The sequence below is a fragment of the Pimephales promelas genome, chromosome 5 (genome assembly GCF_988280905.1).
Source record: "Pimephales promelas chromosome 5, fPimPro1.hap1.1, whole genome shotgun sequence".
Taxonomy (NCBI): domain Eukaryota; kingdom Metazoa; phylum Chordata; class Actinopteri; order Cypriniformes; family Leuciscidae; genus Pimephales; species Pimephales promelas.
In genome coordinates, this window is record NC_142773.1 from 30,223,388 (window position 1) to 30,367,566 (window position 144,179).

At 38.2% G+C, this 144,179-nt stretch overlaps 7 protein-coding genes and 2 long non-coding RNA genes across 10 annotated transcripts; 4 read left to right on the top strand and 5 right to left on the bottom strand.

The window, feature by feature from the left end:
- Window positions 1-19,731: 19,731 nt before the first annotated feature.
- Window positions 19,732-31,773, bottom strand: LOC148981470 (uncharacterized). The gene is made up of 3 exons (XR_016168629.1): window positions 31,684-31,773; window positions 20,783-20,924; window positions 19,732-20,695 (listed from the first exon to the last, which is right to left on the bottom strand). It is a non-coding gene; the product is annotated as an uncharacterized LOC148981470 (long non-coding RNA).
- Window positions 31,774-34,797: 3,024 nt separating this feature from the next.
- elovl8a (ELOVL fatty acid elongase 8a) lies at window positions 34,798-37,826 on the bottom strand. The gene is made up of 8 exons (XM_039677194.2): window positions 37,390-37,826; window positions 37,152-37,218; window positions 36,681-36,868; window positions 36,448-36,528; window positions 36,267-36,323; window positions 36,052-36,166; window positions 35,113-35,240; window positions 34,798-35,020 (listed from the first exon to the last, which is right to left on the bottom strand). Exons 1-8 carry the CDS (start codon window positions 37,390-37,392, stop codon window positions 34,853-34,855), a joined length of 807 nt encoding a protein of 268 aa, XP_039533128.1. The 5' UTR covers window positions 37,393-37,826; the 3' UTR covers window positions 34,798-34,852.
- Window positions 37,827-37,962: 136 nt separating this feature from the next.
- Window positions 37,963-40,311, bottom strand: selenop2 (selenoprotein P2). The gene is made up of 5 exons (XM_039677193.2): window positions 40,186-40,311; window positions 39,777-40,031; window positions 38,957-39,169; window positions 38,689-38,797; window positions 37,963-38,613 (listed from the first exon to the last, which is right to left on the bottom strand). The coding sequence occupies exons 2-5, from the start codon at window positions 39,992-39,994 to the stop codon at window positions 38,332-38,334; spliced, it is 822 nt and encodes a 273-aa protein (XP_039533127.2). The 5' UTR covers window positions 39,995-40,031; window positions 40,186-40,311; the 3' UTR covers window positions 37,963-38,331.
- A 4,913-nt stretch (window positions 40,312-45,224) lies between these two features.
- LOC120482655 (uncharacterized) lies at window positions 45,225-48,133 on the bottom strand. Its single transcript, XM_039677192.2, has 4 exons — window positions 47,602-48,133; window positions 47,326-47,479; window positions 46,851-47,023; window positions 45,225-46,758 (listed from the first exon to the last, which is right to left on the bottom strand). Exons 1-4 carry the CDS (start codon window positions 47,749-47,751, stop codon window positions 46,384-46,386), a joined length of 852 nt encoding a protein of 283 aa, XP_039533126.1. The 5' UTR covers window positions 47,752-48,133; the 3' UTR covers window positions 45,225-46,383.
- A 408-nt stretch (window positions 48,134-48,541) lies between these two features.
- On the top strand, window positions 48,542-51,368 carry toe1 (target of EGR1, exonuclease). Its single transcript, XM_039678068.2, has 7 exons — window positions 48,542-49,039; window positions 49,143-49,183; window positions 49,262-49,358; window positions 49,442-49,600; window positions 49,692-49,951; window positions 50,045-50,207; window positions 50,684-51,368. Exons 1-7 carry the CDS (start codon window positions 48,926-48,928, stop codon window positions 51,299-51,301), a joined length of 1,452 nt encoding a protein of 483 aa, XP_039534002.1. The 5' UTR covers window positions 48,542-48,925; the 3' UTR covers window positions 51,302-51,368.
- A 137-nt stretch (window positions 51,369-51,505) lies between these two features.
- Window positions 51,506-74,142, bottom strand: tesk2 (testis associated actin remodelling kinase 2). Of its 2 annotated transcripts, none has more exons than XM_039677274.2 (11): window positions 74,090-74,142; window positions 71,009-71,308; window positions 66,630-66,751; window positions 63,865-63,913; window positions 59,000-59,146; window positions 58,354-58,436; window positions 57,238-57,322; window positions 57,055-57,138; window positions 56,818-56,904; window positions 56,361-56,502; window positions 51,506-53,507 (listed from the first exon to the last, which is right to left on the bottom strand). In XM_039677274.2, the coding sequence occupies exons 2-11, from the start codon at window positions 71,234-71,236 to the stop codon at window positions 52,600-52,602; spliced, it is 1,935 nt and encodes a 644-aa protein (XP_039533208.2). In that variant the 5' UTR covers window positions 71,237-71,308; window positions 74,090-74,142; the 3' UTR covers window positions 51,506-52,599. The 2 variants fall into 2 exon arrangements, with proteins under 2 accessions (XP_039533208.2, XP_039533207.2); XM_039677273.2 differs by lacking the exon at window positions 74,090-74,142 and adding an exon at window positions 73,584-74,083.
- Window positions 74,143-75,147: 1,005 nt separating this feature from the next.
- Window positions 75,148-81,157, top strand: tmx3a (thioredoxin related transmembrane protein 3a). The gene is made up of 16 exons (XM_039675678.2): window positions 75,148-75,637; window positions 75,780-75,837; window positions 76,107-76,146; window positions 76,245-76,368; window positions 77,106-77,151; window positions 77,245-77,325; window positions 77,453-77,552; window positions 77,802-77,879; window positions 77,966-78,032; window positions 79,359-79,457; window positions 79,711-79,768; window positions 79,852-79,905; window positions 80,010-80,066; window positions 80,192-80,321; window positions 80,429-80,497; window positions 80,694-81,157. The coding sequence occupies exons 1-16, from the start codon at window positions 75,616-75,618 to the stop codon at window positions 80,916-80,918; spliced, it is 1,308 nt and encodes a 435-aa protein (XP_039531612.2). The 5' UTR covers window positions 75,148-75,615; the 3' UTR covers window positions 80,919-81,157.
- A 329-nt stretch (window positions 81,158-81,486) lies between these two features.
- dsela (dermatan sulfate epimerase like a) lies at window positions 81,487-85,820 on the top strand. Its single transcript, XM_039678136.2, has one exon. The coding sequence runs from the start codon at window positions 82,209-82,211 to the stop codon at window positions 85,785-85,787; it is 3,579 nt and encodes a 1,192-aa protein (XP_039534070.1). The 5' UTR covers window positions 81,487-82,208; the 3' UTR covers window positions 85,788-85,820.
- Window positions 85,821-97,322: 11,502 nt separating this feature from the next.
- Window positions 97,323-101,288, top strand: LOC148981471 (uncharacterized). The gene is made up of 3 exons (XR_016168630.1): window positions 97,323-97,409; window positions 97,551-97,588; window positions 101,039-101,288. It is a non-coding gene; the product is annotated as an uncharacterized LOC148981471 (long non-coding RNA).
- Window positions 101,289-144,179: the final 42,891 nt, after the last annotated feature.

Below are 144,179 nucleotides of genomic sequence, written 5' to 3' on the forward strand. Positions count from 1 at the left end.
GATTAAACACCTGCCGTTGTTTCAAAGATCAACAGTAGAGAGCTGAGCATTGGCTTTTGAAAGATCTCATAATATCAGAGCATAACGTTACAATCTACAGTCTATGAATGTACAAGATGTGTGCAGTACATGTTTGCCCCCTTCAAGTGTCGTAAAAAAAAGAACTCTCCAGCTGCCCTTTTAGTGTGTTAACAAAAGTTTGAAATGTTTCTATGATAATGTAACTTTTTAACAGATGTATACTGCCCACCCTGGCGGCCAAGTATATAATGTCAGTTGATTGGTGCTGTCAAAGTCCACTTAGTCCCGATTAGAAATATTGTCATAACTCATGCATGCAGATATTAGCCCATTAGAAACGTGTCTTTAATGTTTTCCACCGTGCTGCTTTTTCATGTATATATACATTCTCACATAAAATATCTTTTAAATCCTTTTTGTTGTTGTATATATTGTATGCAGAAATGTGATGTGTATAAAAGATACCGTTCAAAAGTTTGGGTCAGTAAGATTTTTTTTTTGTTGTTGTTGTTTTTTGTTTTTTTTAAGTAGGGCCTAATACATTTATTCAGCAATGATGAATTAAATTAATTAAAGTCACACAAAAGACATTTATATTTATATATTTATAATATTTTACGCAAAAATATTTAGCAGCACATCTGTTTTCAACATAAGACTGGAGTAATAATGCTGAAAAATCAGCTTTAATTTACATTTTTACATTTTTTTTATAAATACATTAAACTAGAAAACAGATCAATTGTAATAATATTTCACAATGTCACTTATTACTCTGTTTTATCACATGGTGAGCATAAGAGACTTTAAAATAACATTAAAACATCAAAAACATTAAAACAAATCTTATCAACCCCAAACTTTTATATATACCTTGCAAACCACTGGAGAGGAAAACTCTTCACATATGCTTTGAATATTATAAATATCTACAATTTATTAATTGTAATGTCGGTTGGCAAAAACGTTGTTTTACAATTGTTTCAAAGTGTTTTGTGTTTCATAATTGTTTTACTGTTTAGATTTAGCAATGACAATGTTGTGACAGTGCAGTGAACAGTTCACTGTTTTTCCTGGACATTCAAAAACAGACTGTATTATTCACTGGAAATATTCACTGGAGTGATGAGCGTTACAACTAGCCCCACTTTCCACAAAAGTACACCTCACACACTTCTAGCTTCATTTTGCAAATCTATTTTCTCCCCCTATAGTTCCCTCTCTCACAAATATCTGTTCTCGTTTGATGAACACTGAAGAAACTTCACCTCCTGCCCTGTAAAGACAGGGATGTTGTCTCCCACCTCTCAGGGACTCCAGGTCAATTATCAGGCCTGTTTTCATCATTCTTAAAAACTTATTTTGTGATCTTTATAAATCCCTGAGATCTGTAAGACAGAGACCATCAGACTGCAGATGATACTAATGTTGTCCACAACATGGTTGGTGATGTACTTGACTTTATGCACACCATGGCCTGAGGGCCCCTGACAACTTGCTGATGTTGTCTGACTCTCCTGACATGCACTTTGTAAGGTGTTATGTTAACTCTACAACCAAGGAATGACAGAATTAAGTAAAAGATCATAGTTTTTAAACAAAATATGTATACATATTTAAACATATTATTCGTAAGTTCTTCATATTTGTCTCTAAACACTGGGAGTGTTTGTAGGATTGTTTGTTTATATGTTTATTTGTCTGCTGCCTCTAAGGGAACCAGAACAGCAGGTGTGGGGATAAGTAATGACAAGACTCCATTTTACTGGCTGTCACATCCCAGCATGCTCGCCGCTGTCCAGTCGAGTGCACCGACTGAAAGATGACAAGCTGACAGCTCAGCACACAGGATACCAGGCGTCTAATGACATTCTGCGAGTCCTCTGTGTGAGTGTGTAAGTCTCTGTGTGTATGTGTATATGTATATGCATGACAGTCTGGAAGAGGGAGTCTTGTCACTTCTGGTGCTTTTCAAAGTACCCAGGGCTCCCAGTGAACGGAAATGTCCTTGAGGGCAGAGACATCACTTTTCTTTTCTTTTACGCACAGCACCCCACATGCCAACCACCACAGTTATTATGGAGGCGAATCGAAGACAATATTTTTCTGCTATCGGAAATTTTATCAAGCATTTTCATTCTAAGCACAACACAGGGTTACAGTACTGATTACATCTGATTCAAGTGCTTCCCAACCTGATCGCGCCATGTTGTTTTTTTTCAGGATCGTTCATCTGGGGGAATGTTGTCACATCAACCCAAATCGAACAATGGACTGAAATATAATGCCGCTGGACGCTACCAGTTTCCAAGGCAACAATTGTGACAGATTTGGGGGAGACAAGACAGGTAATTGGAAAAAGATTGATGGGGTACAAGAGAGTGGAAAAAAACCCTTATCAAAGGAGGTCTCTCAGGGAATAACAATACAATACAAGGTCTTGCATCCTTTCGAGCCATCGGCGGCCTCCTGTCCATCTATTTTTATGCCCAGTTCAATGGCTTCAACACATCTGTCAGTCTTCCGTCATGTGCGAGTATACAAAAAGATTGTGTATCGCTAAATGAAGCAGCATATAAAATTATTCATCCTCAAATAATACCTCTTAAATATTTCCTGTCTGTTTCTGTTCAGAATTGCTCCCACAGAAACTGTTAATTGGTTAACTTTATATCATCTAGCCAAAAACTGTCAATATGTGATTTTACACTAAAATAATGTTCACATGTATGTTTTTCACAAATTGGAATTACAGTGAAAAACAATAAAAGGAAATTCCCAAAACACCACACATCATTAGCCTATATTTCCTTAAAAAATTGAATTTCTTTGTTTAATTTAATTTAACAAGATATTTTTTTATAACAGTGCTCCTTTTCATTCATTTCACACCGATGCTTCCTTTAGGCTCTGTTTGGACTTGACAAACTCAATAGGGGTGTTGCTCAGCCTGACACAGTGTCTAAGAATGCAAAAAAGCCTCTAGGGTTAATGTGTTGAGACTGCGTCACCGACGGTTCGAGTCAGTCATTTCCAGCATAACCAAACCAAACAAGCAAAGTTTATATATGTATCCGAAGGTTTCCGTACGCGATGATGTCAGCAGGATCGGGGCAGGTTGCGGCTCTTTTTGCCGTGTGGCGGTTGGGGCGGGAAACAATGGTGGTGTTGATAGAGGACCCAGCTCCACCTGTAGGGCCTGATTTTTATCTATCTCCACTGCAGTACGGCGGTCCCCTCCCCCAGGCCTTTCTTGTCATCACTCTTTGCAGCGTTCATTAAATGGAGTCAGACTTTAGCAGCAGAGAAGAGTCCAAGTCACCCATGTGAGAAAAAAAGAGAATTACCTAAGCCTTTTGTCTCACAGAGTGTGGCTCAGCTAATGTCTTGAAGGCATGCTGATCCCTTCACAAAGCGTTGTCCTCACACAATAGAGAAGACAGCATGTAGTTTGGCATGCAAAACGTATATAGCCCAGCCTCTTTGTTGCCTGTGGTGAGAGGTTTTCAGTCTCATTTGGTCTGTTTGATTGGGCTGATAAGATGTCTGTCAGGGTCAGGTCAGACTGAGCATTTGTTGTGCTGACAATGTGATGATTGAGACATTGGTGTCAATTAGGTGTTTGCGTATTGGGCCCGGCGTAAGCGCTATTACTTTAGCATGGCGGCTTCCTCCCACAAGTGTGCCAGCTTCACCTCCTTTATGCCTCTTTGTCTGTGTACTCCTTCATTCAGCCTCACAGGAGCTAAATTTATGACCTGTTCTGTCCTCGTCCACTCAACCCCCCGTCACCGGCCGGTTCTTCTGTGTTCACACCAGAAGTGACAGAAGCTCTTAGCCCCTCTTCACACATCCTCACCCTTTTTCCTCCTCTGCGCCGTGCCCTCTCTCCCTCATTCACCTTCTTCCTCCCCCAGTCCTTACTCTTTGTTGTGGCCTAAAGCTATTTAAGGGTGCAGGATGGAGCTGGTCTCATGAGAGGGCCCCGGACAAATAGTAGGAGTGTTTACTGTGGAGGCACTGATATGTCCTTTGGGACTGAGCTGAGCTGAGCATGCAGCTGCAGGAAAAAGCAGGGTCGAAGGCCTTTGTGTCGTCCCCATTTACCTGTCCACAGGAATCCTCCAGTCAGGGGTGTGTAAGGCACTTGAGTATACTGACAAAGAACAATTACTCAAGTATTATTTTGGGGAATTTGTGGATGTTCTAGGGAAACAATAGGGCTTTTCCCACTTAAAATTATCCCTGGGTCATACTAAACCCCGGGTTATCTTGATTCACCTTTCACATTGCTCTTAATTTACCTGGGTTAACAATTAAACCATGGGTTAACGTTCTTATTTACATATTTGCGGTGTCTGTCACTGATTGGACGAATGCTAGATATGTTTTCAAAAGGCTCTAGTATAGCACATCTTCATATTATATATATATATATATATATATATATATATATATATATGAAGAGTTCAGATGCAAAAGCCTCTAAATGCCATTTGAAATTTTCTTCTTTAATGATGATTTTTATCAAACTTGTATATTTAAGTTCAGTAATTTCACTCAAATAACAATTAATAGGTAATTATCATTGACATTTAAGTGAAATCACTGAACTTAAATATACAAGCTTGATAAAAATGATCATTCTAGAAGAAAATTTCAAATGGCACTTAGAGGCTTTTGCATCTGAACTCTTCATATATATATATATATATATATATATATATATATATATATATACATGGGGTGGTGATGGCGCAGTGGATAAGACACATGCCTTTTGTGTGAGAGACCCGGGTTTGAATCCACTGCGAGACAACAATGTGTCCCTGAGTAGACACTTAACCCCTAGTTGCGTGCGACCTCTGACACATATAGCAATTGTAAGTCGCTTTGGATAAAAGCGTCAGCTAAATGAATATTATTATTGGTAAGTTAAGTTGTGATCATAGAATGATTGCATTGGTGCATCGTGTTGATTCAGAGTTTGCATCATCTGAAGTCCTCACAAGGACTGGAGTGTTGGGTTCTTCACGGGTGTTGCTTCACAAGTTTTCAGAATAGTCTGGATCCAAACTGGAGCTGACATGCCTGCTAGCTACCTCGGAATGGGCATCCTGAGATAAAACGGAAAAGCAAATGAAAAGTAATTAGCGTAGCTGCTGTTTACTTTTCAATCAAAGATAATCATGTGCATTGAATCTGATATAACTCTAGTATGAGGTTATATTATGTGAATCGCAGGAATAAATTCTATTTTAAAATATATTATGACAGAAAACAGTAAATAATATTTCACAGTATTGCTGCTTTTTACTGTATTCAGATCAAATAAATGCAGTATGTGAGCCTAAGAGACTTCTTTCAAAAACAAACTTACGAAAACACCACAAAATAGTCTGACCCAAAACAATGCATTTTATGTTCGTTATAACCATCGTTGAAGACTCAGACATTGTCAGTATTGGTTGTAGTTTAACATCTGGTGAGTAAAGCAGAGGGTTATCACATTTTTTTGAATACTGGCTTGCATGGGACTTCCTGAAATATAAAGACCAATGTGTATTTTAATGTAATATATATATATATATATAAATGTAATTAAGAGATTGTTTATTTTATTTTGTTTACATTTATGCTGTATTAAAGCTAAAGGAAATTATAAAACAAATTATTTGGAAAATATTGTTTTTCAGATTTACATTTAAAATGCCAAGGACAGAAAGCACTGCTGTCTGTCTCACGCCCATGTAGTGTGATTGCTTGGATGTTTCTAATAGTGTTAGGGGTGATTTTACGCACAGCAGGCCTCTAGGCCTTGAAAACCTCCGCGCAGTCCATTGTGACTACTGTGATAGGCTATGGGGAGGTGGGTGCTCATCCCGATAACCGCGATGTGTTTGTTTGAGCACAGTAGATGCCCCAGGTCTACATTAAACCTCATTTGCATGTTCAAATAAGTCAAAATCCACAATAGAATAAATACCACCAAAAGGGCAAAGCTTTAGATGAATGACAATGAGATCAGGTTAGTGAAGATTAGATATTACTTTGGAATGCCACCCTGATCCGTGAAACTTGTCTCTATGGATACCAGTTGTCTATACAATGCAGATATTGAAGCATGAAAGTGAACTTACAACAATAGTGACACGTGCTAGAGCATTGCCATTATTCTTTTGATTTGTCTGCCTAATTTAATGCTTCTGCTCACAACATATTCTCATCTGACTCTCCCCTACAGGACAAAGTTGGGAAAATAAATGGATGGATAAATAGGTATTGTTTCTGGAGCCTAATTTCTGGGGAGTCACTTATTACTGTAAAACATGCTGGGTTGTTTTAACCCAACTTTGGGTCAAAAATGGACAAACCCAGCCAATGGGTTGTTTTTTTATTAAGATTTTTAACCAAATGTTTGGGTTTGTCCGTATTTGAACCAAAGTTGGGTTAAAACAACCCAGCATTTTTAGAAAGTAATTATAGAGAGTAATACATTTCTTTATTCATACAGTATATGCACAGCTGTCTGCTTCTAGCCTGGCTAACGCCAGGTCACGTATCATTGAGAGTGCTTCACTATGACCAATGTGATTTTTTTCTTTTTTGTATCCTTTACTGCGTTCTCAATTAAAGTCTTTTTTTTTTTTTTTTTTTTAGATTTGTCTGTTGAAGTATGTCATTTAAAATAACCAGCCACTATCTTCTCAAGAAAATGTCATTGGTCTCTGAAAGGATGTGCAATCTCTGAACTGATTATTTGTACTTCAGCCATTGATGAACCTTTCTGAGTTCATAACTCCAGCTCTCTGCTGTGTTTTCAGTGAGGCCTCGCCCTGCTAAGGCCCTGTCCACACTACTGCGTTTTCGTTTAAAAACGGAGAATTAAAACGAATACGATCTCCGTCCACACCAGCGTTTTATCTGCGTATTAGAAACGATCTCCGTCCACATTAAAACGACTGAAAACGCAGATTACGTGACCATTCACCAACACTGGGCATGCGCGTGCCGGTGTAAACAGTGAATGACGAATCAGGGAAGGATGCGTCATGACTGATAACACCCAATCATAGAGCCAAGCGTCAGCCTCTGCGTCAGCGTTTCTAAAGTTCTCCGTTTTGTATGGTTTTGTCTCGTCCACACTAAAACGCACTCCGGAGATTCAAAACGCAAAACGCAGCTGCAGCGTTTCTAAACTTCTCCGTTTAAGGTCTTCGTTTTTCCCGTTTTAGTGTGGACGGGAGGTGCAAACGTAGCAAAAGGTCTCCGTTTTTAAACGAAAACGCAGTAGTGTGGACGGGGCCTAAGAGTCTGCTCTTCACCACTGCAGGACTGAAACAGAGTTTGACAGGAGGAGAGAGAGCTGGTGCTGGTGCTGTACAAACTGAGTCTTGGCTGTAGTCAGACACATTCTGCTCCTCCTACCGTACATTAGCAACATTTTATGCAGCTCTTTTGGAAACTATACATTTGTTTTGAAATAATTATTTTTAGTTAAAACAGTTGAAGTGAAGAAATGGTTTCCTTTCAATTTAAGAGTGTAAATTTGAATAGAATTGGCCAAACCCACAGGAAGTTGCATTTCAGTTGGTATGACCGGAAGAGGAATTTACTGGACTTCAAAGATTTCAACATAGGTAATACATTCTGGAAAATTAAAAAAAAAATTCTTCCGCAAAAAATAAATAAAATATGATGGAATGTACAAATTATAAACATTGTTCTGTCTATCAATCCCCCTGCCCGCAAGGCTTAACATTCAGAAATTAAATTCTGTATGGCACAGTGTTGAAAGAACACACACACATATAATTTATTAGATTTTTTTTACATGGTTTTCAAATTATGGGTATTTCACAACCACTGAGAAAAGGTCCATTCTTTCAAGCAATGAACAGTTTAGCGGTTTTATTTACTCTTTTTTGACGGTAAGTCTTCAGGATTTAGCATTATGCTTTGTAATAGTAGAAAACTCATTGTATTTTTGAATTATCATGCTTTCCACCCTCATATCCCCCTGAGACGAGAGATTTATGATTTTTTTGTCTGGAAAAAATCCTCAGATGATGCAAAAATCGTCGTTTTGCGTCATCGGATGATTTTTTGGCCAGAGGCTAAAGACTACAGCCAGTAATAGGGGCTGTCTCGCATGTAAAAAGGGCTGTCCCGCATGTTTTGAACCTGCCCGTAGAGGGTGGGATCTCACTCACAGTATGCACACGTTATTGACTCACTAGTAGCCTAGATTTGTTGTTTAAGTACTGCGCTCTGTTACCGGTAGGCATGGCCTCCTAGGCCAGCGAAGCAAGTGCATTCTGGGAGTTGTTGTCTTTCATTCACATAGGCCAAAAATACATTTTCTGGCTTTTCTCAGTCTTTCCAAAAACTCCAGATTCAAAAATAATTTCACACTTCTACATAAATTACTCATTTTAAAAACACAATCATCTTTCCAAAGGTGAAGTATCCCTTTAAGTGTGATCACGCTCCTGTTTTGAAGACCTCCATTTGCAATCCTTTACTGGCAAAATTACAAAACCCTCATCTTTTAAAAAACCCTTCAAAAATCACTGCCTGCTTATTGTCACTAAAGAGTATATAACAACTAGCCTAACATGCATGACAAGCTAAAGGTGTTCTTTGTAAACACAATTAAGCTCTGAAATTATGTTTAATTACTTTTCTGCTGTCTCCGGTTCTTTAAGAAGTTCCCTCTCAAACAACAGCACCTGCTAAGCTGCTTATTCCCCCATACCTGGTCTGGTCCTGCAGAAATGTCAACATAAAAACAGCAGCTCCGTCCAGCATTAGTTGTCGCGGTCTGGTATCTTAGTATACCTGCAATAACACCGGCCCACTTAACATCATGCACTCTGAAAGTGCAGTAAATTAAAGATCATAAATCATGCACTATTCATAAGAGTCTTCATCCGGCCCTTTCACTGCCTGCTACCCTCCTCCCTCTCTAATGGCATTGAGCGTTTGCAGGCCACTGAAGCACTCCATCCCATCCTGTCGTTTCGACTGAGCACAGTGTTCTGGACCACTGCATTAAAAGCCGATACCCTGAGCAAAGCCAAATGCTCTCCATCAACCCCCATATCACGAGACCATTGTTTGCTAGAGGAACCACCAGATGGTCTGCACCATATCGGCTAAGGTATCAGTTTTACACCAGGGGAAGCACCAGGGATATGCCCAAAAGCAATTATCATTGGAGTATAATTGAGAGATACATTATATAGTGGTGTGGTTGTCTTGTTCTGTCTGGTCTGACGTGTGAGCTTAGTCAGGCTATATTAGGCTCAGATATTTGGAGAGCACTGGAAGAGAGAAGAAGAAAGCAAGAATGGTGGAAAGGTAATTCACCATCACATAGGTCATGGCCCACATAATCTGGTGCACTCTCACTAATGACAGATAACATGAGGCAGGCAAGGTGTCAGCCCTCATCAGTCTTTCTAATTAGAGATGTGAGCACACATATTTCATAAGCCTTCCCTCCAGAACACCATTAAACATGCACACACATATACACTTACAAATGCGCATTAGTGACCTAAAAGGAAGTGCCTTGACTCACTGTAGCTGGTCCATTTGTCACCTCTTCACTGCAGACATTCGCGAGATGGCTTCCAGAATAACCGATGTCTTCTTTCTCAGCATCCTGCCAAGACCGCTCAGCTCTCTTCCAGATACACACTCTCATGGTGGAAGGCTGCAGGGCGGAATATGGACTCATCTCTTTAATTGAGGAAGGAAAGAAAAATAGGTAATTCATTTGTGGAATTTAATTCTCGTCAGAAAGCCACTCCTCATTGGATGCTATGAGGGAGGGATCACTGCAGAGATAGAATACAAAGAAGGACAGATATTGAATTGGTCCAATTAGGTAGTTTGTCACTTGTCTGATATAAAATTCAGGTGGCGCTTACCTTTTTTCCTAAATCAGTGAGTTAAATGATTAAAAACATATCCTGAAATTGTTCATTATATCTTTTAAAATGAGTATTTAAAAAGATTATATATTTCTATAATCCGAGCATGTGTTTTATTAAATTTTTTATAGTGAGAATTAAAAAAATATATACTTTTATTCAACACTAAACTGATCAAAAGTCAAAATAAATGCATAATGTAACAAAAGTGTTTTATTTATTAATTTGTTTATAATATTACAATGATTTCTGAAGGATCATAATGAGTAATCATGGTGAAAATTCAGCTTTGCCATCAGAGGAATAAATTACATTTAATGTATTAAAATAGTTACCCAACTAAAGCACACACTGATCCCCATAATGGTGACTTAAAAATATGATTTTCTCCTTCAGAGATTCTGCTTGTTAACATCAGGTGTCTTCAATAATGCTCAATAATCACTCAATTATCTCATGAACTTATAGTGTTTTTATCACTCCGTGTTCCTTTTAGGAGAACATTCTGGGAACCAAAACATTATTAGAATTTCATGGTAATGTTCCCAGAATGTTTTTAGAACAAAACATTTCTAGCTGGAGAAAATAAATAATTTATTATGTTGTGATATTCTGGTTATTTTACTGTATTTTTTGATCAAATAAATGCAGCATTGGTGATCATAAGAGACTTTTTTTTTCAAAATTATGAATGAATATTCATAATTTCTTTGAAATTGAGCATAATTTGCACCACAAGCTGTAGGTATAGCTATAGCTTTGCTAGGTTAACTCCTTTTAAAAATCCATGATTTTTCATGGGAGAGGCATTGTCCATCACAAGGACAGTTCACTGTATATGATCAAGGCTGTATAGCAGACTTTAGACTGATTGTGATACTAAGACAAGGCACAGCTGTTTTATCACACTGTTCATGACCTGTTCTCTGCCTTCCCCCCTCAGGCCTCTTCTAGTGTAAGGGTAAACCAAGTGCCAGACTGACAAATGGAGATCTGCTCCAACAATAAACAGAGGGATGTGTGGACAGAGTAGCCAAGCCTCCGACTAGAAGATAGAGAGCACAGGCTCATTTAGAGGAGGTTACCGACGGTGCAGTCATTTCACGCTTTTCAAGAGATTTTAACAGATCTGTTTACAAAGCAGAGGAGAAATGATTGGGCTCACTGCGTTTCCAATCATGGACAATTAAAAAAACCTCTCGGTTAGAAAGTCACAATAAAAGAAATCTAAATACCTCTGAAAAGAGGGTAGGTTTTGTCCCTGCAAATTTCTCTGCGGAATTTAATGCATTTCACAGTTTGTTTATTAGTGCGCCAGCCATGTGGAATGCAGAGTAATGGCACCACTGAGGGAACACATTGCAGGGACCATTAGCTAACTAGAGCAGTTCAGACACTGAGTTTAGAGAGAGCTGTCCAAAGTGTGCACACTGCACTTGCTCTTCGAAAATACTTATTTCACCTTTTATACCGTTTTGATGAGTCACACAGGTGTTTATTTGCAAGAGTATTATACTAGCTGAACATTTGAGGCGTGGTTTTATTATTATCAACTGTCTGAATTTTAACTTGTAATTTTAACAAATTTATGGAAAATACAGCACCCCCTGTCTTACACTAATTAAATCAATAATAATCTGTTAAATAATAAACAATAGTAATTTAAAAAATAATACTGTGGTATATCATTGGGGTCAAAGATCACACTAATATAAAATTTTAATTTGTTTCTTCAAAGAATGTCTACAAAGTCTGATTTTTAGACTGGCAAATGTTCTAAAGCACATCTACTAAAGAACTATAAGTAAAATTGTATTTAATATCCTGCAGTGTGACATTCTTATAGGTGATTCTAACAGTTGTTTATTGTCATGTGATGTAAGAAACCACACTTAGTTTAAACAGCATTTGACAAACTGTATTGGAATGTTTGTACTTTTCAAAAATGTATTAAAGTCACACTGTACGACCACTGAAATAAACTAGTTGATTAACTGCAGTGGTGAAAAGTATTTGAGTAAATGTAATAAGTTACTGTACTTAAAGGCCCACTGAAGTGCCTTAAAAGATGCAGTATTATTCAGTGCGTTGACGTAATTTCCACTGAAACCAGAAAACAGGGTGGGACACATCAAGTGGCCCCTCCCCTTTTTAAAAATAGCCAATAGCGTTTCGTTTATATCACAGCTCGACCATAGCCGTTGAGCTTGTTAAAGCCCCAGTTTCCTCCTACTCTCTAACCGTTTCTCCTCCTAATCTCCTCCATATATTCTGTGTAGAATTCAAATGGGTCCAATATGTTTTCTGATCTGCTCTGTGCTATCGTGTCTCTGGACCGGAGCAGACTGTGTGTGTGTGCTGCAGCAGTTTGCATGACATTAACATCAAACCAGACTTCATTTTCCCCATTGGAAAGCTTATTTGCATTGTCTCGTTCCCTATTCCCTATATAGATCATGCACTCTTAAGAAAATAGTTATTGTTTGAACAAGTGATCAATTTCAGCAGCTTCAGTGTATATTTACAGTGTGGGGGGCGGGATGCTTCCAATTCTAGAGAGCATTTGATTGGACAGAAAATCTGATGAGGTGCAGTGTGATGTCATCAAAATCATTGATCCATATTGGCGAAAGTGAGAGCCTGTAAAATTTTAATGTTTATATCCTCTTAAAGGGTTAGTTCACCTCAATCTTAGTGGCTCAACTTAAGTTTATTAAGCGGCGAGAATACTTTTTGTGCGCAAAAAATAAACAAAAATATGACTTTATTCAACTATTCATTTCCTTATCTGTGGGCCTCGAGAGTTCACATAGTGAAACTGCACAAAGCTTCTAGGTTGTACGTCACATGCAAGCTTAAGATAAACTTAAGATTGAGCCACTGTAGTCACTCTGACTATTTTAACAATGTCTTTCATAACTTTTGGGCCGGCTAGTTTTGATCTACAGAATTGAGTAAATGTTACTCAATTTACTTGACAGAATTTTTGGGTGAACAAACCCTTTAATACAAATTGTCCTTGTTTTGGAGCACACACACTAGATTATAAATAACTAACACAGTCTCATCCCAAAAAGTCATATAACTGACGTCTTGGGACGTCTTTTGACCATACGTTAATATCCGCCTTTATAGGGCCCCCTTAAACGTCGGTAGATGGCGATCATACAACTGACGCTTTACCTTTAACGTCAGTTAGGTGACGGGTTAGGTTTAGGGTTAGGTTTAGGTCTGGGGTAGAGTTAGGATCCCATAACCTCATCTACCGACGTTTAAGGGGGCCCTAAAAAGGCGAATATTGACGTATGGTCAAAAGACGTCCCAAAACGTCAGTTATATGACGTCTTGGGATGAGACCGGGCTGAAATAACAGTAGACTGACATATTCATACTAAAGTCCAAAAAACAAAAAAACAACAACAAAAAAAAAAACTTAAGCTGTAAATTTTGATTTCATTTAATTTCATTAAGTAACTTTTGGACGTTGTTTGTTCAAAGATACTACCAACTTTTACTCTTTACTTTGCACCTTTTTAAAAAAAAAAATAAGTACATGTATCTTACTCCAATAAATTTGTAATGAGTTCAAATTACATTTTCTATGGCACTTAACAGCAGTTTATTTCTGTTTCAAAAGTACAGAATACCCAATATTGCCACAGGGCATTGGAGGTACTATGTGTTTTGCCCAACTCACCCAAACTTGTCAACAAGGCTCCTTTACACGAATGTGAGAGTATTAGCAGGTAGTTGCTCAATCACAGGTGTTTTATTTTTGAGATGAGGCCAAAACCAGCATTTCTAGAGCAAGTAGGATTTGATTTTTTTAGGCTTTAATTATAATTAACATCTATTATATTGAAGAGCCCTTTTTGAAGGATATTGGTTTACTTGTGCCCTTTCAGAGCACTTGAGCCTAAGTGAGACTTGAGTGTCTGTACACATTAAAGGGCTATTGTGTGACACGCGACACACAGGGGTGACACATCTTACCCCAGACCGAAGAGAATCATTCAAATGTGAAAATGATGTCACTCAGCTCTTAAAAGTTTTCCAAAACAACCCGGAGGCCAAAAGCAATGCTGCGCAGTGGAAAACATCCCAAAAAAAGTAATGAAAAGGGGGATAATAATTTCCGTGCCCCTCAAAAGAGGGGTAGTCTGGAATTAAGCAACCTCTTTCTTAGCAGTGCAGTGACTCACATCCCAGTTCAAACCCCTGAGAGCAGATGCACAAACACACACACACACGTCCTGCTCTAGATCTATGCTGTCACTAATGATGATGAGAGGGGATGAGCCCTGAATTCAGAATGGGGTCAGATTGATAGCGCTGGAATCCAGAAGAGACTCCCTAGCTTTAGATTTCAAAGCATTCGCTCCTCCACTCAGCCTCACTTCTGACATGAAGATGAAAGCAGTGATGTCACCAATCAGCGGCAACAATAATTTGGTACCGAGCACCGCAACAGGTGCCATGACAACCAGCTGTCACGATGGAGGAAAAGAACCATTGCCAAAAAGACAAGAGCACTATAAATGTACACTGCAGCCAATGACACCAGCCAGCCTTCAAATCAGAGAGATGGGACTGCGGCGTGCGACAGTGCTCTTTGTTTTTGGAGTATGTTCAAGTACTCCTTTGCAACAAGCATGTCACTTTGGCTTTTCCCCAGCATACTTTATGCCCACCTCCAAACTGCCATGCATAAAGGAAGATGGGCACTTACGTTCTCCAAATGGCTTTAGAAAGGCTCACTTTCCTGTGAAACAAAGCGATGGAGAGGCGAAGTGAATTTCATGTCGTTTATTGTGAACAATGCTCAGGGACTGAGAGCTCTGAAGGTTCTGAGGGCTGTTTCGACACTGCGTGAGCTAAAACAGAAGCCTGATTAACATACACTCTGATAAGAGGCTAGAAAACACGAGGGGAGTTTTGAATTTCAAGTAGTTCCACACTTATTTTTGAAGAGGTAAATAAAAATGAATTAGTGCACATTTAGAAAAGTTAACACTGTTGATTCAATATGAAATAAAAGACACATGAAATTGGATGAGAAAGATTATCAGTCAAGTATGAGCTTCTCACCTTGAACGTGCTCTGGGTTCTTCTTTACTTTCCTCTCTGAAAGTCACGCCATGACAGATGTTTTGTCAATTCCCTTTTTCTTCAACTATACGATGACACTGTTAAAGAGAAAGTGCACCCAAAAATTCTGTCATCATTTACTCACCCTAATGTCGTTCGTTCCAAACCTTATGACTCATTCTGTGGAACATAAAAGATAACACAGTCTCATCCCAAGAAGTCATATAACTGACGTATTGGGACGTCTTTTGACCATACGTCAACATCCGCCTTTTTAGTGTACCCTTAAACGTCGGTTGTGACGATCCCGGGCCGTCATACAACTGACGCTTTACCTTTAACGTCGGTTAGGTGACGGGGTAGGTTTAAGTCTGGGATAGGGTTAGGATCCAATAATGTCATCTAACCGACGTTTAAGGGTACCCTAAAAAGGCGGATGTTGACGTATGGTCAAAAGACGTCCCATGACGTCTTGGGAGATAATATTCTCAATAGGGTTGTTGGACCCAATTGACTTTTATAATAGTTGTATGGACAAAAATAAATAAATAAAACACAACAATATTTTTTGGGTGAGGGCGGTGAGTAAGTGATCACCGAATTTTTTTTTTTTTTTTAAAGGGAACTGTTCCTATAAAGCTGCATACAAATTCAATTCAATTCAAATTTATTTGTATAGTGCTTTTCACAATACATTTTGTTTCAAAGCAGCTTTGCAGAAAGTGCATTTCAGAAATGTACATGGAAAAAACACATTTAGTTAATCATGTTATAATTTAGGGCATAACATATCGCCGGATTTAGATATCCTAGGAATGACCAGAAGCCTTGAATTTATTTATCTTAAAGAACGCGATGGATCGTAGGGCAATAGAAGGTCCATTAAGTAGTAAATTCAAATCTACTATATCATGAATAGTATTTGGACATCCTACTCATTTGATACAGCTTTTTAAATACTGTGTAAGAAGCAAGTGTGTACTGTATATTGAGATGCAGGCCAGGGTTCCTCAATGCTGCTACTCTTTCTCTTTCTCCCAGTTCCTTCACATGTTCTCACTGTCCATGGCCACCTGGCAACACTTAGTCCTCCCCCCTTTGTTTCCATACCCTATCTTGTCTCCTCAGTTCCGCACACTCTCCCTTTCTTCCTCTCCTTTTACAGCTCCCCACTGGAAATGCACTCCTTCGCTGCCTTCGATCCCTCACTCTGTGCCTCTATCCCACACTCTCCTGCTGTTGCTCCAGATATTAAAACAAATCAGCCATGAAATAAGCTCCTTCCTCTGTCCTTAGTGGAGCTGTCGGAGCTCATTCCTGTCTACATCAGACACTTTTACCCATCCACTGTCTCTATGCAAAGCTGGCTCTTCCACCCTTAACTTCCCCAACAGACTATCCAAAGCGGTTGGGGCCTCACCCCTCGGCTTAACACTAGAAGTGCCAGAATTCCAAAACTACTAGAACGGCCACAAGCGGTCATTTTGACCGTTAGATTCAAAACAGTGTTGATGAATAATTTTCGTAATTATTTTTGTCAACCACATTTTTTCAAAGACGAAAACGAGACAATAACTAAATAAAAACAAGGTTTGAATGACAAAGACTATGACGAAAATGTTAGATAGTGACGATTTGCGACGCGGTCCTAGTGAACAGCGCAGGACAGGGCAGCAGAGCTCACCACGATCATCCGACATGAATGGAACATCTGGATCCGCCGTGTCTGATGATAGCAGCCGTCTCTTTTTGCTTGATGTGGACTCTGACTCTGAATCACTCTCTGATGAGGAGGAAATGTTAACTTGCACCCAGGAAACGTCGCTGTCACACCACCTCTGATTGTTCCCCTGCATCCGAATTATAGATAACTGTAGTCCGGTTTTATTTGCTTATTTCTGATCAACAACTAATGTAGAAATTATTATATGGCAAACACTGCTACAGAGGTGACCGGACGGACCATTCTGTTGACAGTTGAGAGAGAACACGATCAACCGCGGGATATTTAACAAAAAAATACCGCAAAATTCAGTGCGGTCAATATGACCGTCTATGGCCGAAATAGGTAAATATGTTCATTTTTTTTTGTTTTGCCTTACGTTTACGTAACTTAATTTATATGAAAAGCATTTTAAATGAAAATACAGACAATTTTAGGAAAAGTCAGGTACCAGCAGGATTTTATTATTTTTTTCAACAAAGTTATTGTAGATATAAAATTCAAAACGGTCAAAATGACCGTTGTGGCCGTTCTAGTGTTAATCTGATCTCTTCCCCTGCTTCCTTGCATTAGCTTTATGGTGCATGCAACATATTAACTCTGTTCCAAAACCTAGTGAGCTACCACTAAGCAATGTCAAGGTTGTTACAAAAGGTACACTCTTAAAAAAGATGGTTCCTTAAAGTTTCTTTACACATAGTAACATTTCTAGTATTTCTTAGTACTGTATCGCCCTGAATAACCGTTTATATGCTGAGATGGTTGTTTCTTTGTTATTCCCGCCTTTTTGTTTTTCAAATCTGTAACTGTCAAAGCCTCCTCATTACTGATTTTCTGGAGCTCAGCTAAACAACTACAGTCACTACACTGACTGTCAACATACTCTCAACAGGTAAAGGATTTCTTTCTTACAATTTCTATAAATTATAACTTTAAAATTTTAACAATCATTTCCCAACAATCATGTCTTTTTCTCTTTTTAGTTTAACAGAACATTTCAGCGTGAGCAGTTCTGTTCAATTAACTTAAAGGGTTATTCACCCAAAAATGAAAATTCTGTCAGTAATTGATCCCCATTCTGTCAGTAATTGATCCTCATAAGACCTTTGTTTTTCTTCAGAACACAAATTAAGATCAAAATCGGAGAGGTGTCTCACTCCTCCATAGGCTTTTTAAGGTATCAAAACTGGCCGGCCCAAAAGTTATGAAAGACATCGTTAAAATAGTCCGAGTGACAACAGTGGCTCAATCTTAAGTTTATCAAGCGACGAGAATACTTTTTGTTCGCAAAAAATAAACAAAAAATATGACTTTATTCAACTATTCATTTCCTTATCTGTGGGCCTCGAGATTTCATGTAGTAAAACTACGCAAAGCTTAGGTTGTACACACATCACACACATGACCAGCGTCGGCCAATAGTGAGCCTACGTGTGACGTGCAACCTAGCTTTGTTGTAAGAGGTCACTGTCATTTTTGCTACTATCTGCCCTGTCAATAAAAAATAAAAGTACCTCATTGACACAACATTTTGTTTAATGTAAAACAAAAATAGAGGCAACAAGATTTAAAGCAGGCAGATAGAGGGCTAAAAACAATATTAATACATCATTTATTAAAAAAAAACATTAATAATATGAAATGTTAATATTAATGAAAAGAAATATTGTTGAAAAGGTTATTTATAACACCATTAAGGTCCTATATAGCACTTTCAAAGCATGGCTCTTTATGGAACCTTATAAAAAGGGTCTATTTAGCAGCTAAAAGGGTTCTGCTATGTTACAGGCTGAAGAACCTATCAGAACAATTTTTCCTAAGAGTTTTGGCGACTTCTCGCAATGCAATCTTGTAGCTGAAGAAAGAAAATGCTAATTTAAAAAAAAAATAATTATAATTAATTGGTATTAAAGTATCAATAAATTGCTTTAAAAATAACTACTTAATTTAGTTGAATTGTTAAATTAAATTGGTTTAAATAAACAGTTTTGTACAAATTTTCACAAGCATACTTATGTTTTGTATTGTTTTGCTTGTGTTTGAAATAAACTATAACTTGAGATGTTGAGAGCAGCCAAATTAGCCAGTTATGTGGATTTTAGTTAGGATGTTTCTTATGCCGTCAGCGAGGTGTCAGAACAAAGCCACTGAGTGTACATCTGTTTTGTGTGTTATTGTATGAGGAAAATTGATATGATAAACGGCAGCTCAGCATCAAATTGTTCAGAATGATCATCAATGCCTCAAGCATTTTGATAAACTAGTCAGGGCCTTTGCTTGCACGTTAATGGACAACACAAAATGGAGGCGAGAGCAGGTGTGCGGACTCACAGGCTGTTTTCCGCAGTGAATGTGTGTGTGTGTACACTAGTACATCATGGTGTTAATGATTAGTGATGCCAGTGGCGGGTAAAATGTCATATTTCTGCGCACGTCCTTGTGATTTGTTACAGCTCAGTGTCCCTCTGGGGGATGTTGCCTACACCAAATTTCCATTAAACAAATCCTCTACTGGGAGCTTGCAGCACAGCCAGCCCTGAAATGTCTGCTCCAATTCTTTTGGATGGAGGTAACAACAGCGGCCCGGGGGCGACTCCCCACTCTTCTCTCAGCAAAAAAAAAAAAAAAAAGAACCAGCCAATCACAGAACGGCAACCAGAGCCCTATTTGACAGCACAAGCGAGAAAAAAAGCCATGTACGTCAAATCTGTGTAGTCACATTACAGAATGCTGTAGTTAGCAGTTATTTAGCTAATCTTTTCCTAGCTAATTATAGCTGGTTTCTTTTAAAGTCCGCGTTAAATGAAAATTCAACCCATCTCTAATCTAATTGGATGTTATAGATCTCAATGTGAATGATTCATCCATATAAGTTTTTTTATTTATTTATTTTTTTTAAATCAAAATGTCATAAATGGATCTTCTAGTCAAAACAACAAATCTGGTATACACTGCAGGTCTTCTCCAATCATTTTATTCATTTAAACCCAAACCCCAAAAGAGCCAAGTCCCGCCCTACATCATTTCTTTTAATCCATTTCACTTATATATACACACCACAACAATGCCATTTAAGAGCTTTTTTTTCTCCAAGTGTGATCTGTCTTCTGTCTGTATCCTCAACAGTGTATACATTACACAATGAAGCAACTTCATATTTTTGGTATGCCTTACTATAAATTAATTGATATGTTGGGAACCGAACATTTGCAAATTCAACAAACTCAAAAGCAGCTATTTATCAGAGTAACCCATACATTCATGTGTGATTCTCTGTCATACTCACTAAGCCAAAAGCATCTAATATTTGTCCCTCCTGCCGCCAGGCGTATATTAATCCCCACCCAAACATCCATCCAGCATCTTACAGCATCCCACTCCGCTCTCATTGTCTAAGGCCGTTCTTATTTAATTATAGGGATCCGGGAACCATAGGTTCATTTTTGTGTTAAATGGGTGTGCCTGGGGCTGGATTTAGCAGAAGAGAAAAGGCTCCTGTCCCCACTCTATGAACTCTGCCTTGCACATAGGGCTGGCTACATGGGGAATGCAAGGCATGAGCGGGGAACAAAGCCCTCCACTGTCCCCCATAGAGAGGTGGGGCATACAGGCCCTCAAAACGGCCCCTCTCCTCCACAGAATCCAGATTATTAGCTTTTCTGTGATGGGTGGCAATCACACATGCTGTTTGAGTAGCTCATGACTGTATGCACAGACTTGCTGCATGACAAAGGAGGGCGACGTAGCCCCATGTGCACAGCGTCGGAGCAGGAATGAGCGGTATCTGGGTGATCTCGTTCTCTGTGCTTCCGGTCACCATTCCTACAACACGGTACCATTCATTCGGCATTCTCCGCGTCTACCTTGCGCTAGCTCACACTGAGTGTTCCCACTCGCTCACATGCCAAGAATTCTCCTTCGCCTGTACAGAACAAAGAGAATGCTGGCTTGAATGATATCTTTATTAATCACAAGATTCCAGCGCCTCGCTGTGTTGCATGATTCAAACCTGTTGTTGTGTGGTTGAGCGAGGACATGCTTTACAGAGGAGTTGGCTTGACAGAATCGCATTGTGGGCTCCAGCGGCAGACTTGACATCTTTAGAGAAGGAAATCCCATAATGCATTGCAGCGGGTGAGTTATAATCAATCCTAGGTACATGGCAGAGAAAAGAAATGTAGATTATAAATATACTTCTAGATCCTAAATACAAGTACCAATAAAAATAGTAATTGAGAACATACTATTTATATTACTATATATGTAATATTATTATTATATTAATACATACTAATATACATTACTATTTTTCCGTAAAAATTAATAAAAACAGTGAAAGGCAAATTCAGAAGGTTCGACTCTGGAGTCAAGCTTTTAAAAATGACAAAGTCCAAAAAGTTGCGGTGGTCTCAAAGCTCCAGGGCCTTCAAGGCATTGACCCAAGCCTGAGAGAGTACAATCTGGTTGGTCTCCACCGTGGTGGAGCTCTGAAAATCATAAAACCTCCAGGAAAAGAGGGGCTGGTTTTTCTGAAAAAGAGCATCCCACCTCTCCTGGGCACGAATAAAGCCCATGGTGGGTTCAGGGGCAACAGTTACACATCTTTCATTCTAAGTGTGATCCACTGTTCCCACATATAAAAAGAAAATTTCCTAGTTAGGAGAAGCAGAAGTTTTGGTTAAAAAGTGTTAAAAAAAAAAGAAAGCACAATTTAAAATTTGTTGTTTTTTTAATGTTTTGTATTTGGATATCATATATTATTATGGATATTATATTTATTATTATATTTATTTAGTTTTTCAGTATCATATCTGAAGTTATACATGCAAGAATAACAATCTTATATATATATATACACACACACACACACATTTATATATGTACATTATTATTCACGAGTTTGAAACTATTGGACAGCAAATAACAGCATGCTATGTGGTTAGGGGTTGTCTAACATTCTGACTGACAATTTAAAATTTAAAAAAGAAAATGTGGTTCCAGAAAGAGATTTTAATCAACATAAATGAAAACTTTCATTCAAACTGCTTTAAAAGCTGCCACTTGACATCGCTGCCTTGGTGCCCTTGGTCAAATCTGACTCTTTTCTGTGTAAGAGGTAACATTTGTAACATTTCACAAGCCTTAAGGCTAATTGCCCTCATTCTGACCATAAGAAAGGGCCCCTGAGAAACTAAGACTGTCTTTTGTGACAAATGAATGCACACAATGCATACAATTAATGGAGATTTAACTGTGAGCAAGGACTCATTTTTTCGTCCTTTTCTTCCAATCAAATCTCAGAGACGAGAACATTCTAGCAATTTTTAGCTCCGTTGCCATGGTTTTTACGATTTTTTTTCAGCTTATTTATGCTCAGAGTGCCAGTCACAGAAGACTCACCCATTCATTATCTTAAACAGGTTATTTTCACATACTGCAATTTGATTATAATCACAATTCTGAGATGGCCAGCCTCTGCATCATCAAACAGACAAAACCTTTCTCTGACAATGTCATCACCACCTTAATGCCACAAGAATGGGCCAATGAAAGAGCTGTTTATAATTTCTAACATTCAGCTGCTGTGGAAGTGTCTGATTAAAAGCATAATCTTGGAGCGACAGATATCTCTTGGCATTATTTACGAGGTAAGACTGTCAGTTGTATTGCACTTGGTCTGTAACATTGTTCTCAGAGGAGCATCATTTATTAGACAGCTTCGCCTGGCCGTATGACACCTCGTTCAAGATTTTGATGTCTGAGCAGTCATAATAGTGATTGTGCTGCCAGAGGAGCCCACCCTCCATTTCTTCCATAGCAATATCAAGCCCTTCCATTGTTTTGTCTGCTGTGAAGCATCTTTGAACAGATTTGAACTCCCAGTGCAGTGGGAGCTGGCAAATTGATTCTTACGATGTTTACCTTTCCCCCATCTTGATAATTAACCCATAAATTAGCCATTGTCTGGCTTTAAGTCCCTCTGAGGTGTTCCTGAAATGAGCTGGTTAATTACCTTATCATACCTCTGGCTATGAGCCACGTATGAAGACAAGGAAAGCTGTACATCATTTAAAAGCATCTTAATAACATCTCTTGTTTTTCATAGCTATTCATGTAAAAGTTCTAGCTATTCATACAAATGCGTGGACAAAGCTTCCCGGGGTATCAGAATGGATGCTGAACACAATAAAAAGAGGCTATTCGCAGCAGCAGTTCGCTCGACGTCCCGACCGCTACACAGCGTGGGTCGAAACTACGTTAAAAACTGAAATAGCTCATCTACTATGAGCCGAAATAGCGAAACTATTGAGCAAAGGAGCCATAGAGCTTTTATCTCAAGCTCAGAGCAAAGGGGGACTATACAGAAGATATTTTCTGGTACCAAAAAAAATGGGGATATCAGACTCATTCTAGATCTAAGACAATTGAACAAAGTGCTTGTGAAACGCCAGTTCAGAATGCTCACAACCAGGAAAATCCTCGCACAGATTTGCCCAGTCAATAGATCTGAAGGACGCGGATTTCCAAATACAAATAGCGTCACGTCACAGGCGATTCTTGAGATTTACCTTCGAAGGCCAAGCATTTCAATACACAGTCCTACTGTTCAGCCAGTCCCTAGAACCCCGTACATTTACAATAAGCATGGCTCTTGAACCCCTGAAACTTCGGGGCATTCGAGTTTTGAACTATTTGGACGATTTGCTGATTCTAGTTCAATCGCACTCAGAGCTCATAGAACACAGGACCATATTAATCAAACATCTCGAGAATCTAGGTCAAAAATCAATTGGGTGAAAAGTTCTCTGTCTCCCAGTCAGAGAATATCTAACAACGAAACACACTTTGTTAACAAAAGAAATATAAAGATTGGTCTTTGTTGTCAAAGACGGACAGACAACTGAACACTAAACTTTGTTTATGCTTCAATTTTCAAATAGAGCTAATGGCTGCATTTCTCTGATACTGACAATGGATGTACCAATAGCATCTTTTGTCCTGATTGTTCCATAAATGTCTCATCAGGCTATCAAGTGCCCTTTTCCTCAGCAAAGCAGACAAACTGCATGACCATTAACAGTTGTCTTCACAACAAAACAAATCAGAGAACATTCAGATAGAGACATACTTGAAAAATGAACCATTGATAGGTGAAGTGTAACGTTTCCTGCATGAGAGGGATAATCACGGTGCTTTAGACAAGATGAAGGTACGCAAAACAATAGTTAGTTCTCAGATTGGAGTTCAGCCTCCAGGGGGGAGAAGACAGGCATCATACCTCCCCCACCAGTCTCTCCACATGTTTGGAAGTCTCAGAGTGGTTGAAGAGTTTCTCTCGACCACGTCTGCATTCTTCACAAGCTTTAGCTACTGCCTTTCCGCTCCTCAGACATGCAAACATACCAACATGCAGTTACGTCTCCCCTGCGCCACTGAGACCACAGACTAAAAAAGGAACCACTGAGTTTGAGCATCACCCCCTGTTTGAGTGAGGAGTGTTATAATTGGCCCTTCTCGCCTGTCGAGGCCTTCAGGTGGGGGATCAGATGTTAAGGAGCCCTATAGGCATCTCATACCCTGGATGGCACCATTGGGATGGAAAGGTCACACGTGTCTTTTTTGCACCAACAGCATGCACACCAACACATCTAGAACAGATGTGCGTGTTTAAACCGGACCTAAAACCTGTAACACAAAACAAAAGACTGCTTCCATTATAATAAAAAAATCGGTTTACATTGTAAACAAAATAGCTAATTTAATCTGTTAAAATATGATCTCAAAAGTCTCAATCCAATTTATTTTTTATTTTTCCTGTACATTTAAAATAGAATGACATTCATTACTAATATAAATAAAGAGTTTGGAGTTTGAAGTAATACTTTTATTCAGCTACAAATTGTTTAAAAAAACGTTAGAATGATTTCTGAAGGATCATGTGACACTGAAGAAGCCACTGTTATAAGCATGAGCACCATCTGATTGGTCGTGACAGCAGTGTTGCAACAGTCTTTAGAGATATTCTAAATGTTACTTAATTCGTTTGAAGTACTTGTGCTAAATGTCACGCTCTTAGATGTAAGAAAGAAATCCATATTATCGCTAAGCCTACTGTTTATAGACCTCCAGGGCCCTATGCTGATTTCCTAAAAGAGTTTGCAGACCTTCTCTCAGATCTATTTGTCAATGTTGATAAAGCAATAATTGTTGGAGATTTTAACATACACACAGATAACACAAACGAATGCGTTAGGGGCTGCGTTTACAGATTTATTAAACTCCTTTGGGGTCAAGCAAAACGTCAGTGGTCCCACTTATCGTCTAAATCATACAGTAGATTTAATTATATCATATGGAACCAATCCAACCGATATAGATATTATACTGCAAAGTGATAATGTCACTGATCACATGCTAACTTACGTAACATAATACGTACTGCTGAAATTTGTCATGTTGTGCCACGTTATCGACCAGGCAGAACGATCCTTCCAAGATAGATTCTCAAATAGCTTACCTGATCTATCTCAGCCGCTCAGTGAACCCAAACAAACAGATGAACAAGAGGAAATGACTAGCAGTTTGAGCACCATTTTCTCTAGTGAATTAGATATTGTTGCACCAATTAGATTAAAAAAGGTTGGAGAGAAAACTAAAGCACCATGGTACAACAGCATGTTATCAAGAGAGAAAATCTTAACTTGAGCGTAAATGGAAACAAACTAATTTAGAAGTCTTCAGAATCACGTGGAAAGACATGTCACGTTATAAAAATGCTCTAAAAGCAGCCAGGGCTGAGCATCTCCGCAAACTAATAGAAAATAACCAAAATAATCCAAGGTTTCTATTTAACACTTGCCTGGCTAACGCCAGACCCAATTCTCATTGACTTGGGTCTGGGAACCACATGTACATTTTCTCATATTTGAGGCGTGGTTTATGAATGCCCGGGTGCTAAGAATGGCTATCAAATGCGCCTGTACGTAGCTCATAGCCAATCATTTCAATTAGAAAAACACAAGTATTAAGTACAGTTTAACATAGATGTTGAAGTTGTTATTTGGATTGAAAATTGTTTGTGCTTGTACTTCACAAATTTAAAAATTAAAAAAATTTAATTGAATGACTAAAGTGTCAACAACTATAATCAGGTACATGTGCACAGCTGAAGTTATGCTACTAAAACGGTAACGTTAGCTGTATATTGATATTGAAAAGCAACACAACTTAGTCTACAGGCAAAATGACGACATGATATTAATAAATACCACTTACCTTTTACAATGTTAAATGGACTTCGTCGACGACGATGCCTCGCAGGTTGGCTAACATGTCTTGCCACTTTGCGCTCATCCAGGCTTCGGGACTGCTGAACAGAAGTTGGTATCGACAATTCTTTATCGTATTTTCTTTCTCGGGACACAGCTGAGCGGCAGATACCTGGTACAGGAGTATAGGTACTCCTGTACCTGGTCCTCCATTGGGGTGATTAATGGCGAGACAACAATAACGACTGGGGTCTCGAGAAGTTTAACGCCAAAAGCTGCTCTTTTTCAAAATAAACTTGCACTCTAAACTACTAAGGGTGCATCAAAAGGTAGCTTCGCATCTGCTGCCATGTTGAATCCATAGAAATGAACAAACTGCTTCGGTGTGTCGCATAGATGTCGTCATCATTTTGCTGCTCCCTCCCCGTTCTGTGATTGGTTCCCTAAATCAGGCAAAAATCTGGACCATGGTATCCATATTGCCTTTCAGCGTGAAAAAAATCATTAATTTAATTCAACACAGTGGCTAGACTAACAAATAAACAGACATCACCTGAGCAAAATATTACGTTACAGTGTAATGTTTAGTAATGATTTTATGAATTTCTTCACTGAGAAAATAGAAAGCGCATCAGAAAAACAATTGTAAATATACAATCTTTTATAGTGTCTTATGATTCAGCCTCAATTATCGCCCGTCGTGAAGAACTACACCGCTTTACAGCTATGGGACAGGAAGAGCTAAATAAACTTACCATTGCATCTAAACCAACAACATCGTTTACTAGATCCAATACCCACTAAACTACTGAAAGAAGCGTTACCTGTAGTGGAAGAGCATTAAACCGTCTTTATTTTTAGGGCATGTTCCAAGAATATTCAAGCTGGCAGTAATAAAACCCCCCATTAAGAAACCACAATTAGATCCAAATAGCCTAGCAAATTACAGGCCCATTTCAAATCTTCCATGTCAAATACTAGAAAAAGTTGTGTCTGCTCAATTGTGCTCTTTCTTGCAAGAAAATGATATCTATGAAAAAATTCAGTCAGGATTCAAACCGCATCACAGCACAGAAACTGCGCTAGTTAAAATCACAAATGATTTACTTTTAGCTTCTGACCAAGGCTGTATCTCAATACTAGTTCTAGTAGATGTTAGCGCTGCGTTTGACACTATAGCAATAGTGCTAGGTGGTATGACCACAAATCCATAATCCATAATACATTTCTGAAATGGCACTTTCTGTAAAGCTGCTTTGAAACAATATGTATTGTGAAAAGCGCTATGCAAATAAATCTGAATTGAATTGAAGACAGGACTAATGATGCTAAAAATTCAGCTTTGCCATATCACAGAACTAAATTCCAATTTACATTAACAAAGCAGTTATTTTAAATTGTGATCATATTTTACAAAACTACTGTTTTTACTGTAGTATTATGATCAAATAAATGCAGCCTTGGGAAGCATAAAATACTTCTTTCAAAAACATAAATTCTTTTGAACAATAAGATACGTATTCTCTCAGGACTCTTAAAATTTAATTTAAACTTTAATTTCCCCATGAATTTAAATTAAATAAATATATATATATATATATATATATATATATATATATATATATTGTATTGTTACAAATATATGAATTCTATTTAAAACAATATATATAAAACTTGCATCAAGAGCAACCTGTTCACCAAATGAAATTACTTGGGATGTTATAATATGTCTGTAAGTCTGATAAACAAAGACTGCGTGTTTAGTTTATCTGTGGAAAGGTTATATAGTAACATCATCATTTGGCCAGTTCTGAGGTTCCATACAGGAAGAGAGAGTTAATGTGAGAAGTACAAGTACTGCTAGATAACATAAAAGGGAATAATGGAGATGTGGGCAAGGTCTTTGAAAACTACTAAAGGCCTGTGATGAAATGAAGGCACTCTTCATTGTGATTTGAAATGTTCAGGAAGCAGAATTGAGGGGCGTTCTTCACACATAATGCGCTGGAATACAAAACCTGCAGTGATGATCCATAAGAGATCTGCATCCCCAAAAATACATCATATCACTCAAAAGCGCTGCCCTCATGTTTATACCCCAGCACTTTCATCTCACTCCACATGCATCATATCACCATGAGGAGAAAGAGGAGGAGGGCAGAGACTGGGAGCAGTGATATGGGCACTACCCCCCTCACAATCTCTCGATCTCTTTTGCAAGTGTGCATCATAAAAATGGGGGTTTTGCTGGAGTAAATTAACAAGAGCCCTTGATATGCAGATCAGCGCCTATTAATCAAAGAAATGAGATTAGGATTTCGAATGGGGATGAAGAAAGCCTCCATTATCTTGCTGGAGTGTCATGTTTAATAACGTGGAACGGCGCTGTAATTCACAGGCACGGCAGGCCCGGGAGGAGACACCAAACCCTCGGCAGGCCCCAGCTCTGCGTCAGGTGACCCTGGAAGCTGGCGCAGGGGTGAGGGGAAACACTCCACATAGAGAGGGAGTGTGGAGGAGATAGAAGAGAATGTTCCTACGGGAATGTGGAGGCCCTGCTCATTTGGCTTTGATGTTAAAGTGTCTTGCCGTGCTCGCTGGGGCTGGGTCTACGCAGTACATAAATAATGGCTGGCTAAATGTAGAATCTGCTCATTCATGTAGCTAGCTCACTCGATCAGCGTGCACGCGCGAGGCCTGAGGTGGACGCGCCCGTTCATACACATACAAAGAAAGGTGGACTCACATCTGATTGTTCGTACTGTTCAGAGGAAATGAATACTTTTACAAAGCAAGTATGCATTAAATTGATCAAAAGTGACAGTAAAGACAAAAACTTTTTATTTATCAAAGAATCCTAAAAAAAGTTTCCACAAAAATATTAAAGGAGTAGTTCACTTTTTTAAAAAAAAAAACTTTTGCTGATCATTTACTCACCCCCATGTCATCCAAGATGTCCATGTCATTCTTTCTTCAGTCGAAAAGAAATTAAGGTTTTTGATGAAAACATTCCAGGATTTTCTCCATATAATGGACTTCATTGGGAACCAAACGGTTTAAGGTCCAAATGAGAGTTTCAGTGCAGCTTCAAAGGGCTTTAAACGACACCAGATGATGAATAAGGGTCTTATCAAGCGAAACGATCAGTCATTTCAAAAAGAAATAAATAAGTTTAAGTTTTATAAGCACAAATGCTCGCCTTGCTCTGTTCTGTGATGAGCGTTTGTGACTCTCCTGTTCAAACTCGTTCATAAAAATGAACAAATCTTTTTTTGAGTCATGACTCGAAGGGCCAGATAAGACCCTTATTCATCGTCTGGTGTCGTTTAAAGCCCTTTGAAGCTCCACTGAAACTCTCATTTGGACCTTGAACTGTTTGGATCCCAATGAAGTCCATTATATGGAGAAAATCCTGGAATGCTTAATTTCTTTTCAACTGAAGAAAGAAAGACGTTAACATTTTGGATGACGTGGGGGTGAGTGAATTATCAGCAAAAGTTTCTTTTAAAAGTGAACAACTCCTTTACAGTAAGCAGCGCAACCGTTTTCAACATGGAAGAAATGTTTCTTGAGCACCAAATCAAGAAACAATAAAGAATGATTTCAGAATGATCATGAGACACTGAAACTCCAGCTTTGTCATCACAGGAATAAATTACTTTTTTTAAAACTAAATTAAAATAAATAAGTAAAAATAAATAAGTAAAAGTAGAAACCAAAGAAAAACTCAAAGTGTGTTACAATTAACCCTTCTCTGGCATACTGCTAAGCTCTTAAACACGGCTTTAAACACTGAATTGTCTCACTGCCCCGCGCACAATTGATTTTGACAATCTTTTCACCATTGGGAAAAACACATAACTCACTGATGACTGCGGGCCTGCACTCCTCAGCTCCTTGGGCACCACAGAAATTATGCTAGCATTAATGTTTAATATTGCCAGGGACTCTGGAAATGCACATGTGTGCAAGGTCCTTTGTCTTTGTGTCAAGCTGAATGTGCTTCGATGCAAGGCAAAAATAATTTCAAATGGAGAGAGCGAGAGGGAGCGAGCATCCCTTTGGTCACCTTATGGTGAATAATGCAGAAAGGGGGGAAAAGATAACGACTGGGCCTGCACAAACAGGCCAGGCCTTAGTAAGGCCAGGCCCACTGAGAGCTGACCCACACAATTTCCTTACATCTGCTCAATGTATTGAAAACAACATTTTGCAGTCTTAGAACTGCAATTATTGAGATGTATGTGTGCTTACCACATGTAATCAGATAAATGTGGCAACTGGTTTTAAAGGGACAGTGCACCAAATAAATAAGTTACCAATAACAAAATCATTATTTACACACCTAAATATGATTTACTTTCTTCTGTGGATCACAAAAAGAGAATTTTTGAAAAAAAGTTTCCATCTCCAACCCGTCTTTGAGGTGAAAATCTACTCTGGCTCATTTACAGCAATATATTGCATAAAAGTGCTATAAATAAACGTTCCCAATGTCTTCAAATCAGCTTCAAATTGGTATTTTTCAGACTCACCATCGATATCGGATGATTAGCATGCACATTTGTAGGACTACTAAATCGTAGAGTCAGAAAACGTAAACAAATCACCATCTCCATGACAACCAACATAGTTGATACCGTAACACTGCTCTCTTGAAAACGAAATCCTGCTATTAAAATAGGCTTTATATACTTTTTGTCTACACATTGTGCACTTACTGTCAAAAGACCTCTTTTGTCACCTAATTTATTTACATAGACCTCATAACAACAAAGCGGGATGCGATTGACAGCGGGTTGGCGACAATATGAAGTGCTGTTTACATGCTGCTTCTAAGGCAAAAAGCCCAATAACCTTATTTTCTCAAACAAGTTGGGCGTCATTAGTTCAGTGTGCCCAGAAATGGGTTAACCTCAACACTGCTGAGAGTTTAATAGCTGAAAATGCCTATAGCAACATTTAACTTACCAGAAACCAGGAGAGACCAATATCTGCCAGTTAATGTGGGCTTCCATAATGCTACATGCTCTTCACCAAGAGTGATCTTTCTAATTGTGTGTTGGTGCATCATGTAGGCTACGTATGTGTGTAGTTTGTTAAATAAACCTCACACTACCAGTGAATCCTAATTACACGATTTGATTTTTTAATTAATGTATATTTTTGAACATGTTGTAGGCCTATCTTAAAATGTGTTATTTTTATTATTATATTTAATTTTATTTTTAAATAATAGAGATCTATGAAATCGAAAACTAAATGACAAAAACAGACTGCCTATGTAAATGTTCTTTTTTTGCTTTTTTGGATATCCAGGGTGGCAACCAATATAGCCAGAAAATACATACAAAATGTGGCGTGATTGAGCGACACCTGTGAGACGCAACGGTCTCTATCTCTCACAGAATTTTCTTAGCAATGTTAAAGCGCACATCAACCGATCACTTGTTTAGCGTTCATGTAAACACTACATTCAGATTCACCAATCAGAATGAATTCAGATTAAAACAAAAGGTGTGTATGTAAACAATGAATGGTGACTGCAGAAAGTAAGCTGAATCCAGGATATATTGTTTCAAATTTATCTCAACGCCTGGACATGTCCAGAAAAAAGAGGATGGTAACCCCTACTACTCACCTTTCTCCTAGTAAGTTAGACTCAGCTTTCTCCACAGAACAAGAGTCTGCTAGCTTAGCTTCCAAAAAAAAAGATGGCTGACACTATGTGTACATTCTGTGAGAGAGATCCCACCCTTTATGGGCGGGACAGGCCCTACTTACTGTAGTCTTTAGCCTTTGGCCAAAAAAATCATCAGATGATGCAAAATTAGGATTTTTGCGCCTCTGGCTGGGGTATTTTTTACTGACAAAAAGCCATCTTAGAAAATAGTCTCGATAAGTCGATCCCCGAACGCTGTTCATACAGTTCAGTGATGTATTGCTCTCTTTTAAAATGTTTCATTTTCAAAACTATTTTTTAATGACTTTTAGAACCCAAACTTTTGAAAAGTAAGCTAGTCTATATATTTATTTATTCTATTTATTAAGTTTTGTTTTGACAACATTAGGCAAAAAAGTTATTCGTCACATTAATTCTAGAAGCCTATGAACGAAATGATCAAGCTGCCTGATGACAGTGATCTGAGTTGCACATTTCAGCAATCTGATGAAATTTCTGTGAATCAAAAAACAGTCAAGACAGATAATCGGTGTCCTTATCAAAATATCCCGGCATCCACAGGTATATGAGCACATCATGTGCAATATGCATTTGGAGCTTTTGCGCAAACATGAGGCACATACTTCAATGAGATCCTGCTTTCCGAAATGAAACACAATAACATCGGCGTGATGACCTCACATTAGCCCTCAACCTCGCTGACACCCCGTCCGCCAGACTACTCTCTGATCATCTAGTAGCTGTGAGTGTGGCAGTGGCTGAGGTTTGCTAACCTTCTTGTTAACCCTTTTTGTGTGAGAAAAGCAGGCCGCACCTAAAGCATCATCATCAGCAGTTCATTTGCTGATACTCAGGACATGTGTGATTACCGACCGGCAGCGGTGAGGAGGTCTTAGCCCCTCTCTGAGTGATTACTAATTACAGTTCGGCTGCTAGTGGAGGAAACTGACCCCAGCCAGAACACAACGCCACATTAAAAGTTCGCTGCATGGGAAAACACTGCGGTTTATAATGGAGGGGTTCAGCTTGTAGCCCTAAAACCTTGCTACAATTAATTATATATAAGAACACACTGTAGCAGTTAGACTCATCAGTAAAATAAGGTCCTTGGTTAATTTTATTTGATGAAGTTCACATTTTGTTTAACAACAGAAATTACACACGAGAACTGCAAAATATGAATCGAACTAGCTACGTTTCACTTAATGACTGAAACCTCAGGAAGTTGAATTGGAAGAGGAATTTACTTTAAAGAAATTCAACACAGGTGATGCATATTTGGAAATGGAGTGTTCTTCAATAAATACACTGAATTATATCAACTAAATACACATTTCTATCTATCTATCTATCTATCTATCTATCTATCTATCTATCTATCTATCTATCTATCTATCCATCCATCCATCCATCCATCCATCCATCCATCCATCCATCCATCCATCCATCCATCCATCCATCCATCCATCCATCCATCCATGTGAATTTCGAAACTGTTACTTCCTATAAAAATTAAGGCGCTAACAAGTTAATACGTTAAAACTACAATTACCATCTTCCTCTGCCATCCTGTGCTGCTCCTGAAGCAGAAAAATTCTGGAAGAAAAAAACGTGTGAATGTCAAATGGAAAACAAAAGACAATTTATGAAAGTGAATAGATTCATCTTCAGGCACTTATATTTCTGTCAGCCGGCATGAAAGACATATGCTTTTTGCTCTTTATATGCCTTAACAAAGAAAGGCAGAGGAAAGAATGGATGCGGCTTAAAGTGACAGCAACATTAAAGGATGGCCGCCTTCTAGCATCTTGCAGGGAAAGTGACATTTAGAGGTGCACCCTGAGAACTGTCTGTTCACCGGCCTATGGAATGCATGAAGAGTGGCCATTTTACATCAAATTGATGGCACTGTGGGGAACTTAAACCTTAACAGGTGAAATGCAACCTGGGCACATTCTGTCAGATGACTGACATGTTGGAGTAAAGCTTGTGCTGCTTTTATATGAATGAGAGACAAGCGAGAGCTCTCACATATTCATGCAGTTGCAATGAAATCCTCAAACTGCATTACAGTAAAACTGTTCCTGAGGCCCAAATGCCTGCAAAAATATATTGACAATATTACTGAATATCTATCTATCCACCCATCTATTACACTGCAATTTTAGATAATATCTAATTTTACTCAGGAGTAGAATGTTCTAGTGCAAAATAGTCGGCAATTCCATGCCATTATCTTCCCCTGCAGTGAAAGGACATTTTCACTTTTGACACATGCCACTCAGGTGACAGGGTGCAGCCCAGTATTTTTGGAGTAGACCTACATGCTATTCAGAGCTGGCAGGAACAATTTTTCAGGAGAAATCTTTTCACTACCATCAATTCTTTCCACTGCAATAAGCAATCTTGTGCACCATTCAGAATTCATTTGAGAATGCCCTTTAAATTCCAATTAAATTCATACATTTGAACTGAGATAGCAAATACAATGCATAATTACAATTTGATTTAAATGTAAATATTTAAAAATTCAAAGATATTTAACTTGCATTTAACTTGCAAACCCAAACCCTGTGGCCAAATCAATTTAAAGTGACACTGATTCATTATTTAAACCATAATAAAATATATAAAGATATATATTGCATCTTATATCTTAATACAAATATTAATGTCTGTGCCTTTTAGAGGTAACATATATTTAAAAAGGCATAGGCTGAAGATAAGGTAGAAGAGGGCAGGAGTAGAGAAGGCATGGTCCTAAATAAGACACTCCCCCCAGCTACACTGTGATTGGTTGACCTGAACCAATGAGTGCTAAAACAAATGAAGTGTCACAGTGGGAGATTAGATAAATAAGTGAGTGAGGAGCAGAAGGTGGACTCGGGTTTATTTCAATTTGGCCAGATCACTAGAGCGTTGCAGGGTCTCAATCCCTAATGACCAGAGGGGGATGGGGGTGTAGAGATTGTATAGACTAGTTTTGGAGGAGGGGAGAATATACAGACAAATGGATCTGAGATAAAGGAAGGATTAAACTGTCCTAAAGACAGATACAGTCGCCACATTCAGTCTGATGATACATTTTTATTCAAACAATCAACGTATACATCCCATCTCCACGCAATCATGTTATCTTTGTCTTCTTGGAAAGATAGCTCTGATAATAAAAGTTACTGAACAAAGCGATTAGGCTGAGGGCGTAGCCGAACACCACCATATTCATGGAGTCAGGGAAGTCACAGTCAGCATAGAGGTTGAACGCAGTGTGAATAGTCACAATAAAGAACTGGAGCTGAGGACAAAGAAAGACAGAGACACAAAAGTGACAGATCCTTCATATTAAAGCATTATTCCTTAAAAAAAAAATCATAATGAGAGTCTCACCAGTTGGAGGGAAGTGAGGTAGCGTTTCCACCATAAGTATTTCTGCATCTGTGGGCCCAGTGCTGCCAGGCCATAGTACATATACATCACCACATGCACAAGAGAGTTTATGAGGCCAATAAGGAATGCTGAGGAAGAGAGAACATCTTTAGCAAATCATGCTCTGCCTTGTCACCCTGAAGCAATAGCAATCATCCGTATTTGTCATTTCATCAGTTGCCTAACATCAAGACAATACCACTCACGTTTCAGAATACTTTCATCGTCTATTTCTGGAGCAATATATCACCTAGTGGTGTCAGAGTGACACTGCAACTAAATCAAACCCAATAGATGTCCGATTAAGAGCTGAATCATTTCTTAATTACGTTAATACAGTGGTGTCCAAAAGCAGATCACTACACTCTAAAAAATGCTGGGTTGTTTTAACCCAATTTTGGGTCAAATATGGACAAACCCAAAATGTTGGGTTAAAAATGTAATGTAAAAATTTAACCCAACGGCTGGGTTAGTCCATATTTGACCCAAAGTTGGGTTAAAACAACCCAGCATTTTTTAGAGTGTAGTAAAAATGCTGCTACTGTCTTTATTACAAATTAACAAGTTTGTTTGCCCTTAAAATCTAATGAGTGAAAATTAACATGAATTTCAGAATTTGCTTCAATGAACACCAAGATCATGTTCTCCAGCATGGTTTGAGATGATCCAATCAGCATCTTAGGCGTCAGAAGCTTCTATACAGGTTTATTTCAAGGAGCTGTGCAACAATGCAATTTAGTTTTTAATCTGATTAAAGACTCAAATTCACCTCTATTCAAAAACTAAACACAACCTGTATACACAACGTGTATATTGTCTTGTTTGAGAGTATGACATTGTTGAGTGGACTGCTGTATGTAAACACAATCATTTATTTTACTCCAAGGTAAGAACACTTACACTGCCCTCCCGCAACATACTTGACCCCGGCCCACCAGTTGAAAATCATGGTGCCGTGATGATACACATGTAGAAAGGTCAGTTGATTGTTCTTCTTCCTCAGAATGAAGAACATCTGATGATAATGACATTTACTTCTTAATGTAATAAAACATCATCATAAGACATTCATTAACAATGTGATCTGATATCAAAGGACTAGATAATTTACTTACAGTATCAGTAAGTTCAATGACTTTTGAGAAGTAAAACCACCAGCACACTCTGGCCATCTGCATGGGATCAAAATCGCACAGCGTTAAGGAAGGCAATGACTATTAATTATGGTAATTCTTATTCCACAATTGCAGATGTGTAGAAAAATGCAAATTATTTGTATAAAAATAATTTGCTTACCCGCATTGCAAGGGGGTTTTCAGAGTAGTCCACAGGCTGACACAGCAAGCTGTAATTTGCCAACCAAGATGATGCTGTGAACTAAAAGCAAATCAAACATGCATACTTAGGCTATACACACATAAATACATATGAATGTATTTATGAATTAATAAGTTAATATGAATGAGACTTCATAAATGAATAGGAAATATGTTAGTTCTATAGACTGTGTTTAGTTCACAAGCGCATACCTCATAAAACATGTAAGCAGAAAGGCACACCATGGAAAAATTGTAAATAATAAGAATAGCCTTGATGTTGACTGGTTCTCTGTGAGTCATCAGTTTGGGGCCAAGCCAGATGATGACAAGGTAACAGAGGAATATGCCACAGACAGGCATGGGAGAATAAACTAATAGCCATCCATCTGTCCTCTTGTCTGGAAATTAAAGAACGAAATGCATAATTAGCACGTTAAACTTTCTAATATAGTGGTTAAAGTAGTTTAGATTTTTTTTTTTTTAATACTGGTTTCGTCAGGACCAATTAGTCAAATGTAGGCTAGCCTGCACTGGTGTCATGTAACTGTGTAGCTAAGTAAAACATTTTTGTTGTAGCCTACAATTTTTGTGGTAGGCTACACTGCTTATTAGCCTGTGTATGAAAATAATTAAGAGCATATTTAAAGTAAAAGAATGGACATGTAATTCCTTGAAAAATACCTCCGTTTTCTAGGACCCATTGGTAAAGTATCTGGAGCCTTTGCCATGTCGACGGCGATACGGACACCTGAGCAATTAATAATGGAGATGAGACGTGTCTGTTAATGTATAGTCATATTGTAATAAAAAAAAAACCATACCAACCGAAACCAAACTTTAAATAATTGTAGTCACTTTACCAATAGGCCTATCCGAGAAATGGTAGGCTATATTAACGAAATAAGAGCAAACGGCTTACCATTGCGCTTGACGTTCATTCAGTAATGCCTAAACATCGCCATCTATCGGTTGCCTTTAGGAACAGCGCGACAGTTCGTTGCTGGGAGTAGCTAACTTCAGGAGTAAAATGTCAATTATGATCGCAATTTAAGTTACACGAGAGAGAGAGAGAGAACATGTTGTCAACGGAATTACGACACAGAGCTCTCGTTCAGCATAAATCAGAGGCTCATGGATGAGTTAAGGAGTTTACACGGCATCCTCCTCCCCAAGACGGATTAGCAAAATCCCCCGGATGACTTTATTCTTTAACAGAGATACCATCAGCTATTTTGAGCAGAGTGCCTTAACCATTTCACAATTTTGTGTTTAGACATAGCTTAATATTGTTTTTAATTCATTCTGTAAAGTGGCAACCTGCAAATTAGCCTATATACTTAAGTTGGCTACATAAATAATTTAACTAAAGGATGAATTACGTACAGTGTTAAGCCCAGAATGTGCTCTTTACAGAACATTCTTAAAACTGTGTCTTATAAGGTCTCAAAGAAACCTCTGCAGAGGAAAAAACTTCATTGCTGGGTCTCAGGAGTATATGCTGATGCAAACTAATTTTATATTTTATAGTCTTACACCACTCAAACACATTCCCATTACATATCTTATAGATAATATATTAACAAATACAAAGCAGTTAACTCAATAAACAAAGAAAACTCTTTAGTTTAGCAATGTCAGATATTCCTTAAAATTAACGAGGAGAACAGATATAGTGTGAATGACTCCTTTGCTCAACATCTGTATGCAGAACCCTGACTCAGGTTTAAAATGCACACTTCATTAAGAACAATGAGATTCAACTAAAATCATCCTTTAAGGTCAATAATATAAAGGTCTGACACAAGAGCAGCTCTATATTTACTACAAAATTCAACAATTATTGGAGAAAAAAAAATCTGTTTTAATGACTATGTCCAGGTTCATGATGAGAATGCTGGGTTGGCTCTTTTGGTATGCTGGCCACATCTGAATAACCCGTTCTATTTCTGTTATTTGAATAATGATGGTGATGATGATGTTCATGTTGATGATGATGCTCATGTTGATGATGATGATGATGATGATGATGCTGGACAGTTACAGGCTCTGTATTGTTAGCCTGCTGGTTGTTCTCTCCTGTGAACTCGCCTGCATTTTTTGGGGGGTTGTCAGAGCCTTCTGATATGGAGAAGTTGGCATTTAGCTGAAAGAGAGTTTGCAAACATTTCATAAATATGGAACTTTCTGGAGCTGTATATTGTTGAATATTGTCACTCACTGAGCAGTTGCATATATTTTTGTGGTATGTAGCTCTGATGGCTGCTTCTATGTAAGGATAATGAAGAAAGCTGAAGGGCAGGACAATGTGGAAGGTGAGATATCCACATCTGTGCAGAAAATAAATACAGAATATTGAATATTAACAACATATGTAAAGAATACTTGAGACAAATATCTCAGATGCTCATTCCTCTGGTGAATTTGCATATGGATACTAAAAGAGCCATGTGACCCTCAGTGTGTACTGGATTCAGAAGTGTTTATACCTGTCATACACTAAGAAATCATCCTTGTCTCCCTCCAAGAGCTCCCAGACATTGTTTTGCAGCGGGCTCTGCTGGTACACAGGGATGCCTAGTGCCGTCCTCCTCTTCAGCTCCCAGTACATGGCTCTGGACTGTGCATCCTGCTCATTGATGATCAGGAATGATATGTTAGTCAGCTTGCCATGGACCAGCTTATCACGCAGGTCTCCCAACCTTCCCAACCAAAAGGAAGAGAGCACAAGCAAGGATTCAGTTGACTGAGCAATTTACCAAGATTTATATTTCTGTTGTTTACAAAAAAAAAATAAAATAAATAAATAAAATCTGTCCCTTTAAATGAGGAAGGTCAGTCAACAAAACGGCTGACGGTTGTAGGCTACTGCTTACATAGATTTGCGTGAAACATAAGTTTGAATTATTTTTTATAAAAATAATAATAAAAATTCTCATAGCTTTATTTTGAATTTTCATTTATTGTATAGCCATATATTCCATAGATTCATTAAAAAAAGATAGCCTAAAGATAAAACTGATAAATTATAGAACTGTAATAATTGCATCATCATCCTTTTTCAGAATGAAGCATTAAAAGTCACATTTTATTACTGTATCTTATGTTTCTGTAGGCTATTTGTTACATTTAGTGAACAGACTGATTTAGTAAACAATTAAAAAGTGTCTAAATATCTATGGGTCTTTTTTTTTTTACCTTGTTTGTTTGAAATTTGCCTAAAAAAAAAATCTTTAAAAATCAACATCTCTAACTTAAAGACATCGCTTTATAGACTGAGAAATTGTCACACAGCGCAAGAACTCTCACCTGGCAGCCTGCGTGAGACAGAAGTGTCAGCTCGCTTTAAGAAGAGCCACAACGACTACATTTCCCAGAAGGTCTTTCATCGGAGCCTTGCTATCGATCTCCCACTGTGGGGCAGGTTTACAGATTCTGGAGCCAGTGCTTTCTTTCTCCACAAACAGTGGTGAAGCTCCTAGAAGAGCTGGAAAAGCAGACAACCACAGAGCCCAGAGAGCCTGCATCACGCCCGCGCTGCACGCCCGCGCTGCACGCCACCCGCTGCAAAAGATACAAACAAAAACAATTATCACTTCCTCAAAGTAGGCTAATAACCTCAAATTGCCTAATACTTTTATGTGTCATTAGTTTGACATCTTTATTTTACCCCATATTCAAAAAAGCAACTGGCAGGAGGACATGGAGTTGCACAAACCTGAAGCTCTGTCCCTTGGGCTCTTCCAGTCAAAAATACAGAAATGAGGAAAGGTTGACTGTCCACACTTTTAAAGTTCTCTTCTGGACAAACCCTCCCCCTCAACAAACAGAACAGAGGTGATTGGGGACTGGTGTGCAACAAAGTTTTTGTTCGTGTGTGGGTGATCCAAGACAAATACACTAGCTGATAACACACTAAACAACATTTTTTGTGACATCTGCAGTTTTATATAGAACAAATTTTGTGTCATATGTTACCATAGGTGAATAATATATAACATCAGTTGATAAAACATTACATCTGTGTGCTTTTGCAAAACATGATTAAGGAAAGTTTGAAATCATGCTATACTCTTGGATCAGTCATGTGTGTTTTTTTCCCCTTTGAATGTATACATCTTAAGTGTCCAAAAGCCATTTTAACACTGATGCAATACTTTGACTGATCGCTTGGATAATTTAGTTGACATAAGGAAAGATTTGAATTGAAAAGCAAATACTGGAGCGTCTTAAAGTCTTAGGGCAAGGGGCCGGTTGGATAAACCTATACGACAAGTCAGACATATTTTTTTTCTTTAATAAACTCTTCATAGCTTTTTAAAATCAGTTACATAAAAACATAGATGAGTCTAAGTTACCGAAAACTTAGACTGACTGCCCCTGACTAACTGCCAGTGGGTTATGAAGGTAGATTTGTGTCTTTATTATTCAATCAAAAAAAATGTTGCTTCAATCAAAAAAAATATTTTCAATTAAAAAAACCTTCACTTCAATGAAAAAAAACCTTTTCAATCAAAGAAAAAAAGTATTTGAGTCCAAAAATATATTTGAGACTCAAAAAAATAGATTTGAACACTGCTTTTCTTTGATTGAAAATGTTTTATTTGATAGAAGTCCGTTTTTTTTTTGTTTAAAGCAACCTTTTTAATTAAAGTAACATTGTTTTTTGATTGGACCATATAATGGGTAGGACATTTGTGTCTTTATCATTCAATCAAAAAAGAAGTTGCTTCAAACAAACAAACAACAGAATCAATACAAAAGTCACTTCAATGAAAAGATAAACATTTTCAAATATAGAAAATCATTTTTGAATGCAAATAAAATATTTGAGACTCCAAAAATTGCATTTGAACACCTTTTGTTTTAATTGAAAATGTTCTCTTTGATTGAAGTAATCTTTTTTGTGTTTGGGCCATACATGGGTAGGACATTTGTGTCTTAATCATTCAATTCCAAAAAAGTTGTTTCAATCAAAAAAAAAATATTTTCAATCAAAGAAAAAACTTTTCAAAAGCAAAAAAAAAATTATTTACCTCGTGTATAAAAAAGTATTGAAGAGAATGTGTGTTTTCGTTGTTTTTGTTTTTTATTTGAAGTGAAAAAAATTTAGAATTTCAAATAGTTTTGATTGAATCCTTTTTTTTTTTTTTGAAGTGCAAAAAGTTTTGAAGTTCAAACTTTTTTTGATTGAATCATTTTGACACAAACGTTCCGCAGTGGGCGGGTGGTTCTCTGTTGGTCAGACATGTTTGATTGACAAGTGTCTACACCAACGACATCTTTCTGACAAAGAAGTCATGTTCGCCACTCGCCAGCAGCTTTTTTAGAGGGGATAAAATCTTTGCCTGGCAAGGGGATCTGCTACTCGACCGGCCACGGATATATGTGCCTTATATGCACTGCATTATATAGCGCCTGCCACTCGAACTTACACAATATTTACAGTAAATGCAGCGCATATTCCCCGACAGAACGGTACGCACAATAGGTCAATATTCACCATTAACCAAACGCTTTTCACCTGCCTAGCCACAAGATTTCTCACTGTTTACACCTATCAGACACTCCTAATGGTAGGCCTACACGAGAGCACACATACAGTACAATACAGATCTTATTTACACATTTATCATCTGATCATATATTTTATTCGTTCTTTTTGCCCGTATTGGAGCGCGTATAATAACGTGCAATCCATCTCTTATTTACCTTTTTGTCATCTTATATTATATTTTATTTGCTCTTTTTATGCGTATGGGAGTGCGCTCGCATGGCTCTATTAAGCGTCGCGCCGGCCACACCAGCCACACGATCTGTCTCTATTTACACCTAATGGTAGCTACACGAAAGCACACATAGTGCAATACAGATCTCATTTACCCATTTATCGTCTGATCTTATATTTTATTCGCTCTTTTTATGCGAACGGGTCGTGGCTCTAAGCATCGCCAGCCATACCAGCCACAAGATCTCTTACTGTTTACACCCATCAGACACTCCGATTGATGCACATGTGAAAACAGACAGTGCAATCCTGCTCTTAAGTATCTTTTTTGTCATCTTATTTTATATTTTATTTGCTCTTTTTGTCCATAATGGAGCAGGTAGGCTATGCAACCTCACCTAGCGTCGCGCCTGCCACAAGATCTCTCACTGTTTACATGAGACACTCAGATGAGAGCAAATAAAGTCCAATCCATCTCTTATCTACCTTTTTGTAATTTTTTCTTATATTTTATTTGCTCTTTTTGCCCGTATTGGAGCCATCTTCGCAGTAGTGAACACGCCGAGAGAAATGCTCATTTCATATGGATTAAATATAATCTGAGAGTAGAATAATCTATTTATTTTCGTTTTGAATTGTTTTGTTTAAAATTAGGCTAGACATTTCTACCTTTCTAGATGTAGCCTATTTATCATGTCTTTGAGAAACGTGCAAAGCAAAAAGTTCATGATTTTATTGCTATGCCTATATGTTTGCTTTGCTTCTTATTTATTAAATCCTGGGAATTGGTTGATCAAACATTGATTAAAATCAAGATGCAATTTATTAAAAACGAAATTCACTTTAAAGAAAGGCTTTATTAAAACAAAAAAAACTTAATGGAGTGGTCAAAATCATTCTCCTTCAGAATGTCAATCGGAGAATCACGCAACTATGAGAAATATTGCGAAATCTTGTGACTGGCGCACCACGAAACGTGCTCCATTATGGGACAAACGAGCTAATAAAATATAAGATAAGATGACAAAAGGGTAAATAAGTGCAGGGTTGCGTTGTCTCTGTGTTTTCGTGCATCAATCGGAGTGTCTGGTAGGCTATGAGAACAGTGAGAGATCTTGTGGCTGGCCCGACGCTTAAGAGCCACGAGATGCGCTCCAATACGGGCAAAAGAGCGAATAAAATATAAGATAATATGTAAAAAAAAAAAGTAAATAAGAGATGGATTGCACTTTATATGCCCTCAGAGTGTCTGGTTCACGTAAACAGTGAGAGATATTGTGGCAGGTCGCTTAGTAAGAGCCATGAGACGCGCTCCAATACGGACAAAAAGATAAATTATAAGATAAAATCATAGGCGTCATTTACGGGGGGGGGGGGGGGGGGGGGGGGGGGGGGGGGGGGATGGAACATGTGTCCCCATAGATATGTATGCATGTCCCCACCACTTTTTGCCAGGGTCGATTTTGTACCCACCACTTTTGAAACATCTCGCGGCGCCTACTCGAAAGAGAAACAAAAATAATGAATGCGTCATTGTACCCAGAACTTTTGAAAATGCTCTTCCGAATACGTCTCTCCGTCCCCCAGCACATTTCAAACCAAACCAAACTGACGCCCGTACACAAGAGCAGGATAACACTGTCTGTGTGCTCTCGTGTATTAATCGGAGTTTCTGATAGTAAACAGTGAGAGATCGTGTGGCTGGTGTGGCTGGCGCGATGCTTAGAGCCACAAGATCAAATGATAAATAGATAATAGCCTATCCTGTAGGGGTAAAAACTTGCTGGCGAGTGGCGAACATGACTTCTTTGTCAGAAAGATGTCGTTGGTGTAGACACTTGTCAATCAAACATGTCTGACCAACAGAGAACCACCCGCCCACTGCGGAACGTTTGTGTCAAAATGATTCAATCAAAAAAAGTTTGAACTTCAAAACTTTTTGCACTTCAAAAAAAAAAAAAGGATTCAATCAAAACTATTTGAAATTCTAAATTTTTTTCACTTCAAATAAAAAACAAAAACAACGAAAACACACATTCTCTTCAATACTTTTTTATACACGAGGTAAATAATTTTTTTTTTGCTTTTGAAAAGTTTTTTCTTTGATTGAAAATATTTTTTTTTTGATTGAAACAACTTTTTTGGAATTGAATGATTAAGACACAAATGTCCTACCCATGTATGGCCCAAACACAAAAAAGATTACTTCAATCAAAGAGAACATTTTCAATTAAAACAAAAGGTGTTCAAATGCAATTTTTGGAGTCTCAAATATTTTATTTGCATTCAAAAATGATTTTCTATATTTGAAAATGTTTATCTTTTCATTGAAGTGACTTTTGTATTGATTCTGTTGTTTGTTTGTTTGAAGCAACTTCTTTTTTGATTGAATGATAAAGACACAAATGTCCTACCCATTATATGGTCCAATCAAAAAACAATGTTACTTTAATTAAAAAGGTTGCTTTAAACAAAAAAAACCGGACTTCTATCAAATAAAACATTTTCAATCAAAGAAAAGCAGTGTTCAAATGTATTTTTTTGAGTCTCAAATATATTTTTGGACTCAAATACTTTTTTTCTTTGATTGAAAAGTTTTTTTTTCATTGAAGTGAAGGTTTTTTTAATTGAAAATATTTTTTTTGATTGAAGCAACATTTTTTTTGATTGAATAATAAAGACACAAATCTACCTTCATAGTGGGTCGCACATAATGACTATGTTTATGCAACCGGCCCCAGTTTTGCGATTTTGCCAGTTTGTGCCACTGTTTGCTTGATCTAAACACTCAGTGATCACATCATGTGAAAAACATGTGCATGTCTGTAAATTTACTGTTATTGTAAGAATATTATTCAAAATTATGAGAATATACTTGTCTTGTTATAATGTCTGGCTTTGCTGTATGTACACAAAAGTAAACAATCTGAAATTGACACCATATAAGGTTTCTTGAAAGATCTTTCACCATCTCATGGACATGAATTGATTTTAGTTTTGCAAACAGCAGTGATTCATCCTTGAAATGATTGGGACAAAGTACACACTTTAATCCATGGAGCAACAACCTTCAGTACACATTTCAAATATCTGTACAGAAAGGAGCACAAAAACAACAACAACAAAAAAAAAACTGTTAACACACCTAATACTTAATATCCGTTTTTAATCATTGTTGTATTATTTAAAGTGCTTTAAACCCTATATGTTCCTCAAATATCCCTAATAATATGCGCTCTGCGAATTTCTCAGTAGAACACTTTCTTAAAGGGATAGTCCACCGAAAAAATAAAAAAGATTCTCATTCAAACCTGTGACTGTTTTATGGAACACAAAATCAGATACTTTCAGCAATGTCATAAACTGGATGTCAATGGGAACCGAAACTGTTTGGTAACCAACATTTTTCAACATTTCTTATTTTGGGTTCAGCATAAGAAAACCCATACAGGTTTGAAACAGGAGGGTGAGTCAATACAAAAATGTATACTAGTGGGTGAACTATCCCTTTAAGACACACAGTTGATCTATTGTCAAGACAAGTGACCCATCACAAAGCTGTTTCTGACTAAATGAATATGATAAAACCAGAAACTCTGGTTTGCAGACAGAAGTTTATTATTTAGAACAGTACTTTCAGTTTGGCAGCTGCATGAATCATTTGTGTGGTGGGTCTAGAAATATGTGCAATCTTTTTAGCGGCTAAACTCCTTCACTACACATCATCTACCAGATTTACATCACCTCAGCATAACACCACAACCAATCTACCAATTTCATATCAATTGTGACATTTCTCCAATCTTCTCCAATATCTTTGTCTCAGTGGCAAAAATAACATTTGGATTTCAGGGCACATTTCAAGATTCTGTAAACAGCTGAAATTATTCCACCGACATTTTTTACCTACATTTCCTCAATACACATAAAAGGTGCAAGATTTGCATCAAGGGAGTGCAACTACACAGACAGATGCAGCAAGACCGAATTATTTCTTTCTTAGAGAAAATAACATATGTAATATTGAATCAGCTCCGGACTGTTGTGGTATTTATGCAAATGGTTTTAAAATGCAACAACAACAACAACAACCCAAAATAACTTGAACCAGTAAACAAACATCATCAGTGAGTCCTGCAGTTGCTTCGCCTTTGGCTGGTTTAACAGTCAACAGTCATTAGTACAGTTTCAGGTCATGACACCAATTAGTCCTTCATCGCTCGTAACATTGCCCTCTGGACTGTCACACGCCGTTATGATGCCCAAGCCGAGCTCTGCCAGTTCGTCCTGCATACTTGTGGTCACCATCATTTTGGGCTCCAGGCGATTGCACAGCGTCCTGTAAGAAGGCAGGGGGTAGCCAAGTTCCCTAAGGTACTCGTATCCTTTAACCCCTACCGCACAGCGAATTTTTCGGGCTGTCAGTAAAGTGTCATGGGACCACACTGCCCTCCGAGAACGCTTGGCTAATGTTAGGGCGCGAATCTGATCCTCGAACAGGAACACCTGCAGCCCCTTTTCTATTTTACTCAGTTTGTAAAGACGCTTCTTCATCTCCTCTGCCTGTGTAAAAAAAAAAAAAGAAATGACAAAATGTTGTCAGTGTTTTCAAACGATTATGATTCGTTCTTATGATTCAGAAGAATAAATGTTACCTCTCTCTGTAGTCGGACTGTGTGCTGCTGTTGCTGCTCTAGCTTGCTTTTATAATGCTGACAGAGAGAACAGGGTCGCTCTTCCTCTGCCCCCTGAACTCCATCCTCCTCTGAATCCACAGGGGGCTGTCGGCGGGCATAACCATGATCCCCCATGTTCAAGTCTTTTTCCACTACAATAACAACATACATTGTGTAAAACGCAAAAGTTTTACGAGTGAAAGTAAAGTATCTTGGGGGAACGGAATACTTTTGCAAAAGAAAGCAAATGTGTTGTCATCAAATGCAAAGTTTCTCAGGGAAATGCAAGACTTTAGCTAGAGAACACAGAAGTTTTGAGGGTGAATGCAAGTTTCTCTGGGAAACGCAATTCAAGTTGTAAGTACAAAAATGTTATGACACAATAGTATTGAAACATATAGCTATTTTTTTCCATCATCTTGTGCCCTTAGGGACTCCATACAAAAAACTTTACCTGGCTCATTTTTAACAGGTAACGCTACTTGAGGGTTGACAGGAGAGGGAGGGTCGGGTACATTGAACAGTGTGGGGATTGCGTTTGGTTTGAGTTTCCTTCCCCCTGCTGGTGATCTGGCGATCTCCTCAAACTGGCTTTCCTCAAAGTGGTCCTGTCACGGAAATAAAGCTTTATGGCAAGAATATAGATATATAGTTACACCAAGAGGACACCAGAAGAATGGCTTCATTGTTTTCTTCTGCAGAATTTAATACTCTCATGCGTTTCACTTGCCTGGCACAGTCTGGAGCAGGGAGTTGGTACAAAATCACGCCGACAGTTTACAAGCCACTTTCTCATGCGCACGGGGTCTTTCGGAAAGCGAAAGAGCTGCTTTCCAATAGTTGTAGAGTTCGAGCAGTTTGGAGCGGAGCATCCACCCATTTTTATTTTTGTCGCCAAACGTTTAACTTACCATCTGGCCAAAACAACAATGACACGTATCGGTCTGCTAGCAGAGGACTTCGCAGGTGTATTATTAAATATACGTTAGACGTCAGAAAAAAGAGATAGCAGTTGTTTTAGCAGACGTAAGCAATTACTTTACGGGCGGTCTCTTTAATGTATTGAGTAGAAAATGTGATAACTTGCGAATATATTTTACTAGTAAGTGAAATGCAGAGTTTGTTTGAGCCAAAATGGCGCCGGTAGGCGACTTGCTGACGCATAATGTGAGAGTTGACTTTAGTTTTGCCTGTATGAAATTAGTTCACATTTAAATGCACATAATGTAAATAGTTTTTATGAATCATTTAACAGTTAAGAGAATGCGAGATAACGAACAAAAAGAAAACAAAAAAGATAACATTTGAGCTATTATATAAATGTAAAATCTTTAAACATTTATTAAAGGAGAAAAATGTAATAATAATAATAATATAAAATAAATAAATAAAATAAAGTTACTAATAGCTTATGTATGAGGGTCAACTGATACTTTACGATTTTCTTCAATGAACTAAATCATCTTACACTTTTTGGAAATTCTCAAGGATTTACAGTAATTCCAAATATATATATATATATATATTAAACTTTCCGTTATTTTTTTACTAAACTGTTTTTAAGTGATTAATAGTATAAATATACTTGATTTTATTTATTTTAATTCAAAGATTAATGCTTCACACTCCGGTCCAGTAGGTGGTGGACACGCATATTACGCCATCCGCCATAAAACGTAGAAGAAACTCCAACCGGAAAGAAAATAGACGCACTCACGTGTTACCGCATGTTAGACAGGCGATTAAATTTATCAAAGTTATAGGAACACACATTTGACTTTGACGTTTAGAGTAATACAATTTGGAACAGTCCGAGAAACGCCAAAGCCAAGTAATTATTATAATTGTACCAGGTGCATTATACAGATACATTCGATTATGTTTTGTTACACTCCAAAATGACTTTTTAAGCACGTCTACATTATCTGCTTTGACGAAATCATAAATGTGTTTTACGTAAATATGTAACAACGGTGACGTTTGTAAAGAGCATTAAGAAAATCTCTGTCTTCAGCGGATGTGTGGTATTGGTTATTTTATCCAGTGCACTGAAAATGTCATCCTCCATGATAGTCCCTGTAATAGATGTGCAGGGAAACAATTTTACGGAGTTATGGGCAGCAATGGTATTGGCCATTAAAACATCTTCATTCATCGCCATTGATTTGGTGAGATGAAACACATTCTCTATTGAGAAACAGAACCGAATGAGAAAATTCATGTTTAATAATAGAATGGAACAAGATGATTGATGTATGTGGTCTTTTTTAGGAACTGAGTGGTCTTGGATCAAGGAAAGCTCTTCTGGCTGAGTATGTTATGTGATTTAATTATTAATATCCAGTAGCGTAAACGAAAGTGGTAATGTTTTTGTTTTTTTGCCTTTAAAGATGCATTGAAGAAAGATACAAAGCCATATGCCATGCTGCCCGCACACGTTCAATACTTTCATTGGGGTTTGCTTGTTATAAAGAGCTTGACACCAAAGTAAGGATCTTTGATTAACATATATTTCCCATTGAATATGTAAACGGACATTGTATTGTTTCTTGTGCTTTTCCTGTTTCTAGGCTGACAGCACATACCTGGTCCAGATTTACAATCTAACCTTGCTTTGCTCAGAGGATTACATTATTGAACCTCAGTCAGTGAAGTTCCTTGTGCAACATGGATTTGACTTCAACAAACAATATGCTGAAGGCATTTCTTATTATAAGGGTAATGATAAAGTGAGTATGAAGTTGTAAGATAGAATGTTCCATCAAGATGTAGATATTTCAGGTTTAGAGACTTAGTAGATGTGTTTTTGGCTTATTTTAGGGAGGTGATATCCATGGGATAAACATGCGGACCTTGTTCATAGAACTGCTGCGGACCAACAAGCCCTTGGTGGTCCATAATGGGCTAATAGACATGGTCTTCTTGTACCAGTGCTTCTATGCCCATTTACCTGATCGACTGGGCACCTTCACTGCCGATCTGTCCCAGATGTTTCCCGCAGGCATCTATGACACTAAGTATGCAACAGAGTATGAGCTGCGGTTTACAGCCTCATACCTGGAATATGCCTATAAGAAGTGGTATGTATAATACCTCAATAATATGCCAAGAGTAAAAAAATGTACATGTCTGTCAGTACCTAAGCTTTAAGTTTTTCTTTTTTTTTCCCACAGTAAGCTGCAAAATAGCAGAGACATTGAAGGTGGCGGTAATGGGAGTCGTGTGTTCCTAGAGTTTTGTAAATATACAGGCAACATGGAGAGCTACGTCGACTACAGGCCTTGCTTGGACAACCAGAATCAGGATGATGCCCTCAACATCTGTGTTCAGTTCTCTGTGAGTTCCTCAAATTCATTGGGGTTATATACTACCGCTTTTTTTATTTGAAAGAAATTAATTCTTTTTTTTTTCAGCATTAAATTGATCAAAAGTGACTAAAATAAATGGTTTATATAACTGCTATTTCTTTTTAAAGAATAATGAATACCATAGTATGTATTTTTCCTACTATGGAAGTCAATGAGACCAGAAACAGTCTGGTTACTGATATTCTTCTAAATATCAGAAAATCGGCTGAATTGATTCGAAAACGGTAAAACTCAACTGTTTAACTCTGAGGGAGTTGTAAAATGAACCTATTTCCAAAAAAAAAAAAAAAAAAAAAAAGTGGAGTATTCCTTTAAACACTGAGGGTATTATTTATTTTGAAGACAGACATTTAAAATAATGAGCAGTTTCACTTAAACTCACCTCCATCATCATATTCCTGAAATTTTATATGAAATTGCTTATGTTTTCTGTTCTGCTACTAGGCTTACGGATGGTGTCCTAATGGCTCTCAGTGCACAATGTCACATGACACAGACCTTATAATCCAGCATGATGAGAAGATCAAAGAAGACAAGAGGAAGAAGAGGAAGCGCAAGAACAAAAAGAAAGATTCTAAAGGGGCCTCCGAGTCATGCAGTTCCCCACAAGGGAAAAGATCGCACTTTGAAGAAGCTGAGCTGGACCAGGCAGTGCCCATGTCTGAACATCAGGAGAAGACTGCGAGAGATGAGCCAACAGACGCTACGCATGCGTTTGAACCTGGGGAAACAGCCAGCAAGAATGGAAATGAGGAATCTCAGCCAGAAGCACCTGTTGAAGCCCCTGATAGACCAAAAGAGAAGAAAGTTGAAGGAGGTACTCACCGAGCAGGATTTGACGCTTTCATGACTGGGTATATTTTTGCTTATGCCAGAAGTCTGACAAAAAACACACAAGAATCCAGCGCTGCTCCTCTTGTTCCCACATGTCTCAATAAACTGTTCCTCAGTGGCAAGTCTGTTCCTCTACATATAGCCAAAAGCACCTTCTCAAAGTCTTCAAAGGCTCATGTGCACAAGATGGACTACGTCTGGGGGGAAAAGCACTGCTGTAAAAGCTGAAGGAAATTTCTGATTTTTGAGATTTCAGTGTACAATTTTGGACAAATAAAGTCTAAGCTTTCCTATGGTTTCCTGTCCTTATGTCTGTTTTCTGATTTAGTGTACATTTAAACTATTTATAAAAGTGTGCTAGACTCGATTTAAGGAATTAACGAGCCATTAAAGTATGGATGATTAACAATAGTACATTAAGCAAAGCCACAATAAAAATCAATGACATTTTTAATTTATTTTAAACAAATGGGAATACACACATGCATTTAAACAAAGCCATATAAATGGGGAAAATAAGTCCTGATCTGTCTTTGGTAGAAATATACATCTCTTTCTCATTCATTTACAAATCTACAATCTAAAATTGTTGAGAAAACAGTCAGGACTGAGAAAGCAGAAAAATAGTTAAGAATAAACTAGCAAGAACTGACCATTTTCAACATGTACAGAACTCTATTCATCAGATCATATAAACAACAACAAACACAATTTAAACAGTTCACAGACAATGAAGACGGTAAAATATTTTCTTCCTTATAAATATCAAAATAAATCCTCTCTATAAAACTATCATGCCTTGGTTAAATTTATTGCATAGAAATGTAGTGACAAATAACAGATAATAAAAAAGTTCAAACCATTAATTTATTTCAAGTGCAATTACGATTTTAAGTAGACGCAGACATGGACTTTTTTTTTTTTTTTTGAAGACCTGAGAGGTCAAAGTGTGAAAATTGTCTGTGTCCTGAAATTACCATGGAACACAGCGTTAGCATAAGATAAAAACAGGAACTTTTTAAGATGAGAGATGACATGGAATGTTTGCTGCAGATTTTGTTTGCCAGGCCCACACAGTGCAAAAAGACTCAAAATCACCTTTCATTAACTTATGAAAAAAAAAAAAAAACACCACATAGTAATGGCCAAAGCTGCTCACTTAAATATACATTGGATACAGTTTGTGGACAAACTTTAAAAAACAAAAACGCTTGTGTGGTAACTAATGTGGTGCAACCAATAGCATGTATAATACAGAAACAGAACGTGTCACATCATTAGCCCTGTGTGAAGTGCCGTCCATTGTATCTCCCAGTTAGAGTTCTTCATAGTGTGATGGCTAACTTCTAACGCATGGATCAGATCAGTCTTTTACACCTCGGTTTCCTGCTCCCATGTTCAGTCCAAGCCGCCCTTTTTTAGCTTAAGTTACAAGGGTTTCCTTCCCTTAAAGGAACAACATTAACAACGAATAATCGGATTAAATATAATCTCTGTTTGCGTGACCAAACTCCTTTCTACACCATTTAGATATCACATCTGGAGATGTGGCCTCCAGAAGACGAGGCTTTGCAGGCTGTGAGGACTATCGGGCAGAGTTCCTCCGGCTCCACAGACATGCTTAGCGTGAGTGAGTTCTTGTTGGAGATAATCATGCCATCCTGTTCTTCAGCCTCCATGTCCTCGCAGAAGCCACCGAGACTTCCGTTGTGCATCTGGCTGAGGACTGTGTCCTTATCATCCGCAGGGCTTCCTCTGCTACTACCTCTGCTACTAGAGCAGTCCATGGCCTCTGCTTCTCCTCCGTCAGAGGGTACACAAGACCAGTCCTCTGCCACTCCCACTTCCTCCTCTTTGTCGGCTTGCAGCTTGTACTGAGGGATCTCTGTTACAGCGTACTTCTTAGCCCAGCTGCTCAGCGTTTTGGGCTGTCCGGCCTCGCTCCTGGACGTTGGGTGAGATGAGAATAAGACTTCCGAGTGGGGCAGCCGGGGAGAGACGGGGAGCGAACGGCACTGCCGACCGGGCAGCTGCCAGGGCTCCGTCCAGGAGATGGAGCAGTTGTTGCCAGAAGCACCAGTGCTGATGTTGGCTTGAGGCTGGTATGAGGTTTGACTGCCGTGAGGTGCGTGCAAATCAAACATGAGCGAAAAGACCGACTTGCTGGGCACGTCGTAAAACTTGATCTTGCCACCTTTTAAGTCCTCTCTGGCACTGAAAGGGTTGACTTTCGGTAGCCCATGTGCTAAGCCCCTAGGTCCTGGGTTGTAGTAAGGGTCCTGAACGTTCACTTTGCGGGCGGGTTTACGAGAGAAAATGTCGGACTGGCTACGGGAAAGCCAGATGTTGCGTCGTGGACGGGGGGACTTGGGTGGAATCTTGTCATCCTGAAAACTAAGAGGATTTAACCTCTTTATACCCTTTTCACCTGGACCTAGAACAACAACAAGAGAGGTGGGGACCACATTAGAGCGTTTCTATGATAACACTTTACAGTGAGTTTCCATATGTTAACATTAGAGTGAGAAAAATAATTGTTGTAAAAGTATTGTTCATTGTTAATAGCCAGTTCTATGTATACCGATACATTTTAATATTTTGATTAACTTTCACTACCATAAAAATATTTGGAGACATTAAGATTTTTTTTTTTAAAGAAGTTGTTAATACTTTTCAGCAGGGATCCATTTACATTGACAGTAAAGACACTTATTTTTTACAAAAGAATTTCCACTTCAAATAATTAGTATTCATTTAAACGTACTAATCAAAGAATCCTGAAATCAATACACCATCAATCTTTCTTCCAAAACGTGTTTTTGTCTTACCCTGATTCACTATTTTAAGCCCATTATAAGCGTTTATATTTAAGACCAAGCGTGATGCTTTTCGCACAAAATTGCGTACTTGTGTCAATCGCCTGTGCTTGTCTTGTTAAATCCGTAAATAGAGAAAAGTTGCCCCGAATGTGGGAGTGGCATTGGTTAGTTGTCACAACGAGAGAGAAAGGTCTCTTGGAGAAAAACCTCCAGGTCCACATCCTGTTTATATATATATATATATATAACCTGATAAAGGAGCTTCTGCCTTCAAAAAGAGAATGCGACAGAGCTCATAATAAAATGTGAATCAACATTTGCTTGGCTTTTCGGAGAAGGTGCGAATAGGGATTTGAAATGTTGTAAAAAGAGATGTGGAGATGACGTTCATTACTCAAAGGTGAGTAATGTATTTTATTGAACATATAAATGACCATATGTAGTTCTCTAGCAGAGTTCATTGTAAAGCATTATCTATTGTGCAGGGTCATTTCATTGTTTGTTGTGGTGCTGTGCTGGAATTTAAGGAAGTACCATATCTATTAATGGGTATAGCTACAGTAACTTCTTCAGCTAGACAGCTTGAGATCCTTTCTATCTAAACTTGTTATTAACCCTAGTAGTTAATGTTTACCGAGCAGTAGGGTAGCCATATTCACCCACACGATCGTAAAGTTACATAGTATATCTTTAAGCAACAAGACAGTTTTTCAACATTAATATATAATAAAATAATAGTAAGAAATGTTTCTTAAGCAGCAGTTCAGCATGTTAGAATAATTTCTGAATGATCATGTGACAAGACTGGAGTAATGGCTACTGAAAATTCAGCTTTACCTTCACAGGAATAAATTAAATCAGCATAGTTATTTTAAATTGATATAAAATTTCACAATATTACCATTTTACTATATTTTTGATCAAATAAATCCAACCTTGGTGAGCAAAAAAAAAAAAAAAACCTTTAACAAATATTATTAAAAAAAAAAACTTTCAAAAGTTTGGGGTTGGTAAGTTTGTGTATATTAATAAATGCTTTAAAAACGTGTTCATTGGTAGTTCATGATGATACCAAATGGATTAACTAATATTCTGATATATATCATATATTGATTCCCTTGACACGTGCAAACACTAATAACACCATCAAAATTTAGTGAAAGCATAATGACCAGTCTGATACAACAACATTGGCTCAACCAATGGCATGAGTTTGAGGTGGGGCTAACCAATGAAAGATGCAAGAAATCTTCAGACAACCGGTTTAAAAACAATATTTTTGCAGCTTGAACACTAGGGGGTGACAAAATATCTAATGTTCATTTGACTGAATCTACGATCACCTAAAGGATTATTAGGAATTTTGTTCAATTTCTCATTAATGCAATTATCTAAACAACCAATCAAATGGCAGTTGCTTTGATGCATTTAGGGGTGTGGTCCTGGTCAAGACAATCTCCTGAACTCCAAACTGAATCTCAGAATGGGAAAGAAAGGTGATTTAAGCAATTTTGAGCATAGCATGGTTGTTGGTGTCAGACGGGCCGGTCTGAGTATTTCATAATCTGCTCAGTTACTGGGATTTTCACGCACAACAATTTCTAGGGTTTACAAAGAATGGTGTGAAAAGGGAAAAACTAATGAAACAGTAATTTTGAATTATTGCAATTTAAAATACACATTTTGAATTTTAATATATTTTAAATAGTAATTTATCCCTGTGAAAAAAAATCCCTGTTCAGGGTCAAATGATCCTCCAGAAACCATTCTAATATACCGATTTGCTGCTCAAGAAAAATATCTGATTATCATCAATGCTGCTAAATATTTTTGCTGCTTATTTTTTTTTTAATACATTTCATTCAGGATTCTTCATGAATACGAAGTAAAAAAAATAAAAGCATTGATTTGAAAGACATATTTTTGTAACATGTCCTTACTGAAAATTATCAATGTAATGCATCATAGCTGTGACTTTTGAATGCTAGTCTATCTGAAACTTTTAATGATCCTCTAATCTCTTCTAGCCATTCACTAGCCCCGTTTTGTGAATTATTTCTTGTTTGTTCAGGATATGCACTGAAAAGCACAGCAAAAAGCTGTGCATTATAAGTAATTCCCATAAGGAAAGAACATCCAATCCATAAAGTTCATAGACAGACAATGTTACTGTTCGTTCTCTAGTCTCCGTGTTCTTAGAACTCATTGGCCCAGAGGTACTACATGGAAAGAGAGTGTTGATGGTATGAGCAAAGCCTCAGCGGGCGACAGGATGTACTAGCCCTCTGTCAAAGCAACTCACATCAAAGATGCGTTCAAAGCACATCAAAGCTTTAAGTTTGGAGCCAGAAAGTGAATAAAATAATATGGAATGGACACCAGCAGTTTTCCAGATCATAACGGAAGTTTGAAGGTAAGTCAAATCAATATCGGTAGTGAAATAAATGTTTGCATGAATAAACACGCACCTTTAGGCATGCTTTTTTTCTCAACCTCTCCAGCAGTTAGTAGCATCCTCTCCCTCTCAGAGTCATCAGCTTTCAGCTGTATCTGGATTTCTTCCAACCTCTTTACTAAATCTGGGAATGAGGGCCTGAGCTTTGGATCCATCTGGGATATATGTGGAGGCAACAAGAACATGAAGCATCAGTATCTAAATCTGGAAGAGCTCCATGTTCTCGCTTCTAGAATGTTGCACATCACAGATATTACAGTGGGACAGTTTCATGTTGTGGTTGCATGTCTGTTGATGCATTTATATGAAATATTATTCCATTATGTACACTACCATTCTAAAGTTTTGGGTTGATAAAATGCTTCAATGTTTAACTTTTGCACAATAGTTTACATGATAAAACTATCAATTATTGCACCCTACAAAGAACTACCAATACAATAATGATTCTTTTAAAGAGAAAGTCTCACATTGCAACAGTTGAAGGCAAGCTGAAGGAAGTCAGGGGGACAATCTCCAACCATGTGCTGGAAGGCGTGGTAATCCAGGCCAAAATTCTGCAACAAGCACATGAGCGGGTAAAGGTCATACTAAGGACAAAGAGATTTTAATGGCTAGCATAAATGCGTCATTTAGAAACAAATTTTATCTCCAAAACATTTATTGTAATGTTTTATAACAGTGAATTATTGCTGCTGTGGACTCACTTCAGTGCGAGGTAAGAAATCAGGATCAGCCTGTATCCTTGCAATGATCTCGCACAAAATAATGCCATATGAAAAAACATCAGCCTAGGAATGAACACAGAAAAATGATTGAGTCCTGATAGGTGCTGGCATGAAACAAGCTTTAATAAAGTGCTGAGTGTCAACTGCAGCTGAGAATCTAACCTTCTCGTTATACGGCTCATCTCTTAACACTTCTGGAGCCATCCAAAATGGGGATCCCACCACAGACAGCTTCTCCCCCTCAAAACTGAACACACAGAATAGTGGTCTGGTCAAAACGCTGACATGTTAAAATGCTTTCACACATTATATAAATACAGACACTTAAGCAATTACAATGACTTTAATGGCACCTTAAAACGTTCAGTTTAGAAAGCAATACTTTGTGGTGGATCAAGAAGATCTTTGTGGTGACTACTCTAAAAGCTTTGACTAGTTTCTAATTTTTCAATTGTATTTTTAAAGATTCAATATTTTAGCAGAAGTGCTTTAAATGTAACTTTGGCTTTCAGATCTGTCTTCCATGTATGTTTATTGAGCATCCCCCAAAAAAGTGGGCATACTCACTCATGTTATTCCAAACCCATAAGACATTAGTTCAACTTTTGAAACTTTTTTTTTTTTAAACATGATTACGTAATATGAATTAGATGACAATTTAGCCGGGACACATAAGAACAAACATCATTGGTTCTTGCTAAAGCCCAAACATGTTAATGCATTTTTGGTGTTTCTATGCATGTCCGTAAATTTATGTTTATGTGAATAAAATCCTGAATTAAATGTGATGGTATCTCTTCAGAAAACGTGGATTAAAGAGCTCGTTTCATCTGGATTACCTTTACCATGTCTTTATAAATGTTTGGAAGCATCAATATTTTGGTTGAGTAGACTTTCAATAAAGGAACACAAACCTATAAGGTTTCATTAAAACATCACCCTCATGTGATGAAAGTTGAAACGACATGAGGCTGAAACATTTATAACAGCTTTTTCATTTTCCTCCTTCAAGTGGTGAGGAAGTCATGGGCAAGAAAGGGTCTTGAACTACTTTGGTATTATTAGCGCTCTCTAAAGTACAGTACGTTCTTTCCAAATTAGATCCCCTGTCCGCATTGCTTGCGTCTCACTATTGCTTCCTTTCAGATTGCCATGAGCAAAACAGAAGGATGCCCACCACTGTTTTATATGAGGGAAAGCCATATTAATCATAGCTGCAGCTCCGGCTATAATTAGCATACAGGCAGCAGAGTGAAACCCACGTTGCCCGTTACTCACTCATGACTGGGGATTTTCTCAGCAAGGCCAAAGTCTCCGACGATCGCAGTGTGGCCATTCTCGTCAGACTTGATCAGGCAGTTCTGAGAGAACATCAAAAGGAAAGATACAGTAACTAGAAGATCACATTGCTCCTCCCACAGGATACCTTACACTTGAGATTCAGTTAATTAGAATCACTTAAACAGAAAGTAATGATGTAGCGAGGAAGCCACAGGGGTTATCCCACAGTGTATAATTATGGAAAGTCCCAGAAGATAAGACAACACCTGGAGGTAGAGACAGCATGTCAGCGCATGCCACCAACAAGAGCACTGTGAATACTAAATTAAAAGCACCTGTTTCAGTGTTGATTGATAGAGTCTTGTTTATAAATGATCAAAAGTGACAGCAAAGACTTATAATTCTATTTCAAATAAATGCTATTCTTTTTAACTTTCTCTTCATCAAAGTAGAAAACCATTAAGAAATGATTCTTGAGCAGAAAATCAGCACAGAATGATTTCTGAAGGATCAATGACTTCTAAAAATTCAGCTTTGCCATTAAAGGAATAACTAAATGCAGCTTTGGTGAGCATTCAAGAATTTGACAAAATCTTACGGACCCCAAACTTTTGCATTGTAGTGTATGTATTGTGATGATTACCTTGGATGTGAGATCTCTGTGAAAAATGCCCTTGGAGTGTAGGTAACTGAGGCCCATGGCGATCTCTAAGGCCAGCTTGACCCGTGTGGCCCAGCTCAGGTACTTGTTGCTGTCCAGCAGCTGCTCCAAGTTTCCACCATTAATGTACTGAGAAAAAAAGAAGATACCACATGTCATTGACATCCTGAGGATGTCATTGACATTGACATCCACAAATGGCCTATATAGTATTCTTGAGGTTACATTAGTTAGAATGATGGGACAGCAAAAATGCAATGCACAAGACTTTGAATCTGATAAAAACAACAAAAATGATAATACAGCAATGCACAACAATAATAGGTAACAATTAAATCAAGCTACTTTAATCTTTGCATAATGGGGATTATAATCATTTTGATGGTCACAGTACTTTGTGTTTACAATACAAAAGTGAATCCTATCAGCTTTCTGTGGGTAAAAGTATTGCATGCCAGCTCTCTCCAATGGATTGGTTTTCAAGTCACAAAAGAGCAAATTAGCAGAACCCAGAAGGCCTTTAAGTGCTTCTGTTTCACATAGTGAATTTGCATGAAAGCATCATCTAATAATTGGGCAATTATTCTGCAAGACGCATTAACTATTCTTTTGTAGCTGTGAATGTTTTATGTGGGATTCTCTTTAAAACAAGCATTTGAGATATTAGTTAATGTGCCGCACATGCTACTCGCTAGGAGCCCGATGCATTCACCACAGGGCACTGGTCTCAACTGTGGCCTAATTTTGGGCTGCCTGAAATGATCTGTGCTGACAGATAAAGGGCTCCACATTTAGCCAACAAAATTAGCCATGGCTGACTAAACAGAGGAGACCTTAGTATGAGGTCAGTGCGGTGAGATATCAACAGGCAGACAAGATGGCGGAGTCAAAATGACTGAATTTTCTAGTTGTTTCCCATAAAGCTTTGGTGCCATGACCTGGCCAGGTTATCAATAGAGCTGCACCTTGGCTCTTGAATAAAATGACCAAACTCTTGTTATGCTCTTGTAGTTTGAGGAATCATTCTTTCAATGGGAAAAGTAAAATCTTGAGGTACAAGTCACTCTCTAGTCATGCTCATAAAATGTGCTGTATACAGCATAACCTTGAGATCAAGGTTTACAAAAAACACCAGCAAAACATCTGATTATCTGAATTCCCTGGAATTTCAAATTGACAAAATGAGCACTTAGCCCTATCCCAAATGGCACACTCAGCCCACACGATCCTCAGATGAGAACACTTTTGTACATGGAAGGTTGTCAACAAAACATATAAAGGGCATTTCAATCACAATTCGCAGGCAGCTGTAATTTATTTCTGCAAGCTAAAGTGTCTGATAATAGGTTACTGAGACAAAACAAATAGTATTTAGCTGGTCGTGATCTCAACAATATGCCACTCGTGAGACGAACTGGTCTTTGTAAAGCAACACAGCTTTTATTAAGTTACTTTGACTGGACTCTTTATCTCGTGTGTGTACATGATTTTTAAGTCCCCCTGTGGTGAAAATCAAGCTTCTAAATGTTGTTTATACGTCTATGTGGTGTTTTAAATATGCTTTAAGACAAACCCTGCACAAATTCATGTCAACACCATTGCGGAGTATTTTTATCCTTAAATCTGCGATTCTGAGAAGGTCTTTGGATCACTGTAGTTTGAAATCACTGGTGTTTCTGACTTCAACAACGTAGACCTATAATTCCATGCATTACTTCTATATTTTAAGTTGCTCAAGCAAGAGGTCAAATATTTAACCATGTACTGGTTTTAAAATCACAAACATTTTAAATTATATTTATATATATATATATTTTTTTTTTTACAGGAACTAGATGCCACTAATGAGTCCTGCTGACGTTAACATTCACATGAGACTCCGTACATGAACATGGTAAAATGAAAAAAAAAAAAATGATTTTTTCATTTTACTTTCATTTCATTTCATTTTCATTTTAATGATTGTAAAGATTTTTGAAACAAATGCGGTTCTTTCCAACTTTCTATTCATCAAAAAATAAATAAAAATAATAATAATAATAATAAAGTATCCACATTGATAACAAGAAATGTTTGAAGAAACGATTTCTGACGGATCGTGTGACTGAAGACCAGAGAAATTCTAACATTTAAAATGAACCTTTTAAAATATTAAAACAGTTATCTGAAATTGAAATAATATTGTTGTAGTTGTGTAGTCGTTGTAATATGTAGTTGCATTTCTTATCAAATAAATGCAGTTGTGATGTGCATAAAGAAAATGGTAAGGTGTTAATTTATGTTGTTCTTAAAACAACTGACATACAACCGTCTTGGATATCCTGGGCTAAATATACAGGCCCACTCTTTAGCTATTTGGGCATGTCTATTTTCACTCTGTTTACTTCAACCAGCAGACGGGTAGCCAATCTACAGCCAACCAGTAAACTATTCATGGGTCCAAACATGTGCAGGACTTTTACAACTTACTGGGGGACGCCCTGTATAAAACACAAATAGAAAATCATGTTTGGGGGCTTAAGAGAAGCTACACTAAGTGTTTGCATGTACAGACCTGCAAATTTGTACATAGTAAACAGCTAAGCCAAATCACGCCATGCGGCTAGCTGTCCCAATCTAATCCCATTTCTCCATCTTCTTACAGACCTGACCTAATGCCCAACATCTATCCTGATCCCAGGTCAGGAAATCTTTCCCCTGAAAACGCCCTACTTGTGCTATTTGTTGGCTTCATCTCTTAGAGGGTTAAAACTAATCCTACATCGCACCATTTGATCAGTGTTGACTATCCGACGTACTGCCAGACAGATTAAATTGAACAAAAAGGAACAGTCCAGTTCAGGTCTAAAGCGGAGGTACTCCAGGTGATTAGGTGACTGATGGTGTATGCTTAAATAGAGCAAATCCTCTTGGTGAAACAGTAACCTTGAGTGGGTTGGGTGCTGATGCAGGCTTCACAAGAGGATGAAAAACTTCCTGCAGGGCTGATTTCATAACTGTTGAGTGAGTGCATGCCAATTGCTCTTAATGGCATGAGCAACATAAGGCCTCAGTGGCTTCGAAAAATAGTATAATCCCTCAGCAGGCCAGTGATTACCACTGCACTAATAGCCTTTTCTGTCAACATGCATCAAAAAAGCTGAGAAAAGGTCACAGGGCTGCAGCAAGAACAAGGGACCAGCAATAGTTTAAAATATAATGGAAATACAAGCTTATCATCATCATGTCACATATACATGGTAGACTTGTAGTCAAGACCACCTAAACCGAGACCAAGACAAGACCAAGGCAAAGAAACAGAGCAATAAGACTTTGTTTTGCATTGCCTGTCTATCTCTGCCGATTTCGAAGTCTCCAAATCAATCCATTTTGCAACTTTTAAATATATAAATATTTTTAAAAACAAAATTATAATCTTAAGTGCAGGATCCAAAAGTTGGTTGTTTTGTCGCTATGGTTATACCCACACCGTTGGCGGTGCACTCAAAGCCAGCTGTCAGTTGTGCAATTACCCAAAATCTCCTGAATGAAGTTAAAACCCATCATGACCAGAATGAGTTTTTCCATTCAACTGTGCTCCTTTTCCATTATTGTATGTAAAAGCACTAGATGGACGAGTTTGACCATTGTTCTTCTGTCTTACATCTTTTGCAAGCGTCTTGCGCATGACACAGCGTTAAAATAAGTTTTAAAAGACTCGAGACTCGTGCAAAAAACACGTTCTGAGTGAACCGGCTCATATGTTGTCTTTCGATAGTACATTTGGCTCAGTGTCTGCAATTTATTCTTGGTTTTTATAAAAACAAAGCTTTCATTTAACCTTCGTAAAAGGCCATTGCTTTGCAAAAAACTCCCTTGTACACTTCGTTCCTGTGTAATCAATGTTAATCTTCAGCATAGGAGTATATTGCACTGCAACATTCATACAGGCATAAAACACTGTTTGAGATGGAAAAAAACATCATGCCTTAAGGGACTGCCAGTAGGCTCTCTAATAAAATACTTCCCCTTGGGCACAGCTAACAAAGAGTAAACTGTTCAATGTCACAGAGAGTCATTTTGTTCACAGGGGGAAATGCCACAGATTTAGGAATCAAGGTACACTGCAAACACTCTTAAGCCCCGGTGCACACGGTGCGAGTTTGGCCCACGATTTTGCCGTCTGTGCCACAAATCCTAAAAGATTCCACTGATCCTAGGCTAACATATGAAGTCATTGATTGTTAATTTAACATGTTCACTGAAAACCGATAATGACCATTGCGATCAAATTTTACGACTGTCAGATTGTCTTCGTTTTTAAGACAAGCCATGACCAAAATAAATTTGACATTTCTTTGTAGCCTCCATTTCAATCACGCTTAATGCAGCTCACTGTCACTGAAAGTGTCATTGATTAATGTAAAATTTTGTTGATGTAAAATTGATGCAAGTGTTTTTTTTATACATTTGATTATTTCATATAATGTATGCAGTATTTCCTAGGCCTATTTAATTTGTCTGTTTTCCTATTGCTTGTAATTAGTTGCCTTGTTCTTATTTTTTTCATTGACTGTTTACTTGTCTACAGTAATTTGTTTAAACTTCTTTTTACTTAGGCTAGTATTAGTTTGTGATATTGAAATTGATGACAATATTTTTTTTCAATTGTATATCAAATTTTGAAATTATAAAAAAAACGTACTTGAAGCAAAACTTATATACAAGTTATTGTGAAATAAGATGACTCATATCGTGATACAGGATTTTCGTCATATCTCCCACCTCTACTGCCCACGAGGAAGGGTAAGGGTCAAATGAATAGATGTGTGGTGAATGAAAGCTGAGTCTGAGCTGAATTCGCTTACCTCTGTGAGAGCATGAAGCTGACCTTCCTGAACACACACTCCCATGAATCTACAACACAAACACAAAAAGAGAGGTTGATGTTAGATGCTCTAAAGCAGTAGAAGTTACAAGTTTGGGGAGATTTTAAGGATCCCAAAACACCCTGGTCAAAGTAAAAAAAAAAATCAATGCACAATGGAATAAGCGCTAATTCAGCAATATCATTAGACTAAGCTGTTGTCATCTACGCCAATGTTGACTTTCTCTGAAGCTACTGTCAAATAGACGACTTATGTTTTATGCTCTACGTTCATTTCTTGTGTTAAAAATGATTTCATGTTTTCTTTCAAAAACATGAAAAAAAAAAAAAATCCTACAGAGCAAAAACTTTTGAACAGTAGTGTCTGAATGAGTAAAGAAGACTATCTCCAAGTATATCTCAACTATATCTCGGTCACTTGTGTTGACTGATGCGAGGTGTCACAAGTCCATTAGCAGAAGTAAAATGTTCAGAAAGTCATCAATTTGCACAAATGACTGGGCAAACAGTCAAAGAGATCAGATTTGAAAAATACAGACCATATAAATGTCTAGTGTGGGACCTACATAATATACACATGCTGTAGCTTTTCACTAATGTATTCTCAGCCATGACACCATGTATCAATGTCCCTGAATGGCCACCTCACACGAGTCAGTACACAGGATACAAATCTGTCTGTTTTCAAAGTTATGGCCCCATAAACCCCAGGCCTGGCTTTTATTGCGGGTCTGTGTTGGGATTTCTTCAACAAAGATCCCCTCAGCCTTCTCCTGTCTGCGCTGGAGTCTCTCAACCCCCGTTCAATAAGAAGTAACAATGGTGTGATTGTAAACCACACACAGACCCCATCTCTTTCTCATCCACCTACAAACTCACATTCTGCTTTACAAACTAGAAAAGCATCACAAAAATTTGTCTAGATGGCATTTTGTCATATAAACATAATAATATTTAAATGTGACAAACAAATAAATTAAAAATGAGTACATAAAACAAATATACAAAAATTAAAAAAATACATAAGTAAAAAAAAAAAATATATATATATATATATATATATATATATATATATATATATATATATATACAGCATATCTGAACTACTTGTCCTATATTCTTCTCAGGTCCAATTCCCCATTCATCCCCAGGTGCAGGCTATATCAGCAGACAAAACTCACTAGTTCTTCTCAGAGCTGATGTGATGTGGAGAACCAAGAGGAGGCTTTTTGATCTCAATGAAATCTAAACTCAGGATGTCGTTACACTCCATCTATTTTTAATGGATTTCTGTGGAACGGGGAGGAAGAGGTCATGTCTGCGTTTCCATTACAAAGGAGAGAAAGATTCATATTGAAAGCAACACTCCCACAGTCTCCCTATTTAAAGGACGGCATTCATTTTGAGCCACTGGCAGGGCATAAAGCGAGGCACACACCTTGTCCAAAGAGAAGGAAACCTGATATATATATTAAGCTACATCAGCTACTGCTTTATATGAATACTGCAGTTGTGTTTTTCTTTGAAACACAAGCTTGTTAAATTTACTTTTATTGGCATCAGCTCCTTAGTTTCTTGTAAGCGTAAACCGCAACTGCAATCGCCAAGACACCAATTTAATAAAGTAATCACACAGAGACACATGGCAACAGAGAAAAAGACACCAGGGGAAGAAAAGAGGAGATCCAGAAAAAAAAGTAAAGAAAATTCTTAAGATAAATTCTAAGAAGTTCGTAAGAAAGTTCCTGAGAATGGAAGTTTCTGGCGGAAGAGTAACTTATGACCCAACGCATGACATATTGAAAAACGCAGAAGCACAAAGAATATAGCAAAACACCGGTCACGAATTACAGAATTTTTTAAGAGAAATATCATAGATTTTCGATATAAGAGAAGAGGAGCTTGACTTTGTTGCCCTGCCCTATTTGTTTGAACCACGAGAGGCGTTACTCTCACATAAGCTAACGCTACTCCTACATCCACTAGAAGTTTATATAGTTTATAAAAATGCATATTTGACAAAATGTGACATTGTTTACAAACGGTTTCATTTGACGTTTTTCTGCGGTTGAAACAAGTAATTACATGAGACAGATTTTAGCAAATTTAACAATGTTCATTCATGTTTATTTTGCATTGTAACTGGTATTAAAGCGGAGGAGATGATCAGTTCACGTGCGCTCCATGCTGCCACTTTGAGGCGCTACAGCGATTTGTCAGGCTACCTTAACGGTGCCAAAACAATTATTTTTTTTTTCGAAAAAAAAAAAAGGGAAAAAGAACAGAATTGGAAATCAGAGACTTTGTTTCATATCAAAATTAACAAAGCACAAAGCTTATTGTGATTTATTGGATTTGAGGCATGCTACAATGTTCCATTCATTCATCAACTGAAAAAAGGGTAGACTAATTGGTTGGTATAAACCGTAGATGTTCGTAAAAATGAGAATTGATTAAAACCAAGAAATCAATTTTTTTACCCAGCCCTACCAAGTATGGTGGCCCATTTTTACAAATCTGTGCTTTGCATTTCACCCATCCAAGTCCACACACACACACACCCGGAGTGGGAAGCCATGGAGTGATTGGGGGTAGGTGCCTTGCTCAAGGGCACCTCAGTTGTGGGGAAAGAGAGTAGAAGAGAGCGCTGTTCATTCACTACCCCAGAATACATTTCCTGCTTGCTGAAAAACTCACTGTGACAACAGTGTTAAAATGAAAGCAAAGTATGTTGTGTGAAAGCACCTGAGTATGTTGGGGTGGGAGAGTCTGTTCATGAGCTGAACTTCTCGCAGCATGTTGGCACGATTACTGCTTAGCTTGTTCATCTTTAGGGCCATTACCTGGTCCGAAGCTTTGTGACGCACCTAAAACAAACAAAATGAGAATGTTCTTTCAGTCTTACTCTGAATTTGAACTAAGCCATACCGACAAAATGAAATGAGGAACTTAGTTTTCATATACTCTGAATGTACATTCTTTATATTTTCTTTAAGATGAAAATAATTTTGTTCAGTGCATCTTGGCCCATTGCTTCTCACTGGCAACTATGATTATGGGCATTGGAGAAAGTAATAACCACAACACTCAGATGGGAAGTGACATACATTACCATAATCATTTTTAAAAATCTTTATTACACAACCAATATTCTAGCACAAGGTGAAAAATGGAATAGACAAATACTGATTGCATGAATGACTATTGGTTGGGGGTTTCATAATATTTCTAAAATGTGCTTCTGCATATCCGTTTTCCTAGTTTCCTTTTTGTGCTTTCATCTCACTGACCAATAAAAAGGCAAATATCAACCACATGATATCCTCATTAATGCATTTATATCTGTAAAACGCTGAATTCCTCAAACTGCATACGGTCATGGAAAGACAAAACACAGCTGAAGGATTACTCAATTCAGTGCTAGCTAGGGAACCAAAACATTGAATTCTGTGTTAACTTCACTGAATGTTGCACACACAGCAACATTTTATGAGGATGTCATTTTACTTTAAATGCATGGTGCTGACTGTACTGCAGCAGTGTGCAACCAATTGCACTTCTGGGATCAGCGGCCTAGCAAGAGCCCGTTTCGTGTGGCCACCTACAGTGAGAGCCGCCTGTCAGACATGGACCCAGATGCCTTCTCTACGGCACCCAAACTCTCAATCTGTTCTGCTAATATCAAGTCACAGCTTGCTGCCCATAATGCAACAAATCCAGTGTCCTAGGAACATTTTTCGGTTCCTCAAATGTTGATGGATTAGCAAATTGAGCAGTATGATTATTTAGGGATTCTCCATAGCACTGTGAGGTTTTAGGATGTTTGTTTGAGTTTTTCATATGGATACACATTGAAACTCATGTTCAAATAAACTGAAATGAGCTATTATTGTATTAGCTTTCCAGACAGGATCTTGCAGACCCCCATCACAGCTGGGAGTTGGCTCAGCGCATTATCCCTGTCTGTGCCACATGCACACCCCCTGCCTGTCATCCTAAAGACATTTACTGTGCTTTAAATCTCAGCCACCTGTGTGGGGAAGGGAGGGAATATTCTTAATAGATTTATACAACAAAACACTGACCAGTAATGCCCAGACCTGCAAACTCAGAGGAGGAGAAAAAGGTGACATGTCTACAAATGATACTGTTGATTTCTGGGGGCAAAGAAATTAATTATTAATGCAAATGAACTATTCAGGTTCATTCTGACAAGAATATAAAGGGAAAAGACAACATTTGCGTAAAAACAAGACAAAACCAACAACATTTATTGACACTGGGGCAGGTTATTCAAATTTCGTCCTCGATTCACAAGCTTGCAATTCAAAATAGATTAATTTGGGCTCTATCAGGTAAAGTACATGGTTAATTTCCTCAAATATATATACACTAACTCAACTAATGCTGTAAATATATATACACTATCTCAACTAATGCTGTAAACTATACAGGGAAAATCCATAGGTGCATCATTATAATATCAAAGGTTAAAGTTAATTGATCTGTACGGCTACTTACATTTAAATTACACAAGGATGTCTGTATAATAATGTTTATAATAATAATAATAATAATGTTTATTATTATTTTTAATGCCATAATTATGTTTCTAATCACTTTTTTTATTTAACAAAGGTTAAATTAAATGGTGGCTGTCAAAAAAAAAAGCATTATAAAAACACATTGAAGAACATATAAAATACAATGAACATGCAATATAGTGAATAGATTTAACAAAATGCCCCTTTCTAAGTAAATTTTTCTAGCTGACTTATGAGTTTAACATTTAATGGCTTTTCTGAGATAAATGTGATGTTAGCGTGCTGTTTCATTGGCACCTTTCCACGGTTGAAACACTGATCGAGTGATTACATGTGACTTGATACACATTTCGGGAAATTGCACCGTGTCTTTTTCTTCATACCTTCTGATGTTTATTCATGTTTATTTCGTGTTGTAATTAGTTAAACGGAAGAGGTGATCGGTTCACGTTCAATCTGTCCTGACACTGATTATTTTCTATTTCAGAAATAAATAAGATAAGGTAATATTACAAACTGTTTCTTTGCTTTTTTTTATTTACTTGGGATTTATTGTCAGTACTGGGCTCACAGTTCACGTGTTGGGTACTTTGTATTGTGTGTGGATGACCGTGTTCATCCGCCACCACCGAAGACCCAGGAAAAACCCTGCTTTCACTGCTATGACAGAAGAATTGATCTTAGTAATGGGCATCATGATGATGATGCACTCTTCTCTCAGGGCTTTTCTGACCTCAAAACTTCATTGAATTATTCACAGTGAATATAACCCCACAGAGCCTACCATACCACTGATGCTCAGCATCAAGGGTAGAAGTACTCAATTTAATGTACTGTAGGTCTTAACAACTAAACAAGAAATTATCTGACATTACAATGTTCACTGTCACGATACTTGCCAATATATAACCAGTGAGCAATTAGGAAGGATTAAGAGACAAAATTACTTTAGGCAATGTTACTTTATAAAAAAAAAATAAAAAAAAGTTATGCAATACTTTAAGCCCAACAATATTTAAATAGACTTGAAGCAGCCAGTTTTACCACACTAAAAGCTAGTTAGAAAACGGAATCATTCCCAACATTCGACCGCTATGTTCCATCTTCACCATCACCGGAGGGATCGATACTGTTATTGCTTGAGTTAACTCAGTATTGTTGTCCAATAGCAAGTATTCTACATCATTAGCAAACAACATTCAATTTTACATGCCAAAAGCTGGCATTACAACCGGGATGACAGCTATTCAGCTGAATCACAAGATTAACCTTATTTTCCTCCTTTAGGGCCTCTTCCACTGAATCTGTCTATCTTTGAGAAAGGCTACACAACTTTCACCTCCTAAAGTGTAAAAACTAGAAAGTTATCACACACCTAAAAACAAACGATTTCATGTTCACTTATGACTATAATTAAGCATGTCAGAATATTCACAGGAAGACTATTTTAGACCACATTGCTAGAACTGCCCAGTCACGTAGATTTGCCTTGCACAACATTAAGAGGATCAGGACCTCCCAAAAGGCTGATTTATACTTCTGCGTTGGACCTACACACGGAGCCTCTGCGATATAGACTACACGTTGGTTTTCATTTATACTTTGCGTCGTTGACGCGCAATTACACATGCAGCGGGAGCTATCCAGACAGGACTATTGTAATGCTCTCCTGGCTAGTCTTCCATCTTGCTCTGTCAAACCTCTGCAACTGATACAGAATGCTGCAGCCAGAGTGGTCTTTAATGAGCCGAAGAGAGCACAAATAATTTCTCTCTACACAACATTGCATCGGTTGCCAGTTGTCTGCTAAATGAATAAATACATATGTAAATGTAGAAAGAAAATTGTACTTTCTTCATCAACAGAACGAGTTGAACCTGCCACAGCCGCAGATGACACAATCTTACTCAGCTGTAATTGAGTCAGAATTGTGAACTTCTATAACTATCTGGTTTGGGTCTGTAGCAGGCAAATCAGACATAAGAAGACTGTAACGGACTGTTAGGACAGCTAAGAAAGTTAATTGGTGTGCAGCTGCCCAACCTTCAGGACTTGTACATCTTTAAAGCAAAGAAATGGGCAGGTAACATCATCAGACTCACTTCTCCCCTCAGGCAGATCTCTATGCACCAGAACATACAGGCATAAAAACAGAATGCCGAAGATTTTCCCGAATGCCATCTCCAGCTTAAACAATTAACACAGCAATTACTACCTTTTTCTATAATTCATACATCAGTACTTGAGAGATCGTGGAAATAATTTGATATTATGTAAATACATACATAGAGCTGTAGTTTATACAGCACATAACGCAGAAATCTATACACAAGTCTTCTATTTAGATATACCATTTTATTCGTATGTTCTTTTTTAGTTTTATTTAAATGTTCTTCCAATTTGTGTCATATGTATGCATGCATATACCAAGAGCTTCAGGGAGAAAAGAAAAAAAAAATCCTCGAATTCACAAATAAAGTTCATTCTGATTCAGAACTCAACTCTGCAGGTGGACTTTGGTAAGGGCAAGCGACTAAGAACTGAAATCGAAATTACTTGGTTGTCAGACAACCATCTTACCTTGTAGACCTCTGAAAAAAACCCAGAGCCAATCCACTCGCAGATGAAGTCATCGAGTCGGGTCAGGCAAGAAAAGGCACTGATGAGAGCCCGGTAAGAAGAGGGACAGACCCTGTCCAGCGGTGCAAGACCAGTTTCTGCTCCTCCTCCTCCTCCACAATCCAGGTCCTCCAGCCGATCTGGCCGTGTGGGAAACCCAGCAATGGAGTTCCGTTTGCTCCGCTCCATTGCTGTTGGTGCAAAAATTAATCTGGTAGATTATCAATCACCGGTTCACATTTTTGATGGTCCTTTCCAGACCTACAGAGGAATAAACAGAAAAGTAAAATACTGTTAATAACAGTACGTTGGCTATGTCCCATTATATTATCCATTCTTATTACAACTGAATATGCTTTGTTTACTAAAATAGTCATTTGTACTGAAAGAAACCAAAAACTAGAGCTGCACGATTTAGGGAAAATGTCATATTGCGATTATTGAGGTCAATGTTGCGAATATGCGATTGCGATATAATAAACAAGTGGTTTCATGCGTCAACTTGCGTGCAAAATGCAAACATAGATTAGTGATAATTCTGAAATGTGTATTTCTCAACTCAAACTAGCAACAACTAAATGATTGATAACATCCATAATGATCAATAAGCCATTGATGTCTGGATAAAAATGTGAATTTAAAAGTGACAGTGAAACAGTATGTATACAGTATGTACACGATGTTTTCATATTATTATAAAGCAAGTAATTTGTTGACTAGATTCTCCATTAATGGAGAACAGCAGTATATTATGAGAGGATGCTTTAACATTAGTACCTAAAGCAGTTAAAACTATGTAACTAAAATGAACGCAAGTCCGACCCAAATGTTTAAATGTCACTATTATTACAATTTATATGCAATGTGCCGCCGGTTTGCGAACAAACTTGAAATTGTTTGAAAAACAAGAAAAGAAAAAGACATATAAAAACAACGGACGGATATGGGATAAACTATCCCTGCAACGTTCCAGTTATAAGCTTGGGAATGAAATAGGGAAATAAATAAACAAAACTCTGCCAGGAGGATCTAAACACTGGCTTCCCACTCTCATAGTCGAGTGCCACACCCCAGTAAAAAGCCACTTTAAAAAGGACCAAAACATTTACGCAGGATTTACGCAGGCCTTAGGCCGCTCAACAGCTGGCTCTACTCCCAACACTGTGATAAATCAACTCCTAATCAATTCCTCCTGTGATTTTCAAATGAAGGAGCCAATCTTATGGCTTACTTTAATAATTAAAGTGGGTTGTCCCTCTGTTTTTGTTTCCATAAACATTCACTCAATTATGTGACTTACTATAGAAAGCAACCAAAAGTACAGTGTTCAGAGTTGGCATATGTAAGAAGGACTGGACCTAATACAGCTGTTTTGATCATGATTCCAGTGGCAACTTTCCACAGAATTCATTTCAAACTTGACCTTCAGTTGGGAAAGCCTTAAGGGAAGCTCTCAATGTTCAACAACATACTTCATGATTTGACCAATATACCAATCTCTTATTTCCAAAAATAACCCTCTCAGCCTGGAAATAAGCACGTCACGGGGTCAAAAATGATGCACTACATAGGCTACAACAGGTTCTACCAAAACAAAAACAGACAGTAGCTAACTAGAGTAGTGCTAGGCACTACTCAAGTATCTGACTCATGATCTCTAGCAGCCAAAAAGCAAGACAAATTCCAAAAGAGGTTGTAATGCCTTCACAATCTACAGGTTACAGGTATTTTAAATGACATAATTAGACAGAGCAACCTTGCTTATGGTATAACAACAGCATGTCTGACATTCCAAAAGATTAGAAATAAGAAATGAGAAGGACTTGACCATCTTGTACAGACATTTTTAGCTCATACCACACATTTAGTGCATGCATTTGACATACTTAACAGTAGGAAAACAGCAAGGAGTTATTTATCATGAATCATCTTAACACCTCAAAATCTGCTCAAGATGTTGCTAAGAAGTGCTTAGACGTAAATAGGCCTATTAACGAGGATACTTGACACTTTACTGGCCTAAACACACAACTCACTTCACATGGTCAATATATAAACTTACAACAACGATTTATCAAAAATTGATTTTGTTCAATTATTACAAATCATCCCCATCATTTAATAAACAAGAAAACATACTTAAAAGTAAACTAACTATGGCAAGGTTTCCTAGCAATCAGGTTGAATTTGCAAACTGCTATACACAATAATTGCGCGTGGGTAGTTACTAGGGAAGCAGAAAGCGGACGCGAAAACAACTCGGAAGTGCAAGTGTTGCAATCTTAGCTCGCATAATTGATGCTGTGTTGTTGACCGAAAGTGAACTCGGTTTCTGCAAAACAATAAGCGCCAGAATACCGCTGAGAATGGTGATCAGGTGCAAGTGTATTGCTGTCATTAAACTGTTACTCATTATGTGGACACCAAAGCGCCTTTTAATTGTTTACTGTACACGCGCGTGGGTATCACGTTCAATGTAACGTTACTTAAAAACCAAGAGGAAAGATCGCACAAAAAGTTAATTGTCTTAACTTACCTGATCATCGGGCGATCGAAAGGCCTCACTTAGTCCCATTGCATTTTGCAATAGCAAACAAGGGCCATACACTACAATCCATTAACATATAATTGCCTGATTTGACCAAGTGTCGGCTAACTATTTAAACTGCAAGACGAATTAAACAACACCAGCTTCGTGTGAGCGTATTACAACTTAATTCACCACAACTATAATCAACTTTCCTACAAAAACGCACTTTTCAACGTGCACAAGTAGATAACTGCGTACGTTTCGTCGTTCTGACCACAAACATGAAGCGGTCAAGAGAAAATAAATAAAGCGCGAGCTCTTTCTAGGGAGTCCTTCTTTCAATATCCTGTCAGGCTCTTCAAATCGGTTCCTTATATATATTCCTAACTAATTTAGCAAGCAGTCAATCGCCAAAGACGTAATTCCTCTTGGGTTGACTTAAAATGCAATGAAGTATATTCAAGAAACAGCCACTTCCACAACAGTTGCCTCTCCCCACGGACCAAACTTACGTTTTCATTTGATGGAGATGGACGTCAACGTCGGCCATAGAGATACAAGAGACTTCTTAAACGGTATTATTTTGAACCAATCACTGGGGAGGCAGATACCACTGTGGGCGGGTATTTCGATTGATTGACTCGTCTTTCCGCGAATCAAAATGTTTACTCAAGGTACAGTTGTGCAATGATAGGCTTGGTTATATGGCATAATAAAATACAAAAGTAGATTTACATTAATGGTTATTAGGCCCTATTCTTGACATCTCTGTATGTTTTAAAATGAATTCCATTGTGTTATAGGATCGAAAAAAAAATGTAAGAACAATAAACAATTGTGAGGGAATGCATTGACAACGTTTTAAGTATTTATTCAGTTAGGAATTCTAAAATTAGCATACTAACCCACTGTGGGTAAATTGTTATGTAACCTATAGGGTTAATGTAATGATCCCCACTTATATTTTAGCACAGAGCTGCCTTCCAAATAAAACACGAAGCAGCTGTATTCCAATTGTGGATTGTGGCGCCATCTTTTGGCAGAGAAGACGTGATTAAACAATATGATTCATGAAGCCTAATAGAGTTGTCAATTGTATAATAATAATAATAATAAACTCCCTTTATATAAAGTGTTCTAATATTTACAATAATTAGTTATACAAGATACAGTGCACTTATTGTAGGCCTATATCTGTTTTCTACTGGCCTACATCTGTTCACCAAAATACCTGTATTATATTATATAATACTTATATTATAATATAGTAATACTTTGCTGCTATTGATGTGGAATAAGTATAATATATATATATATATATATATATATATATATAAACACAATAATTTATGTATTACTCTAGGATACTAGTTACGACACCTAATACAAAGTGGGATCAAAATGACAACAACAATTAGAAGATTGGGAGATGGTCCTCAATGCAGAACACGAAATCCAGGGTTAGCCCTAACCCTTATAACCCTAACTTACAGTACATATCTAAACCTTCCCATTTCCACCCCTGATCCCTAACACCACCCCTAATCCTACCCCTTTCCACCCCTAAGACCTGGATCCAACTCCACCCCCTGGATCTCGTGTAGGGCAGGCTATGCTGCTGCTGGGGAGAGTTTGCGGTTTAGTTGGTCAACTGGCTTATCTAAATATATTCATAGTCATACCAATATGACACTCAAACACATATATTTTTAACAGTTTAAAATATTTTAAAATTAGAACACGTTGTTAATATTGGTTTATTTAGACTGAAACTGTGTACTCTGTAAAATACAAGACTAAAATCGAATTCAAACGTTGCGCGATCAAACCATCCACTTGTCCAAATTCAAATTGTGGCCTAAATCTGTAGCCTATACGCTCCTACCCCTCGGGGCAATGGGGTTAATCTAGTCTGTCGGTCAAGAGCTTATTACAACCAGTCTGATGATTAGACTATAACCCAACACCAACTCTGCTGTCAGTACGTTAACATTAAAGGACATTGCGCGGTTAATGACAAATTTGAAGGATAGCAAGAATGAGAAACTTAATATTTACAGGTAGGCTGTATAGACGCATTGTAATTGGACACCATGTTCGCCAATATAAAACTACAGAATTCTAATCTTATTAACACGACTGATTGACACTTGCCTAACAGTAAGTTACTGCATTTATTTATTTTATTGTATTTTGCGATAGCGCTTCTTTCGGTCATTGCTGTGGTGGTGTCAGGTTACGTGGAGGAACTGGATGACAAGTAAGCTATTATAAGTGCTTCACATTGTAAAGGAAGTGATTGTGCTTGAGTAGGCTAGTGTGTGTTGTCAATGCAGCGAAGTTATTTTTGTTGCATTAACACACTGAGATCTTGAGAAATTCCACTTAATGATTTTGCGTAATAATAGATAGAAGCATATATCATTTTATCTGTGACTATCTATCTAGTCATACTATTTATATTAATAATGTTGGCTACATACATACAGGCACGTTTGATGGAATGCATTAAACAGTTCACATTTACAGGTTTAAGGAAAACCGACAGGGTGAACTCTGGCTGGTGGAGGTGAGAGTCTAATTTATGCAATTTTATGTTGTGTGTTTTGCAAATTTCTAACAAGCCAACTGTGTGATTTTTGTTGTTGTTTTTTATTATTATTGCAGTTTTATGCTCCATGGTGCGCATACTGTCACACATTTGAGCCTATATGGTATGAAGTCGGTGCAGAGCTGAAGAGTTTGGGCTCTCCTGTTAATGTGGGCAAGATTGATACCACAGAGCACACAAGTGGGTCCCATTCATTTGTGTGCAAAAGTGTGTATGTTGGAAAGATTTGGTTACACTGAATGCATACCAAAAATTGTTTTTAAGATTACCAAGAACTGCATTTATGCCAGGGGGGCCTAAGATGAAAGCTTGTGTTGTTGCTTGGTTTGAGATGACAGTAATGGTAATGCCACACCAGGCCATTGCTTAGCAACCAATTAGTATGCTACTTAAACGGCAGGATAGGCTTACCTGCTGTTTAATGGGATTAGTTAAGCAGGCCTTGCGTTCATGAGACTCAGTTCGCTGAACTGTATACATAGTCTGTATTGAGTCTGTATCTTGTTAACCAGATGGCCATATGGCACAAGTTGCATTTCAGCAATCCTTTTAATTTCTTGAAATTAGATTGTTCAGTGTCTGCCTATTGCTGACTTAATATTAATATTATAATCTTATTATTAAGATCACACATAAGCTTTCTAGCTAAAATGAAGCCCATGTCCTTTGTTTTACCCCCCGCCATTGGTAAACCCTGTTATTAATTAGATTAGATTAGATTAGTGTTTAAAAAATTAATAGTAATCTATAATGATAGCTACTACAATTAACTAATGACAATCTTTTAAGTATGAGTTATTTAACTAATGCTACCATTATTATCTTTATTCTGAAATGATTCTCCACTGATGTATTAGTACAAAATTATTATCATTATTTCAAATAAAACACGGAAGCTTGATCTCTTGTGTCTTTAGGCATGGCTTCAGAGTTTAATATCCGTGGATATCCAACCATAAAACTGTGAGTTAATGCCTTCTTGTTATCATAAATCATATGTAAATTATTGTTCATGCTGTATTTGACTCTTTTTATTTGTTTTGTTCTCTTAAAAAGATTTAAAGGAGACCTGTCTTTTGACTACAAAGGACCAAGAACAAAGGACGCTATTATTGAATATACCAATAGAGTTTCAGGGTAATTCTAGAGTAAATTCCATCATATTATATTGTGTCTTTTATGTTCTGCACTGACCCTAGTCTTATGTCAGTGTTAGTTGTAATTTTCTTCATGCAATCCCCTTGTCCTTTTTTATTTAATCTAGTCCTGTGGTAAGAACTCTCTCCAGTGTTCAGTTGTTCCAGCATGTTATGAGTCGTCATGATCTTATCTTCGTTTACATTGGAGGGGAGTCGCTTCTTAAGGTAAAAATTATGTAAAATGGTTGTCTGTCATACAGGAATTATGTACAGTGTTTGACTGAATTACGTTGGAATAGGAATGAAATGCAAACTAATGAACAGTAGAGCATGAGTTCCCAACTACTACTATTAGATTGTTTTTTTTTATTATTATTGTTTTATAAATAAACTGTGTGAATATATTTATTCGCAAGCCATGCAAAGTCATTCAGGAATATATAATTCAACGTTTTTTTGTTTTGTTTTTAACAGAAGGAATACTATAAAGCTGCAACTGAGTATATTGTCCACACTTATTTTTTCTCTGCATCTGAGGAAATCCTTCCAAAGGTAAAAGTTTCACTTTTCAGAGAAAATGAAAAAGATTTCTTTTTAACTTCTTAGAAAATAAACCATTATTGATTTTCTCCACATAGGCAGTCACTCTGCAGGATGTTCCCGTTGTTGCTGTGTTCAAAGATGGCACGTACTACCTCTACAACGGTAAGATGTACTACTTGCAGTGCATCACTTAACTAAGCAAATATCTGAAACTAACAGGATCTGTAAGCAGCAAAATCTCATAGTCTCTCAGCGTCTGAGTTCAAGGCTGTTTCCTCTCATCGCCTCTCGAAGGGTGCCGTTCCACTGGGGGAGAGAGGGGAGGTGGTAGTGAAATGCCAGGGCATCGAGGCAGAGCGTCACTAGGAAAGGGCACCAATAATGCGAATTAGGCAGGCGTGAAGAACGATGCAGCACCCTCAAAACAAACACTAGCCCATGACAGCCGTTTATCCTCAGGGTGTTGATCTGCTGGACTTCCCCATTGTTGAAGAAGGTCTTTTGGAGCCAGAAATTTAGCAGGAAAGGATCGGCACATCGAACCTGGACCCAGAACGCGGCACTGTCAGACGAGTCCTCCACGACATGAATAGTTAACACATCCATGGTGCAAGGTTAAAGACAAGGTGTAGAAAGTAGATTCTGCAGCAGATATTATGTATTAACATCTTCTTGATTACTAAAAAGAAATACAGATTTTGTCAGAATTGTATATGCTAAAAGTTTATATATATATATATATATATATATATGATATCCATGCAATTGTTTCAACTTGGAAGTCAGTCCTTATGAATCGCTTACCTGACATTATTTACATTGTTAAATGGCATCTTTTCAGAACATAGTTCAGATGGTAATCCTTCTAATAAAAACAGAAGCATAAACAGACAATAAAAGGTGAAAAAAGTTCACAAAAATGTTTAATAAATATTACAGGTCACACCATTATATCTTATATGAAAGCACATTTACATTTTCTTTATTGCTGGAATTCAGGCATAAAGTACTTGTTTTGTTAAAAGTACTTACCACAGGTTCTTGCACGTATATAAGAAACAAGTGAAAAGATTTTTGTGAAGACGCTATGGATGTAGCAATGGTTTCTTACCATTATATTCCAAATTCCGATAATACAGAGACAGTAACGTGTTCCAGCTCTCCTCTGTCATGTGGCTTATTCTGAACATCGTCTGGGCTATCATCAAATACACACCCTTTAAGTCAACAACTTGACTGTGTGCAAGTAACGTATTTTGCATAATTGAATGCACAGTTAGTGGACAGAAACACTCTGATAATAAAATGAAAGATCATTTGTTTCTTATGATATGATTAAACATTTTTGAGTATTTAAATTTGCATATTGTTTACACAGGCTTGATGGTGACCTTTAATAAGTATATGGGCTACTTTTAATACATGAACACCTTAAATGTACATGAAGTAATAAAAAGTTTCAGCTCTCTTGTTTTATCATTTTTATAGAATTTCTTGATGGTGATCTGTCTTCCTGGATAAATCGAGAACGTTTTCCCACTTACTTCCAAATCGATAGCTTCAGTCTGTACCAAATGGGAGAACAAAGTAAGCATGTCTTTCTATATGAACTTATTTTCTAATAATCTATTCAATGTACAAAATGTATTGTCATTAATTAACACCATTTCTATGTTTTTGCCACTAGGTGAAAAAAACTAAACAAAACTGCTAGATGACTTTCTGCCAAGAGACAATATTTATATGTGAAAACGATGCGTTGACAGATTGTGATTATGTGAACTTTCCATGCATACATAATTTGTTGTGTCACTGTTCATTTCTCACACTTTCCTCAAAGGTAAACTTGTGGCATTGGCAGTAGTAGATGAGAAAAATCCATCTGAAGAAAGCATTCGGTAAGTAACATTAGAAAACATGCATGAAAGTCATCAAAACCATGACAATAGCCAGTTTCCCCCCTCCCATTATTTCTCTTTAGTTACAAAACTATGATGGAAAGGCTGTCTACTGAATACAGAGATCATTATAAAAGGTAGGTAGCACATTTATATGAACTGTAAACAAAAACAGCACCTGACATCTGAGTTTATCAAAGTATGTGTTACCAAAGGTCATATTGTTTTTTTCTTCTCCTAGTGATTACCAGTTTGGTTATATGGATGGTAATGAATATATCAATGGTTTAATTATGGGGTGAGTTGAATTGAATGCAGATTTTTAGCAGGTGCAAAGTGCAAAAACTGTATATTACTGAGAAGTCCATTCTGTGCTCATATATTTTTGTATAATCACCATATTACAATGTTTCTTCTTCACAGAGAAGTTGCGATCCCCTCCATAATTGTGCTGAATATGACCATTGATGGATACTATCTACCAGAAAGTGAGATTGAGACCATTGAAGATTTACTTCGCTTTCTCAACAGCGTTCTGGATGGCAGCACTTCGGTATGAGGCGTGAAGATGTTTCCTTATCCATCTTTTCTGTAATATAACTTCCTTCTTCCAAAATACAATGGGCCTTTTCTAATAAAATTCCATTTTACCTTAACCAGCTACTTGGAGGAAATGGGTTTTTGCAGTGCATTAGGAGAAATTTCTTTAAAGCGAAGTCTACTTTGGTGGTAAGTCTGACAACACTTATTTTTTTTAGCAGAAGGATAGATTTACTCTTATTACATTTTCCCCAAATATTTACTAAATGCTTAATGCACCAAAACCAAAGCACACAGTTGATCACATCCTCATCAAATATTTACTTGAGGCTAATATTTTGGTCACTGTTGTCCCAGTAACTAATATTAATCTTCTCGATCTCAGTCAATGTTCCAGACAGCTCCAATCTTCTCCTGTTTTGTGTGTGGACTGCCTGTGGGCATTGTTGTAATGGTTATCTGGGCTACATGTACTGCTGTACCAACAAATGATGAAAAACCTGAGGAAGGAGCTACAGCCAGTCCTGCTTTGGATGCACACGGGAAGAAAGCAGCAGAATTGCAGCCTGGCAGCACAGAAAAAACCTCCGAAGCAAAGAAAGAGGATTAACATGGACTGTTTATTTAGGATCATGTTAATCTGTAACATCACTGTATTTAATACTGCTTTCACCATTTTTATAAATTGTTTTCCCAGTCTGCATTGTTGATATTGGGGTTGGTTTCTTTATCAAATAAAAGTTCAAATAACTTAATCAACTTAATTTATTTTATTAAGCTTCCATCATGTGAAACAAGTCTATAAATATTTTCAATCAAATAAATAAAGCACAAATGCTATATGGCCATATGCTGTTAACAAGTTGTGTTCAAATTCATTTGAACAGTCTACTACATGTTGGAGGTCCCTGGATATTTTTTCTTTATTTGTTTGAAGGTATGAAAGTTCTCAACCCAGATCTGTGTCTGCTTCAAAGTTTATATTCTGACTTGTGGCTAAATTACATGAACTATAAAACAACTAGCCTATAAAACAACTTGGCAACTATAAAACTATTCTATATTTTAGTATAGCATGATTAATCGGTTATAAATCAAACGACATGATTACCGGAAATAACCTATATAAAACCACACAATGTGATATTACGACGCCATCTATCGACCATATTAAAAATTGTTAATGCCGAAAGTGATAGATAGTTTGGAAGATGGAAAAAGCGACTTGCCTTATAACACTGAGACAATTCTGCCATGGAAGAATTTAATGGAGGAAACTTAACTCTAAAACCTAAAAAGTGACACTGAAATGGCTTGAAAGGATTCTTCATGTCTGCTGAAAACACCACAAACGTCCCAGCAAGCGGTAAAATCACTTCACCTCAAAGTGGATTAATGGATTATCTCACTTCTCGTGTCACAGGATGAGTAAAAGGCGTTAACAGTGACTTTACATGGTGTCAACAGTGACCGCCGAACGCAGCAACTTTCTCTGGAAACAGCGGATCAAACGACGGATTCTGAAAACGGAAGTTTATTTGACACATCTCTGCATTTATGATATTTCCGTTATGACATTTTGAGCGGATGTAGTTGTAAATATTAGCGAGAGATGATATTAACATTATCCAGTTGAATAGCCTACAACAGCGTACAAATAAATGTGGTAGATTTATGTTTTGCGTGGGTTTATGGAGCTTTAGTTTATTTAAAAGCATGTTTTCTCAACGAAATCTGAACGTTTCCTACTCGCTACATAAATACCATGTAATGCATATAAATACCATGACACTTTTGCCTTAAAGGAAAATACATGTGAATAAGTTGGATTAATAACAATTTTTGGACGCTTTGGAGGAGGAGCTTTCCAAGAGAAAAGCACCACATCTGTTTCTTGGATATGGTTATGGAGAACATGCAAAGGTCTGCGGTTCTGCTCTGTGTCTTGGCTGTGGGACTTGTTTTCTGTGGAATTTCGTCTGCCTCAGACAGATATGTGTCTTTGAAAGAACACCAAACAGACAATACCACCTTGTCATCACACCTTCACCCCAAGCTATACTTTGATCAGACAGAGGTGCGTTTCATGAAACAGAGGGCCACCACTACGCATAGACACATATTCAAAGTGATTCAAAATGCTGTTTCTGTTATGTTATCCAATGCAGCTGCTTACCTGCCTCCGGTGAACCACAAGGATTTCGGAAAGAAATGGAATGAGATTTATGGCAACAATTTGCCCCCTCTAGCGCTGTACTGTCTGCTTCAACCTGAGGATGCTGCCGCCTCTCAGTTTTTGATTGAGTACATGGACAGAATGGTGGAGTATCCAGATTGGATGGTGTCCAGTGCCCCAAATGATGAGGTCCCGATTGCGCACTCCCTCACTGGTTTTGCCACAGCGTATGATTTCATCTACACCTTTCTTAACACTCGCAGAAGATTGCGATATCTCAAGAAAATACGATCTGTTACCGAGGAGCTTTTCGAGCTCTCCAAGCACAGAGGATGGGGAAAACAGTTTCTACAGAACCACCAGACAACTAATATACTAGCCATTCTCATTGGCGCTCTTGTGGCAGGGGAACATAATGACCCAGAGACCATGATATGGAAGCAAATATCAGTGAACTACATGGAAAAGACCATGTTCCTTCTCAGCCACATTGTCGATGGCTCTCTCGATGAGGGTGTTGCATATGGTAGCTACACAGCAAAATCCATCACTCAGTATGTTTACTTAGCATTGCGTCATTTTCAGATAGACAACACGCAGAACAACTGGCTCAGAGCTCACTTCATGTTTTACTTCGCTACTCTGCTTCCTGGATTTAAACGAACGGTTGGCATTGCAGACTCCAATTACAACTGGTTCTATGGGCCTGAAAGCCAGCTTGTATTTCTGGATGCATACGTTCTCCGAAATGGCTCGGGAAACTGGCTGGCAAAGCAGATTAGGATGCATCGACCTAAAAATGGACCCATGATGCAATCAGCAGCCCAACGCTGGGCTACTTTGCATACAGAGTACATATGGTATGACTCTGAGTTAAATTCATCGCCTCCGCCTGACTTTAACAAAGCAACCATGCACGTTTTCTCCAACTGGGGTGTAGTGACGTATGGGGCAGGGTTACCTCAAGCTCAGGGCAATACCTTTGTGTCATTTAAATCTGGAAAATTAGGAGGGCGAGCTGTGTACGATATTGTCCATGCCAAACCTTATTCTTGGGTAGAAGGCTGGACGAACTTCAACCCAGGGCATGAGCACCCTGATCAAAACTCCTTCACTTTTGCACCAAATGGACAGATGTTTGTCTCTGAAGCCTTGTATGGTCCTAAATACAGCTATCTTAACAATGTGCTGGTATTTTCCCCCTCACCCACCAGCCAGTGTAATCAGCCATGGGAAGGGCAGTTGGGGGAATGTTCAAAGTGGCTACGATGGGGAGAAAAGGAAGTTGGGGAAACCGCCGGGGAGGTCATCGCAGCTTCGTCGCATGAGGACATGTTGTTCGTGAGTGGAGAGTCTGCTTCAGCCTATTCATCCGCCATGAAGCTAAAGAGTGTGTATCGGGCTCTTGTGCTTCTTAACTCTCAAACATTATTTGTGCTGGACCACATTGAGAAACACGAGCACTCCCCTCTCAGTTCCCTCAGTGCGTTTTTTCACAACCTAGACATTGATTTCAGATACGTTCCTCACAGATTGTTTGGAAAATACAATGGGGCTTTGATGGATGTGTGGGATGCACATTACAAAATGTTTTGGCTGGACATGCAAGGATCCAGCCCCGTTGCCAGGATACAAGAGGCAGAACAAGCTGCGGAATTCAAAAAGAGATGGACGCAGTTCTTAAATGTGACCTTTCCAATGGAAAACCCTGTCGCCAGAGTTGCTTACTTGATGTATGGCCCATACGTCAAGGTCTCGGACTGTAGATTCATAGACAAGAGTAAAAATGGAGTAAAGATATCAGTAACTCTTAATGACACTGAGACTGTTGTATCAGTTGTAACAAACTACAAAGACATTGAGGCTAGACAGAGTTACTTGGGCTTTGCGGGCTTTGCTAAAACAGAAGACAATCAAAAAATAGTTCAGTTTGGCCAGGGAACTCAAACTTTGCCAAGTCAAGTCACAAAAGATTTTGTGTTTGACTTTGGATTGGCAGTAAACATCTCTGCGATACTGATTTTATTTTTTGCTTTGGCTTTCATAATAAAAAAGAAGAAATTTCATGTGTCGTTCAAAATGCTAACTCATTGCACTCTGATATGTGTGCTGTTTTTGTGGGTGACTGAACTTTTGTCTGTTTTTTACGTCTGCGAACAGCTCTCATGCAAAGTCAAATCAAAAGAGAGCAGCATATATGATGGAACAGACTCTAGTGTCCCTGACCACCTCCCCGTCATCACCATCACATCTATGCCGGGCTCTGGCGCGGAGATCCTCCAACTCCTTTTTGATAACAGCTCTGACTTTGTATACCTCCGGATCCCTTCCACTTACCTGCGGTTTCCTGTGTCTCCTTTTGTCTCTCTGGTGGACGCTTGCGAGTGGTCTGGAGCAGATGCTCAAAATGGACGATTTCGAGTTATTCAGGGATGGTTCCACTCCATAGTCCACAATGTGAAAATGCACCTGCAGAACATTCAGTTGCACCAGAGCAATGACGAAACAGGAAATAATGTCAGAAAGAAAGGACAAAGAAAGAGAAGAATGCTGCTGTCAGAGCAAACAATGACAGAAAGTAGAAAGCGTTTGGACATCGGGTACATACAAGATCTCAGGCAGCACCTGGAAAAGTATCCAAATGCCCGGCCGGTGCTGAGCATGGGCAGTGGTGGCTGGTCCTTGAAGCTGCCGTATCTTCAAGAGGTCATAGGTCGCTCAATTCGCTCAGTTCATGTGGTCCGAGACCCACGTGCATGGATTTATCTAATGCTCTACAGCAGTAAGCCAAGCCTGTTCATACGCAAGAATATTAAAAGACATATCACCAACATTTTTAAGCAGAACATTGATGGTGTGGATCAGGGCTGTTCTACAGTGGACTCACAGTTTCTTCCTTTAAAGAAGATCCTCTCCCAGGCACATCCCAACCCCGTACAGCTGCTAGCTCAGCTATGGCTGGCTCACAATTCAGCAGGGCTCAAGGTGAGCGCAAACCTCCCCACACACACTTACTTTATAGTCAAATTCGAGGACATTGTATGTTTTCCTGAAAAGACGGCGAGAACGATACATAACTTTATTGGAATACCTGTTGCACCAGCTGCATTAAACCAGCTGACATTTGCCACGTCCACAAATTTGTATAATCTGATATATGAAGGAGATATATCACCTGCCAAAATCAATATGTGGAAGACAAATATGGCCATAGATGAGATTAAACTCATCGAGGACACATGTTGGCCTGTGATGGAGAAGCTGGGTTATAAAAGACATACAGCCAGTCATTCTTTTTTGTAAATGGTTTTGCCTTTTTCATATTGTACCAAAAGATCACTTATAGTATAATAATATAGTATAATATAGTATATTTCCTCCAAATGTTGCATTTTTTGCAAACAGTTCATCATATGACCAATTGTTTTGTGCCATGATTTATTTATCCTGATATTTAAGCAATGTTTATATGGTTAAATCATACAGACAAAACTGAGTTTAGACTGTCTACATCTCCTTAAGAACAAAAAGTGATTGCTCAACACTTAAGATGAGCAACAGATGCAAATATTGGATCATAAACACATTTAGTATGACTTTAAGAAAAGAATATGGTATTTCATTCTCACCAGATGGGCGGTTAACAGTATTTTTCAGTTTTCTCAGTAGTGTTGTGAGACGCATGCTATTGTGATTAAACTATTTTGAACGAACTGAATGTAATTTTCAGTCATTCTCCCACCAAGATACCTTATTTTTTGCATTTATAAGAGCCAGTTCATGTGTAGGTTTATAGATGTGCAAAAAAAAAAAAAAAAAGGTGTTCACTGCGTGACTGTACAATTATATCACTTCATTGACATGTCACATCAATTGATATCAACTATCTTTTTTGGGATACTGGTTGTAAAGATTTTTTTCCCTGTTGTTTTTTTGTTGTTTTTTTGCATATAAACTATATTTCAAACACCAATAGCAAATCTGTCTTACTTTATATAATTCTGAAATTATATCAGTTGCTCATGACAAAATCATAATGGAACATTTAACAACCCAAACAAGTAAAACCACAAAACATCAAATTCCTCATCTTAATGGGGAAATATTTTAATGCAGTTTTAAGAGACTACTAAAGCAAAATGTATTAAAAGCCAGAATGCAAATGGATTTTCCATGGCACCACATGCATATGGAGTGTAATCATCACTGTGGGATAACTGAAATGGAGGAAAATAATAGTAATTTATGTGATACTTTTAAAACATTTGCAAAGGCTGCTTTAAGTGTGTGTGTGTGTGTGTGTGTGTGTGTGTGTGTGTGTGTGTGTGTGTTTTGGGTGGGGGTTATTTGCAGAGTCATTCCTTTGTGCCCAGCATGCTTCCGGACTAAACTCAGCAAGCAATTCTTCATAGGATGGGGTCTGTATGGAGAATATTAAGTTGAATGCTTAAAAATAAATTCATTCCCCACATTAGACCATAATGGCAGGTCATGAATTTTTATATGGTGTTTATTTTTTATTTATTTTTATGACTGGCATGAAGCAGATTCTGAAAAACATAGAAGATGGAAAAAGGCATCAAGACAGTGTGTTTGAACAGTAAAGCAACTAGATACAAGTCAAATTTGTTTAACAATACCAATAGCATCAAGTTGAAGATGGCACGCATACTTGTTTATAGTACAAATAAATGGTTCAAATACTTGGCTTCTGGTAAACATTGTCTAAAAGTTAATAACAGACCTTACAAACGATTTTACATTGAGCATTTACATTCAAATGCTAGAATTCCTATTCATAAAATGTCACCAGCAGAGGGCAGCAGATAAATAAAGATCCTACATCTTCTATGCTTGAGCAGAAATTTATAATCAGTATAGCATGTACTTCACTACTATCAGCAGCAAATCATGTAAGGACTGAAAAGAGCTTGCTCATTGGTGCCAAATTCATCTTTTCTTTTTTACACTTCAAAAAAGGCTACTTGTCATTTACACTAAATAAATCTAAAAGGCCGACTACACACTGGCTGCGTTGCGTTTTCACACCAGAAACATGTCTGACGCGGTGCTACAGCTGCTGCTAGGTGAAGTACAGGGAGGGCTTAGTGGAAGGCCTATACTTAATTTTAAACATAAATATATATATAGCCTACTGATACAGCAGACAAGTTCAGCACTGGCAGTATTGACGGCAAAATAGGCTATTTCGTTCTGTATTGACAGGTGCAGTATTTGAAAATTTATAATTATTTATTATTGTATTTTTAATATATATATCTGCATTTATAATAATAATAATAATAATAATTCGTTACATTTATATAGCGCTTTTCTGGACACTCAAAGCGCTTCACATAGAAGGGGGGGATCTCCTCAACCACCACCAATGTGCAGCATCCACCTGGATGATGCGACGGCAGCCATATTGCGCCAGAACGCTCACCACACACCAGCTTACTGGTGGAGAGGAGACAGTGATGAAGCCAATTGGTGTATATGGGGATGATTAGGAGGCCATGATGGACAGAGGCTACTGGGCAAATTTGGCCAGGATGCCGGGGTTACACCCCTGCTCTTACGAAAGACATCCTGGGATTTTTTATGACCACAGAGAGTCAGGACCTCGGTTTAACGTCTCATCCGAAGGACGGATTTATGTCAAAACCTATAGACTATCAAACATCACAATGTAATTTATTAATAGCCTATGTATTTGAGTCAAAATTACATAAAAACATCTTTTTCTATTCTATTTTGCCTGGAAACGCTCTGAAAAAATAAGTAGCTTCTAGCATGCACACGTTTTCGGCGCTGCTGAGACGTAGGCTATACGTCACAAAGGCAGTGTGCAAGCTCTAACTTGTTAACATGGAAGCCGAAATAAAAACGGACACGCCACGCAACCAGTGTGTGCTGGCCTAAGATGAGTCAGGCTTTGCGCAGCACTGTGTATTGTGAATCTGTGGTTTGCTAGGTGCTAACTTAATAGGCTACTTTGCAAATGTGTAGAGCTGAACACTGACTGGGTTAAATACAGAGTTACAGAAACAGCTCATGCATTCAAATGCCTTGAAGGTACTGTAGGTAGCTCACTACATTTTGCCATGCAGAAAATTGATTTGTTTTCAGATTGTTGTATTGAAACCCTAGATCCGTAGCCTTCTAACGCATCTCATGAAAGGGATTGATAGTTTTCTTCATTAGCAGACAGTTCTCGTGCCTTCTAATGCACCGGTGCCTTCAGCATGAGCCAAAAGCCCAGCTAGTGTTTGATCATTCACACTGGGCATGTACCCGTGGCAGCGACTTTGATGAATTAGGTGGTGTTGTGAAACCAGTGCTATTTATTCTTCTTAATGTCAAGCCCTTGGAAAGAGCATACTGATAGGAACATGTTTTAGCATTATCCATTGCAATGAAGAATGCACATGGACTCAGAAGGAGAAGATGAATGATCTTAATTCGGTTTATGGTCATGTGGTTTTAGTGGATGTTAAATTTATATTAATAAATGTATCATATGAATTAATTAGTGTCTGAGATCAAACCTCATGGTTTAGGTTTCTCCCAAAAGAGGGATCTCTCATGTAGTTGACAAATGGACTGATATGATGAACTAAAAAAAGATTAGTGAGTAATGGCAGGCCTCAGAGGACTTTAGATAACAGACCGGGTTTCTTATTAGAAACACTGGGGTGGAGGATACAGAAGCCTAAAAAAAAAAAAAAATCAGACGAAACGAGTTGCGTGCAAATGCACCCATTTACGGACAGTTTTCAAAATCTACTTCTAAAACTGCTGCTTTCAAACCATCTGTAGCCTCTCCTCCTTTGAATCAAACTAGATACAATCTAAATGCTAATCAATTTCAGCAACAAGCTCTTTTAGGGCTGACAGATTTTCTGCCGCACTATCTGGTGTCCAGGGGGACTGGAGTGATGAGGCTTTGTTGGCGTACTGAAGATCAGTGGACCTTTAACACTTTCTCTTGTGAATTGAAATAAAGAGTTGTACTTCCAGAATATCATTATGGTACAAGAAAAAAACAAAAAAAAAACAAAAAAAAAACCATGCTCATAACATTTATGAAATGCGTTTAAATACTGGTCATGTAGACAATAAACCACATAGTCATGATATGTTTTTGCATCTGCACCAACCACATTACAGCTTTGAATAGAGTCTTAAGGGACAGGCAGAACACACAAGGTAAGGTAGAGCTGTTGTAAGACAGTGGATAAAGTGGGATCCATACTCCATTTTGGAGGATCAATGTTCCAGGAGACCATGAGGAGAGAGGGATTACGTTAATAACACTAATAACCATGGTTGGGTCTTTAACTATGCCAATCTTTCTGAAACTCAGCACACCCAGAGCCGCTTTATAGTTGGACTGTGTATTTAAATTCATCTGTGCAAATAATTATTAACGTTACCGTTGAAGAGCTGGTTACATTGTAAATACTTCTTATGTCAACGATTGGTATTCATTGTTTCTTTAGAATGCTGTTAAATTTACATTGGGGTCATTATTATTACCTAATGGCTCGTCTAACTCCCCTCCATCATAGGGCATAACACACCCAAGCATTAATTAATTCAGGAGACGTATCCTCCGGGCACTAGTCCACTTCGCTCTGTGGCAGAAGAAGGGCAATTTGAACATAACCTCAATCTGGGATTTTTCCCAAATGAAATAATGAAACCACCACACACACAGTAATTAAGGAGACGGTGCCCCCCGAGTGCCCTCATCCTGGACCTGCATCAGCTCACAGGCCTTTAATATTTCATCAAGATCTCTCCAGCTCTCACCTGTGCTCATATGCTACAACAATGCTTTGCTCTGCCACTCTCTCAAAACCAGTGGTTGACCCCAGAGACTGAGACTGTCGCCCATCCAATCTGACAGCAGTTTCCTGCTACACACACCTTTCTAACAAGAAAGAAAGGGTTTAACACTAGGATGAAAAAATAACACAAAAAGAAAGAGTTCGCATTGTAATAATCGAAATTAAACAACACTTAGTTCAAGTCCTCGTGCACTCTAAACCCAGTACACGCTGGGTTGTTTTAACCCAAATTTGGGTCAAATATGGACAAACCCAAATGTTGGGTTAAAAATGTCATTTCAAATTTGAACCCGACTTCAACTTTCACTTTCAACTGTAATTTTTTTTTTTTTTACATTTTTAACCCAACATTTGGGTTTGTCCATATTTGACCCAAATTTGGGTTGAAACAACCCAGCATTTTTTAGAGTGTAAATTCTCTCACTTGTTTTGTTCAAACACACATGGATTCATTCAGCAACAAAACAACTCATTGTGAGTTATTGGGTGCGTCTCAATCAGCTGCCTAGCTTGGTCGATAACACAAATCAATATATTGTGTACACGAATTTGGGCACTGGGAAGGTAAGGACCCTGGCTCACTACAGAATGGGACAACGATTGTGACATAAAGTCCTTGTTGCTCAACGCACTGGTATATTAATAAACAACAGCAGAACTGATATTTTTCAGATAAAAAAAAATGTAAAGTACATTATGATAAAGACTTCGATTATTACACATGCAATGGTTTAGCTGTAATTATAAATGTTCAGTACCTGTCTAATGATGTGTGTTTAGGATAGTATGCAATTACAAAAAAAATGGTTTGTTTCTTCAAAATATCTATCGCATGTCAATATGTGTGTTGAGTTGGCTTGCTTGATTTATGTTTTTCGTGGTTCAGAACTTCTGTTAAGGGAACAGTTACGTCTCCCCTTTTTGTCTAGGGGTAAAATACAGTAGGGAACGGCGAACAAACAGAGGAGAGACTTTGAGGATCTCCAGCTCTCCAGTCCCAGATTCACCAAATAAGTTCACTTTGAAATGGCATGTCTGCCTTTTATTTCTGTAACCTAGCCGAAGCTAGAAAATAAATTAATAATAAAAAATAAACAAACACATTACAAATAAATCCAAAAAACAAAAGTATTACCTCGGGAGGAGGGCCCAATTCAAAAAGAAAACCAAATAACCTCTATACCTAAAAGGGGAATAATATTAACTTACCTAACAGAAAACAAAACAACTTCCCTCACTCCCTAACTAACCATTAAACAGGAGAAAACTTCTGGGTATCCTCCACCCTACATTACCCATAAACCCTTAACTGATCATAAATGAAAAGAAAAGTAACTTCAAGAATCACGTTATGATACACATTATGACCACACACACCACAGAGCGCAACCATCACTCAGTTGTCTGGGCTTAGAGAGCAGAACCACCCCAAAACGCAGCAATGTCTCTCTCCTTCCTCAGTGCTTTCTCTGCTGCTTTATTAGACTCCTCAGGACACGCACCAATCAGTGCGCGGACAACACTCAGGGGTTAACGAGCACAGGTGGTAGCCCTTAATCCTATTAAAGACTCAAGAAAAGAGAAAGAGATAGTAGAAAAAACCATGCAACAATCCCGGTATGTTACAGATCCACAATAAATACGCCCTTGGACGTAACAGAACATTTTGAGCATCAATGCTTCCTGGTTTTCATGGTGCATTGTGGGACTTTTTAGGGAGCGAATGTTTCAGTGCACTGATATGATTTTGCGATAGAGAAAGGCCTTAAAATGGTCGACTCGCTGATCAGTGCCCTGACTAGGCAGCTGAATGAGGCGCACCCATTCTTTCAGAAGATTAATATATTAATTCAATAAAGAAACAAGTGAATGTATTTTCGAATTACATAAAGCTGCAGTCCGCAGTTTTTCCTCTTTGTCGCCAACTCTGTACGAAATCTGCAATTGCAGTCATTCGCGAATTATCAACTTTACGTGAGTTGTACTTCAACACCCTCGACACGACACAGCATGGATGAACACTGTTTGAGGAGACTGTGAGGCTGTCAGTCACCGCATCGGTGTGGAAACTGCCATTCAGAATCACAGATTATTATTTTTGGAAGTATGACCATAAGAATTTTCACCAGAAAATGTAATCTGAACAATTAAGTAACATTTTGTTCTAGTTCTGACATTGCAGTAAATTGCGTTCATTAAATCTAACAATCGCTTATCATATCCCATAAGACCATACAAATTATACTTGTTCTCAAATTTTTAATGTTAACAATGTCGGTATTGCGTGACTAGGCCTACATGTAATGTCCTTCTGATATTATCCTTGTTTTTACATGGGTCCGGTTGCAGTCTCTTTTTTCTGTAGCCACTCTGAAGTCTGAACGAAGTCTTTTGCATTTTACATTGGGTGAATCTGTTGTCACTGGTGATTGTCATTTGAACCTTTCTGAATCCGTCATCAAATTAATAAGTTTAATTATATCAAGTGCTGTGAGAAAAGGCTATAAATCTCCACCTCCAACATCCTCAATGTGTACAGATGTGACGTAATGACTCAATATAGCCTACTAGCCGAGACTCCTTCTTTATGTGACGTAATGACGCAATGACATGATCGAATCTCCCACGGAAATCCACCAGTACCGCTGGAATTAAAAACATTATTACAAGTGTACCGTTTTGAATCAAGCTAAGGCGTCTTATAGTGACGCTTTTGATATTTTGTCTACATCCAACGCACATGGCACCCTTTAGCGTCAATATGAGATGCAGATATGTATATGGGCCAGAAGGCGCCTTCTCCAGTGGTCTAACCCTAACCCAGACCTAAATCTACCCATAACTGAACAAAGCTCTGTGCGTGTTATATTGATGCTAAAGGGTGCCATGTGCATTGGATTTAGACGAAATGTCAAAAGCGTTACTATATGACACCCAAAGAAGAGAATGTATGATGAAAGTAAATGGTGATCCAGGCTATTATTGTCAGATTTTTTTTTTGTATAAATATATTATACAATTTTAACTATAAAGTCTGGACAAAACTATTGTAGACACCATGAAATCAAAATTGAAAATTCTGTTAAACTGTTTAATATTTGATTCATCAGTGCACATTATACATTTTTTTTTCAAACGATGCCACACATAACCACACATAATCTTTAATCAAAATAACTTCTCCCTCTTGCAGCGACATCTAATCTCTGTGTTCACTGCCGTAAGGGCAGGGCAGCTTGTCACTCAAATGAGGTCACAGCAATAGTAAACCACAAAAATCCAATCAATTGCCTTTGGAAAAAGTCAAGTCCTGCCCTAATTTTTTACTTGTTCAAGAAGCCATTTCACTTTGAGATGCCACAATGGGGAATAAAATACCGTTTCAACTTCCGATTCATGCCAGCTTTATTAAGCATCAAGATATGAGTCACACTGACAACCACTCTGCATTTGGTGACATGTAAAATGTCATGACAAAGAGGCACCGGTTCGTAATATTTATAAAGCAACCACACGGCAATTTGGGGATCACAAGCTTTTGATCTTTAAACTGAGCTCTCTAAAAGCTTTCCGTTTGAAGAGAGCATCAAGTCTCAGCAGTGCATTGGGAGCTGGCGGCAGCAGCGTTAGTAAATCATAAGAGTAAACAGAGATGCTGTGGTATGGCAGTCTTTTGAGTGAGAGCCGCACTCCTCTGGCCAGAACTACTCCGGCGTACCTATCAATCACAGCCTGTGATGAGAGCTGAACACATCCACTCAGTCAGTGGAACCTCTGCACATCAAAGTTATGGGTCACTCGTATTGAGCACTCTTTCCTGTGAGTATTGCACTTTGGAGCTATAATGCCGCTTTAACCACATATGTTGGAAGTGGCTGCCATTAAGCTTATATAGTAGATGGGGTAATCGGTTTCTCTTTGCAGCCATGCGAGTGAAATGTAATGAGGATCAATGTAGAGGAACCAACACTGTTTTCCCATTTAACAAAACAGCTTTTATACGTCGTGTCTGTGGCACAATAATCCATTGCATGAAGGAGATTTAAAGGAGAAACTAGACCCAACAAACAGACACTACATATTTATCTCTTAAACCTTGCCTTCAAGCAGTTATTACTCTTCCCTGAGGTGTCTTTATGCCAGGGAACCATGTATTGCTGTTGATAACAACATTGACCCGAGACCCCTTGACATATACATCTTAAACCGTCTCATTGTGTTTTTGTTCCCTTTCAAAGTGTAAACAGCATGTTCTACACTGTCTTTGCGGGTAGAAAAACCACGGCCTGCTGTGCAGCTAAGAGTGGGGAACTGCAGAGACCAAAATTACGAGGATACGCACTACAGTATAAGCATGTCAATGCACAATATTATACGAGCAAATACCTACTGTGTTTGAAAATATGAGCTACCTTTCCACTTTTGATCCAACAGAACCTATCACAATATCTTGAAGCTTGCATTAACACATGATAGGTATTACACATGCAATGCTTAGCTTTTAGATATTTAACCCTATAGACCATATGTAGCCCCGCCCCTTTTCAGCATTGCGCTCGTTGTCTTTTGACTTCCGGTCTGTATTTTCATAGCGATCTTGCATTGGCATGAATTAACTGCTCGTAAAAAAAATACCCGTTCGACATTTGTTAAGACATCTGCTTTACAATGCTTATGATAAACATGACAATGCTCAAGATAACTTTTGTTAACTCTACAATAAGTAAATCCACTTCACCAGCTAATTACTCCTCGACAGCGATGCCATAGAAATATACAGAGCGACCACAAAAACGGAAGTTCAAAGACAATATTCTAAAGATGACGGCGCCCACGTTTCTCTGGTGCATAAGGTCTATAAAGCCTATCATATCTGATACATGATTTTTTTTAAAGGTGCGATCACATTTACAAGTCTTTTTTTGTGTGTTTATTTGTAATCACTGATTGTTTACCGGTTGCCTCCAATTACGACCACAATTCGTGCAAGTATCATGTGCCACAGGAATAATGTGGATAAAACCGAGCCTCCTGGAGAACCCAGCGGTTCACCTGTAATGGGGTTTCACACATTCCCTGAAAGCCCATCTGTAACGGTTGGGACTTTATCTGCTCTGCAGCCCTCAGGGCACTCCAGGTGATGAGTCACCCAACTTGTGAAAATGAAATCTTTTCACAAGCTGCCTTATTGTTACAGAAAGCTGGCACAGGTATTTTAGTTTTGTGTGTTCGAAAATTTGCTGCATCAGGTGTCTGCGTGTTTGTGGGGAATCATGCTTCACCGTCAATTTTATTCTGTCACTTTCATATCGAAATGCTTTGTGCTATGACATGTAAACAGATTCATCTTGGTTAATGTGTTTTCAAAACCACACTGTTTAAAGTGCTTTTTTGTGGTGGGTATAGCAAACATGCAATTAGACCACTTTAGCTCAATATATGAATACATATTCATACAAAATCATGTAAAAAAATGAGGTTTAACAGCTTTTGAATCCTCTACAACATGAATGAAAGCAATAGCTGTGTGGTGGAACAGTGAAGATTAAAAGCTAATGTGTCTTCTGATCTATGTGTCATGAATTTTACATTATTCCTTCTCTCTCTGGAATTGTGACTGTTGCATTTGCTTATATGACATTTTGATTGGAAATCTGAGAACTATTCAGCATGCTAATAGAACAATTCCAATTCTAGACCAATGGTTTTCCCTTTTTTAATATTTCGTCCAATTTGTTGTTTCTATCCACCTCTCTCAGACCTCAGCCAAAGAAATTTGCCTCTGTCTTGGACTACCAAATTATAGTTCTTTCTTTTGAAATTATGCATTTTGTTCCCTTTTTAAAATCCAATTTGGTCCACTAGAAAAATAACATTAATCCTTAAGAATAATCTGAAGTGTGATTTCGCAGATGGAGCTAGTAAAGACATCTCTTAAAATGCCTCGTTCCTCACGACCCGAGTAAATCAAGTAAGTGCCATCGCATTGGAAGATGGGGCACAAACCCCATAGGATAAGCTGCTATTCCAATAGATACATTTTCATAAGTTCATTGCAGCTCCAAGCGACAAGTCTAATAGATTTCCTCAATCAATTTGTAGAGGCAGAAGATATTATCCCGAAGAGCATAATCTTATGAACTGTGATATGATAATAATGGCTTTTCTGTCTTATTGATCATTCGATACGTTCAGGCTAAGGGAGTAAATACAGAGAACAGTTGGTTTCCATCTGTTACCACACGCACATTGGATCACTCAATCTTACAGTACAGCACATTACATGAGAAACTCCTTTAACGGTGAAAAGTTATTTATGAAATCAATTATGTTTTAAGGCACTGTACGCTCTGTTAGCTTCTTGTGGGTGGAATTTTAAGGTAGACTAATGGATAGAGCTCAAGAAATGTCAGTGGTGAGATTTGATGAACGCAACGTAACGCTTATTATTCTGATGTGGGACCAGCAAAGAAGGGATTGGTGTTTGTCTGTCTGACCCTTAACTGAGATGATTTTCATGCTGGTTACACTTTTAATTAGAGAGATTATACTGTAATTGAGCTGCTACGGGGCCGTCACATCCCTCCGCCGCAGAACGTGCGGTGCAGTTACCCCTGGAGACCACAGGGCAAATGCTCTAAATCCCCTCAACAAAATATTCATGCAGAGACAGAACATAAAAAATGGGCGAAACAGAGAAATGGCCTTTGGAAAAAGGGAGAAAAGCGAGGCACATGTAATTCCATGTGAAGTCTTGTACTTATTTCTATCAGGTGGCTTGTAAACTAACAGCTCCAGGGGGCAAAGAAGATGACAAATATTGTTCATAATGGTTGAAAACTAATGAAGCGTGAGATGCCAGCAAGAGCTTGGAGGGGGCCAGGGGCGATCTTACTCTGTTGTGTGCGTCCCTCCCCTTTCTCACTCCTATTTTCTTTACATTCCCCTCCTTTTCTGCTTCTCACGAGAGACATCTCCCTCTCGTTCTTCATCTCCTTTTCCTCCACCTTCATATGCAGTGTTTCTCTCTTTCAGCAGACTGCTTCGAGTGTGGTGTAACAAGTAAATGGTACATGCTGGGGGTTAGCAGGGATACAGTATATAGCCTAATGCCATTTATCATCATCCTTTCAATAAAGGGATAGTTGATCCATAAAATGCATTTCTTTCTTTTTCTTCGTCTTTTTTCATACAATGAATGATCATGCAGCATCCAAGAAAGTCACACAGCTTTGGAACAATACAAGGGTGAGTCAATGACACAATTTTCATTTTTGGCTGTTATAGATCTCATAATAAGAAATTTTCTCACAAAATTGAGAAATTTAGTCAAATTACATGTATATATTTTTGTAACATATTTGTCTAAATATGCTTCAGGATGCTAAAAATTCTCCTTGATAATTTAGTATAATTTCGGTTTGCTCTCACGAAAAACATTCCTTTATGAATCAAAAGGGAGCTGTGGGTTGGCTCCTCACGGCTTGATCAGGGAAAAACAGGATCCATCACAGTGTTGCCAAGACCTCAAACGATGTGCAGGGCAAGACGTGAGTTTGTCAGTTGCAGTATATAAGCTGTCATGGTAGAGGGACTCTCCCGTGAGACTTAAGCATCACTCTAGTTCAAGTGCTGCACACTGGCCTTTTGGTTCACTGACTTGTGCAACAAATTTAAATGTCCCAAGTGAAAATGCTGTACAGAACAAAGAACAAATCTCTCATGCTACAGATGTTCTTGAGGATTATCCGATGGTATCAGTATAAATAATAATCATGATGATTTGCCTCTGCAGAGGGCATTACTGCAGTTTTTCCTGACCACTGAGCTTAAAGGGATAGTTCACTTTGAAATTAATTTTTGGAATGTTTTATCTTACCTCAAGGGCATCCAAGATGTAGGTGTCTTTGTTTCCGCAGTAGTTTCAATTTTGATATTTTTAGGTCAAACCATTCTTGTCTGTCAGTCATATAATGGAGGTTTATGGGGTCCACCTCAAAGAGCATGCACAGAGAAGTCCAAATTAAACATGATTTAATGACTCGTACATGTAAGATTGATGTACACATTGATGGCTTAAGACATGAAACAAGCTGTTGGTGTGAGAAAACTAACAGTATTTATATCGTTTTAACCTCTTGTAACCACAGCCACGTCCAAGTGATCTGAGGGCGTGGGCACTTCGGTCTGCGCAAGTGCCAGAAAGCGATTCTAATGCATTCTTTATCACAGTCTGTGTGTCATCACATCTGGCTCTGAGTGATTTGTAGCTTAAATAATTTACTTGAACTTAACAATAAATGGAAATATTTAAAACTATTTTTAAAATTTACATGAGACCCTACCATGCAGGGGAGCGCGGGGCACAACCTAACGCGGGGTTAAATGTAACACAGACTTTTTACATAGCCAGTCAGGATCAAGCCGGCCGTCTTTCCGCTCTTTTTATCTTGCTGCCAGAAGACAGTCTCCCACGAATTTCTGGAAAGTTTTGATTATATTTCGTGAAGATACTGGACAAAGAGTGTTTTGACACCATGAAAGTAAATTTTTTCATCATAGATTTTTTCATCATAGATTTTTTTTCGGTTTCTGAGTTGGGTGTATACGCTTCCAAATCTAACTTTATATTGCCTTAATCACTGTCTTGTTGGCTCAAACATAGCACCGTTTTGAAACATGTCAGCAATTCCTAGCGACTGTTAGCTAGGTTTAAAATATGGATGAGGCATGGATGTATGGATATCTGTCTATACAGATGCACAAAACAATATCAAACTATACAAATAAAATAGTACTGAATTATGTGTGTTACACACAAGTGTTACAACTAACTCCTCTGTCTGTTACAATTAACCCCGCATATGGGGTAAATTGTAACATTTGCCCTTCTGTCACTTTCAGTCCAGCTGTACGAAAATGGTAGGTCCTAGAAAAAAAAACTTTAAGTGTTCATTTGTAGCAGAGATGTGTATGTTGCTTGTGTAAAAAAATATTAAACTAACCTAATTACTTTTTAATTAATTGAGCCAAAACCAAAATACGTTAGGTTGTGCCCCGCTCTCCCCTACAGCTTTCTGTGCGCTTGCTTCAGATGTGTGTGCTCAGAAAACTATATATTAGAACCACTATACACTTTCATGATGATGAAGAACTGCAATGTCACATGAGCGTGCAATAGCGATGATAATCAAAACTAACAAGATGTTTTTTGGCAGAGTATCCATGGCACAAACTTCAAAGGCTCCACCCTCTTCTGGAAAGTGGGTTGGGGAGCAGCAGCTCATTTTAAAGATACATGCATGTTTCCTTTAGAATAAAAAATAGGCATTTAAAACATGTATAATAAATTATCTGTGGGGTATTTTGAGCTGAAACTTCACAAACTGTCACGTACTGCTCTGAGACAAGAAGGTTAAGGATCCAAACGCAGTATTTATTGAACATGATAATCCAAAAATGTAATCCAGATAACAGGCAAGAGGTCATAAGCACAAAATAAGCAGTCCGAATGAATGAATATGAAAACCAGGCTTATATGGGGTGAGCTAAACAAGGTAATGACATTCAGGTCAGGTGAAAGTGATCATGGCTGATTAGTCTGGGCAAAGGATTATGGGAAATGTAGTTTGTAGATGTGTGTTGATTGTCTGGGTTGGAGTGCCCTCTGGGTTATCCCAGGCACTCTCACTGGTAATTGTTACACAAACACATTCTGGGGACACCTGAGACTTATAATTAAATCTTGTAAAAAGGAGAATAATTGGTCCCTTTAAATCACAAACTATGTGTTGCAATATCATGACACCAATACTCGATTAATGATTGTAAACTGAGGTTGGTGTCTTTAGAAAAAGTATGATGCCTCATGAGTGTGTGTTTCCGTGGGATGCTATCACCTTCTTTTTCAATGCGGAAGTAAGGTGTTTTCTGTGAAAGTGCAGTAAACTGTAAAACTGTTTGCACTACAAACCAGCATGTTAATAATTAAGGCATATATCTATTTCTGCAATATACAATAGCAGATTATTTTCACAACATTTACTTTATCTATAATGTGATAATTCTGCTCATGGATATTGCATATGGAGTTATGCCTAGATAAAAACACAAACCAGCATATTCTCACCTCTGAAAGGTTATTCCATTTCGTCTGGAATTATAGCTCAGTGGTTTTTACAGCCATTGTCTGCACAGTGCTGTGACATTTTCTTTGAAAACGAATTGATTTGTTAGTGTGAATGATAAGCAGCGTCATGTTAACCATTCCAACATGTCTGGAGGGGTTGAATGTGGCATCTTCATATCTAAGCTGCGTCTCATTTCGAAGGCTGTGTATGTTATTGAGACTGCTTCATTTCAGTAAGATAACCATTACATTCCAAAGTCATTAAGAAATAACAACCATTTATGCTTCACTAGGAATAATGGTCACTGTTCTGAAATAAGACATCCTTTATGAAGTGCAACCTCTACAAATGCGACCTCCGGAGTACGCAGCCTTGGAAATGAGATGCAGCCATTGTGTGTGGTATGTTGTCTCTATCATGTTTACTACGTTATCAAGTTTGTCACTAAATACTGTCATTCCCAAATCTCTCAAATGCTCTCACGGGATATTAAAGTCTCCATCAGATGCACACTTTAGAATTTTGCAAGAATTAGTAGGACATTTTTATCATCTGGTGTTGTTTAAAGGCCTTTGAAGCTGCAGTGAAACTCTCATTTGGACCTTGAACCGTTTGGTTCCCAATGATGTCCATTATATGGAGAAAATCCTGGAATGTTTTCATCAAAATCTCATCAACTGAAAAATGAAAGATGTGGACATCTTGGATGACATGGGGGTGAGTAAATTATCAGCAAAAGTTTTTTAAAAAAGTGAACTACTTTAATTCTTCCTCTCAGTAATATACTTAATCATTATATGGTAACACTTTACAATAAGGTTTGATTAGTTAACATTACTTGAGCTTAGAATTATAAGGTTCTATCTCCACTTTTGGTCAAAATTGAGTTTTTGACATAATCTGATCCATTAGGTGTTTATTAATGCCTGTGTGGTGTTATTTTTGTAAAAAAAGATTAATATATAAAGCTATAATAGAAGATTATACTACATGACAGTTTTGCCAGCTGGGATGTAAAAACTTTGATGCTCAATATCTCAGAACTAACCAAAACGGAGATAGAACCTTATAATTCTAAGCTCACGATTAGTTAACAACTTTAACATTTACTTAACAAGAATGAACAATACTTCTATTTTTATTTCAACATTTACAAATACATTATTACAATCAAAAGTTGTATTTGTTAACATAGTTAATACATTGCGAACAAACAATGAACAATGTATTATTGTTAACTAATGTTAACAAATGAGACCTTATTGTAAAGTGTTACTGATAACATTATACATTTTATAATGCGTCTCATTGTTGTGGTTAACATTTACTTTGTGTCAGCAGGATTAGTTCACAGCATCTCTTATCCTACAATCCAGTGCAGCCTCTGCTCTTACAAGTTAGGATTTTTTTCTGGTTTCCACATACTGTGGCTGCAGACATATTGAATTCATGCCTGCACTTTTGCAATTCAAAGAAAAAAAACCCTCAAGATGACAAACAAAGCTAAATTCCACAATTCATTAATCTCTGCAGGCTTTAGACAAAATAGCAACAAGGGCTACCTGCGTGTCTCGCACTTCAGGTGTATCGATTGACTGATTAATTCCATAATGTCTCAAAATAGACCTCGCAATGGACTTGCATTTGATATCATATCGCACAGCATTGCAAGTTTGTGACAGGTTTTGTATTCTGTGTGGATAATAAAAATCTAATTGCATTATTAGGGTCTGGTCTCCTCAAAAAGTAATTGAATTATCCATCGGTACCTTGAGACAAAGAGAAGAAAAACTGTAATGCATTATTCATATTTTCCTCTGGAAGCTTATTAAGTAAAACAGACCACACCACATTTATGATAGCCCTTTTATTTTTAATTATATACTATGTGCTTCTTGTTACCAGAAAAAGAATATTCACTGCAAAGTGCTAGTTACTGCACGGTTTTACTTTTCATTCAGCTTGCACTGTTAAATTACTCTATTAACACAAATTGCTGTTTGTTAGTAGAGAAGAATGTGTATAATCTATTAACCGTAAAACAGACTATGCTTGTAAGACATGGCGGCTTTAGCTTGTCAAATAAAGCATGCATTGCCATTCATGACAACTTCGAACCTCACAGCACCGACACATCCCAATGAACGACAGATAGAGTACCGTATGAATACAAATGGATGTGTTGCAGCCGCAAGGTTGATTACACTAATTTGATCTGCTTTTCATAAACAGTTCTATCACATGCTCTTGACAAATTGCTTTTTAGAAAAAAAGGGAAAAAAAAGACCTAAGCAATAAAAAAACAAGCCACATACACACTTGAATTGGAGCACATAACAAAGGCTTATACAGGGCCGTGCACAGACATTTTGGGGGGCAGTGGCCTAAACCGAAAAAGGGGCTCTAAGGGGGTGGTTGCTTGTTAACACAAATGATCCAGTTATTATAAAACATACAATTAAAAGAGAAAACTGCACATGTTCAATTCAGATACATTTTAGACTTTATAGATATTTTGATAGAACATCACAATTAAATATTGCTGATAATAACAGAAACTATTTTCTGTGTTACATTTTTATATTTAGCCTATATACCTGTTCCCTTTACAGCAACACTTTTTTATTTGGTACCATATCCTGAAAGATTTTGATAACCTAATTTTTAATGGTTCACAATTACACATTGGTGATAATAACAAAAACTATTTACTGTTTTACATTTTGGGATTTAGCTTTTCCTTTTACAGAAAAACCTTTTTTATTTGGTATGTCATGAAAGATCTCAATAACTTAATCTTTTATGATTGGGATTTATTATTGGGACAATAAATAAACTATTTTCAAATGTACTCTTTTTATACTCATATTGGCTTCATATGGTTTTAAAAAACGTTTATGCGCCAAAACGCCATTTTTAAGAATAGTTAACATTTAATGAGTCTTAAAAACATAATTGTAACCTTCAAGTAAAAATAAACACATGCTGCATTCATGTCATGTCGTAATTATAGTAATTTCGACATGAAAAAAAGTGATGTTCTACTTTGAGCTGTCCAGCGTTCACATGGTACATCAGAAAATTCCCAGCTTACAAGTTGAAACTACCAGCAAGGATGTTTACAAGTTGAAATATTTACACATAATTACGGTAATTACGGTATGGTGTGAACATATCTATATTTTGTGTAGACATTTGAATGACTTCTAAAAAGTTTTTACTGTAAGTATTTGAATCAGTAATTTTTTTTTATTTATTTAAAAAAACAAACAAAACATGAACAATTCATTGATACATGTCATTAATTGTGAATTAATCATTAATAATAAATCATTAATAAAAGGTCAAATGATCCGATGTCTATGTGACCTATTGATATTGCCAGACAGATGGTCCGCAAGGGTCCTGTCAATGGTATCAATTTTTTGCATGTTTGTTGGACCACAGGACTTTCATTTGACACACAAATGTAATTTAAATATCGACAATAGTGAAGCTGTTTTGTGAAAATATTATAGGCAAAATTATTCCGGCCAAAAAGTAAAATGAGTTTAAATAAAGCAATTAAGGTGCAATTAGTAACATCATAGAAGTGATGTTTTTTTGTATTTAGTGTTTATAATTTTCTTTAATGAAGGCCTATTTTTATCATGCCACATTGACACATGAATGTGTTTTATGTGCAGAAAATGTATTAACCACCCAGCATGGAAGAGAAGCTAAGAGACACTTTAAGACAATCACTGAGCATGCTTAAACTACAATGTTGCTATTACAAACTTAGATATTAAAGTTTTAAACACAACAATGATGGTCTATCTAAATGTATTACTGAGGCTCTGCTTCCTTGGCTCTGGTAATAGAATTCGTCCTGATAGAACCTGGCAGAATGATGCATGAATATGGATTGGCAGGATTACGGAGCAGGACATAGATACAGGACACAGATAGCCGTAGATGTAATTTTTTCGCAACCTCATCCTGCCAGGAGTAATTTAAATTCAGAGTATAAATGCAGACATGTATTTGCTATTCATAGTTCTCGTGGGCACCTTTGCCATCGATATAAGCTTGACACCTTTTTGGCGCTGTAACAGTCAAGGAGTCAGAAATGTCTTATAATTATATCCTGCCCCTCTCGCTGACTTTATTAAGAACTACCATATAAGTCGTGTTTTTCATGATGTTGAGAGAAAAACATGAGGGCATCAGTGTTCGCATATTCAGTAGCGACAGTTGCTCTACAGAGCTGTGTTATTTGCATGAGTTCTGGACAGATTAAGACTGTAGTTTCTGCTGTTTGAGAAGAGGAAGAACATGCCTCGGTTTGGCTTTATGACTGTTTCGAGAAAAAAGAGCGCAATAATAAGAATTGGTTGGACCAAAAGCACATTTTTTTGCTTCAGCTTTTACCCATTTAAAATATCATCCAGCTCTTGTTGACATAAAGTAAATTTTGCCAATTTTAAATCACAATAGAGACACTTTTTTTGGTTGCTTCATAGTAATTTGTGTTTTTTATGTCCTGTGATGTATCTCATAATTATGTAATAATTTATCTACAATTAAAGTGATTTTGAAATCTACAACTTAAACTGTGTAAATGAACATCGTGTGCAATGGGTCCTGTTGTTTCTACCCATCCCAATCCCAGGAGTTTTGTTAATCAATTTTAGTTTTAATATGTCATTATTTGTATACCAAATGGATCATATATATATATTATGATCCTCTCTGTCGGCTCAGACATGACATTAATATAATAAAAAGACTGAGTAAATGTTATTTGGCAATTAAATCATAATAATGATCATTCATTTTCATCCCTAACTCCTTTCTAACCTAGTATCCTCCCCAACCTGTGTAAGCATATTTGGAAACTGCATATGTAGTTCTTTGCATCAGAAGTTCCATGAAAGTTTTTTTAAGGAAATTGTGTGAAGTTTTTGTGTGTGACAATCTTGTTGACTGTCTGTGCAACTGAGATATGGTTCTCAAAGTTCCTCTAACTGTAATGATTAATAAATCGTCTTTGAAAGTCTGTTCATTTTCTTTCACCCAACAAAGACTGCAGAACAATCGGTGCAGGCTTTGCTAAATGCAAATTTCCATTTACTCTAATAATACCGAGCAGCTGAACCTATTGGGATAAGTCAAAGTTTACTGGCATTTCAACATGGTCTAATGGTGAATTGCTGTCTCCATTTTCGTAACCCTGAAAACAACCAGGCTGCATGCCAGGCATTGTATTGTCTGATAGCAGATGTTTACAAGAATAGTGAAACATCTTGACATGTCACAGCCATTTCATCATTTTTCAATGCTGCTGAATCTGGCCAAGAATCACCTCCTGTGTGCCTGGAGAACAGCCTGACAATAGAACTAATACATAAAGTCCTCCAACGAGAATGACAAAATATCACATTTTGTGTACTGCCTCAGACAAAGGTCTGTGATGAGCTCCAATTGGAAGATTGGACGGCAAACTTGCGTGTTCAGAGCAAATCTACTGCCAAGATACTCAACAGAGGGCTTAAATTTGAGCGTGACGTGCCACAGATTTGCCAAGCAAATACCATTAGGTGTTGAGAATTAATTGTATCTTTTCAGGAGGGAGGATTTTCAAATGCAAATGTCAGCTCATTTTAGCAGGTAATACAAAACTGCCAGAAGGCACTCGGAATGCTGTCTCTCATCATTAAACCAAGCTGCCGGATTTATTCACATTCGCGCAGGATCTGCACTTCCCCAACAGTAGCCGCCGTGATCTCCCTTGTCATTTTCTTCCCTTTTCACAAACACGCTACTCTTCCTAAATTGATTTAGCTCGCTCCCTCACGACTCTTTGTGCTTCATCATTCGGAGCGATAAGTTTAATTTGTATGTTATCGCATTAGGGGCCTTATTATTGCCGCTTCTGCCAATTAGTTCACATAGTCAATGTGAAAAGACCGAACGGAGCACAATATTGCTTCGCCATAGAGCTCGTGAAAGATGACACCGGTTCACCCAGTAACTACATTATGACCTGCATTAAACTATGAGCAATGCACACTGATGCCTGTACCTGATTAATGGATGTACCACACCTGTTTAGAGATTGTGCATGAGGAATTCACCACTGATAGCCACGCGAACAGGTCGCTCTCCGAAAGATCAAGCCGTGACTGGTGGGAGTGAGACAGTCTTAGCGTTATCTGCCCCTTGGCTCACAGCCAGCGACACGCTACAGATTCATTTAGCAGTAATGGCTTAGCCAAAGCGCGTATGCGTGCCCGAATCAGGGAGGGAGGAGCCCCGATGACTGGAGAGGAGAGCTATCAGTTTAATCTCCCTTTTCATCAGGAATCGATTAACTGGTCCAATAAAATTAATTACGTCCAGACTTCAGCATAATTACCAACATGATGGCTGTCTCCCAAAATTTGGATTGAATTTCCTAGATACAAAGAGAAACTCAAATTAAAGTGGAAATGGAAATGAACATATATGTAATGCACTGACTTGAACGATAGGCCTACTCTGTGACGCACGCAAGGGACACTTACAGAATCTCTGAGTAAGTAGCACACACTCGTTATCATATCAAAGCTGTCTTTTTCACCTGTAATCTATGCATATGTATATGTGATGTGACAAGCAGTGCTAGATGTTTGCGCAGTGTTATCGCACCAGCTGGTAAAATATCAGGATGTGTTTCTGGATGCAGTTGATGATGGGAAAAAGTTGATGATGATCTGATGAGCTGGATTTGAAATAACTTCCAGGAGGTGAATAATTACAGCTTTAGGCTCTGCTTAAGTACAGTATATTTAGATTTACAGTTCATTTAGCAGATGCTTTCATTCAAAGCGATTTAAAAATGAGAACAATAGAAGCAGTTAATCTAACAATAGGACAAAAATATGCAAGTGCTAACACCCTTCCCAGAGTATATTAACATAGTACATGTAGCTTCTTTTTTAAAATATAGCCTATATATATATATATAATGAAAGATTCAAGATAAAGTGTTAGTATTAATAGATCAAGTGTTGCTGAAAAAGATGCGTCTTCAGCCGTTTCTTGAAAATGGCCATGGACTCAGCAGCTCTGGTATAGAGTTAGGCAGATCATTCCACCAGCATGTGGCTGTAACTGAGCTCAAGTTTATAACAGTGGTCCTATTATAATTTTTCAAAAACAAAGAATTTTTTACAGTGTAAATAAAGCTATTAACCTCCCAACTCAAAATTTTCTAGTGAATGGTCAAATCAAAATCTTTCAATTGGCCCAAGTGAAATGCCGTAAAGTGATACAATTAAAATAGCAGAATTTCACTTGGGCTAATTGAAAAATTTAAATGTGACCAGTGACTAGAACATTTTGGGTTGGAGAGATTAGAAATTTTGTACAGTGTATAATGCAAACATTGTCTTTTGGAATTCATTTTGGCCGTTCATTTACACAACAACAGCTGGGGCCCGAAAATGCAACAGCGCAGATGAACACAATGTTTGAGGAGACTGTGAGGCTGTCAGTCACTGCACCGATGTGGATACTGGCATTCAGAATCACAGATTATTATTTTTTAAAGTATGACCAACAAAGTAATTTTCACCGGAAAATGTCATCTGAACTAGTAAGTAACAATCCACTTTTGTTTTAGTTCTGTCATTGCAGTTAATCGCGCTGATTAAATCTAACGATCGCTTATATCACACAAAACTGTGCAAATTATACTTTGTTCTCAAATTGTTGATGTTAACATCAGCATTGCGTGACTACATGTAATGTCCTTCTGATATTATCCTTGTTTTTACATGGGTCCGGTTGCAGTCTCTTTTTTCTGTAGCCACTCCGAAGTCCGAAGGAAGTCTTTTGCATTTTACAGCGGGTGAATCTCTTTTCACTGGTGATTGTTGTTTGAACCTTTCTAGATCTGCCATCAAATTGATAAGTTTAATTTAGTGCTGTCAAGTTATTAAAATATTTAATCGCGATTAATCGCATTAATGGCATAGTTAAATCATGATTAATCGCAATTGATCGCACATTTTTATATATTCAAAGTTTTTCAAATTTTAAGGCTCTTATCAACTTGAAAAAGCGGATTGGCTTGCTTTGTGCAAATGTTTTTTTTTTTTTTATATATTGAAAACATTGACGATACTTCACACTAAAACATTCTCACTTGGAGCAATAATTTCTCACACAAAATAACACTGTCCATCAATAAAAGGGTAAAAGAAATACTGACGAGGGCCGGATATTAACGAGAGGGTGGAGAATTCCCATCAGCTGTGTGTGTGCTTGGCCATCAATGATAGCTCAGTTCACAATGACAAAAAAAAAAAAAATAATAATAATAATTTGGCAACTTTTTAAAAGTAAACTTTCAATTCAGAATCTTATTGGCATCCATTTCGGAGTCTCACACTCATCATCCACCAAAACGTAATGCTAACCTACAATTTGGTCGGCTCGCAACACGTGTGTTTCCGGTCTAGCTAGATCCGGTGCTTTCAGACAGGACACCAAAAAGTTTCTATTGACCGCTCTGGTAATCATCATAGTGGAACGAAAATGGAACCATTTGGTTGATGAAGCAACAAAACGTCCTCGCACGGCGCAAGCCATTGAAATGAATGGGTTTCATAGCGCTGGGCATGCCGTGTCCTGTTGCAAAAGCATGTGAAAAAAACAACAAAAAACAACTACAGTTTGCTAGGCAAAAAATTAATCGCGTAAAAATGGGTTTGCGTTAACGCCATTAATAACGCGTTTAACTGACAGCCCTAGTTTAATTATATCAAGGGCTGTGTGAAAAGGCTATGAATCGCCACCTCCAACATCCTCACACGCAATATAGCCTACTAGCCGAGACTCCTTCTTTATGTGTACAGATGGGACGTAATGACTCAAAGACATGCTCAAATCTCCCATGGAAATCCACCAGTACTACTGGAATTAAACACATTATTACAAGCTTACTGCTTTGAATTAAGCTAAGGCAAGCAGATAGTTTTGAACACTGACTGGTTATGTATTTTGGATAATTTTTTACCCCCAAAAATGAGGGTATGAGCCATCTCTATTAGCTCTCAGGCTATAACAAAAGCTTTGTGTCTGAAATATGTGGGTGGAGTGAATAGAGAAATACAAGAAAGTGTTGATATTTCAGGGCACTTCTTACAGCTCTCCAGTAACAGCAATTATGGCACACAAAATCAACACAAGCACATAAAACAATCAATGCTGTGTTCCTGATTACATCTCTGAACAAAGCCTGTCCAGTTTGTTTATTCACACCAGATTTTGAAACTAAACGAGCACTTTAACTCAAGACCACAAGCTATCATGTTTCTGTGAGTATAGTCATTATATCAGTAAGGAAGTTTAACCACAGGGCTGCTGTTTATGGTCATAATTCACAACCACAAGCTGTCATGTAGGAGGCTGCTCATTATATAAATGTGAGTTAGACTGTAAGAGAGATGGTTTCAGACACCAGCAACAAAACCCTGTTAATTATATTTCTCCAGACAGGATTGTGGGCTGCACCACGAAATTAAATTAATAGGTTTTAGAGCTAGCTGTGAAAACAGCAGGACAGGATCTCAACATGGTCAACATACACCTACACCTGAGGGAGGCTCAACTATATTTGCTCTGCAACAGCAAGTGTCACCTTTAGTACAGATTTACACAAAGATCTGGATTTCGTGGATAAGCCTAACACAATAAAAAATTGTTTCAATTTGTGGTTATTCGGTCCTTGATTTATCTAACAAGATGCCCAACAACACAAAACTGCTCTTCATAATGTGGGGTTTAGGTTATTCAATCACTGCTTTTATCTGACAAGGACAGCAAAAACTGACAAGTGTTAAGCCTTCGTCGAGCGAATGGCTGCATTTGTGCGATTACAACTTTGAAAATACTCTGTTTGACCAGCACGAGATGCAACCATGTATGAGATGACGAGAATTATATATAAATAAAACATACACGAGTATGTCACATACTGTAACTAGCTTTCTGGTTACCCCCTCCCCCACCGCCGTTATAATAACTGGAAGAACAAGAGAAAAAATAACTAATTTAAACCTTGTTCAGTATAGGCAATAAGAATTAAACAGACACTATCACATTATTGCCCTGAGATATCATGATTTTTCCCTCTGTACAGTTTTAGTTAGATTAGTTAGATCATTTTTCATTGGAGACTTCTAAACAAACCTCAGAAATTCTTTGTCTTCTGATAACTGTTACATACATTTATGATTGATCATGCACTGGTTCATGCAACCTATAAGAGCTCTGACACATTAAACCGAGAAAATAAATATACAATAAAGTACAATATTATTTTCTTGAAATACCATGACTAGCATTCTGCCATTACAAGTGTCATGGAGCGTTCTATTTTTATTAAAGTACACCAAATGTGTATCACACAGGAGCAGAGCCACTGCAACCCAAACAATTTCATGTTTTATAAAAAAGCAGTTCTGAGCCAGTTTTCCCTCTCTTTTTCTTTTGTTAGTTTTCCCCCCAAGCGTGTTTACTATAGCTACAAAAGAGTGCAGTACAACACGCACATCTAAACATAGACTTGTGTAAGCAGCTGTGGACGCCTGCCACAAACACTGATGGAAATCAAAAAAAGCCTTATGGTGCTTTTCTGCCTTTATGGTACATCATGTATTATGTGGTAATGAAAAAAAAAAAAATCATGCCTCAAAGCTTGTAATAAAATCTTATGTCCATTATATTTTGCACTGAATACCAAGTCGAACCGAAGGAAGGTGAGCGATGTCAGTAATACCTCTAGCCTACCACCATCCTTTCCCCGGAGGTTCCACTTGTCTTTTTTGATGCTGGCGTTGAGTTGCAAAGGCCCTACTCAATTTCAGTACAACCATTTTGTGACCACAATGTCAAGAGAGAGCCATTTACCGTCTGCAAGTTACCGCAGTGCCGTAGGCTTCAAATAGATGGATAGACAGAGAGCTGGGATTGACAAGCTTTACATGTGTTGCTGTATTCAAAACAGTAAGTTTATAGTGTGATAGACTATTACACAATAGGCATGTGTGCCATATTAAATTGAGCTTCCTATCAGGGCCTCATGAAATTGGTTTTTCACACTCTGTGCTCAGTGCTCTGAGCCTGTTGACCTTGATTATTTAGCTTCATTCAAATATCCATTGTTGATCTCATGAGCGATGCAGCCCAACCGCCCAGAGGACCTATCCTAGCTTAGCTCTTCCCACTTGCCACAGCTAGGTTCTGTTTATAAGCACTCATTATCAGCATAACACATGCATGACTCAGATTAGTCAGTTCACGGCGACAACAACTTAAGACAATTAATCCAAAGAAGCTGATGGGCTGTGCCAGAGGGGTGACAGTTTAAGGAAACGAGAGGGTTGTTGATACATCTGTCTGCGCTTGTCTGGACTGGTGCAGAGAGAGAGAGAGAGATGCTCTCCTCCTTGAGTTAGTCACCTAGGTTTCACTCCATTTATTTAGAGGCTTTAGGTAGGGCTGTTAACAGGGTTAGACTCTTTCATCCTCACGAGTCTGTCATCACCTTTTACTCCCTGTCTCTTCCTGCTGCTCTCATGCGAGCTATCCTACTTCTTACAGAAGCGCTGTGCACATGCCTGCATTCACACACAGGCAGGCTTTTGTAGACAGATGAATGTCTTGCACTAGTTGTCAAATGGAGCATCATGTCTACTTTGACCTTCATACGAGAAAAAAATGAACATCTAGGGAATAGAAATTTAATGTAGCTTGTCCATTATTAATGACTCTATGCAGATACTCTTTAGTCTATGAGAACTCATGATGCAATGGGAATTGAACATATGTCCAAAATATCTGGAGTGAATGAATATCAAACAATAACAAGATCAAATTTGTGCTACTTGACTCTGAGATTTGAAACCGATTCATTTAAAAATTATTCAACCGACATGACTGCAATCAAGTAGCATTTAATGATGCGTTAAAGTCGGCATGAAATCAAATTTGACAAATCTTTTTATTTGTAATACTGTAGTGTTTATTATAAATGATTTATCTGTGGACTTCATTATTTTTTTTTTAAAATTCACGTACCCTTTCACATTACCTTTCCCTCCCCCATCGAAACGACCCCTCCTCTATTTCGGTCACGTGGAATGGCGAAAGATCCGATGAGGGTGCGGCTATCTGTGAACCGCCTCTCAAAGAATCGCATTCAAATCCGCCTCCATTTTGTATGCAACGCCCAACCACAAACGATCCAATCAATGGGCTCTATGCACGGCGGTATTTCCGGTGAAGGATGCTCGATAACTTCCGCCGATCGTAGAGTCCAATGCAATACCGAGAATTTTTATTGAATTTCATACTCCATAGTTATACTAAAGAAACGTTAGTCACAAAAACAGATAAAACAGACACCCCTCGTTGTGTTTATGCTTCTTTTTAAAATTATATTAAATAAACATAACTATATATAAAATTACATCTAAACGTATGTACGTTTCGTTTCAAAGACGGGAGGACAGTAAATTTTGAAGACTCTGCCATAATCCCGTTTTCCTCGGTTTTCCTCCGCTTTAATCTCCACAACCGGAAATGGACGAGCATCCTTACGTCAAATGCAGAGCTTACGCGTGCATATAGCCCATTCCCGAAGGACGGAATCAAGCCCTGCCCTACATTTTTTTCTAATAATTTCAGAAACCGTTTCACTCGGACAAGGGAAAAATGACAATCTCATCTTCCGTTTCACGCCGACTTTAAGAGTTAAGTAGTGTTCGGATGGGACTAGTTTTCCCAACTAGTTTCACCTATTCTTATCACCCAACGTTTGTGAGGTTAGATACCAATGTAGATGTAACTAACACCTCAGTATTTATTACAGAGGTGGGAGTGTACTTCCTGTTTTTAGACGTGGTTGTTGCAGAAGTTTATGTACTGTGCATGTTTGAATCATGTATGACTTGAGTGTCTTGTGATATAATTTTATTATAAAGTCCCAGTGCAGTTGCCCCAGTGCCCACTACTGTATATCAGCATTCTAGGAAATTCAAAGGGAGGATAAAATGAGTTATATAATCAAAGTATGACTTCATGAATAATACCTCAGTTGCAGGCAAAAGCCATATTTCTTCCATCATTCTTGGGCAGAGGAACAGGATGCTATATTTAGGTGGATGTTATTGATGGATGAGTCTTTATACGTCTGGCCTCTGAAGGCATGCCTGGGTGTGACACTGAATCAGTCGGTTAGTGCTGACCCACTTTCATTTCTTATTCCAATAAAACATTGTTATTATTATTACAAGCAACAGTATTATCCGCATAAATCATCTGCAGGGGACCCCTTGGCTATCACAGACACATACCCCATCGAGTGATGTAGTGCTCCCCACAAAACAAAACACACAATGACCCACTTAGATATTCAACAAGAAGCCATTCTACCTCACTGTGAAACTGCAATTAACTCCGACCAATTCAGAGATTAAACAGATGCTGCCATGGCTGAGAGGTGCAAATGTTGTCATTCCAATAATGATTTAGGCAGCTCAAACCACAGCAGAATCTGCAAGGCCATTCTTATTCAACAAGAAGATTTTCTGACCAAATTATGAGTGCTGCGGGGTACATTTGGTCTAAATATATTAAATTCATTCCTAAAAGTGAAAATTAATTAAAGCTATATTTTAAAATGGCAATATCTAATTTAAGGCCTAAAATCACCTCCTTTCAATTCGGTGTAATTTGTCATGTTTTAAAAATGAGTATATACCAGTATTGTCAAGTAAGAAGTTTTCAGGCACTGCATCACTTCACCAGACTGTCATTAGGGAAGGAAACAGCCACCCATTAATTAGTGACAGTTAGCATTAAGATGAAAAGGAAAAAATCATTAATTAATACCACAAATGATCCAAACCTCAGGAGATTTCTGTAACCTTACAAGGTTCTAAATGTCTCCTTTCTTTTCTTTTTTTCCGAAGACACCCAGTCTTGTGATTTTCTGAAAATAGCAGTCTCCTTTCCTCATCCATCTACTCGTGATTAGTCATTTACGACAGCGAGCTGGATGAGCCACATGCCTTAATGAATGATGAACAAACTGCGTGGATACATGATTGGTGTTGTCGCTGATTGAGTGTCTCCACTACAACATCGCTGATTCTGTTAACAATAATAAAATAATTACTTTTGAGATTATTGACAACACACAGACAGAAAAAAAATGTTTCTTTTAAGAACTGTTTATTCTGTCCGCATATTTAAATGCCTTACTAAGAGTCCCTCTGTAACACAGTCTCATCCCAAAAAGTCATATAACTGACGTCTTGGGACGTTTTTTGACCGTACGTCAATATCCGCCTTTTTAGGGCCCCCTCAAACGTCGGTAGATGGCGATCCCGGGCCGTCATACAACTGACGCTTTACCTTTAACGTCAGTTAGGTGACGGGTTAGGTTTAGGGTTAGGTTTAGGTCTGGGGTAGAGTTAGGATCCCATAACCTCATCTACCGACGTTTAAGGGGGCCCTAAAAAGGCGAATATTGACGTATGGTCAAAAGACGTCCCAAAACGTCAGTTATATGACGTCTTGGGATGAGACCGGGTTGCCCTCTGCAAGTGAATAAAACCACACTAGTGTTGGAGAAAGTCACTTTAAAGTAACGAATTACAATATTGCATTACACATTAAACAACTAATGGACGCTTTTGACCATACGTCAACATTCAAAGTTTTAGGGTACCCATTAACGTCAGATAGATGACGATCCTATGGCGTCTTTACCTTTAGCGTCTGTTAGATGACACTAGCCATGTTTCCATCGACACGTTTTTATCCGAATTAAGTGATATCGAATGAAAAAAGCCTTATGGAAACACTAACAGTAAAATTCGATGAAATTTCATGAAAATCGACTCAAATGAAATACGTTCGGTCTCATCGAATTTTCTCTTGATCGACATACGGCTAATGCGAAAAGCTGATGGAAACGTTATTTGCCAAATAAATAATGAACTGCGATTAAGTTTTATGCCCTTTTATGGTTGCAACACGTCAGAAGACGAGTTCATTTCCGGCCAGTCTGTTTGCGCACACATGGCGGATGTCAACAAAGACAGATGTAAGTGGACAAAGCAAAAAGATGCTTCAACCAAAGGGTTTCCGTGAACCACGATCTCCCAGAACTGATGGAGCGCTCGTTCCCACACCACAGTCACCTCCGCTGTCGTCGGGCATACGTGCATCGTCATCATCATAGCAATGTTTATAGCGTTGTTTTCTTAGGTTAGTTTTGCTTGTTTTTATTTGGCTTGGTTGAATTCTAATGTAGAATGTGGTCTGTTATTTCTAGTTAACAGACTGCGGCGCTGCTAGTATAACACACCGTTGCCATGGACGCAGTTCAGACACGGAACAGACTATTTTCTTTAGCAGAAGCAATACTCGTTTTTAAATCAATAAACTCGTTTTTAAGTCAATATTTTGTGTCAAATTATTGATTTATTTATTTATTTGGTTGATTTATATGTAATAAGCAGGATAATATATAGCGAGGCGGTTGTTATAGCGAATACAACAACCGCCTCGCATACATTATCCCATTCATATGTCGCTATCAGCTGGCACATAAGCATTATTAGCCTTCAACTTGTGAAATATTGATCTTTTTTGGTAGATGGTGCGATCCGTTTTCCCAGCTAACAGGGAACGTTCCCAGAAAATTCACTAACGTTCTTTAAAAGTTGTGTAAATGTTAGGACAAAACGTTATTAAAATAATGTTTTCGGAACGTTCATATAACATTATTAACGTTCTTGTAACGTTGAGAGAAAACGTTCTTAGAACAACGTTCTTGGAACGTCTTTATCACGTTATTTGTATTTGATGAACGTTCTCATTACGTTGATAAAAAACGTTTTTAGAACAACGTTATCGGAACGTCTTTATCAGGTTATTTGTGTTTGATAAACGTTCTCATAACGTTCCAGCAACATTATGCTAACCTTAGGATAACGTTCTAACAACATCATGCTAACGTTCCAGCAACGTTCTGCAAACATTAAGACACTGTTCCAGCAACGTTAAGCAAACTGGACATTTCCACGTTTTTAGAACATTTTAAATGAACGTTCCCACAACCAAAATGGAACGTTAGAAAAACGTTCTCAGAACCTAACTTTGTTAGCTGGGTTGTCTAACAAAACTTTGTTCGCAAAAGTTTGCTTGAATGTTGTTCGACTCAGTGCGAAAATAAATGGAAACACCTTAAAATGTCTCAAATCAATTCGATATACCAATCTGATCGCAAAACAGCATGTGACGTCATTACGTACAGGTTTTTATTCGCTTTAAAGCCGTTGGATGGAAACACACTTTCACCAGCTTTATCCGCATGAGTTTTTTAACCAAATTTCAGATAATTCGATTGACAAGTGGATGGAAACATGGCTACTGGTAGGTTTAGGTCTGGGGTAGGGTTAGGATTAGATAGCGTCATCTAACCGACGTTACGTCGGATGTTGACGTATGGTCAAAAGCGTCAGTCAGATGACGTCTTGGGCCTTAAAAGTAATTAATTGCAAAGTTACTTTTTATGGAAAGTAATGTGTTAGATTAATTTTGCGTTGCTTTTTCTCACCTTGACTGGGCTTGGTTGTTTTTTTAATAACTAAAAAAGTAAAACATTTTGGCAAATGTAAAGGCCATAATATTCTGAGATTGCATTTTACTTTTTTATTGAGTTTGAGGACTGAATCTGTTTTTATTTTGCATGTGAGATGAGTATGTCTGCTCACATTTAGAACTACAATAACCATCATGTTACTTGCAATTGCTGTTCAACAACACATTATTTTGTGTAAAGATAAGTGTAAATCACAATTGTATTACTGGCTGTATTACTAAGGGAGTTAACTAATGTAGCAGTTTAATTTGTGACATCTGACTATTTGCAAGCTTTAATGTTTAAACTCATCCAGAAAATGAATGCTTTTGTCTTCATCGCAGATTCATGCCACATGATGTTTTGTATTTTATCTCCACAAGACTTTGCTTACATTTCTCATGTTGTATTATTTTAATCCATCATATTCATAAAAGATAAACTTTTGCCTTCTCTTTCCCTTATCATCTCAGTTGGGTATATTAAATTTCATAAAATAATATGTCCATAATTGACATATTTTAATGAGAAGGTAGGCCTACATCATAATAACACAAAATTCAGAGAAATTCCCAAACCTTTCTCTGTTTAAACATTTAAAAGTAAAACATACTTCAAGATACAAACACGAGTTGAAAACGTTTTCTTTTAGTTTGTGTTTGCGAATCGATGAGCTTCTGAGGAAGACAATGGAAGGAAGGCATTTGCAGCCGAAGGACACCTTTGGCCGTGCTCGCTGACACCTGAGTATCTGAAATGGGTTGATTATAGATGCAGGTGCAGCAGTAATCAATGAACATGCTCAGGTGCATTGTAACACAGGTGCAATTCTTTTGTATGAATAAATGAATTCAATGAAAGTAAGGCTAAAAGACCTCCAGCTGGTCACAGAGCAGCATGTGGCTAGGCCTATGCCAGCTGCTTTGACAATAGTGTTACACAAACTACCTGACCTGTCCACATCAAGGATGATTACTATAACAACTATAATCAGTCCCTCCAGAAAAACGCGATTATGCGATCGCTGAATTCAATGCAAAATCAGCCAAAGTCTGCATATTTATGCAGGGGGCGCATTTTTTCAAATACGCCGCACTTTCGCCGCATAAATTGCCGATTTCCATGCAAAATATGCGGGGTTTCCATAATTTCATAATCCTCGCATTTTCGTTGCAAAAAACGTCACATGTATCTTAGCAGAAAGTTGAAATGTTGCGTTTGCTTCACACAAGAGCAGCCATTTCCCCCTGTTTCCATGGGAACGTTATGAAGTGACGCAATTACGCAACGCCAGACAGACTCACGGAGGCGATTGATCTCACAAATCAAACTCGTATTTGTCTGTCACACGTTCTACCGTCACATCGTTACTTAATAAACAACATAAGATAAAAGAAGTAGCATCAAACAGAAATTACCCGCACACACGGGGTGTTCGAGGCGCACATATAACACTGCAGAGAGCTCTTAAAGGGGCCACACCTTATTTACACTCGTTACAGTCTGAAATAAAACAAGATGAGAAATTAAATATTCCCAGCACTTTCTATGATGTAGTATGCTTGCTTATCAAAGGAATTAATAAGAAATGACTCTTACATTAGCCTAGTGAGATCAGGATGTTGGGGGAATCACTTTTTTTCTCTTTTTCATTAAACCACAATTTTTGCAAGTTCCCTCAATTTTTGCAAATTCCTCGCATAAAATTGCATAAATATCCCGCATATTCCATCGCATTTTTAAAGAAAACGGGCCGCGTAATCAATCAATTTTTGCCCGCAACAATCACAAAAAAACTCTGTGTTTTTCTGGAAGGACTGACTACTATTATGGCAAATGTTATATATAAATCGCAAATTTTTTCACACATTTTTGGAAATTACCACCACAAAATCAGTCATTTTGATCGCAAAAATCACAAAAAAAAAATCGTGAAATCCTGGAGGGACTGTATAATAGTGTTCACACCAGTAGATGATAACAATCTGTTTAGGCGTACACTGCAGTTTTGTTTTCTGCCATTTTATTTGGTATATTTCATTAAAGCAGGATCACTTTTAAAAACAAATTTTCCAAAAGGGTGGTTTTGCAGCAATGCATTACAAAATAACTATTTTTGGTTCCTCAAAGAACTTTTTATTTTTTCAAGTGTTAAGAACACATTTATAATTTAAAGTACCTTTTACACAGCCTAAAGAACCTTTTGTGTATTGGAAAGACATCCATGGAAATGTTAAAGTTTCATAATGGAACTAGATGCCAATAAAGAAGCTATATTTTTAAAAGAGATAAATTCTAATTGGCTCTCAATGTTTTTTATTGTTCTTCAGCTGGAAAAAAAATCATTCAGAAAGTGATTCTAATTGTTTCTCTGCACCGTTTTCTTTAGAGTTGTGGTGTGGACTCTGCTTTTATGTTTAGAACACTTAAAGGGTCACTCCACCTCTGGAAAGATAAATGTGTATTTAAAATGGGTAATTTATAGAGGAAATGTGAAATTATTTTTGAATTTGGAGCTTTCTAGACTGAGAAAAGACAGAAAATGTATTTTTGGCTTATGTGGATGAAAGTCCCGGAATGCACTTGGCTTTGCTGCCCTTGGAGGCCATGCCTACCGGTAACCGTGCAGTAGGTAAACAACAGTTTTGGCTACTAGTGAGTCTCCGTGATGATTCTGCCCCAAAATGTGTTTCGAGATCGCCCAAAATGTCCGGGATTCGGCTTTTGCATTCTACAGTCGTCATTCATCATGTTTACTGTGGCGAGCAGGACGAGTGAGGGGAGGACGACTGCCGCGAGTCATGTTTACACTGTTAGACATTTTATTGTATTTTTGAGGTAACTTACTGGCAGCACTATTGCCAGTAAGTTACTGTAAGTTCCCCTTTCCTGTAACTTACCTGTAAATGTGGTTTACAGTACAATGCCCTTACAGCAATTTCATTTTACAGTAAGATGGCCTTAACATTGATGCATCTAAACCTGTTGTAGGAGACTGCAAAACAACATTAGGAAACTTTAAAATAGCTTAATAGGGGCACTTTAAAACAGTTTTATAAGGAATTAAAAGAGATATACAATACAGTTATAAAATGAAATAAAAGAGTAAAAAGTTGATACATGGATAAAATTCTCATCTGGCAAAACCCCCAATTTTGCTCTGATATTTTCTGATGGTGATTATACCTTGTCTGTGGTGTTCTTGCGGGCCGGCGCGCCTAAGAAATATAATGGACGTATCTAATAGACCTGATTTTCCCCTAAAATCATACAGGAGGAGCTCTAGGTTTGACTCACAGTGTAACCTCGGGTTCACTGCCACATCAGTCCGCACCCCACAGAACCTCGATTTTAATAACACATGAAACTCACTTCTCTACCACAGACCTAAGTCATCAGCATGGTTTCATCTCTCAAATTCCCCAATCAAGTAATTTATGTTTTTCTCTTACCCAATTTGCAGTGCCTTTGAGCTTAGTTTAGAATCAAATGGAGAATTCAAAACTGAATTCAAGTCAAAGCAAAGATCATGACAATATGCAAAAAAAGCATGAAAAAGCACCCCAGTTGGTTTTGACTGGCCTCTGTACCAGTAAACCAGAGCTGATCTGAAAAAAAAACAAAACAAAAAAAAAAAAAAACTGAGAAATGGACATGAGTTTACAACATGACGGTTTCTGACAGTAATTTTTTTTTTGTTTTTTTTTTTTTGGGTGAACTATCCCTTTAATTACCTGAATGTACAATTTCGTAAAAGGTACACTGAGTAACTTTATAGCCCTTCAAACTTAAATCTGAAATGGAAAGCTTTTGTAGCATTTGGTCAATTTAATGCATCATTTCAACAGTTTATATATATATATACTGTTCAGTCTATTTCAGATACCTTAAATGCTGTTCTTTTGAACTTTCCGCAACGCTCTCTTTTTCATGGCAACGGTGTGTTATACTTAGCAGTGGCCTGTTATCAAGAAATAACAGACCGCAGTCTACATTGGAATTCTACCAAGCCATGTTATAAATCAGGGTTATATTTGTTTGACATAATGGACATTAACTGGTAATTAGCATCCTTGTCTAAATCATTAGTCAGGACAATTAATCTTAATGGTTGACCTAAACTTAGCGCATGAACCACATTATGACATTTCACAGTTGAAAGCGCCACACTTCATGTACTCCCTGACCCCTACTCGACTATTTTAATGGAGTGGCAATGAAACAAATTAATAGACAAAATTAAATAAATAAGAACATACCTCGTTCTGTGATCATGCATGTGATCATTTTCAGTCTACAGATCTGATCAGTCTACCTTAGAGAGAACTATGAAGTCATGCTCTCAGCAAGCATGCAAGCACGTCTCCGGAGGAGCCCGATTTACAAAATGGCACAAGATCAAACACAGAACTTGAGATGAGGTTCAAATGCATTAATTAGATATGAACTACAGAGCTTTCATTGAATATTCAAGATCTCTCAGAAAAATTGTTAGAATTATTCAAGAACGTATTCATGGTTATGTCCCACTGATATTAGATGTACTTCCCAGAAATACAGAAGTAAGAGACAGTTCTCACAAAACGCAGTAATGCTGAACATATTGTACGACACAGAGGCACACATGCCTTTCAAATATCAAATTTTGTTTAGAGCTGTGAGTCACAGTCCAGTGGAATAATCATCACATCTCTTGACATGCTCTTTCTTTGACTGTTCGGGTCACTGTGGGTAATGATCCACAAATTCAGTCCTTTGAGCAAACTGACCGGTCTGTCGACCAACCACAAAGACGGCAAGAGTATTATCACAATGTATTTTCACAATCTTTTCTTCTGTGTCCAGATGAGAATGAGAGACACTCAATTTTTCTTTATACCTACCTCAATGAGAAGAATTAGCAACTACACCACTGAGCATTCATAATAGAAATAAAAACTAAATATATATTTGATCTGCATACCTTTTATGACATTCTAACTATTCTTACCTTTAGACAAAAAAAAATGTCTTTATAAATTCATTGGCCAAGTAATAATTAAAGAGTTAAGCATGCTGCTTTAAAAAATAGAGATTGCTGTTTTTTATGATTAAATGTATGAACGATCACTTAGTTTATATTGCTGTTATAGGGTTGGAAACTGTTTCTATTTTTTTCATTTTTTTTTCTGGAATAAAATAAATAAATAAATAAATAAATAAATAAATCATTCATCCTCTGATGCAGATGGGATGTGTATGATGACATTTTAGGCAGCTCCAAATGAACACATGTTGAATGCAACTTCAACAGAGAGCCTGAGCTTAGTAAATAGACACTGAACACGTACGCAGAGACCCTGTGAGTCAGGATTCTGCCAGTTTCCGTCACCCGATTCTGTACAAAGTATTTTTATGAGCCAGTCTATTTTAGAAAACAAACAGCTTGTAACGCATTTCAATTAGAGTAGCCTATCTGCACGTCCTGATTTTGCTGTGTTAGACAAATTCCTGGGTCAACATATTTTGTTGATCCTGGAACAACATTCCTGTGTGAAAATTTAATCCTAACCATATCCCTAGAACCATAATCCTAACCATAACTTTAAATTATCCCTAAAATCAGAGGGAAATGATAGGTGACTAAACTTGTATAAACTGCAAACGTGTCTCTCAAATCTGATTGGTTGATTTAAAGTCGGCATGAAACGGAAGTTGAGATTGTAATTGTTTCCTTGTTGTGACGTATATCCTAGTAAAACGACTAATGAAATTAGAAAAAAAATGTAGGGCAGGGCTTGATTTCGTCCTTCGGGAATTGATTGGATTGTTGGAGGTTTCACCATTTGCACGTGACCGAAATAGAAGCGAGGTCGTTTCGATGGGGGAGGGAAGGGTAATGTATTTGATCAAAGATTATAAGGGTACATGAATGAAAAAAAATAATGAAGTGCACAGATAAATCATTTATAATACACACTACAATATTACATATAAAAAGAAGATTTGTCAAATTAGCTATATACTAGTGTTATAGGCTAAACTGTTTTTATAGATAAAACTATTTACATTCGGCAATCATGAAAACAAATCTCAGATAACGGTTGACTAGGTAACAATGTGTAATTAGACCAAAGGTTCATTTTGCGCCGGGTTCTCCTTTAAAGGTCTGTGTAAACTGTTATGTTCAACCAATTAGTGTGAAATGTTTATATGATACTAAGCGTACATGGTGCAGTGACTGACCCAGAGAATCAAACTGAATTCATACACTGCATTTCAAATATAACTTATGTAACTACTGGCCATGTATAATAACTGGCAGTGGGGACTTTCTTTCAGTAAAAAAAAAAACATCCTGTAGTATTTGAAGCCTATCCCATTTGCTGCACTGGTTCCAGACAGTGCTTTAAAAAAACAACCATGCCTTCCTTCGATCTTTGTATGCTATGTCTTCACACTCTTCTTTGTCTTGGTTGTTTGTGTGATATGATGTGTTGTTGAGATACTGAAGTGCAGGCAGGTAAAACTTGCCATGTGATAATGATTAGACTCCCCTCCTGATACAGCAGGGTGCGGGTGTGAAGTAAGCGGTTGATGAAACCATATACTTCCTCTGCAGTCATACACGTCAATGAACAAATCAATAGTGTTGCATGAACATCATAAAAACTGACACATAGCCAAAAAAGCATTGTTGATTTTTTATTTTTTGTTTACACGATGAGATGGTGATGCATCTAACATGGTCGACGACCTTTGAAAGCATGCCCACTAAAATATTAGTGTCTTTGACTCCAGCTCATGTTCCTCTTATAATCTGGCACAACAAGGGAGGCCGCCAAAGTTCGTTGTGGTGACAGTTATATATGAGTGAATCATAACCACTTTAGGGCATAATTTTCTCCTCTTCGGCTTTTGCTGAGATTCCATTCTGCTGTCTTAATTGCCAAACGGCACCACTTACATTAAGTGCACCATGCCCTTGTCACAGTAATGCTGAGACCTAGTCACTCTACGTGCATGCAGGAACACTTTGATTGCCATTGTTATTTCTGACTCTATTTTAGCCACGTTGCTTGCAGTATAATCAGGGCTTCTGAGGAGTGTGGTAGATGGTTTCATGCTGTGTTTTTGGACCTGTGTGCTTTCTCTCTCTCCCTCTCTCGCTCAGGTGGGTCTGGTTTGTCGAGGTTATCAGGACTCTCTGTTGTTTACCCCCCTGTAGAACTGCATCTCCACCTTGATGTGACCGGCTGCGGCTTGCCAAAGACCATCACGGAGTCTAAGCTTCAATTTCTCTCAGTAAACATCTGAGACCGCAGTGTGTTTATATTCCCAGCAGTGTGTTCCAGTCCTGGTTGTTGAGCTAAATGCTCTTCACGTTTAAACAGTCAACAGCGCTGTCAAAATGTCTTCACGTTTTCCCAAAAACATCTTTTTTTGCATGCAACTTTATGCAACGACAAGGACTTTCCATTAGCTGGTTGTGGTAAATCAATTTTTGCTGCGTGGTTATTACAAACCAGATAGTTTTCTAGTCAGACACAATGTCAAGAGCACCATTAATCTTTAGGCTGCCAGTGAGTAAATTTCTGAGTAGAGAGCCGAGAGTTTGGCAGGAACAGGTGCCATGTCAAAAGTAAGGAAGAAGGAAAGCCCCTCGATAGAAAATAAAGTTAGAATATGAGGAATGAGAGACCTTGGCGAGGCAAGGGCATTTAAAACCTGGAATTCAATTTTTGGGGACAGATCTCTCTTTTTCTTGATTTATTCTAATCCAATTTATTTTATGCCAGTACATTGCTCTCATTCCCTCCCCCCTTTTGTCATACACACATTAGCGTGGTGGCATATGGAAGGCAGGGATTATGGAAAGTAATGATTTTTCAGGGCCCGATTTTCACCCGCTGGAGTCCGAGAAGGAATTAACTTGTATGGGGTGGCGTGCTGGTGGGGAGAAATACCTGCCTACAATGACACACACCGGGAGAGGTGACCGCGCGGGGATTTTAGGACGTGATTGAATTGCGGCGTGTGAAAAACCTAATGGTGCACATTTTCTGTGTGAATGATCCCATAAATCCTGGGAAAGGATCCCAGGTAGAAAAACACGGCTGGCACGGACGGGCACAGGATTGGATATTAATGCTGTAGTAATAAAGTGTGTCTTTCCCTCCAAAACCACTGTCCTCTCAAAGTGTGCAATCTGTTCATGATAAAAGAATGTCAATAAGTCTGAGGGGAAAACTGATGAAACATGCTGTTTAAGTGTTGATGTTCCTGTTGATATGCAGTGATGTGAGAGTGGTCAATATGTAAGCCTGTTTCTGCCTCAGAGTAAAAAAAAAGATAAATAAAATATCTCACATTGCAGATTTATTTCACTTAATCGCAATCATATATTTCAGCAGTTTGACTTTATATCTCACAATGCGACTGCGGCTGTAATGAAAAATGCATACTGCAGCGGGTCAAAAAGGGTCTACAAAACTTGGGTTCACCTGAGTATCCTTCCGGTGACGGCAAGTGTAACACGCCCGTCGTCCGACTGGCGTTGCTGCAGTTAATTATTGCTGTTTAATAAAACAAGGAGACAGACAAAGATGTGCTGTTGAATGCAGTCTGAGTCGCTCTGTAATCGCTTTATTACAATAATGCAAAGATTATGTCTCTATTTTTAAACCAATATATATATGTCACAATGTCTTGTCACCTTACATGTGACTCAATCAAACAATAACCCAATAAACAGGTTGCATCACTCTTATAGTGTCTTACTTTTCATACTCAGATAGTACTTTTCTCTGATAACTCAATACCCTTTCCCTTAAAACATACATCTCCATGTTTTACAGTCTCTGTTGTCTGAGCAAATGTATCATACTAAATACTGTCTCATTAAATAGTTGAGCAAACCATTTAAACTGAATTACAGTGCAGCAGATATACTTCATTGAAAGATCATTAAACATTCAAATATCAACAGTCAATAACCACTATAATATAGTATTCAAAGATAGATAACATTCAACAATTTACATTACAAATTTATGTATCTACATATACATATACTATTTTGGGTTTTCAGTGTGCTGGAGCCTATAACCATTTAGATTATAAAACATTAATAATACCAGGCCTCGCGCGGGACGGCCGCGAGTGAAACCTTATTTTTCATAAACACAACACGGTCTATTTAACATCTCAACTTTACTCAGGAAATAGATAACCCTCTCAAAACAATGAATACACGGTCTCAACATATTGCATCATGTTTTTATGTCTATGGTGACTGATTTCACCCACCTGTTTAATAAAACAAGGAGACAGACAAAGATGTGCTGTTGAATGCAGTCTGAGTCGCTCTGTAATGGCGGCTTCTTCTCCGTGACTCAGTTACTCGCATAGTCCCCGATAAGCACACTGTCTCCACCTACTGTCCACCGTGAGTATCACTCCTCACCAATTCAACATAATAACAGTAATTGAAACAATATCATAAACACAATAAAATAAAATAAAATACATACAGAAAAATGTAATTATTATTCCTGTGACAATACATACAGGGTGTCACACAAGCGCGGTTCGCACTGATAAGACGACTCTGGTGGTACGGGCTGAACGGGTGGTGTGGGTGGCGCAGGGGGACCTCTCAGATGTTGAAGTTGTTGGGAGAGCTCGGGCACCTGAGTAACAAGCGCTTGGACCGCCCGACCTGTGTTGGCAATGCTCTCTTCCTGTTGGGCCATTCTTGCGATACTTCGAGAGGCAAAATCATTCCAGCTCGTGGCGATTGCTGTATCCATAATGTGGTCAGATCATCCTGTGACAGAAACTGGAGGAGGATACAATGGCAAATAACACTGCTAATGAGTTGGTAAGTACAAGTAGATGGTCAGGCACACAACACAGGGGATCAACACAGATGGTACACAGGTGGTGGTTCGGACGGACTCCAGCGCAGATGGTGGGTGACGCAGGGACCTCGGTGGACAACCAGTGAAGCGCTCCCAGTCCAGTGATGAATATCCAGTGATGGTGCTCGGTGAATCTCGAAGAAACACGACGACGACGAACAAGGGAATTCCACAGGAGGACACACAGCTCAGGAACAGGAACATATCGGGAGACCACAACAATCTGACAACATGAGACACCAGTTACTGAGCATATAAAGGGACAAACAGATTGAAGCCAGCTGGCGCTGCTGATCATCAATGATCAGTGACCACACCCACAGACAAACACAAACACACACACACAACTCAAGGGGGTAATCTATCGACCGGAAGTTGAAGCCTCGCGGGAGCTGCCATCTTGTAGCAGAACCTTACTTCCGTTAGCATTTCCATTGACTCCCATTCATTTTGGCGTCACTTTGACAGCGAATAACTTTACATCTGAGGCGTTTGAAGACCCCATTTGTCCTTTATTTATTTCTAAAGAAACATGACAATGTATAAAATGCTCCATCACCTTGTTGCTTATATGTTGTGGCCCTGTAGAAGCAGTTTTAGTGAAAGTAGGATAACGATTGCATCATACCCACGTGACTCTCTGTCGCACAGTAGAGAGATTACCGTATCGACAGGAAGAGAAGCTTTCGCGCAATCGGGGAAACGTGGAGGTAAAATGACAAAATAATCAGAATACCTAGCAAAAGTGTCTCCTGCTCCTAGCTCATGGACAACTCCTACTCTCCACTTCAGCTCCACACTCAGCTCCACACTCTCCGCCTCTGCAAGTTTTGGAAGGGAATGATTCAAATTTCTCATGCCACAGCAGCTAGAAGACAGACGGTTTGCTCACGTCACATCTACGTCGTCAAGCTCTGTTTGAGTCTGCGCGTCAGGGACGGAAGTGCTAAAAAATCAGCAAAAACGGCTTCAATCGTCTCAATGGAGTTCCAATGAGATCGATCTGTTCACTTCTTATACTGTCTATGACACAACTGCACGCAAGACGAGAGAGAGACAGTGAATTCATGAACATTGACGATCTCCCAAATCGAGCTTATTTATAACTTTTTTGTTTTGTACTCTTGAGGCAGAAACAGACTTCCACAGATCTCTAGCATAATATAGAGCAAGGGCCTATATATAGGGAAGAATGAGAAGCGCTAGCTAATAATAGGTAAGTGTCTTAACATAGTACACACCCCTTTTCTCTGTCTAGGAGACTTTCATACCCATATCCAATGTTTTTCTAAGAAAGGCTTTGCACTTTTGACAGCTTCCTATTCCACCGTCTGAGTCGTAGGTGGGAGTGTGTGGTAAATCCTTTCTCTGGACTCGTTGCTTTTTCTATGGATTTAGGAGACTCTGAATAAACAATCAAAAAATATTTGCATAAAGTCTCCAGTCAGTTTACCTTGTGGATACAGGGATTTTTTAGTAGCACTGCAAGCGCTACAAACATAGCATGATCCTATCGCATTTCCATAGTGGTGGCAGTGAGCTGTTCAGTGTGAAGAATTAGGTCAGTGTGACCATAAAGGTTCATTTTTTTATTGCCACGGTGACTTTCCCCAGAGAATTTTGCCAGCCATGCACTTTAGAGCATTAGTTAAACCCTGGACAAGGCCAAACTAAACGGAGGTGGTGTCACAACTGTGCTGACAACATAATCTTTTCCACAGGTTTTCAGTAAGAGCAAACTGAGCGTTCGTTCTCTTAAAGCCACCTTGCTTCAAATGAGCATGAGATATTAAAAGCATTTTACAACCCAATTAATTGCCTTCACATTGTAATAAGTACAAAATGTATCCCTCTGGATTTAGGAGGACCTAGTTAGCTGTTAAAACTAAAATTATGCAAAGCTATTAGAAAAAGTTCCAAAATTATCTTCAAACTGCACACGGAGTGAGTTCATATGGTTCAGGGAACATTGAAACTGAGTTTAAATCTCGAAATCAAAAGATATTCCAAAAGCTGACATTTAGTAAGCCTAATATGATATCCACCACATTCCTCTAGGTTTTCCTTCAGGAAGCATTCACCCCTTGAGCACCTATAATAGGATTTCTCTCTTCAATAACAAAATAAATTCAACACATTTATGAGTCTTTTTTAAAAACTACTGAGGATGCAGTGGCGGCAAATTCTCCCTGGATTTCTTCATCCCTCATTCTTCCCAGCCAAGCAATTTCTAACAGAGAAGAGCATAAGAAATATACACCACCAGCATAGTGGTAATGAGCACCTTTTCACTAGAGTGATTTTTGGTTGTTCGTGTGTTACTGTTGTCAGTATATTTCTTGTAGTGTAGATGTTGCTGTCCGAGGCTTGACAAGAAAAGCGGTCCAGAAAAGAGGGAACCGTTTAAGAGTTTCTGAAACGGGAAGTTCAAGTGCTGAAGCTTAACAGCTGTTCTACTGTGGAAGACAGGAGAACGACTCATTATCCAACTGTCTACCGAGAGTGTTGTTGGGGAATTATTGGCGCTGGCATATCATTAACAAGGATGCTTCAGAGCAGTGCACCGCTGAAAGACACATTCATAAGGGCCTTCAGTCACGCAAAGGCTGAAATCATTCTGCCTTCACATGAATGCGAAGAATTCAGCAGTCTTTATAGATTTACCTGTGGGTTTGTTGCAGGGATTCTCTTACTAGTGCTATATGGCTGTTGTTATCGCTTACTTATGTGCAGTTGTGGTCAAAAACATGTTTCCTAAAACATATCAAGCAGAGCAACATGTTTCAACATTTTCAGTTTTCAACATTGATAATAATCAGAAATGTTTCTTGAGCAGCAAATCAGCATAATATAATTATTTTTGAAGGTATGTAATAATAATGAGTATTGATGCTGAATATTCAGCTTTGCCATTACAGAAATAAATGACATTTTAAATTAGAACCGTTTGTTTAAATTGTAGCAATATTTCACAATGTTACAGTGCTCATATACAACCCCAAATCAGGAAAAAGTTGTGAAATTTTGTATAATGCAATCAAGAATCTGTGATTTGTTCATTCTATTTAACCTTTTATTAGCTGACAAAAGTACAAAGAAACGTTTTCCAAAGTTTTCACTGACCAACATGATTGTGTTTTGTAAATACGAACAAATTTTGTATTTGTGTATAAAAACACATCCCAAAAAAGTTGGGACAGAAACAAATAAAAGTGAAGGGTATCATGAAAGGTATAATAGTTGAGGGTATCATGTTTGAAAAAGTGGGTGTAAAAGTGCTTCTCAGTCTTTTTAAGCAAAGATGGGTCATGGCTCATCACTTTGTGCCAAATATCTTGAGAGAATTGTCAAACGATTAAAAAAATCACATTTCTCAATGCAAGACTGCAAAGCATTTATGCCTTTCATCATCTTCCATACATAATATTGTCACAAGATTCAGGGAATTCAGAGAAATCTCAGTCTGTGCTGGGTAAGGCAATAGACCTCTGTTGAATGTGAGTGACCTTTGATGTGCCCTTTTCACGTGCTCAGGAGTAATTTTGGAAAACAATTTTCACATACAGTAACACAGTCTGACGCTGCATCAAGAAATGCAACTTGAATCTCTATTATGCAAAGAGAAAGCTTTACATCAGTTCTATGTGGAGATGCCGGCGAGTTTTCAGGGCCTGAGCTCATCTCAGATGGTCTAGAAGAAAGACTGGCTTCCTGTCATAAACCGCATCCAATTTAAACTGTTAGTCCTAGTATATAAAGCCCTACATGGCCCGGCACCCAAATACCTTACTAATTTGGTACAGCCATATGTTCCAACTCGGGCCCTGAGGTCTAGCACTGAAAACCTCCTCATAGTACCATAGGGTCAGACTCTCCACGGTGGGCGGTAGGGCTTTTAGTGTTGCTGGCCCTAACTTATGGAATAAGCTGCCACAGAATCTTACAAACCTAACAAAATAAACATATTATTATTATTATTATATTACAATAATCTTTCATAATTTCTTCGTCGGCTAACACCTGCGATCCCCCTTTTGTTTGTTTTGTTAAGTTTTTTTTTCTTTTTTTTTTCCGTTTTTCGTATTCTACTTTGTTCATTTCCACAGAAGAGTAATGAACATTGCCTGAATTATTTCTTTGGTAATTTATGTCAAATACCTTTAAACCTTTGTTGAAAGTACATGCCCTGGACCATCCGCAGACCATGTAACGCCGCAACAGAACAACACACCACACACGCTTACCCAGCAACACAAGTGAATGTGCAAGTATTCATTTTATCGAGTTTATAATATTTATTAATATTAAGATTGTTTCTCAAGGTTTTAAGGCCTGTAATTTGCCACTATCCTTCGGGATTTCTCTCTGACTCACTTCCTGTTTCTTTCACTTTTTCTTTCAGTGTCTTGCTCTGTGTTATTGTCTACATTTATTCCAGGTATACAGAGCTTTCATTTTATGAAATACATTATATCGATTTGAATGACTGTCTCTTGCACATTTCAAAGTCCCTTTAATGTTACGATCAAAGCAACTTTCTTTACAAATTTATTGATTCTTAAAAAAGGTATTGTTGTAGTTGTTATGCAGTATATAGTTATTTATGATGAGGAATAGCTTCTCTTGAAAGTCTAGAAAGAATAATAATTTAAGCAGGTTGATGAAGATCGAATGATCTGGTTTTCTGGACAAGTAGATGATTCGATCATAATTTAGTCCCTTTATAGATTATCCTAACAATCGATCTATTTTAGACAATTGACATATTCATATTTAATTATAATTCTTATGATTGATTATTGATAGTACAATTGATCTATTTTTGCCAACCTGGATGGAGAACTGATCATAGTTTGTTGTATTCGGCTGTCCAAACAGGCCGTTGGTAATTTGTAGGTGATTCCTCGATCATGTTTCATGATTAGTTATTGAAATTATATATATACAAGATTCCCTACACAGTGCAGTCTGCTGGGAGTAGGCTACTACTAATAAAAGCTCAGTCCCAATGGACTCTTGAGATGGCGGCATTAAGTCTGTGACCACACAGTGTACAATGTTACCAGGTTGTTCCAGGGATTGAGTCATTAACTCAAGTACTTGAAGCAGAAACAATGGGTAATATTTAATTTTGCAGTAATAACTCTTGGGATGAGACTGTGTTCCTTTGGCATCATAGGTGACGCCATATGACATTTTGCGCTACACACATGGCACCCTTTAGCATCAATATCATTATCAATATCGTCATACAGGTGACTGGCATCCTTTAGCGTCAATATGAGACGCAGACCCTACCCCAGACCCAAACCTACCCATAAGTTTTATATAAGTGTTCTATTGACGCTAAAGGGTGCCATGTGCGCAGTATTTCGACTAAAGTTCATATGGTGTCACTTATATGACGCCAAAGGATGAGAATTTTTATGTTTGTTGGAAAAACATGCACACAAAGAGCCTGCCCACAGCAACCTCTCTCAAATAACTGAATGTCAGTCTCAAGATATTAGAATAGGGTCAAGTTAGCATCCACTATAACAAGATTTATTTAGTTGTAAAACAGTAGCGAACGTTTTCATATGTTGACTATTATTGTAGGGGTAATTGAGAGATTTATCCTACTGGCTTACCTTTGTCCGCAATATTATTCGGACATTTTATTGTATACAGGAAATCGTTAAACTTCCATGTCATTTGGAAACCAAACAGAGGACTATAAAGTAGAAAATAAAGAGATCTATAATAACCCCTTATAATAACAAACATATACACAGTATACTGTATACCAACTAGCTAAGAACTAAATTTTGAATCAAAAATGACAAATTAGACTGTAGTAGACAGTGAAACTCAAATAGAGAGAATTTGGAATTAAATATGTTTGTTTTGCAACAATTGGAATACTTTTTAACGTACAAAATTATTTATAATATATACATGCATAAGTGTATTAAATATATAATTTATTTTCTTATCACTTGAAAACAATAATACATCATCTAAAATTAATTATATGCCACTTGTACATGTATTCAAGAAAACTAACAAAAAAAAAAATAACAATTTCTTCATGCTGTGAAAAGTGTTATCTAAATGTGCAGTAAAACTATACCGTAGCTGGGTAGGGGGACAGGAGTTGAAATGATTTTCAAAAATGTAAACATCAGGCTTAGTCAGCTAAGATCATATAAGCTTCCTTATTGTGTCTGCTAGGCCCAGTTAAATGTCAGGAAGTTTTCATTATGTCAGGATTGCTGACCATATTGCTTTTGTAAGCCTAATAATAGCAAATAACAACAGATTGCTCTTTTTACGGATTCAGTTTCATTGCTTAATTTTCAACCCACATCTGTTCTCTCCAGATCAGCAAACAAAAATGTGATTGTAAGCTGTATATTACCGGACAAGTAATTTATTACATGTAATAATTATGTTAACATCACAATCCACCTTTCCACAATTCCAGAATGATTTTTGCAGCTGAATCTCTATCAAATTTATTGACTCATAAACTTGTAGGCAATGAGTTAAGACATGGTGCTATTTGAAGCCATCTGAGAATATTATGCCACCCACTAAATTTTATATTGTATATATATAAATATATATATATATATATAGTTTTTGATATTTCATCATTCCCTTAACACCCATAATGTCACCAACCATTGGAACATTGGAAAAATGTGCATGTAGCGGCATTTCTGCAAAATTATATTAAGTTGCTTCAAACACGTTGTCCAGTAAACGGCTCTAAAAGCATTTTAAGTGTTGTCAGAAACAAATGAACGTGAATCTGGCAATGTTGTATTACGTTGGTTGCTGTACATATTGCGGCAGATCGGAAATGATATGTCTGGTGAGTTGTGAGTCACAAGAGTGCACTCTTGTCAGTTGACGTCAAACTCGTGAAAAACGAAGTGCATTATGGGCGTAGCCGCCATTTGTAAGGTATCGGTGCTGGGGTATTCTGTTGTTGGAGAATTATTTTTTCATTATTTTTTTTTCAAACTAAACCATCCTTAACATGACACTATCATCATCATCAATACAGAAAACCTGTCTTTGCTGTTAATAACTTTACAGAATTTATTTACATTCCTACCGAAGGATACAGTAACTTGGTGAAATGTCCGCGGGCTTTAAGAGATGTATAATTTTTAAATTGTTCACTGGGAACCTTATATGCGCTTATACCATAAACAAGATGAGGATGAGAAAGCAATGCGGGATCAGCACTCCAACTTACTGCAGTCAGCTGAGCTCATATATAGATCTATGTTCTGAATGGTGACAATTTCTCCAAAAAACGGTACCTGCCATATTTATCGAGTTTATTGCAGTAAGGCATTTTCTCATTTTTTTGTGCTTCTGCAGTTTTGCGAGTTATTTACTTGTTATCTCTACTCTCGTAATCTCTTCAGTGCTCACAGTCAGTATCGATACCTCAAAAATGGTGCCGCGATGACGTCACACACAACAAACCCACGTGTCTGACAAAGACGATTGTCATTCCTTCACACCTGTCTCTTTACATTGTAAGTCTCAGCCTATTTAAACAATGTAAGCTCATTCATTTCCTGTGAAGTCTTGTTCAGTGTTGGTATTGCAATTCTGAGCATGTTTGTGTCCTGTTTCTCATGTTTCCTGGTTTCCTCGGAGCAGTTCGTGACAGAAGACTTCGACTCAATGAATCCAGCAGTACGTCTCATCCGCCTTCGTCAAGGAACTTATTCACTCGAAGACCACATTCAGGGCTTTTTAGGTATTGCCAATTTCACTAACCTCCCAGACTACGCTCATATTGACTTCTTTTGTTATGGACTCAACAATACTTTACAATCCACATTAATCACTGATGGTCCTTGAGCATCACTGAGTGAGTTCCTAGATTATGACCTTTATTTCACTGGTTCCTCCTTCACTGTCGGGGAGTTTAAGAAGGACGTTTCCCTTAGACATTTTTTTGGGAGGAGGCAGTATGCACCAAGCTCCAGTGGCCCACCAAGGAGGCACAGCAGACATGACTGCTGAGACTGAGCTTCTTCATGTCATGTCAGCTGCGTCTGAGTCAGTTCTGGAAAAGACAGCACTCAAAGTCACCACAGCGATTTTGAGTGTGTGAGGAGCACCCACATCGGCTCTAGCCTGTGAATCCTTGACGAAGATAGCTGTCTTCCTTCCAAAGTCTAAACTCTAAACACTGTCTGAACTCCAAACTAAATGTCAGAATGGTAAAGAAAGGCGATTTAAGCAATTTTGAGTATGGCATGGTTGTTGGTGCCAGACTGGCTGGTCTGAGCATTTCAAAATCTGCTCAGTTACTGGGATTTTCACGCAAAACCATTTCTAGGGTTTACAAAGAATGGCGTGAAAAGGAAAAACAAAAAACATCCAGTATACGGCAGTCCTGTGGGCGAAAATGCCTTGTTGATGCTAGAGGTCAGAGGAGAATGGGCTGACTGATTCAGGTAGAAGAGCAACTTTGACGGAAATAATCACTCATTACAACCGAGGTATGCAGCAAAGCATTTGTGAAGCCACAACACGCACAACCTTGAGGCTGATGGGATACAACAGCAGAAGACCCCACCGGGTACCACTTATCTCCACTACAAATACTTGGCCCCAAAGCGAACACATAACTGCATGTTGCCAGTGTACTTCCTTGTAACCCACAAGGTGGGGTGGAGTTACGCTATGCAAATTCCACAGACCCATTGCATTTTCCTGCCATTGGGTTGTTTTATATTGAGGCTTTCTAAGCGAGAGGCTTTCTAAGCGAAACACCATTCATCATCACAACGTAACTTGAGGTGACTACGAAAGGGAACTGTGTGAAAATAACCTTTATTAATCAATAATCTGCCCCTGTAATCATAATTGTGTGTATAGGTATTTTTCTGGAGAAAAAAAAAAACATGCTCTTTTAATGAGCCTATTTTGAAAGTCACATTGAAGGTATCATTCTCCACTTGCCGTCAAGAGTGCTATTCTCACTCTCAAATTTGCTCACTTGTTCTGCAGTCAGGCCAGGCCAAGCTTGTTATGGTCCACTGCAGTGCCTGTGGTGTCATCTATAGCCTGGGTCAGTGCATGATAGAAGAGAGGAAAACAGTGAGAGATGGACAGGTATTTGAACGCTTGTTTGCCGAGTAATCGTTAAGTGAGGAGCTGAGTATAATGCTATGTATGATGCTGAGTAGGCAGCCCCTTTAATTACACACTCTCCTGAGCATGTCATTCTCATTCCCCAAGCACAGGCCAGGCTGCCCTTTATAGAGAGCACCTCCTGTACCTCTCCCTGTCCTCACCTCAACCCCTGAGGCACATTGAAATGCAAACACACACACACGTGCAGTGATAGACAGCGGACACACACACACAGAGATAAATATGCAGACATCTCACATGTTGCCCTTTGTGAGGACAGATTATATTAACTCCTTACCTGCTCAAATTGAGCTTCTGTCTGAAAACTGACAGACCCACCAGCGCTTTTATTGAAGGTTGTGTCTACGAAGCTTCTCTCAGGATTAATCTGTAAAACATAACACAGCTGGATTAAAAGGTCTTTGTGAACAAAGAGGAATATAGGAGATACTATGAGCGCAAAGTCAGAACCATTACGAAAATTCAAACTACATGGCTATTTGAGTCTATAACATAGCTTTCTGAAAAAAACTTGATTCAGACTGGTCAATAAGGGCAGTTGGTGGTCAGATATTTTCACATTTTCGCCGTCATCCATGGCAACATTGCATATAATGAGTCATTCGTCACATTTCACCATTGGCAGTTACCCTCCACTTTTTCACAATGGCGAAATAATGAATATTGAATGTATGGATATATCCAGACACAACAAATGCCTACGAATACGTATGAATACGTTTGAAAGAAAAGCATAGTAGGCTTCCAAGGCTACCCAATGTAAATGGTAAGGTTATTAATCGTAAAATAATTATTCAGAAGAGCCCAGATTACAGAAATAGTGTTTAAATATATATAAGTTTTAGTGCAAAAATATTTTAGAATACTAGGCGGACGTAGGCGGACGGACGCATACACAAACAAGCATACATAAACACGCATGGCTTAGAAGATTGGACATAAATAACTTCTAGATATTGTAAAATGGCAGCTTTACAGATGTATTGTGTCATTTCCAGTCGTGCTTTTTCATAGTCTTTAAATATAAATTTAAAGCATTTTTTCGACTAATTTTCTTATTTCTGCGTTTACAAAGTGTATTCTGAGGTAACTTTCAGCCATGCAGTTTAAGACAGAGTACTATGCATTAAAGATAGTCGTTTGTTTTGCCATGCATAACCAGCAACTACTTAGTTTTTCCCAATAAGATCAGTTCCCTGTCGAGAAAGGTCACTTCGTATTGCGTAGCAACGCAGTGGGGAAACTCCTTTTCCTCAAAATATTGAAGCAATAATTTAAAATGAGCGTGGCCTAAGCCTATACAGATCACTCATATTGGACAATATATCAGATTTACTCACTTTACTCACACAGATTTACACTTCATGTCGAAACAAGCCAAATCAGCTAGAGTGAGCCTCGCAAACAGCGGACAGCGCTTTTTAGCTCACCTGGAAGCCGCTTCTCTTCTGTCGCTGCTCTCCTGTGGACATCCGGCGAGAAAAAAAAGCTCTACCCCTTTTCTGCTGCTGTTGTGTTCGGAGATAACGTGGAATGTGCCACGTGCCTGGAACCCGCCCACGCTGAAGCTGCACTCTCTGCCGTGGACTGTTCTCCCTGTGAGAGCCTTCCCATCTCAACGCTGTGGATGTGGTAAGCTCTCTTTCGAGACGGCGACACCGCACCTCCTATTCTTCCTTTCCAGGCACTACTTCAGCTGCAGAAAAAGAAGCGCAGCAGGCAACGGCAGCCCAACGGCGTGCCTCGCTTTCTCCATCGCAGTCTTCGCCGGTCCTGTTTACTCAGGCAGACCAATGCCTCTCCCCACAAGCGGCGGGTCTGGTCTCTTTCGGCGAATCGGACGAAGATCACAGCAGCCTTTCCATTGCTGCGTCTGAAGAGGAATGTTCGGGCTCGGTGGACCCCGTCCTCTCACAGTCCGGTGCTAGCGCAAGAGCTAACATTACTAGGACTAATTCGAATGCAGAAATGCTGCGCATCCTGTGGCCGTTTCAGACCTCGGTCTCCAATGGTCCTCGCCCGAGGAGCCGACCAGGAGTCGGCAGAATGGATGGTTTCTGCCAGGGCGCCAGCAGGCCCCCTGCCACAAACCAGCGCCCTTCTTCCTTGAGGTTCACAACGAATTTGCAAAGTCATAGTGTGTGCCATACTCAGCTTGCACAAGCGCTTCTACTTCCGCTATACTCTCCTCTGTTGACGGCGCAGCGGAAGAAGTAAATGAGAAATTGATACCCCGCATTGTATTGGACCCTGAGCCACTCCTGAAGCCCTCCTAGCGGCAGAATGAAAGAGAGAAGGTCTGAGTCTCACTAGCAGGACCGCCCCCAAAAAGAGCTCATCTAATTCTCACAGCTCCCTGTTTAGTTCCCATACTCTAATCAATGGGCCCATTGCGCTGCATGCACCCCTACAAACAAACTCTGTTTTTGCAGTGACTCAAATAAAGCATGAAAAGAGTGTGTTTCAAACACACAACATCCGGGTGACCGGTCCACCTTCAAGTTTTTATTTTAGTGGATCTAAAAGATGCTTGCTTTTACATTTAGATAACACTCAGCCACAGGCCATTCTTGAGTTTTGTCTTTGAGGCTTATCAATACACAGTCCAAGAAAGATTAGTTAACAGACATTAGGGGCCCACTCTCTCACTCCTTTGCTTCCCCGCCCGCATACACCATGCGTCTGAGCGCAATTGCTTAAAGGAGAGGCAATGTACCTCCCCCAGGTGTCTCATTAATTAAAGGCCCACATACAACAATTTGCAGGAACTCTCAAATGGAACCATTGAAAATAAAACATAGCATTCAAATTTTGCTGAAGTTAACAGTCTATACCACATTTCTCTTTCCATGTGAAAATATAACATTAAATTCAAGTGTCTAAATCTACCGGCTAGACTAACACCTCGTACTTTACTTTTACTCTATCCAACAGCTGATAGCCTCCTTCAGGGTAGGTACGCGCGCACCCCTCAGGTGGTTCAGCTAGGGTTACTGCATATGTACCCCCTTTAGCACTGGCTAAAACGCAGTGTGCCAGGCTATGTATGGCGGACAGGCCACCGGCACATTATGGTGAACCAGTGCTGCGTAAGAGCTCTGGTCCCTTGGAAAGCCACATGCTGTCTCGAGACAACACTCCCCCAGGTGAGTGGTCTCTCAACTCACAGTTGGTTCATCTGATATGGAGTGTTTTCAGCAAGGCAGAGGTCGACCTCTTTGCCTCAAGGAACAACGCTCATTGCGCAGCATTCTTTTTGAGGAACAGGGTCTCTATGATCCATCTGGTCATCAGAAGGGTCAAGGAGAGTGGATACTAAGTCCTCCTAGTACCCTCCCTCTTGAAAACCCAAGCGTGGTTTCCAGAACTTTCCAGCACAGATGATGGACACTGTTCCCTTTCCAGTGCCAATGAGGAAGGACCTCCTCACTCAGGCTAACGGAACAATCTGGCACCATCGCCCCAACTTTTGAGCCCTCCATGTATGGCCCCATGGGTATCTGGGGACCTCCCAGAAAAAGTCTTTAATACCATCAATGAAGCTTGAGCACCGTCTAGAAGGTGCCTCTATGCTCTGAAGCATTCGCTGGTCAGTATTCGCTGGCTGGTGCTCAGCCAGAGACCTCGAGCCCCACTCTCTTTCTTTCAAGAGCTTTTGGATGCTGGTCACTCCCCATTCACGCTCAAAGTGTATGTGGCAGCTTACCATGCTCCTGTGGCTGGCCAGTCGCTGGGGAGAAACATCCTTTTCGTTAACTTTCTCAAAGGAGTCAGGAGATTGAGGCCAGGGTCCTCTCAGTATGATAATTGACCTGATGGTGTCTGGTCTTTATCTGTCTAATATGTTTCTGTCCATAAGCACAAGTAGTCCTTGGACTGTTAATGAGCCCCAGTCTTTATTCATGAAATTTGACTCTGTCTGGTTAGTGTCACTTATACTGGGTGACTTCTTGTTCTGTTGAGCCTCGGGGGGGTTCCCTAGGCTCCAGTTGATTTCGGCCAGTTGCTAATATTTGAGTTTTACATTGAGTCCCCACTGTGTATTTGCTACGCAATACGAAGTGACCATTCTCAAAAGGGAATGTACTTAGTTACTTACGTATACTCGGTTCCCTGAGAGCAAGGGAATGAGTATTGCGTAGCCTGCCGCATTATTGCAATCTGTCAATGAGCGGCCTTCATAGGCTTAGGCCACACCCATTTAGGTGCGCTTTGACGTATTTGGTGCCAAGTCAGTTGATTGGGTCGCGCAACGGCGTTCAGCCATTGGATGTGTAGTTGCCACAGCACAGCCAATGAACGAGCTAGACTCTCTGCTATATTCACTGTGCAGCTGCGCTGAATTTTAAATTATCGCTTCAATATTTCAAGGAAGGAGTTTCCCCACAGCGTATTAGCTACGCAATACTCATTCGCTTACTCTCAGGGAACCAAGGTTACGTTAGTAACTGAGTACATTATTTGACCTCAATTAGCAGAGTTACAAAGCATGTGATCAATTATGTGTAATAAATCCCTATTCGAACAGGATTAACAAGGGTAGATAGAGTAATGTAATTTTACTGCAGGACGCCTGTAATATTAATGGCCAGTTCGCACAGAATAAGATATCTTAGTAAAACGATGTACTATCAACTTCAGATTGGACTGTTTTGGCAATAGGCACTTACCTGGCGCTAAAAGATATTTTGTGCCTCTAACAGGTACTTTCGATCTTCTTTCTGATCTGAATGGTATGTGGAAAACACATGATTTTTTAAGCAACACCATACTTGAAAAACCACGGAAAACTTTTAAACAGGAAATGACAATTTTATGTATATATTTACAGCGGGTCTATTCACAAGTAATAGTAAGTATTACCTGAGGTAATTTTTATGGACCTTTTTACTGAAGGTAACGGTAACTAAGGACGAGAATACAATCAGAGAGAAGCTCTGGTAATTACCTTACCCCACCTTTCCATGTTAAACTAGTCGTGTCCGAATAAGGCTTATTCGGTAACCTTGGGTTATAACGCTTTCAGGCACATTCTTTGGCTGCTTATCCATTCTGAATGCACAGAAGAAAAAAAATCACAATCAAGGCCATTGTGAGACCTATTTTTTCTATGTTATCTATGTGTTTGCTAGTCTGGTTGCTCTGAAACACATGATATGAAAATATTTCTGGATCAGTGCTGCATACTTGAAAGTTATATTAAAGTGATAGCTCACCCAACATTGGAAATGAAAAGTTGTCATTTATTCACCCTCCTGCCGGTGCAAAACTCATATCTTGTGTAGAACACAAATGGAGAATTTTAAATCTATATTCGCCAATAATATTCCCCTCTAGTGAACTGTTAACTGCTGAGATCAGATCACTGAGTCAGTGAATTGAACTTTGGAACCGAATCAGTCCGGCTTGTGAAAGATTCACTGGCTTTGTGAATCAAACAGTCACTGATAATATCTGTGCAAAATGCAGTGGTGGAATGTAACAAAGTACAAATACTTCGTTACTTTACTTAAGTACATTTTTCACGTATCTTTACTTTACTTAAGTACAATAAATAGTGCCTACTTTTTACTTTTACTTCGTTACATTTTGCAGCAATTATTATACTTTCTACTCCACTACATTTCTACAGCTTCTGTTACATTTTCGTTACATTTTCTGATCAGTTTTTCCCCTGCCAAAACGTAATCTGACCGTCCGTTCGTTGCATGTTTGTCTCACCAGTGACGTTTGGTTGTCATAGATACAGTATATCAACCCGGTCACACTAAATGCGTCTCACACGCAGTGTGTTTATCATGCAACTCATACGCGAAAATTTGTTTTTACGTGCATAGGAAACACACCGTGTGTATGTTTGGTTTGGTTAGGATTATGGCAAGCCAAGAGGTTCAGAATTACACCATAAATGAATCGCGTTTACTGCCAAACATAGTTATTAACATAGGATAAGCATGATATTGCCTAATTGCAAGCTTGTTTCAGAAATGGTGACATTTTTTTTCCATCATTATTGAACATCATTATAGGAGTAGGCTATTAGGTTGAATGAGTTAGAATTAAATGTTTTATTAATCATTAGAAAATAGACATTAAGATAATAAATTGTTATGCAAGTACTTTTACTTTTAATACTTAAAGTACATTTAAAATAAAGTACTTTTTACTTTTTACTTAAGTATGGTTGTCATTGTGTTACTTCTACTTTTACTAAAGTAAATATTTATCTGGGTATTTGTACTTTTACTTAAGTACTGAGATTCAGTACTTCCTCCACCACTGGCAAAATGAATGAATTGTACATTTCTACATCTCTTTTGAATGAGCATGGGTGGCAATAGGTTTAATGAATCTCATGACTCAAAGTGATGACCACTTTTATGATACATTTATATTCTTTTTTTTTTTAGGCTAATTGCATGGAAAAGAGAAACCAGCACAGTCTTCTGAATTTCTCCTCTTGTGTTCCACCATTCCGATAAGAAATTCAGGTTTGGAACAACATGTGGAAGAGTTAAAAAAATGACATAATTTTATTTTTGGTGAACTATTCCTGTAATGGTCAGAATGGAATTGTTTGCTGGTAGTGCAGTACAATTGAAAATAGATTGGCTAGCTGCGGACAGCTTGTCGTCCTACTGTGATTGACATTTCCATTATAGTTAATTAGAGCATGCTGCTGCAGACAGGTCTGGACAGATAGCATTAGCTTCCTAATGATGAGACACTAAAACCACACCCACCAGCCCACCACTCATGGACAGATAAACAAAGCCGCAAAAGAAAAAGGAAAAGAATGAGAGAAAGGGATAAGCAGGGGGAAAACCAAGCAATTTAAAGTCAATCTTTGAGCATTCAACAACATACTCGTTTGACAATATTTACTGTACTTCAAATATTCTTGCACAATATTCTTGCAAACTAATTTAAAATGGTTACTTTGAAGCAAAACTTTGTACTGCTTTGGGTCCTGACAAATACAGTACTAATCAGCACGATTCTGAGCACGATTCACTGAGCTTGTTGCAATGCATTCAGAGAAATATACAGGAACAATAGAATCAGTTGCATCCCAACTTTACCATACTTTATATATGTGAGAAGGGTTATTCGATCAACTTTATTGGAACTTTTTTTTTTTACTCCACAAAATTATTTATTGTTTTTCATTTAAAGAAAACGAATGCACCTGATGTGTCTCCTGTTTCACTAATTTCCCCTGTAGGTAAAAACTAACTTTTGAGTACATAAAGTGTCCAAAATTCCACATTTTGTTTTCTATTCTAGGATATTACAAGTGCAGCGTGCCAAACTACTTATCAAACTAAAATACAGTTATGCAACTTATTTGCTACACTACAAACTACTAACAAAAAAGCTAAACACCTGGACGAGTATTATCATTGAAATATATAAACATCATGTGCTTAAATCAGTGGGTTTGTGCTTGCTACCACCAAATTTTAGCATTTACAATGTTAGACAGATTCATTTCCTGCACTGAGCTGTGTGTGCATACAGATTAGCAATGAAACAGCAAACACGTGCCACCAAAAAGTTCAAGAGAATGTTACTGAAATGCCAGTCATACCATTAAAATCAGTAGCAAAGTCTGAAACTCGCACTGAGGGAGAGGGGGAACATAACCTTGATTGACAAAACACCTTTCCAGAGTTCAATTTCAGCAGAAAAGTTTTAGTTGCAGAACCTTCAGCACCACACTTTGTCATACTAAATCCCATCTGAGCTGTAGGGACAGATTTAATAAGGCAGGGATCAGAGACACGGACTGACCGCCGCACGTGCCGCACGCGCCAAAGGAGAGCTGAAACATGAGCGCTGTGAAAGTGGGATTATATTGGCCTGATGTTAAATAATGCATGTCATTATCTGACTACAGGGAGTGATTAAGAGCCAATGTCTGGCCAAAACAGGACGTCCCTCTC

Coding starts and splice junctions, on each gene's coding strand:
- elovl8a (XM_039677194.2), bottom strand. Junction 36,869..37,151: donor ATGGGTCCTAGAAAACGGAG/GTATTTTTCAAG, acceptor TTTAATTTCCAG/ACAAGAGGACAGATGGATGG. Junction 35,241..36,051: donor GTATGTTGCGGGAGGGCAGT/GTAAGTGTTCTT, acceptor TCTCTTCCTCAG/CATTCCTTATTGGCCTCATA.
- LOC120482655 (XM_039677192.2), bottom strand. CDS start 47,751: ATGGGTGGATGCTCCGCTCCAAACTGCTCGAACTCTACAACTATTGGA. Junction 47,480..47,601: donor CCTGCTCCAGACTGTGCCAG/GCAAGTGAAACG, acceptor TTTCCGTGACAG/GACCACTTTGAGGAAAGCCA. Junction 47,024..47,325: donor ACCTGTTAAAAATGAGCCAG/GTAAAGTTTTTT, acceptor TTGTTATTGTAG/TGGAAAAAGACTTGAACATG.
- dsela (XM_039678136.2), top strand. CDS start 82,209: ATGGTTATGGAGAACATGCAAAGGTCTGCGGTTCTGCTCTGTGTCTTG.
- tmx3a (XM_039675678.2), top strand. CDS start 75,616: ATGAGAAACTTAATATTTACAG. Junction 78,033..79,358: donor CACGTACTACCTCTACAACG/GTAAGATGTACT, acceptor TCATTTTTATAG/AATTTCTTGATGGTGATCTG. Junction 80,322..80,428: donor TTCTGGATGGCAGCACTTCG/GTATGAGGCGTG, acceptor TACCTTAACCAG/CTACTTGGAGGAAATGGGTT.
- toe1 (XM_039678068.2), top strand. CDS start 48,926: ATGTCATCCTCCATGATAGTCCCTGTAATAGATGTGCAGGGAAACAAT. Junction 49,601..49,691: donor ATTATAAGGGTAATGATAAA/GTGAGTATGAAG, acceptor GGCTTATTTTAG/GGAGGTGATATCCATGGGAT. Junction 49,952..50,044: donor GAATATGCCTATAAGAAGTG/GTATGTATAATA, acceptor TTTTTCCCACAG/TAAGCTGCAAAATAGCAGAG.
- tesk2 (XM_039677274.2), bottom strand. CDS start 71,236: ATGGAGCGGAGCAAACGGAACTCCATTGCTGGGTTTCCCACACGGCCA. Junction 66,752..71,008: donor TTTTTTCAGAGGTCTACAAG/GTAAGATGGTTG, acceptor TGTTTGTTTTAG/GTGCGTCACAAAGCTTCGGA. Junction 63,914..66,629: donor TCCCACCCCAACATACTCAG/GTGCTTTCACAC, acceptor TTTGTGTTGTAG/ATTCATGGGAGTGTGTGTTC.